The sequence below is a fragment of the Pristis pectinata genome, chromosome 15, assembly GCF_009764475.1.
Source record: "Pristis pectinata isolate sPriPec2 chromosome 15, sPriPec2.1.pri, whole genome shotgun sequence".
Lineage (NCBI taxonomy): Eukaryota > Metazoa > Chordata > Chondrichthyes > Rhinopristiformes > Pristidae > Pristis > Pristis pectinata.
Window position 1 is genome coordinate 28,761,712 of NC_067419.1, and position 144,179 is coordinate 28,905,890.

Genomic DNA, 144,179 nt, shown 5'->3' on the forward strand with positions numbered 1-144,179 from the left:
AGGGTGCAGGACCCCGAGCCCAGCCCCTCACTGTGACCCCAGGGTGCAGGACCCCGAGCCCAGCCCCTCACTGTGACCCCAGGGTGCAGGACCCCGAGCCCAGCCCCTCACTGTGACCCCAGGGTGCAGGACCCCGAGCCCAGCCCCTCACTGTGACCCCAGGGTGCAGGACCCCGAGCCCAGCCCCTCACTGTGACCCCAGGGTGCAGGACCCCGAGCCCAGCCCCTCACTGTGACCCCAGGGTGCAGGACCCCGAGCCCAGCCCCTCACTGTGACCCCAGGGTGCAGGACCCCGACCCCAGCTCCCCCTGCCGACTGCAGCTGGCGGGGAAGGTGACAACCTCCCGCCCCGAAGGGAAGGAGCAGTCGATGCGCCATTAAGCGAGCCTGGCGGAGCGCCCGCTCGGCTCTCGGCTGCCCGGGTCTGATTACCCGGCAGGCCCGGCGGCGCGTCAGTGAGCGGGAAGCGGCCGGCGCTCGGCATCAGCATGACGTCGGCTCTGGAGAACTACATCAACCGTATCCTCGGCAGGGGGCCGGGCCGACCCGTCCCTGGGGGGCCGGCACCCCGGGGTCATAGTGAGGGGTCGGGGTCCAGCAGCCCGGGATCACAGTGAGAGGCTGGGGTCAGGGTCCTGCACCCTGGGGTCACAGTGAGGGGTTGGGGTCCTGCAGTCTGGGATCAAAGAGAGGGGTTGGGGTCCTGTACCCTGGGGTCACAGTGAGGGGCTGGGGTCGGGGTCCTGCAGTCCGGGATCACAGTGAGGGGCTGGGGTCAGGGCCCTGCAGTCCGGGATCACAGTGAGGGGCTGGGGTCAGGGTCCTGCAGTCCGGGATCACAGTGAGGGGCTGGGGTCAGGGTCCTGCAGTCCGGGATCACAGAGAGGGGTTGGGGTCCTGCACCCTGGGGTCACAGTGAGGAGCTGGGGTTGGGGTCCTGCACCCTGGGGTCACAGTGAGGAGCTGGGGTTGGGGTCCTGCACCCTGGGGTCACAGTGAGGAGCTGGGGTCCTGCTGCCTGGGGTCACAGAGAGGGGCTGGGGTCGGGGTCCTGCACCTGGGGTCACAGTGAGGAGCTGGGGTCGGGGTCCTGCACCTCGGGGTCACAGTGAGGAGCTGGGGTCGGGGTCCTGCACCTCGGGGTCACAGTGAGGAGCTGGGGTCGGGGTCCTGCACCCTGGGGTCACAGTAAGGGTCTGAGAGTTTGTGCCATCTCTGGAACACAGGTCAGGACCTCTCTCCTGGGGTAACGGGATTTGAAACAGAAGTTTGTGAGTAGGAGGGAAATTAATTACGGTGGTGTTAGGAGAGAAGGACGTTGGCAAGATCAATTCTAACTTTATGCAGCTGTGTAGATTGTGAACGGCCTTCGATGTACTTTGCATGTGAAGGCGAGGATTTTGAATTGTGTGTTGGAGGGTGCTGTTGAATGCCAGCTAATAAGACAGGTGCTGATGGGACTTTGAGTGGATGCAGTTCAGTGGTGAAATATGGAGCTTTTGTTAGAAGTTTGTAAAATGTTTCTCACCTTTGTGGGGCCGAGTTGGCCAATGTGTAAACTGTGACTATTGAGGTAACATGTGAAATTGAGGATAGGTTTGAGCTGGATGCTGGTAAAACCATGGCAATATATCTCTGTTCACTGTTAGTATACAGTGTATTGTTGATTGTGCAGAAGATACAGAAATCAATTTATCTTAACTTGAGTCTTCAGGTACAGTTGCAGTGGTCACAGCAGATGGAAGAATGATTGTGGTAAGTTAATCTTCATTTGGTTAATCTTGCTAATGAAATATAAAATTATATTCCTGATATCTAAGAGAACTCAGTATTGGAGAGAACACAAGAGATTCCTCTTGTATATAGAATTTGGTAATTGTAATAAATGCCAATCTTAGTCAAGGCTTCCAAATAGTTTACAAAATAAAACCATCATAGTTAAGTATGATATTGGTTGTGCTGCTAAACGGTAATAGGATGCAAGTATTGTTGATGGTTTTATGTCATAACTTGTCTGTGGAGCTTTCTCAGTGGAATAAAGACAGTCGAGGAAATGAGACATGTTCAGGATTAAAGGTTTTAATAAGTTAAAAGGAGGAAAACTACTGGTCAGTAATCTAGAAACTACAAAAAATAAATTATCACCTTCCCAGCAACTGTTCTAGAAGTGTGACTCGATTGCTGATCAAGAGTTAATGGATAATTAAAACACAGAAAATAAATGGTTAGGGAGGAAAGAGAATCCATTAGCTCTTTTAGAGCTGGCATTGGTATGTAAGGGAAATTTGCATTGTAAATTCTGTGAATGTGGAAGAAGAGGCCTTATGTTATCATTGGATAGATAGGCTATGATGTGAGCCGTTTAGTTCCTATCACTCAAATACATTCTTGTTCGTGTAAGAGGAAGGATTTTTTCCCCAGTTTAATCTATCCTTGAGCAATTAAAAAAAAAATTGCTTCAATTGGTTGCCCATGGTGCTGACTGATTAAAAATCAGATTTATTTGCCTGAATTTATTGTGTTCCCCCTTAAGTAGATTTGTTCCATCATATTCTGGCAATTGTGGATGTAAATTGATTTGCCATTGAATTAAATATGATTTATATTGGATAGTTAATTGCCCTGAAATTAAGATCATTAATTATATTAGCCTGTACTCTGATGGAAGTAATTTTTGTGACTGCTAAAACCACTTGAGGTTCTCTGAAAGCTGCTTCTGCATCACTGTCTCCACCCTCGCCCAATCTTGGCACCTAATGATTTCCCTGCCTAAACACCTGTCAGCCTAATCTCTTATAAGCAATTATCTAATGGTTGCTGCTGGTGTCACAGTGGTCCAATATTCAATTTCTCTTGATCAGTGGATGGCTTTTAGGTGACTGTAGTTTGATGTCATTGATCCCAATATCCAGAATGCACTGGACCCTTTTCATTCCGCATCAGCCCTATCACTGTACATATTCAAAAATCTGTCCACTTGGTTTTCAAGTCTATGTCCCAGAATCTTAATATTGAAAAGTATTTTTTCCTTCCTATTTTTCCACTTTGGCTTTTTGCTGGTGCCCTTGCTTGGATTGTAGATGTGAAATTATGACAAAGTGTTGAATTACATTGTATCATAAAGCGTGATGCATTAGGGTCAGGGTCGTTTTCAAGATAACTGGGAAATAAAACTAAAGCTATACCAACCAACAGCAGTGTAACCTTAACACATACATGTATGGAAGTTTGAACTGCTTTCACTTGTTTCATTCTAATGATAGGGTACCTTAAAAGGATTTGATCAGACCATCAACCTAATCCTAGACGAAAGTCATGAGCGAGTATTCAGTTCACAACAAGGTGTGGAACAAGTAGTACTTGGCTTGTACATAGTGAGAGGAGACAATGTGTAAGTATTTGGAGATTTATTTATTTTTCTACCAATGAAGGACTTGAGAGCACAGGAAAGTAGGAGCAGGAATAGGCCATGTGGCCCCACGTGCCTGCCTCGCCACTTGTGGCTGATCTATCTTGGCCTCTGCTTCTCTCTGTGCCAGTTCCCCATAACCCTCAAGTCCCCAATCTTTCAAAAATTTGTCTGCCTCCATCTGAAGTACTTCTAACAATCTCGCCTCCATAACCCTCTGGGGTAGAGAATTCTGGAGGATCAACAGCTGCTGTGAGAAGAATTTCTAGCCACCTTATTTTAAATAACTGGCCCCTTGTCTTGTAACTATGCTACTGTAAATGTCCCGATAAGCCAGTTGCTGATTATATTATTTATAGCTTTTTAAATTAACTTCTATCTGCCATTTCACTGCCATCATACCAACTGAGCAATATCATTGCATAGCCAAAAGTTACCCTCTTCACTGTCAACAACACCACTAATTTTTGTGTCATCTACAAACATGTTTATTGTACCTCTTGTATTTGCATTCAGATTGTTCATGCTTATAACAAATAGCAAGGGCCTCAGCACAGGTCACAAGCTTTGTAGGTAGCAACCTTTGACTATCACCAAGCCAGTTATCAATCCAGATTGCTCAGAATTCCATAGGCTCTTATCTTTTGGACCAGTCTCTGTCGGATCTTGTCAAAGGCCCTATTGAAATCCATGTCGATTACATCAACCACATTACCCTCGTTTACACAACTAGACACTAATTTGAAAAGATCCAATGAAATTAGTCAGATAGGATCTTCCCTTAACAAAACATTGCCAGGGATTGATCAGGGATAGACAGCACTCTCCAAGTGCAGATTAATCTTGTCCCACGTATTTTCTTTAATCAATAATTTCTTTACCACTAATGTTAGACTTGAGGATCTGCGATTACTTAGCTTATCACTCCTACCTTTCTCAAATAAAGGTAAATGACATTTGCTGTCCTCCTGTCATCTGGCACCTCTTCTGTGGACAGTGAAGATTTGAAAATTTGTGTCAAAATTCCAATAAGCTCTTCCCTTGCGTTCCCATAGCAATCTGGGAACTTATCCGCCTTTAAACCTGCCACAAGCTGCCTTTGTTTTTTTTTATCCAACCCTCGAAGTCACTTGACATCCAGGATTCTTTGGACTAGTTAGCCTTGCCTTTCATCATAATGGGAACACTCATTTTTGAATGACTCCCACTGGTTGCGTGTAGACTTGTCTGCAAGTAGCTGCCCCCTGTCCACTTTTGTTTAGTGCTGTCTTATCATATTGAAGTCAGCCTTCCTTCAATTAATTTCCAGTCTATCCTTGTCCTTCTCCATAACAACCTTGAAACTTGCAGAACTATGGTCATTATCTCCAAAATGGTTTCCCATTGACTCTCTTCAATTGCCCAGCTACATTTCTGCACTTTTATAGTAAGTCTATGTGCATATTGGCTCAAAAATCTGGGAATAAATTTAGAAATTCCTTTAAACAATTATTACCATGTGTTTTGTATTTATAGAAACATTGTTTGAAGCTTTAACTTAGTTTATCTGGTCTGAGAAAAGAACAGATAAGCAATTGCTCTAACTGGTATTGGTAAAGTTGGATGAGTTGAATTGTAATGCTTTAACTTGAATCACTAGTGTAAAAAAAAATTAGTTACACAAATATTCTTAATGACGTCTTGTATTGCAGGGCAGTGATCGGTGAAATAGATGAAGAAACAGATTCTGCTTTGGATCTGGGAAATATCAGAGCTGAACCTTTAAATTCTGTGGTACATTGAAAATATAAGAACTTTGTGAATGCATAGTTAGCTTTGAGGAGAATTGGAACTGATGCTTTCACAATAGTGCATAATCCTTTAGGATATTTGCAGTTCTGAAGGAAGGAAAGCTATTTCATACCTGAGTATTTTTATGTCTTTGTAGTTTGAATATTTACATAAATATTTCTTATGTATTGAGTTCTTGCTGACCAATTGAATATAAACTTAAAATAAAATTTTAAACTAAACACTATACTGATTAATTGGTAAAGTTTTTTTCTCTTTTACACCCTCTTAAAAAATCTATTTGAATAATTGTAGTTAGAATAAAACAACTTAAATAGCTAATGACAAATGCTAAAAAACAGAATCTTGCTCCCAGATTTAGAAAATTTTTTTTTGCATTAGGTTGCACCTTAATGTCTTCCATTGTTCTAGAATCCCTTTTGGAAAATGAAATGTGCAAAGCCTTGTATTTCTTTACTGACTATATTTGAAATAATCTTATTCCCAGTTGTTTGTTTGTTGCTTACTTAAGTTCTGGAAACACTCATCAGGTAGCTTCTGTGAAAAGAGAAACAGTTGAAGTTTCAGGTTGAAGTCCCTTCATCAGATTATCCATTTCCTCCTTCAAATAATCTGAAATTTATGGATAATTCCTGGTCTGTGGTGCTTTGGTTTTAGTTCTGCCAGTCACCCCCTAATAAACTAGGGAACTAGGAAAAGGAAATTGGGAGGTCTTTTGGGGGGGGGGGGGCAGGGGGGAATGATCTGCATTACAGTAGAGGAGCTGGATGTCTTAAAAAGTATGAAGGTAGACAAATCTCCAGGGTCTGACCAGGTATATCCAAGAACACTGTGGGAGGCTAGAGAAGGAATTGCGGGAGCCCTGGCTGAGATATTTGCATCATCGTTAGCCACGGGTGAGGTGCAGGTAGACTGGAGGGTAGTGAATGTTGTGCCTTTATTTAAGAAATGTGGCAAAAAAAAACCTGGGAACTATAGACAAGTAAATCTAACATCTGTGGTAGATAACTTGCTGGAGGGGATTCTGAGGGATAAGATGCATGTACATCTGGAAGGATGGGGTTTGATTAGGGGTGGTCAGCATAGCTTTGTGCAAGGGAGATTATGTCTATGAACTTGAGTTTTTGATGATGTGACCAAGAAAATTGATGAGGGCAGGGCAGTGGACATGGTTTATATGGACTTCAGTAAGGCCTTTGATAAGGTTCCACATGGTAGGTTGCTCTGGAGGGTTAGATCACATGGAATCCGGGGAAAGTTGGCTAATTCAATACACAGTTGGCTTGATGGTAGAAAACGGAGGGTGATGGTGGAAGGTTGTTTCTGGGACTGGAGGCCTGTGACTAGTGGTGTGCCTCAGGTCGGTCCTGGACCCATTGTTGTTTGCTATCTATATCAACGATTTGGATAGGGATGTACAGGTCACAATTAGTAAGTTTGCAAATGACACTAAAATAGGTGGTATAGTGGACAATGAAGAAGGTTATCAAAAATTACAGAGGGATCTTGATCAGCTGAGTAAGTGGGCTGAGGAATGGCAAATGGAGTTTAATTGGGTTAAGTGTGAGGTGTTGCATTTTGGAAAGTCAAATCCAGGTAGGACTTTCACAGTGAACAGAAGGGTCCTGAGGAGTGTTGAAGAACTGGTTGACCTTGGAGTACAAGTACATGGTTCACTGAAAGTGGAGTCGCAAGTAGACAGGATGGTGAAGAAGGCTTTTGGCAAGCTGGCCTTCATGCATCAGGGCGTTTAAGGTTAGGAGGTCATGGTCCGGTTGTACAGGATGCTGGTGAGGCCACACTTGGAGTATTGTGTTCAGTTTTGGACACGCTATAGGAATGATGTTATTAAACTGGAAAGAGTGCAGAAAAGAGTTACAAGGATGTTGCCAGGACTTGAGGGGCTGAGTTATAGGGGGAGGTTGGACAAGCTAGGATTTTTCTCTTTGGAGTGTAGGAGACTGAGAATGATCTCATGGAGGTGTATAAAATCATGAGGGGCATACATGGGGTGAATGCATTCAGCCTTTTTCCTCAGAGGTGGGGAATCAAGAACTAGACAGCATAGGTTTAAGGTGAGAGGGGAAAGAGTTAATAGGATCTTGAGAGGCAACTTTTTTTTTACACAAAGGATGGTATCCATGTGGAATGAGCTGCCAGATGAAGTGTTTGACGCAGGTACAATAACAACATTTAAAAGACAGTTGGACAGGTATGTGGATTGGAAAGGTTTCAAAGGTTATGGACTAAATGCTGGCAAATGGGACTAGCTTGGATGGGGCATCTTGGTCAGCATGGACCAGTTGGGCCAAAGGGCATGTTTCTGTGCTGCATGACTCTGACAATGACTTCAAATTAGCTTCATTTTAATTCTAGCTGGAGCAGTCTAGTGAATTCTGTTTATTTAGGAAATCCAGTAAATTTTTTTGATGGATATTTTCTGCAGAATATTTTGACAACTGTGACTAAAATAGACCAAGTTTGTGCTTGTGAACTTGGATCTGGTGGTACAACCACTTGTTTTGCAGCTTTAAATTTTTGTGGGATATCGGATGGTCCAGAGAAAAAGGATCTATATTTTTGAGATAAATTGCAGAGAGGATTTGTACTTATCTTGATGATCAGAAAATCTTCTGCTAAAGAGCTGCCAATGGCTGGACAATTGGAGTTGAAGGACAAGAAAGCAGTTTTAGGTAATGATAATGTCACTTAGGTTGAAAGGCCTGTGCCAACCACAGATTAACATTAACATTGAATTCAAAATAGTGCAGGTAACATGTTTGAAAATAGTAAATAAAAAGGATTCTATTGCTAAGAAAAAATATGAAAGGACTATTCAGCTTTGGTTCTTCCACAGGTATAATGATAACCATGAAATCAGTTGTTTGAATGTGTAATCCATGGGAAATGAGCAACTGGGAAACATTCACGAATCTTTGATTGTGAGAGTGTGGATTATCTAGTGATTTGAGTGGAATGTTTTATAGGGTATGTAATTTTCATGATTGTAACCAGAAATTTCAGCCTTAGCATAATTAGTAGCATGCTCCTCTTTGAACTAAGAGGTTGTTGGTTCAAGTTCCTTACCAAAGATTTGAGCTTGTAATTCTAGGCTGCATTGTGAGGAGGGAAGCAGTTTTGGTGGATGGAGAGGTAGTACACTGTTGGATGTATCAGCTTTTGAATGAAATGTTAAACAAGTGTTTTTGCATGGAGTGCAGTGCCAATGAAGTGTGGACTTTGAGTAAGAGGGTGACAATTTTGTAAAGTTTGTACTTTTCATTTGCAGTGGTTGGTAAGCATTAAAAGTGGAAGTAGCCTGCTGATCGCCAGTAAATTATGTAACCAGCTAGAACTGATTAACTGAAATTAATGTAAACTGATTTGGAGCTTGTGGTGCCTGGAAATGTAAATTTGAGTTTTGCAAAAGCACTGTTTAAGGACAGCATGCAGTGCCCAGTGGGTGCCCTGTCCACAGACAGTGGACTTTGTTGAGACAAGGTTAAAGGTGCAACTTTATGATTAAGAATTAAATAAATTATAATGGCATTGGCAGAGCAGGTGACTTATTGCAGCTGGAGTTTGTGGGAGCTGATGGAAACTATTGGGATCCATGGTAACCACATCTGCAGTGTGGCTCAAACTTGAGTTGAAGAGCTGGAGTCTGAGATTTGGATGCTGCAATGAATCAGGAAAGATGGAAGTTACCTGGGCACTCTGTTCCAATAGGCTGTTATAACCTTTAGATTTAGCAATGCAGAATTGGTCAGTCTTAGGAGAATTAGGAGGATGTGATTTTGAAAGAAGCAGGTATGCAGATAGTAAGGTAGAAAGTAAACTTGTAATGGAAAGGTTTGAGTGTGTGGCAGGACAACACATGAATTTGTTTATTTTCTTTAAGGAACCTACATCATCTTTAAAGTAGTCAGCAAATTAAGAATCTACTGTATAAAGCTCTCTCACTGGGTATATTTAATCATTCAATATTCAGACAAGAATCAATGATAAACTGGGTCTCCAGTTCTGATTGCACCATGTGTATATCTGATATTTGCTTTGTGAATCCACTCAAACGAACACTTCATAAAAGTAGAAGTACTAGTTTTAATCATTTCCAAAGAATTTATTTTTTTTGTTAACACAACACAAACCTCTCAATCAATATTGTTTCAACATTTTAGTAATTATAGAGATAGATGCTGTGTTGGGTAGTTATGACTCATTGTCAGAATTCCCAGGATATGGAAATACTAGGGGTAACACCCAAGCTATTACTGGTATGGATGGGTTAACAAAGGAGAGAAATACTCTTTGCTGATGGGTGTGTCTGAAACCTTTATAAAGCAACCCTTTCATAAAGGAGTCATCTCTTCTAAGGTAGGTATGCCCACTGCAGCCAGCTGCATCTTTGAAGCACCAATTTACTGGAAGCAGGAATTCCAGTAGGTGACAATCTAAATAATGCTGCCTCTACTTTGTTGGGCTCAGTGGATGGATGTAAACAAAAACTCTGAATTTAAAAATTCTCCATACAGTCATCAATAAAATGGAAATGCCATTATTTCATGGAATTTGCTGAGTGTTTCCATAGATCCATTAGTATTATAACTGGTGAATTTAATTAAACTTGTTTAATTTTGCTAATTGAGCCCCTTAATTCTGTAGATCATTCTTCTTGTCAAAATATTATAAGGGTCAGAAATAATGGAATGATACATACAAGCTTTTAGAACAGAATAAGCAAAGCATCACATGAAAATCTATGGAAAATCCTGGGGTCCAGTTGATGACGATACTTATTTTACTTGACTGACTGGAGGCTGCATTTAAAGACCCAAACTTATAAGGAGATGGGGTTAAAAATAGTTAGAGAGTCTGCCTTGTTTATAGTATTATTGTTTGGTAATACTTGTTCATGAAATTAAACTTCATGCAAGAAATTCCTTTAGTGTATCTTACAAGTAGATATATTTACTGTGAAAACTTGTTTTGGTACATATAACAGAGAGGCATTGCACTGTACAAGTCCTTAAAACCATGGCGCTATTTCACAAGATATACCAGCATAGAATAAATACTGTGACAAGGGAATGAACATCACAGCATATGACAATTTTACCAAGGTATTTACAAAGTCAGTTTCGAAACAACTTGTGATTAAGTTGCACTTTGATAAAATGTTTTTACCTGGTTAATTTCCATACTTATTCAGACAATGAAATGTTAACAGTTTTAAGAGACACTTCTGTCAGTATTGGCCATGTGTCAGCTGCAACAATAAAAATAGATCCTGTACAGTAACTTTACATAAATATTCCTGAGCAAAAATATTTGCAGAAATATAAAACTTGTAATCAATTACCCACCTTATGGATTGTATGTACTAACAAATTATTTGGATAAATACATATGTAATTCTGAATATTTTTAATGTACAGTACAATTCAAATCATGTAATTTTTCTTTAGAACCTCCAGGTATTGTTCTGTGGCTGTAGTTACAGGATCCTGAACTTGGTTTGTGCTTGCCAGGGAGCAAGTAGCAGATCCTAGAGGTGAGATACGAGAACATACACTATCCAAATCGGCATTGGCTAGAAAATAGATTTTAGAAATTAGTTTATCTGAAGCTGCTTTTCTAAAATATGCCTCCTATAATTTCTTGCTCTTCTATTCTCAAAGCAACTTTATAATTGCTTTTAAACCAGTTCTATGAATGATTACTGTACCCTTGCAATCCGCTCTCCTTACATTCTAGCATTTCTGATGTTCTACAAGTTTCGTTACATCCATTCCGTAGGAATTCTCCTAAAGATCTGTTACTATACCTTAACCTTTTAAGAGGCTGATTTAAAATCAAAATTTTTTGATCCTGCCTGTGGTTCCTAGCACACTGTGACCAATTTGATGAAGGCATAACAAAGGAAAGGGTTGTCATACTATTTTCCTTATTTGCCAGATATTTTTGAGTATGTACAGTTTGGTTGCATAGACCATCATTGAAAAACAGTTCAATCAGAAGGAGAAAGGGGATTAAGAAAGGTAAGTCAAAGCAGGTCATTTCCAAACACAACTTTTAAACAGGGTGCTAATTAATAAGGGAAAAAATGGAGAGAGTATGGAGTGAAAAATCCACTTTTGCACAGTAGTCTTATATTAGTATTAATGGTTCAAGATTTACACCAATGTATAATATTTAATTACAGTATATAATGCAACAAAAAGCAATTGAAACTGGTATTTCAATATAGTGTTTAAAATTAGTCCAGTAATTTACTATCAACTTTCTACATTCCTCCTCCTTACCTTGAGCAAGCTCTTTGGTAATACTTTTCTGCAATTCATCCTGCATCTGAAATGATAAATAGATTAATGCAATTTGCTATGCTTTGAGTAAACTGAATTAGACAATTAGAACTAAAAATGACATTACTTTATTCTTGTGGGTTTGAAAGGAATGAAGTAAAATTAATAATAGTTCAATTTCTCTTGAGAAATTATCTATTTGCATTACAAGTTTCTTCCTAAAGATCCTTCATTCTGTTCTGGCACATTAAAGGTGGTTGTGGTTAGCTGATCGCTGCTCACCTTCAAACTTCACAGAACTTCCACAAAAATCCAAAACAAAATCCATGAACCTGATTTCATTAATTGATTTGAAAAAAGAGATGCAACAGAATGGATTCAGATTTGACAGAGAAACTTTGTGAATGTGATCATGCACTTTGTTGTGGGCTGCAAATTTATGTGGAACTGAGTTTTACCCAATTTTTGTTAAAGTATTTGAGCAAGGATTTAAAAGGCTCCTGCAGTTTCTGTGAGAGATGGCTATTTTGATGTCTGACTACTCAGCACATCACGTGGGAAGGATGCATTGAAGTGGGTACTCTAGTCTGAAGGACTTTTGAAAAGCATTCTGTGGTTTGCTTTCAACATTTGGACCAATATTTTTTTCTGTTAAATATATTTTCCACTGTTACAATGCCTTTTCTCACTTCCAAAGTTGCTATTGGAAATTCTGTGCTGAAGGAGGAGCTGCTTGGAATTTCTAAATGAATGCTGTCCCTTTGGTGCCTGCATCCTTTTGTTTGTAGAGCTTGAGAGAGATTGGGGAAGAGGGAAGTGCAGCAAGACCTGGGTGCACTAGTTGAAAGTACACATGCAGATGCAGCAGACTTTCATAGTGAGAGAAACTGAGTACAGGGGTAGTTTTGTCTTACTTCAAATGTGTAGGGCCTTGTGAAACCGATGTGAACAAAGTACAAATGGATTCTTCTTGCTAAAGGACAGTGGTTTCTGTATAAAATGTGAAAGTTTAATTATTATGTTGATAATAGCAAGTTAATGCTTTTTCTATTGTATGCTGATTGTCACACCTAACTGCCAATGAGAGTAGTGATTTGTCTTATTGTATGCTAGTAGGGATGTAGCCTATATGTATCAGGTGTTGTAATAAAACATAATTAAACATTAGGCAATACTGCCACTACCCTACATTTTAGTTGTATCAGAAAATTTACGATCTCAACATCCTGCTAAATCTCTGCACCCTTTCAAAAGTTCCCACATCCTTCCTATAGTGAGGTGACCAGAAATGAACACTAAGTGTGGTCTAACCAGGGTTTTAAATCACATTTATAAAGTTGGTAACATTATGTGTTGAAGAGGAGTTAAAGGCAATTTATAGTGGCAAACAGCTTGATAATATGAGCACCAACATCAAGCAGTGTCCATTGTACATGCTAATTTCTTGTGACACACTTCACATTGTCAAAAAGGAACTGATGGTACAAGGTGAGAGCTGGCTGAGATTGATTGGGAAACATTATGTATGGGGTGGATTGGTGGATCAGCAATGACAATCGTGGAACAAAATTAAAGCAGGAAGGGTGGCTCAACTGTGCCAAAACAAAGGAAGTTAGGGATAGGATTAGGCCCAAGGAGAAGGTATATAAATTGGCCTGAGAAAGCAGTAAAGCTAAGAACTGGGATACTTCAGAATGCAAGAGGAGTATTAAGGGAATAATTAAGAGGGAGGAAATAAGGTACGATTGTAAGCATGTAGGGAACATTAAAAAGCTGTTTACAGTATCTAAAGATATGTGAAGAAACAAAAAGACATGGGCCCTTACAGTCAGAAACAAGAGAATTTATAATGGGTAACAAAGAAATGGCAGACCAATTGAAGAAATAATTTGGATCCATCTTCATAGAGGACATAAGTAACATCCCAGAAATGTGAGGAACCTTGGAACTGGAGGAAAAGTATTTGTAGGGAAATGGTCTGGGGGGGGAAAAAGTCCAGAGGGCCTGAGTTTGCATTCCAGAGTACTTTGCCCTAGAAAAAGTGGATGCATTAGTGGTCATTTTCCCACACTCTAAACTCCACACTCTAATTTAACCCCACGTTTGAGGGAATTATAAACTGGTTAGCCTGATATCAGTAGAGGGGAAAATACTGGAGTCTAGTATTCAAGATGTAATAGCAGAGCATTTGAAAGCAATGACAGGACTAGTCAGTGTAGATTTATGAAAGGGAGATTTTTTTTGAGTATGTATCTAGTAAAGTGAATGGGAAGAACTAATAGTTGTGTTTAGTTTCAAAGAGCTTTCAACAAAGTGCCACATAAAGGATTACTGCACAAAATTAAAGCAGGTGGGATTTTGGGTAATATACTATAGCGGATATAGGGCTGGTTGGCAGGCAGGGAAGAACAAAGAACAGATATAAATAGGTTCTTTTCTGAGTGACAGGCAGTGACTAATGGGGTACTGCATGGTTCAGTGTTTGGACACTTATTATTCATTATATGTATATTAATGATTTTAGATGAGGGAATTAAATATAAAATGTGCAAGTTTGCAGACAGCACAAAGCTGGGTTGGAGTGTGAGCTGTGAGGAGGACACCGAGGCTCTAGAGTGATTTGAATGGGTTGAAAGTGAGTGGGCAAATACATGGCAGGTGCAATATTATATGGATAAATTGAAGGTTATCCACTTTGGTAGCAAAAACAGGAAAGCAAGTTACTTGAGTATTGTGTGTGGTTGTGGGTTCCTTTTCAGGTGTAGGATGTTCAAGCTAGGAGAGTGCAGCAAATATTCACCAAGGTAGTTCCTGGACTGGGAGGATTGGGACGAGTGTGCTTATATTAGCAGGAATAACAGAATGAGATGCAACCTCATTGAAACTTTTAAAATCCAAACTGGACAGACCAGATGCAGGAAAGATGTTCCCGAAAGTAGTGATCTCCAGTACCAGAATTCACAGCCTAATAAAATGGAGTAGGATATTAGGACTGACATGAAAAATTTCTTCACCCAAAAGAGTGGTGAACTTGTTGAATTCTCTACCACAGAAGGCAGGCAAGGCCAAATCAGTAAATATATTCAAGGAGTTAAATAATGTACCATTGTCTAAAGAGATTGGGGAAGGAAGTAGAAACTTGATGTGTCAAATGGCTTACTCTTGCTAATTTCTATGAAACATTCTTATTCTTATGCATAGCAATGTTAAAATTGTGCCTGTCTGTTGGGAAAACTCAAATGCTCTAAGCATTATATCTTTCAAAATTAAATAAGAACTTAACATAAGATAGGAGCAGGATGACCCCCTATTCTTGCTGAAATATCCACTTTGCTAGAGATTCCACCGCTAGTAGAATACTTTGTCTTTTTAAAAAAAATACTGGATGAAAATAAAGTTTAATAAATGAAAGATGTTACAGAATGTCTTTAACATGCATGCAAACATGAGATTGAATTATAAACTGCAAGCCAAATGGAAAAATCAAGTCTAGAAAATAAATGGCCTCTGGGCTTTCAATATTCTAAAAACATTAGTTTAGCTTAATCACAATTAATTTCAATTTTTTTCAAATATGTTTACAATTTATACTTTGACAAGATTTTTTGACCCTGTAAAACAATTTTTCTTTTTGAACAGACCTTGTACATAAAAAATTCCCCAAAAGTGATGATTTAAATATATAAATAATACAAATTATTTGCATCCTGTAATAACATGCATACAGATAGCTAAAACTTTCAAAATAGATGCGCTTTTACTGAGAAATACCCATCTTAAATCAAGGAGATTTAAATGCAATATGTCGAAATCACAGGAATTTAAGAGTAGTTAAAATGGTTCACGCAAGAATCTTTGATTCAATTTTGGAGTTGTAATGACAGCAAAACTATTGGTGATTACCATCATTAGATAGTGAAACTGACTGCATACAGTTTAATAATGGAAATCCAGAAGTTGCTAACAGTGGTTTAGTCCTCTCCTCCACCTGCAATGCCTAGCTGTAGGTTTTACCACAATCTAGGGAAATCAACCAAGCTGATGAGAATTTAATATTAACTGGTTTTGCTTCAAAATACCATGGAATTTATGAAGTCCATGCAAGCTTCTAATATCAAAAGTAAGCCAAGATCACTCAAAGCTAACTCTCAAGCCCAATTTATGCTTGTAATTAAATTAAAAATTAATAAATTTTAAATTATTTCAGCTCCAATCTTAATATTGATATGCTCGTCTTTATTATATAGCATTTTATTGAGTTAATTAAAATACTAGCCAAAATTTATTCCTTTTCCTTTGTGGTGCAAGAATTCTTTTAATTTGATTGGCTATTCAGCAGCAGGCTGTACTCCTGACTATTAGTGTGAAAATCTGTGGCGTGGAAATAGTTTGTTATTTTTTTTTGTGTTGATCATTATTTTCTCTAATAAACAAAATTATAGCGAAGATCACAAAAGATATTGGGTATTTAACACTGCTGAGAGAGAAAAATTCCCTTACAAAGCTACAGCTATAATTTTTCCCATCAGTGACAAAAATGTAGAAACTGATGCCAGAAAATTTAAATCTTATCAGGACAGTATGTCCAGGAAGGAAACAAGATTAGAACATATCAAGTATATTTTGGTAACTACTGACCTTAAAGAGGTACAACACTACTCTTTTGTTAGGTGGCAATCCATCCTCTGCTGGATTTAAATTACTTCCCAGATCTCGGTTGGAAGTTCCCAGGTCACTGCCATTACCCAATATATTTTGCAGATGACTCTCATTCAGAGCAGGGGTTGTGGTTAAACCTTTATTTTCAATGCTATCCGCAATCAAGGATTTTGAATGAAAGCGTTCTTTAAGCAGCTTAGTATTGGCTTCTGCTAACCTCTCATTTGATCTGTGGAAGGAAAATAGAAAACAGTTACCAAAGCATCAATATAAATTTCAAATAAACTAGCTAACTCAGAAGCTCCCTGCAAAATTTGGCTTTGATGTAAAGCTATTAATTAACTGATTTACTATTGACTAAAATCAGAGTTTCAGTCTCATATTGACAGACAAAAGTCAGTATTTCTAATCATCGAGGAAATAATGAGCATGCATGGATGGTGGGTATACCTCTTCACTGCTGTGCTGTGAGGCACTTAAAGCTAAACAAGGGAATTTGTTGCCATTTGGAATTGACTGCCTAGTTCTTTTTTTGCCCTGTCAGTTTGGAATGAATTTTGAAGTTTAATTCTGATCTTCCTAAAATGCTGCAGGGAATATTAAAGATACAACTGATCCTGGTCATCCAACCTACTGAATTTACTATTGTTTACAAAGTGTGAAAACCAAAATGTGAAATTTCACTCGTCACCCTGCAGCTTTTAACCTGAAATAACCATCAGTAAACATTAAAAGTTCTAGAAATCATTTTAAAAGTAATATGGCAAGGTTTATTGTGCTACAGTTTGAAATAATATCTTCATTGCATTAACACCACTGCAGAACATCTCAGGATATCTTATCAAAGAATGTCTGTTTCCCCTCTTTCCCACTTTGTTTCCTTTTATCATCTTGCTGGTGAGTGCTTAGTTTTCACAATTTCTTACACAACAGCTGCTGCTGATAATCAAAGTTATCCAATTAACTCAATACTACTAATAGCTGTTATGTGATCAAACCTGAAGGAGTACATCAAAACACAAAAAGCAATGAGTAAACACAGGTACTCAAATACTTTCTCAATGTTTAGCAAAGACCTGAATATTAGTGTATCATATATATGAACACAGACAGGGATGAACTCAGTTCTATCATTAAGGTATTTATACAAGCATAGTTTTACTTGGATTTCTGTATAATAATGAAAGAAAATAATCCTTGCTGTTTTTATCCTTTAATAACCAATTTGCTCAAGATAGCTCTATCACATATTGTGCATTTACCTGATTGAACAATCTGGGTGGTCTAAGGATAACAAACTTTCAAAAATCTTACCTATCAAGCTTGGCTGCAATGGATTTACGTAGTTTTAATTCTTCTGAATATAATTCCTTATATCTTTCAATTTCCTTCTGTGCAGATTCTTTAAGATTCAGGCTGTCTTCTTGTGAAGATCTAAGCTTACTCAGCTCCAATTCTAGGTCTCTGTTTTTCTGTTCCAATTCTTTTCTGGATGAAAGCTCATTTGAAGCTTTCAATTCATCCAAAGTTTCTCTAGAGGCATGATGAGCCTTAATGTAGAAGAGTGAACAATTAAATAGTAGGTTGTAATAAAGTTTTTGGAAATGATTGGTCATGTAGCACTGAAACAGACGACACTGGGAACTTAAGTTATTGGTAATCACATTCTGAGGCTATTTTACACAAGTGAACCATTTATTTGTGGCAAAATTATATTTGGGTAGCTCCAGTGACCACACAGTTTTGACTTGCTCTCCTATTTTTTTGTGATTTGTTTCGTACAAGAGGCATTGTTTGTGAATTGCACTCATATCTTTTATAGTCTTCACGTTTACCATGAATAGGAGTACTAACTTTCAAGCCAAGAAATTATTCTTTTACTGAACCTTTGTTGTATGGGTTGCATACCGTGAATTTCAGTTCTCTTCAGTGTGCAGAAATGAACAATGTTACCAATATTGTCAATATAAAAACAAATCACTAAAATAAACACACAACTGCATTAATTCCAATGTTAGATGAATACATTTAAATTTAGTATAATTTTAGAAAATTACATTAGTTTAGGCCACATGAACCAAGAAACATGGAAAAGCAAGACTAATCTGACAAATTGCACTGTGGTTGAGACCACTCCCTGTGAGTGACACATTTGAGTCCATGGAATGTCAAGCACAGGACAATTATTTTTACGTGATCCTACAAGCTATTCAGTTTAGTAAACTAAAGTGGTAACCAACACAGAATTTGAAGTGAAGTGAAAGGTTTGGCTTAGACTTCTCAGTCTTAAAAGGTTTAAAAGAGAAAGAAAAAGCAAAGCAAAATTTCATTTAAAAAATGCCTCCAACATTAAACATCAAAGGAATGAGATTCCATACCCGGAAAAGCTGATTTTTGGCACTAAGGAAGTTGTTTGGCACGAATTAAGACTTATTATGTTGTTCAATATATTTTCATGAAGAACCAGACAGTGACATACTTACTGTTGGACAGTTTGTGGAGGAGCAATTATGCTCACCAGAAGTTGCTGCCCAATTTATAAGCCTCACCATTGTTTTCAAAGCAAAATCTGGCCCATAAGTTTATTTGTTATGGTTAATAGTAACACAAATTCAATTTCTGTACCTCAGCTTTTCATAAAGATAGTTCCAATTTGGCAAATATTCAGGGAAGAGTTGTAAAAAGTGACAAAAGCTTAAAATCAATGGCACACAAAAAAAAAATCAGCTGTATAATATTGTAAGCTTTTGTAAATTTTTATAATTAGTGTCTTTTTACCAGATAGGATAAACATTAGGTACTAGGCACCTTGTTCATTTTCCACAAATTATTTACGTTCAAATGTTATCTTACCTTAAAGAATGCATTAACTTCTTCCAGTTTCTGCTTTATTTCCTTACGAGCTTGTTCCTCTGTTTTTCTCTTGTAGTTTTCTAAGTGATTGCAGTCTTTCTTTTGCGTTTCAACCTGATTTTTCAGATGCAATAGTTCGTCCTCTAGTTGCTGTTTCCTTTTCTCCAGTTGATCATGATTCTTTTGTAGAAACTGCATTGCTCTGATCTGTTCAGAAAGTTCTTGATTGGTTGATTCCAAACACTTGCGCTTTGCAGATTCTACTTCAAGTTGCTTGGACAATTCATCAGTCTAAGACAGACAGAAATTAAATAATGAAGTTGAAAACAGCTTTAGTATTTTTAATAAACTTGATTTACATTTCTGTATTATTAGCATGTAAGTCACATCCTGATGCTTCTTTGTATTCTTACGTTGACTAGAAATGTCAGCTATTCTACTGACAGATGAAAATTTTATTTGGTTGTACTTACTAAGCATACATTTTTATATGCTTTGCCATCCAGGGTTCTCTTCTTGAAATGCTTCTGTTCAATGGGTACAGAAGCAGGTATCATTTGGATAAAAAGCCATCTCAGAGAGCAGTGTCTAAATTTCTATGTACACTAAACCACAGGGATAGTTAATAATTCAAAAGGTTCATTGTTACACAAGAATATTGACATGATGCCAGAATTTTGGAGAGCATATTTCAATTTTGGAAACAAAAATGAGTAATAATGATTATAACTTGAATAGGTTGAAGGCACTGTGGAAGAACAGGAAAAAAAGTTTAAGGTTAAACATTTAAAAAAAACCAAAAGCCTTAAAGATATTGGAACTGAGTATTATGGCAAGAGACTTAAATATATAGTACTAATATCACAGCTGGGATACTTTGGGGTTCCAAATTATCAACATCATATTATAGCAATAGATAAGTTGCAGTTCATATTACTACCTTGCATGAAGAAATACAAAAGCAATCTGGAAAAACAGGTCAGATGTGGTTTTCTTCATGAAACAAAGATTACAGTGTGATTTGATGGTGATATTAAAATGGAAGACAAGTAGTGGAAATAAAGAATTTCCAGTGATGGGAGGAGCAAAAATGAGACATGTGCTGACAAACATTTTTAAATGAAAGGCTGAGAGGTTATGGAGTTAATGACTGAAGCAAAGACTAGATGGATTTTAGCAGGAACAGGGAACAACTGAGTATGGGATTAGAACTACTGCTCCTGTGAAGAATTAACAGCAACTAAGAACGGTTGGGTCGAATAGATGGCTTGTCATTTCTATTAACTGTTAAAGAAATTCTTGCTTTAGAAGCAGCAAGATTTTGAAAGCAGTATTGATGCCCTCATCCTGTTGCTTTATTCTGAGAGCAAAGCATACTACTTGCTTGGTGGCTTTTGTCAATCCACATTTGATTTCATTTTGTGAAAACGACAATTTGGAGTGATTCATATTTATTGCCAACTTCACGTGAAAAGTGGCTCTGTTTCCTCCTGGTCTGGGACTCATTGGAGGAAATGTGGACAATGAGGGATGGGCAATAAGTGCTGGCCTTTACTAGTGATGAAACATGGATAAGCAAAACCGTGGGTGTGAATCTGCACTATGACTCAAAGGTACAGTGATTTGCAGCACTGAAATGATGCATTTAATGTGTAGACAGGACAGCAGCGGTAAACCAGGCATGCAAATCTAACTCACCTTGCTCTTTAGTCTGCTAATAGTGACCCCTGTTTCAGAGTGCTCATGATCCAGTTCTTGAATACCATTGATCTGGGAGACAACCTGTTCAGTTTCATTTTGTTTCAGCTTCTTTTTGGCAGTCTTCACCAGTGTTCTCATTCTGTGTAATAAATATGATCATGCACTGAAATCTGTCTGCAGTTGCAGGTTTAGGCTGATTTTACATTCTCTTAATATATCCTTCACTACTGTCCATGATTTCTGTCTTCAAGGCAGAAATAGTGTGCCAAGAAGAAAAGATTAATTAGGCTGCACAAATAAAAATGGATGCAGAAGACAATCACAAGGTAGTATAACAGGAATTAATTGGGGAGGAAAAGGTAGCTGTTAAGAAGAAACATTTTCATTACCACACCAAAAAAAGAGTATTTTTTAAAATCTGGGCAATGATTCTTGTCTAATTAATACAGGTTACCAAGTTGAGCAAGAAAATCTCCCTTAAATGATCTGGCTTAGCACCCAAAGGCCAATTAATACCTTGAACAGTATAAGTTGGGAAAGCATTTTTAGAACTTTTTAAAGTTCTTAACCAGCTTGGATGTAAAAGAAGTCTGTCTTGTAATACATGGATCTCAGAAATTTTAGGAAGTATTTTGGAAACTGATTTCTGCAAAGTTGTTTATTTTCCAAGGACACTTAATAGGCTGAGCCTGGACTGGTTCATCCAATTAGCTAGTTGTTATTTGCTTTGGTCATATGGCAATAAGGGAGAAAAGTTCAGGTTTAACTGCAATGATGGATGCAAGGAATCAGTAGAGTTGGGGTTTGGGTGAGGAAGAGGGTAGAAGGAACATCAACATTTGTAGAAAGTTTGGCTGAGGGCAAATCTGGAGTTCGATGTAGAAAGAATGATATAATACAGATTGATTCAGTGGGTGATTCCTCTTTTTTGATAGTAGTGAAGTTGGGTAGGCTGCGCTTCCAGGCTTAAAAGTGAAAATCGAAATGAAGTATGTTAATGCTGCTGGTTGGTTCTGTTATAATAAATTTGAGAGATTTGAATAGATGGGAACAATGAAGGAACAAATTGCATCCAGCAATCCAGAGATCAGGTGTCATGACACAGAGATAAGAATCCAGATCAGGTGTCATGACACAGAGATAAGAGTTGAAAATTCACCACAGTAGCTGTGGAATTAAATTAGCTCATTAATTTAAAAACAAAAAAAAACTTCAGATGCTGGAAATCTAAACTAAAAACAGAAAATGCTGGAAATACTCAGCAGGTCAGGCTACATCAGTGGGAAGAGAAACAGATAACATTTCAGGTCGAGACCCCTGGTCAGATCTGGGACGGAGACAAAAGCAGCTCATTAAGCTGCAGGGAGCATGAGGCAGGCTAAATAGGCTGCATAACAAGCTTTTGTTTCCCCCTCCAATGATCAACACAATTTTACATTCAAAAATTGAAAAGGAATTGATGATATTTTGAATCAGGAATCTCATTTCTCCACTTGACTCTTTCCTCCCAACCTTTCTGCCCTTAACATTTCTCATGCCTGTCTAATACTTTTCATAGTATTCTTGTTTATTAGTTGAATCTCCCTCTTGATCTTTCATGCCTTTTTTTTTCTCCCTTTGGCCTTGATATTGGAGAATATCGAGTGGTGCTGAATGGTTTGAGACTTCAGTTGTGATGCAAATTTTTTTAATTTCAAAAATAAACCATTCACAATAAAAATATACAAAAGGAAGAAACAGTGCAAAAAAACCTTTTTAAAAAACAAACATAGCACCATTGCCACTCACATTGCCCCCTGAGATGATACCCTTTTCACTGTTTGAGGGACTTCCCCAAGCAACTCTGCTACTCCATGTGCAGTAGCGGAAGGAGCCTATACTGTGGTCCTTTCCCACAGAGACTTAGCATTGCTGCACCGAGCTTCAGTGTGTCCCTCAGCATGTACTCCTGCAACCTGGACTGTGCCAGTCTGCAGCATTCCCTTACAGACATCTCACTGTGCAAGATGATGAACAAGTTTCAGGCTTTACTGAGTTGATGACCTTCCAGCAGCTCTTGATGTCTGTCTCGGTGTGTGGCCCTGGGAACAGCCTTTAGATCAGAGAGTCCTCTGTTAGGCAGCTGCCAGGGATGAACCGGGACATGGACCTGTGCATCCGTCTCCGCACTCTCTTAGCAAATCCACAGTCTGAAAAGAGGTGGGTGACCATTTCTTCCACACCATGTCATCCAAGTACAATGATCAGTGCAAGGACTGAATGGACCTGGTCAAATTTCTAGTGCAATATGATAAATGTTGCTGGGGTCAGCTGAGACTTAATGATCCACATGGGATTCCAGTGTGCTGTAAAAATATTGTGATGTGATCCAATATCAAGGCCCCTACCTTTTTCCTTTTGGAACAGTGTATCAGTATACCCAAATTGTTTCCTCTCCAAATGCCTTGTACTAGCTTACTCTGCAAACCATCTATGCTGAGTCTTTGTCTAAATTAATTCTTCTCTAGTTCAAGTTTTACCTTCAATATTTTTGATCTTTTTCCACAATTGCTCTGAACTGAATTATACTGAGATCATTGTTACCTGGAATGTTAGCTAGATGGTGTCCCAGAGGTAACATCTCCACTTGCCCTATTGCATTTCTTATATCCAGATCCAACACTGATTTGTTCCTTGTTGGACTGGATCTTTGGAGACATAATTGATGGAGAATGATTTTTGGGAAGCTTTAAGTAGTGGTTAAATATCATCCACTTTGGAGATTAAGCTCAGTGACTCGAGTAGAGATGTGCAAAAAAAAGTTAACCATTGTTTGAAAGCATGGGAATATGTTACAGAAACTAGTGAAATATTGGAATTGGATGTTATGTGCAAGCTTAATAACATGGTTGAGATATGGTACAAAATTTAATATCCTACCGGTTTAATTCTTTTTGGAGTTCATTGTTTCTTTCTATTTCATAAGCCAGTCTAGTTTCAACCGATTGCTTAATCCTTACAAGCTTCTTTACTTTTTTCTTTTCTATGTCAACCTTTTTTCAAAAAAAAGTACTTCTTTAAACTCAAGAAATAATATAAAGATGCATGTAAATAGTCAATTAGGCAATAAAGATAGGTATGTAAAAGATATAAATACTACAAATACACTTAGAAGCCTTATTTCTATTTTGTCACAAATACAATGTAAATTATTGGGAAGGTTTAATTTTTTTAATGACTTAATTGCGCAACAGTGTCTGTGGTCAAAGCAAAAACCATTTATGTTGTGTGATATTAACCTGAGCATTAATGAATAAGGTTATTAAAGGTAATCTTAAACCCATTTGATGTATAATCTTGAAATAAAATACATAAATAATTTGACAAATTTTCAGTTGACTTATTTTGGTTATTGCAATACCAAATGTTTATGATTTTGTCATCTGTAGATGATCACTATAGTTACTTTTTCCAGTCTTTCCAAGCAGCTTTTGCACTGAAATTATTAGAAATGCAAAACAGTGCAAAGCACTTTTGAATCTGGGATAAGGAACAAAGAAAGCAATAGCACATCTTACCGAGAAAAGCAGAATCAAAGTAGAATATGTAAGGTACAATTGTTAATGCTAAATCTTTTACTGAGCAAAATAAGGGAAGAGAAAGAAAGGGATTTAGAAAGATAAAGCATTATTTTGTATTAAATTTCCAAGAATAATTACATGAGACTCTACACTTATAAAAGTGAATTTTTAGAAAAGTTGTTGGGCAGTAATTAAGAGTTATCATGCTGTTTGAAATTCTCAGACTGGTGTGGATGAATTCTAAACTTTTTGGTTTATTTTGTGTCCATCACATAAACATTACAAATTTTTGCCATTCCACATATTTAAGTGTCAAGTCTTTTGTCAAGATCTTTTTATAGCCAAAGTTTCTGACTGAACAGGGTAAGCAACTCCCCAGTTTCCATACTTTACCACACACATGGTACTATCAGAAGTTGCAGTGAAATTCACTGCAAGATTAGCACCAGTATTTTGACATGGCCCTCTATAACTTCATCCATGAATGCCATTTATAATAAAATTATACCTTGACTTTTAATTATGGATTCTTCCAATCTTTCCATAAGTTTGTTAGTGTGGATTGTTGTGGATTTTTTCTTGCAAACATGTCCTGCTAAATGTTAAGTTATATGCTTGTTGAGATGTATTACTTTAAATCATTTTGTTCTGCAGTCACTGTTTTGCTCAGTTTTTGTGCGTGTAATTTTTCAAAATAGATCACAATCTGTTCTGAAAAATTGCTCAAAGTGTAAATAATAAATACGAAATAAAATACTAATAAACTAAGATAAAAGTTGTAACTGGAATTAGAAATATAAATAGAGAAAACACATTTTTTTGAAAAACTTTGCAACCAAAGGCAATGCTTCATTCCAGATCTATGATCAAAAGCACCAACATTCAGACCTATAGGCATTAAACTATACACAATATAGGATTTGTTCTGGAGCAGATACACTGAGGTAATGAGCAATGTCATTTTTCTTGTTAAGAATGCTTTCTCTAGAACATGTACAGGATTGAGTTTTGAGCATTTAAATTCTTAATGAATAACTCATAAGCACATGATAAAATTGATTACTCATGTAATTATTATTGATAATTTAAAAATACTGCTTTTATCTTTCTCTAAATCCCACTTTCTTTCCCTTTCCATATTTAACTCTCTATAACAACATTGAAAACTGTAACTTATGTTGGGAAGTTAGGTCAGTAGATTTTGAGTTAGATAGTTGGACAGCAACTAAACACTATTACAAATTATATTGAAATCCGTAATTAGAATTTTTAAAACATCAGGGATAGCTGATTAAACTTGATAGGGATTTCAACCACAACCATATACTCCATCCACCAAAGTGCACAGTAGCTGCAATGCATACAAGATGCACTGCAGCATCAAAGTTTCCTTTGACAGCATCTTCCAGACTTCTACCGCTTACAAGATCAACAGCACAAGGTACAGACCAACTTGGACATTATTCTGACTTGGAAATACATCACTATCTCTTCATCAGCACTGGGTCAAAATGGAATTCTCCACCTAACCATAGTGCGAGATTTCCTTCACCGTTAGCGGTTCAGGGCATTGGCATATCACCACTTTCTTAAGGGTAATTAATGTTAGCCTTGCCAATAATGCCCTCATTCTGTAAAAAGCTTTAAGAAGATAGGATATATCCAAAGTAATTATACTATAAAAGTATGTACTGAAAACTATATTGGATCTTTCTTTTACTACCTGGTCTGATAGGTCATTCTTTTCTTTATCCAACTGAATAAGTCGAAGCCCAAGCTTGGATCGAGATTTCAGTTCTTCCTCCCACAGTTGATGTGAATCTTTTGCATTTTGTGACAATATCACTTGCTTTTGTAGCTAAACAAAAAATACAGAGGTTGTTTAATAATAGAAATAAATTGCTCTCTCTCAATACAGCTGTATCTTCAGTTCATTAAATGTAACTGATACTACCTTGATTGTCTGCATTTAAATGGTTACCAAAAGCAATATGATGTTGTAAAAACATTTGTACTACAAAATTTAAGTACAGGTTAAAACTCTCTAGTCCAACACCCTTGGGGCGTGATGGACCACAGAACTTCTCCCATGATCATATTTCTCTGAGCAGGAGAACTGTCCTTTTCTAAGTACAGGGCACTCCATGGGCTATGTGAGGGTTCTGTTCTTAAAAACCACTGGTAACCTGAAGTTTCAGTAAGCACTGGTAGGTTAATTAGGTACACATAGTACACATCTTAGTTAATTTTAGATCTTCATTAGAATTAGTTAATTAGTGCAGATTTGTACCACAGATGCAAAAGATGCTGGGCCATGGGAATTGGTGGACCACAGAGTTTCACACTGTATTTCAATGGGCACTTTTCTATTTGTAGAAGTTATGTTTTTACAATATATTAGTTGTGGCCCAACTCAAGTGTAATATTTAATATTATAACTAACAAATAGGATGCGATATTGTGTTATTTCAATAAAGTGAAAATAATGTGCCTCACTGTTTTGTTTTTGGAATGAAAGCACCAAATACATTCTACTTAATGACAGAAACATCAAACCTCTTGACCGAGTTGATCCTCCAAGTTAACCTTTACCCCTTGCAAACTTGTTATCAAGTCTTCCAGACGAGCACGTACCTGTGTAGATAATGTCATAATAACTACCATGATTTTCAGCATGATAATGATTCCTGTGCGAGTAATGATATAAAAACCACCCCTAGATAGTAACAGGGTCTAAAGTAAGGAATGGATACTCAATATCACCTGGGAGAGGAAACTCCTAGATACTAAAAGCAAAATTGTAAAGACAAGAATTTTTACAGCAACAATACTGATAGAAATGAGAAAAAAACTATTTTCAGCCATCATTAAACGTGTACATTTCAAATTGTATTTTTGAGAAAACAGCACTTAAGTTTCTGCTGGTAAACTTATTTTGTGTGTTTATCAAGGTGTTCATTTTTCTATTTGTGTATTGTTATATCGTGTTAACAATCAAGCACTTAGGATGGATCAAGTACAGAGAAGAGCCTCAGCTAGTCTATGATGCTGTGTAATTTCAAATGTCCATTCCACAAAAATCTTACTTTTTAATATCATCTACCCTTGCCGAAGGCCCCTCTCAAAAAACAAAGAAATGGATTGTGACTTCCAATTGAGTACCCTTAAAAATCCTTTGATTGAGCTCTTGGTTGTGTCTTCCTCAATATCTATTTTGGGGCTTGGAGTCAAATTTTGTTTGGAATTGCTCCTGTGCAACACTTTGAATTATCTATGATGTGCTAGAGGTGCTAAATTGTTGTTTCTTTCTTATAATCCTGGCATGCAGCAAGATAGTTTTTATATTTCATCAGTTTGAGTTAGCCTGAGTTTAAATTCAAGACCCAGGATAATCTAGGATATTAACGCACATGGGAGAAACTACCTGGAAAGGCTCTTGAAAACTGGACTCTTTTCCTTGGATTACAGTTCATTAAATTACCAATACACAGTTAATCCAGAGTTTCCTTTTGATTCTTTTGGAACACTTCTGCTGAAATTTGTGTAACTGGCATAAAGGACATTGGAAATGAAATTTAACTTAGCTTTAGTTACCACGATCCTTTGAGCTACTTTTTAAACATGGCACTGCAAGTAAGCTCTGTCTACAAATTAGCCACATCACCAGGCTGAATTAATTGTCATTGAAATGTTCAACAAGTAGTACTTATTTGCAGGGATTTAAAGTTAAATACTAAATTGGAACTATTTGGCAGCAGGAGACCAAGAAATGTTTTCAAAACAATTTTTTTTAATTAGTGAAAATAACTACTGTAATATACCTTAAAAAATCCCTTTGAAAAATATAGATTTTTGGTCAGCATTTAAAACCTCAAATATAGATTTTAGGTTTTAAATGCTGCTCAGTTAAGCTCATTGATGCAAAATTGTGTGTTTAATGAAATGCAAATAAACTTGAGTTCAAGTTCAGGAAAAAGACATTCCACAAAGGGTGCCATGTATACCCAGATCACCTAGTGAATGATGTACTGAATGTGCTCAAATGCAAAATTTCCCACTTGCAACATATAAAGCCCTGTAAAATGTCTTGAAGGACAGAAAATAAATAAAAATCAAGAAGTCAAAATGCCAAATTGGGATAGAGGACAATGGCTTCAAGAAAAATGAATTAATTTGAATTTTGCTAAAACTAGCCCGGCTCTATAAGAAGCTGATAAAAGAATGAGTTATAACCTTTGTAGAATTACTTTGAGGATCTGCAGAAATTCACTATTAAAAAGAATCTGTAAGTAGTTTCATTAGTTGTCTGGAAGTAGTTTCACCTTAAGTAAAAATAGCACCATATATGTTTACACCACAGGTGGAAATGCATTGGTCCTTCACACCTAGGCCAAAGATTTGTGTGAACATTCCAAAATTGTCACAACTTCCTTTGCCTTATGTTCTTCTTGAATTATCTTAGGTATGTGGGATCATTTATGTGTAAAGTGAAATGTTGAAACCTTTGACGTTTAAGATTTGAAGTAAACTTCAAACCAGCATTCAGAACTCACTGTGAGCATGTTAATATGTATAAGAACCAAGTCCATATTCTTATACAAGCTCCACAAAGGCTTGAGGCACCAAATCAAAATAAAGACCTGATTTAGTTCTATGAGGCTGAAAAAATGAAACCGATTTTCAACAATATGAGAACATATGGATTAGATCCCCAAGTATGACCTTAAACGTTTCTCCAAAGGTTTAAATCCAAATTCTAAATTTTGTGTTAACAATAATAGTTAATTTGATCAGTTGGTCTACATAAACTACACAATTCAGCATGCATGACCTGCTTTAGGATCAACCATTTTCAGAATTGGTTATCAAAGAAAAGTCATAAACTGGGAAAAGATTTCCAGCATTTAGATGAAATTTAAAAAAAACATTATAACTGATGGGTAGAAAACAATAGGCATTCTATATTTGAAATTCTACATTTGGCAATTTAAGTGGGCAATGGAAATGTGTAAAATTGTGCATCAATATTCCAATCGTAATCTGTACTTTTTTCTTGACCAAATTCAAAGAACACCTTTTTAATCTTTTGCAACACTAATAATGAGACTTCCCCAGTCATCTTCATTTTTTGTATTGAAGATCTGGCTTTGATATCTAAACTATGCTGTTGAACAGACAATTTTGGATTCCACATGCATCACCAGCTCAAATGTACAGATCTTTCATATTATTAAAATTCTGTTTTTGTATTTGTTATCATTAGTTTAGAAAAACTATTGCATTGTCTACCTTATTTCCAAGAGTCCCCAAGTATATAATTATTGGCTTGCTTTGCTGCTATAAATAATGTAGGGAGACCTTTGAATTTGTGACTAAGTTGGCTTCACCTACTCAGTATCCTTGGTGTTGAATTTTGATCAACATTACAAATTTTAATAATTTACCTTCTCAACTATGTACATCTTTCCATCTGCAACATTGCTATACCAGCTTAGATGTGCCACTGTAACCATCTATCCAATGGCCTCATATAATTAATTCACCTGAATAATCTATAACAGTAACCCATCTCATTAGTTATCAGAAAACATGCTAAATAAAGAAATTTCCCTGTTAAAGCAATTTCCCTGTTCATTGCTTATTAAGTTTTATAAAAAAACTTAAAAGCAATTTCCCTGTTCATTGCCTAAACCACTCCATAATTTGCATGAGTTTTAGCAGGACTAACCTTCTAATCTGCTATCCGGAATAGAACATTTGATAGAAGTGTCCCCTTTTCCCAAAAATGCTTGGCTTTCCTCCAAAGGTCAGCAGATTCAATAATTTCACAGATCATTATAAGTAGTGCAACATTACCATCTACTGAGGATGAAATAGTACTGCAAGAAGGGGAAAATTCTCAACAAGCATAGAGTCGGAGCTTAAATTTAATAAGGTGTCGTAGTAGTGTGGGGGATGTCATTTTATAGAATTAACTGGTGTTTTTTTGTTATTTTTTTGATTGCTAGCATTGTAATGGATAGCAGATGGTATTACAAGCTGTGGCTCTAAGAGGCAAGCTGAGATGTGCCTATGACGCTTAACTGAAGCTGAAATTATGAGATCATAAACAAACTTAAAATGAATATCTCCTACCTTAGAAGGAAATGCTGGTTTTCTTAATTTGATGCTGAATGTAACAAATGACAGAACGGAACTACCCATGCATAATCTGCAACACCTTAGACCCTCAAGAATCCTAAAACTGCAAATCCATCTCATGAAGTAAACAGTCATTTGCCGTACATATCCAATGACAACTGAATAACATTATGAAAAAAGGTCCATCTTCAATCACGAGAAATCTGCAGTTTTCCAGGATAGTAAAAAGTAAGAGCTGGGATACTGAACAGAAGGTTGTGTATTATCCTTACATACCAATACTGTAAATTTAGAAAGCAAAATTGGTAGGAATATAAATAGGAATTAATAGCTCTATGTTGAGGAAATGTATGCCTTTGGATAATAGCTTACTGTGGTTTGCGAAAATTGCAAGATAAAACTGAAATCATGAAAGCACTAAAAAGTTAAACAGATGTCAAGGAATATGCCCTCCCATTTCTGAATTATACTTCCTTAGGGGAGCCTTTAGTGTGTAAGATCTGTGGGTTGACTAAACCCAGAGATCTTACACACCGAAGGTTCCCCAAAGAAACTGTTTTTAGAAAAAGTTAATTTTCAATTAATTGTGTTCTTATAGGGCCTGCCTGAGGACTATTCTCAAACATGAGATTCTTCAGCTACTCACTAATTTTTTTCAATGCTTTCTTTAATGTTTCTAATTTCATGGTACCTTTGCTTACAAAGGCTAAAACCATAGCTAAAAAATACTTTTATAATGGATAGCAGAGGGTGCTCATGACACATGCACCCAAATAGAAATACAGCTGGCCTGTTCCACTGCATTGCTGCAGGTGGAATAACCAACAAATCTCAGGTGTTGTGCAATCTGAGCTTTTCAGAAACAGGTTGAAATTAGTGCATAACAAAGTTTAGATGTTTTCCATATCCAATAACTACATCTAATTATCTAAATGTTTCCATTGTGACATCAATACAAGAGAACATTTCAAATAATTCACAAGAACCACCTAACATTACTTACATTCGGAAAACTATTCTTAGAAAAGACATACAACACAAAGTTAAGATGGTATTACGTTTACACTTACTGACTCAGTCTCTTTAAGTTCCTTCTCCATCAACTCAGATTTGTTTGTCTGCTGTTTTGCAACAGCTTCTAATTTTGCATTCTCTATCTCTAATCTGAAACAGTAAGAAGGGATGATATAAGCTTACAATTTCATCAGTTCTTAATTTTTTTTAGAAAAATGATATAAATTGATACATTCATTAAGTTAAAAGAAACGTAAATGTGGATAAATTTAAGGTTCAAGAGTTTTACACCCCCGGTGTTTCTAGCATGATTCACCCACATTCAGCCAAATTATGTAAAGCTCAAGGAATTTTAACTGAAATTATATTCAGCACAAATCAAGTTTCTTCATTTTTAGGGATAATTTTAAAAGTTGTGCACTATAAAGCTGGCCCCAACAACAAATGATCACAACCTAAATTAATCAATGTAAATTTCTGCAACTAGTTCTCATATGCAAGGTTTCAAAGAGGCACTTTCATAATGGCACTTAAAAGGCACTTTTGAAAATTTTAAATTTACCAAGAAACTAGCTTTAAATTATTATTTTCTTTAAGAAAACTATATAGAATTAAGTTACTTAAAATCAATCTACTAGTATTTGCAAGACACTGATTAAAAATGATTCCTTTTCTGTGATACAAAAACACCTTCAGGTTGCTGTTATTAAATACTCATGGAATAATACTTACTGCAAAATATATCTTTTAAAACTGTGCTCTAAAATGGTGCCTTGAGTTGTGCTAGTTCATGAAAGATTTTTACAACAGGTAACACTCTGAAAGTTACCTATTGTGCTCAAGTGGAAACTCTTGACCAAGCTGTTTATCCAACTGAACAGTGCAGTGACAGGCAGAACCTTTCATTATTCTTTACTAATGTTAATTGCAAAGTTCTAATTATTATTAACTACCGTTGAATTTGTTCTTCGAGTTGCTTTGTAGCCTCGTTCCTTTGTGAAGAGGTCGAAAAAGCTTCTTGAATTTTCTGGGAAGTTGCAAACAGATCACGTTCTTTATCTTCCAAAACATTTTCCAATTGCTGGATTTTCCTCTCTGAGTGCATGTTTTTGTCTTGGGTCTCCTGTAACTACAAGGAAAAGATGTTCTATTTAATGCTAATAATCTAACGTTTCTTTTATATGAAAAATACTGTTTAAAGTCCATATTTAAGTAAAAGTCATAACACTACTAGACATGTTAAGATATCTTTATTAGTTACATGTACATCGAAACATACAGTGAAATGCATCTTTTGTGTAGTGTTCTGGGGGCAGCCCGCAAGTGTCGCCACGCTTCCGGCGCCAACGTAGCATGCCCACAACTTCCTAAGCTGTACGTTTTTTTTGAATGTGGGAGGAAACCAGAGCACCCAGAGGAAGCCCACGCAGTCATGGGGAGAACGTACAAACTCCTTACAGACAGCGGTTGGAATTGAACCTAGGTCGCTGGCACGGTAAAGCGTTACGCTAACTGTAACACTACCATGCCTGCTGCATTTCCCACAGAAAATGCTGCAACCAAGTTTTGTATCAGGTCTTTGCACTGCCCATCAATTGTGAATGCAATTCCAGTATCCAAATTCATTGCTGAAAGCACAAGACTAAATGTTGTCCCAGTGATAACTCTGAATTTACAAGTGGTATTATTAAAACTTATTGTTTTGGTGCTAAATTTAATCTTTCTCCAGAGGCAAAACATTCTTTACACTTCCTCATGCTATTAACTCACAAGTAATTGTCAATTTGAGAAGGTAAAAAAAAGCATCATAATCAAAATATTGCATGTATAATTTCAGAGGAAAGCATCCCACTACGTACTAGCATTGAATTTATTGGACTTTTATATCTATGCAGAGCAAGTTACATACTATTAAAAACAATACTGTCTCTGTATTTTTGCTAAGGTGATTATTATTTTAAAAAAATCAGTAGCTTTAGCCAGCTGTTCTGTTGTTGCGATGTTCTCCAGCTTGCGTGTAACTGGAAACAGAGGTAACAGCTGGACTTAAAAAGTTCATTTAAAAATCATATGATACACAAAATAAAGATCTCACTGGAACCAAACTGAGGAATTCTGGGGAAAAAAAAAAGGAACATTACTTTTATGTGGTAGTTTTATTTGGCCATTGTTGTAATTTAGGGAAAAATAGTTTGAGCACAAGTTTCCAAAAATAACAGAGATAAACCATCACAAAATCAGTTTCTAGTAAGTTTGTTAGGGGACAAATGTCAGTTATGGAACTGGATGAACTTCCCTATTCTTCAAAATGGATGCTACATGTAACTAACTGAAGACAAACTATCTTGAGTTGTTAATTTAATTGCCATTTGTCTGGCTTTGCTTGTGTGCAAATTGGAAGCTATGTTTCCCTACAGCACATCAACAAGCATTCAAAAGCAGCTCAATTGCTTTTGATAAATTGGTTTATCATCGTCACATGTACCGAGGTACAGTGGAAAACTCGTCTTGCATACCGTTCACACAGATCAATTCATTACAACAGTGCACTGAGGTAGTACAAGGTAAAACAATAACAGAATGAACAATAGTGTCACAGTTACAGAGAAAATGCAGTGCAGGTAGACAATAAGGTGCAAGGTCATAACAAAGTAGATTGTGAGGTCAAGAATCCATCTTATCGTACTAGGAGACTGTCCAATAGTCTTATAACAGGATAAGTTTTATAGCAGGATAGAAACTGTCCTTGAGCCTGGTGGTATGTGCTTTCAGGCTTTTGTATCTTCTGCCCAATGGGAAGCAGGAGAAGAGAGAACGTCCAGGGTGGGTGGGGTCTTTGATTATGCTGACTGCTTTACTGAGGCAGCGAGAAGTATAGACAGAATCCATGGAGGGGAGGCTGGTTTCCGTGATGTGCTGAGCTGTGTTCACAACTCTCTGCAGTTTCTTGCAGTCCTGGGCAGAGCAGTTACCATATCAAGCCATGATGCATCCAGATAGGATGCTTTCTGTGGTGCATCGATAAATATTGGTGAGGATCAAAGGGGACATCCCAAATTTCTTTAGCCTCTTGAGGAAGTAGAGGCACCGGTGAGCTTTCTTGGCCATGGTGTCTACGTGGTTGGACCAGGACACTCTATTGGTGATGTTCACTCCCAGGAACATGAAGCTCTCAACCCTCTTGACCTCAGCATCGTTGATGTAAACAGGAGCATGTACACTGCCCTCTTTCCTGAAGTCAATGACCAGCTCTTTTGTTTTGCTGACCTTGAGGGATAGGCTGTTGTCACGTCGTCATGTTACTTGGCTCTCTATCTCCTTCCTGTACTCCGTTATTTGAGATAACTCATCGTTATTTGAGATACGGCCTACTATGGTGGTATCATCTGAAAGCTTGTGGATGGAGTTAGAGCAGAATCTGGCCACACAGTCGAGAGTGTATAGGGAGTAGAGTAGGGGGCTGAGGATGCAGCCTTGTGAGGCACCAGTGTTGAGGATAACCGTGGTGGAGATGTTGCTGCCTATCCTTACTGATTGTAGTCCGCTGATCAGAAAGTCAAGGATCCATTTGCAGAGGGAGGTGTTGAGTCCCAGGTCTAGGAGTTTGGAGATGAGTTGCTTGGAATTATAGTATTGAAGGCAGAGCTGTAGTCAATAAATGATAGTAGGTGTCTTTACTGTCCAGATGCTCCAGAGATGAGTGTAGGGCCGGGGAGACGGCATCCGCAGTAGACCTGTTTCAGTGAGAGGGTGAATTGCAGTGGGTTGAGATTAAATGCTGTGACATTGTTGTGATAGGTGCTTTATATATGTTCTTTTTTCCATTCTTTTCCGCCCTAGTGTATTCATGTGCTGTTCAAAGTATGTTTCAGTATAAAGATGTTGGGAACAGAAACTGAGTAAAAGTGTTATAGACATTTCAGGATAGTTTTATTTAGAATATGGTCATAAACTGGATGAAAGCACAAATTCAGGAAGGGGAAGATGTAAATATTAGACAGCCTGTTAGAGGGGACTGAGGAGAAGTTGGGCAGGAAGTACAGCAGGTATTAGTCTTGACCAACGGGCACATCTTCACTACCTCTGACAATAAGGAAAGTGATAATGGGGAGGCCAGCCAGAAAGACAAAAACAATCCAGAAAGCTGTCTAAAGCAGTGAAGACAGACAGGGATGATAAATTAGAAATATGGCAGCGATGGGGAATTCTAAAATGAGGAAGATAGATAGTGTCTTTGGTAGTCAAGCATGAGGGTCCAGAACTGGGTAAGGTTTAGCTTAAGGCAGCTGGAGAGGAATTGAGAAGGGTTCATGCAGGAAAGTTCATACAGGAACAAATATTATAGGTAGGAACAGCGAGGAAGTCCTGCTCAAAGAATGACAAAAATTATGAACTAAATTATATAACAGGACTTCAGTGGTAAAAATCTCTGGATTAAGGCACAAGTGATGTGTGATTTAACATGTAGATAGGCTCACCAGGGAAGTGAGCAAATGATGTGGACAAGGGAAGTTCTGGAGCCAGATTGAGGAATACTGATAGAACAGGCTCTGATTGAACCTGACCAGACCAATACTGTAAAGAGGAGAGTGAACAAGTAGTTTCCACAGGGTTTAAACTGGCAAGGCATTAAGGGGAATCTATAAGAAACAAACTTAAAAATATAATAATAGGAAAGAAGAGCATGGCAGAATTGGCCATAAATAGCCAAGGAATAAATAAATAGAATAATGGGAGAGTCTGCATTGCTACTTCACAGTGCCAGGAACCTAGGTTCAGTCCTGACCTCAGCTGCTGTCTATGGGGAGTATGCACATTTTCTCCATATCCAGGTAGCTTTCTGTTGTTTTTCAGTTTCCTCCCACATCTGAAAGTTGTGCTGATAGATTTTTAGGCTACTGTAAATAACCCCTTGGTGTAGGCAAGTGGCAAGGAAAGTATCAAGAGGAGTTAACGGACATGCAAGAGAGAGCAAGTTGCAGGAGAAAGGGGATGGGATTGTTCTGTTGGGAGTCGCATGGACCTGATAGGCTAAACCGCCTTCCGTGCCATGAGTAGCAAGAAGGCAAATTAAAATTAAATTAAATTATCAAAGAAAATGGAAAAATATATTCTGCAGTCACTAAAAAGGGGGATGTTGGGCTCAGAATGGGGTCAAAAAGGATGATGGATAAAATCATTGGTAATAATAATGAAATGGCAGCCAATTACAATATTTTAGCATTAATAAGGATATGTATCCAGTGGACATAACATTGAAAGATGAGAATAAAAATATGATCATATTTAAAATCCACCAATCAAACTCAGATGATAACACCTATTGTCCACTCATATTTTTGCATATTTTGCAAGGGATTAGGGAAAAGAGATTAGAAGCACTTTTACATGTACTGTAACAATATTTCATCAATGTGTAAAAAAGGAAATTGAACATTTCCAGGTGCTAATGGACATCTGAGCTTAAGAACGAAAAATATCAAGTCCCTTCTTAAAGAAATACATCTAGAAATCAAAAATATTGAATAGTCAAACCTGGATTTTAAAAAAAGCACTGGTTGAATAACGGCAATCCTTGTAAGAATTAAAGTGTCAAAGGATCTAGATTGTTAAATACTTCCAATAAGGTACTTTATAATAAAGAAAGCCAGAGCATGCAGAGTCAGGAGACCATCAGAGATAGATTACTAGTCAGCTGCAATATAGAAAGCAGAGTAAGGGATAACAGATGGTTATTTGGAATAGCACAAAATAGGTGGCAGTGTTGTCTAGGAGCGAATGCCAAGGTTACTATTATATTTATATTAACAATTTAGATTTTAAAATTTCTTAATTTGCAAATAATGCCAAGTTGAAATGGGTTGTCAGCATTCAGCAAAATTAACTGAAACACAATTAAATAAACTCAAAAAATGGTATGCCCAAAAATGTGGCTTATATGGTTAACACAATAGTTACGTGTTACTTGGAATAATAAGGATATAGATTTATACTCTGAGAGAATAAATAGACAAATCATAAGTAATAATGATATTGGTCTATAAGGGAATTAACAGAAAGCAAACCAAAGACTAGGTTTAATGCAAGTTTAGAAATAAAAAGCAGATAAATTATGTTAAAGCTGTTTTTCTTTTGATTAGGCTATCCTTGAAGCACAGTATTCAGTTCTAGTGGCCTTATAGAAAGTACTGGGGAAGGTACAAATGAGATGTACGAAGATAATACCAGAAATACAAGTTTACATGCATTAGGAAAAGATGAACAAGTTGGGGCTGGATCTCATTTCTCTTATGAGGCTTTTAATTTAAACAATCAATAAATCAAATAGGGAATCTAAAAAAAACTTATTAATCCAGACAGAGATGAGAACATGCAACTCAGACTAACTGAAGCAAATACAGGAATACGGAGCTATATAGAGATAGAATTAGGTGTTGGAGGATGGGAGTAACTTCGCGCTATGCAAAAACAAAAGTACAGCCTGTTTCTATATTGTATATTCAGGTGTTATTAAGTGTAATATTAATAATTACTTACAAATGATCCTACTCTGCTAAAATTGGGTATTTTTGTTTTTTTTGCTGTTCTGATGAACAAATCAATCCCTCCATTACAGAAGTAATTATGTTTAATTTATATCACTAATTCACAATGTCCATACTTACCTTAACTTTCAATTTGAGTAATTGCTTCTGTATATGTGTTTTCTCATCCTCCATTTCATTGCGAGACCGTGTGATCACTTCCAAAGAGGCCTCTGACATAGAAAGTTTTTTCAGTGAATCGGCGAGATCCTGTTGAAGCTGCCTCAATGTAGCCTAAAGGAGAACATTCCCAATATTATAATGTATTCATGTTTAACAATACTTCATAGAGATTTAATCAGATAAAATTGAGCATTGAAATAAAGATATTAGGAGAGATGTTCAAAAGTTTAATCAAAGTCTGAGGGTGTTATGGAGGGCTTTAAAGGGGAAGGAAGCAGAGAAAATTAGAGACATTGGGAGAAAGTGTAGGAAGGCAAGTGGTAGTACTCTCACTGCTGAGTCATAAAACCACATGTTCAAGTGTGGTATTAACACAGGTGACCAGCACCCCCTCCATCCCAAAATGGTGATTCTGGTTGGTGAAATAAATCACATTGCACAATTTGCAGAACAGGAAGAATTATCTCCATGGTCTAATAACATATAAAAAAATTAAATACCAATTGTACATTATATTAGCTGTTGTCTATATAACAAATGTGAAAACTGGCTTGTATACAACATAGTTATTTGCTGCACAAGACATTGATGACATCCTTTAGCTGTTAAGTGTTTTGAGACATGAAGATATTTTAAGATATTTTTATTAGTCACATGTACGTCGAAACACACAGTGAAATGCATCTTTTTTGTGTAGAGTGTTCTGGGGGCAGCCCACAAATGTCGCCACGCTTCCGGCGCCAACATAGCATGCCCACAACTTACTAACCCGTACGTCTTTGGAATGTGGGAGGAAACCGGAGCACCCGGAGGAAACCCATGCAGATACAGGGGGAACGTACAAACTCCTTACAAACAGCGGCCAGAATTGAACCTGAGTGGCTGGTGCTGTAATAGCATTACGCTAACCGCTACACTACACTACCATGTCTGCCCGGAAGGTAGCCCCATATAATGTCTCACTTTACATTTTTAGTTTGAGAGTTACTACTTCACCTGGTATTAAAATGAGAATAGTTAAAATAAACAGTGTAACACAAAGTTAAACCATATCGAGAGAGAAACTCATCAAGATTCTCACTGCAATTCAATTTCCCTGTTTGCCAACTTTTTTCCTCTGATCACTTGATGAACATGACAGCATAGTATTCTGTCAGAAGACAAAACATTTTAAAAAAAATACACTGACCCTTATTTGATCAAGTTTACTGTAGAAAACTTTTAGTTCCAAGCTAACCAAACAGGTAAGCAGAAAGAAAATCCAAATTACAGAAAGAGATTTAATCACCTTTTGAAATATTAACCACATTACCTCTCTTACATTTTTTTCATTTTCAAATTTGCATATTTGTTCTCTTTGTTCAATGTTCTTGCTCAACAACTCCTCATTTCTTTTTTCCATCAAACTTAACCGGTGCTCACTATCACCTCGAAGTGTAGCAAACATATTGTTGAATCTGTCCTGAACATCAGCGACTACCTTTTCCTTCATGATACCTTTGTTTTGCGCATCTTCAAGCTGTTGATGTAACAGCGTAATTTCGCTATGGGCTTGGGCCAATCTCTCCTGTAAAGATACCTGACGAACTTCATATTTGCTTATCTGTTCTTTTTGCAATTTATTTGTTTGTTCTAGATCTGTTATATGATCCTGAGATTGCTTCAGGTCTCTCTGAACACTTTCTAGCGCAAGGTTTTTCTCAGCAAGAGAAAGTTTTGCACGATGAAGTTTCTTGTCTAGATCATTGGACTTCTCCTCCTCTTTACTTAATCTCTGTGACATGTTGTTATTGGTCTCACGAAGATTAGAAATTTCATTGCTTCTTTTTTCGTTTGAATGGACCCATTCATCACGTTCCCTTTGAAGAATTCGTTCAAATTCACATTTAGCTATCTGACTACGTTCTAATTCTTGAAGTGTTACGTTCAAACGTGAAAGAATAGCTTCCTTCTCAGTCTCTTGATAATCTTTGTTTTGTTTCTCAAGTTCAAGTTTGGAAGTCAGCATTGAAACTTCAGTTTTTATGGCATTCAGTTGACCATTATACTGCAAAGCTGTTTGAGTTAGAGTATCTTCATTTAACCTTAAATCCTTTTTTGCATCTTCTAGCTTTACTTTTAATGTTTCAACCTGTTCCATATATTTTTCCTGTTCCTCTTGATTCCGTTCACGTAAACAATGCAATTCACGTTTGAGCACAGTAACTTCATCCTGCAGTGCACGATTCTGTTCCATCACTGCTTTTTCATGATGATTATCGCATTGAGCAAGAGGCTTCAAAACAAAGATTAGTACAATGAAAAAAGGAAAAGATGGCAAACACCAAGAGTTAATACCTATTACACATAGAAATAAGCAAACTTTTATTACAAAAGAACAAGGAATCATCTACCCACTTAGCCCATCCACTGATCTGCTCTATGACCTCAGTTAGTACTGTTTTGCAACTGACCTCTAAAATGGCATGTAGAAACAATGAAAGGTGCAATCTTCTTTGACACAGTGCATCAATAACATACCCACAGGTTTACTATTATTTTACAGGATCTGTATGTTCACTGCTACTCATAACTTGGAGCTTAAGAGGTCTCAATATAAAAATGATGAATTATTGTATATATTCTAAAAACACTATAGTGGTTGAATAGAGTCATAGAGAGTCAGTAAAGAAACAGGCCCTTCGGCCCAGTGAGTCTGCACTAACCATCAATGCCCACGTATACTACTCCTACCTTAATTTCATTTTTGTTCTCCCCACATTCCCATAAACTCCCCTCATATTCTACCACTCACCTACACACTAGGGACAATTTACAGTGCCCAGTTTACCTACTGACCTGCACATCTTTGGGATCTGGGAGGAAGCTGGAGCATCCAGAGGAAACACTCCCAGTTACAGGGGGAACATGCAAATTCCACACAGACAGCACTCAAGGTTGGAAATGAACCTGGGTCTCTGGTGCTGTGAGGCAGTGGCTCTATTAGCTATGCTACTGTTCAGTAAGGAACTTTTAGCAGTTTATAATATCTGGCAATCAAGTAGAAAAATCAGACAAGCTTACACGATCTGTAATGGTAAGAGAAATACCAGGTAGTTCAACTCCAGTAAAATTTAAAAGAAACTCTCCAACAAAATTTAATGAATGACCAAAATCATAAATTTTTTGCTCCAAATTTTGCATTACTAGTCCTGGCCATAAATTCAGTCTTAGAAACCTACTGTAATTGATTTGTAAGTGCTTAAGATTTAATACACCATGTGCTTAAACTTTTAAGACATTGCAGAATGCAACACTACTCATCATTTTAAGGCATTGCAAAGGGAAAAGGTGGTTTACTCCCTTAAGGAAAACCTAATACATTATACCATCTGTTTAAAATAAAAATGGCACTCCATTAAGTTAAATTTAAGACCTTCCAAATTTGTAGTTATTAGCCTGCAAGACAATATTACTTGATGAGGAAGAACTAAAATGATGTGCTTTCTCTCACCGATTCCAAATTTTTCACCTGATATGGATTCATGTTCATAAAGTACATTGCACAATGTTCAGCAAAATAAATGATCTTTTCTCAAGGTTTAATTTACATAGTTTTGTGCTTGCTGTTTACATACCTCTATATTTTGTAGAGCCATGTTATCTTCTATTTCTATCTCCTGCTGTTTGTGCAGGTAACCGTTCAGAATTTCTTTATGTCTTGCTCGCTCCTGGTTGAATTGGCTCTGCAACTCTTTTTGTTCTTCATTCAGCTAAAGATATTTTAATAAAGTTAAAGTACACTTTATTAAAAAAAATATCCAGATTAACCTCAGATTTAGAAATCGGCACAAGATTCAGTAGTTTATTTTGTTGACAAATGGTCTAAGAACAAATCTTGATATTTCAGATACTGGGAGGACAGTTGCAGCGCTAATGACAGTTCATAGGGCCTCATGGATGCCCAATTTTGAGCTGTTGCATCCATTATGAATTCATCCCTTTTTGCATGATGGTAGTCCTACACAACAAACTGCAGAGCGCCCTCAGTACGGGCCCAGTATAGCAAAACGTCTTTCAGTTGAGCTGCAGTGCTTTCTCCAAGCCACTCCAGCCAAACTGGAGAGTGCAATCTGTCTTTGCTACCCTCAGTACTTCTCCATGGCTTCCAACGTAAAAGCTTACTGATTCATCAACCAAGGAGTGAGACCCGTTGCTATTCAGCAGGTTTCTTTGCCACTTGGCCTTGATGTGTCACAGAATCTGGTATCAATATTAAGGGCACACAAGGCCAAAACCTCTTTTATGAGTAAGCAATGTGCTGAGAGCTCTGGTTGATGCAGTCCTGTAGGCTGAAAGATATAATTTGTGAGCATAACAATATTGCCTGTTCATTTTACGAGATAGCTCTCCCAATTTCACAAATATGTAGGGATTTATCCAAGAGGACATTGCAGTTTCAAATCAGGCAATACATGTCTTTACTGAGTCTAGTACCTAAGCCAACGTATGATAACAAGAATAACAATACTAGATAAACTGCTTAGACTTGTACTGGCCTGGTACAACTGAATTCCATTTCAGAGAACCAATCACATTGCTGCGAGTCTGAAGTCATACACAAGGCAGACCAAGGATGGCAGATTTCCTCCCAACAAGCACATACACTTGTAAACCAAATGAGTTTTGTGACATTAGGGGAGTTTTGTGGTCACCATTATCAATAATAACTTAATTCAGGTTTATTCAATTGAATTTAAATTATCGGACTCCAGAATGGAATTTGAATTCCAGCCTTTGGATTATTCTTTCAAATAACATAACTTCACTGCTAACTTTCTTACCAGAAATTCTTTAAATATCAGTTGGATAATTTACTTTATATGGCAATGGTCATTTTTAAATAAAAATCACAGTGAAAGATGGGTATGGAGCTAAAAGATAGCAATGTATTACTTTTTTTCCCATTGTGAACAGAGCAGAGAACAGGGCTGCTGAAAGTCATTTTGAAAGGCTGAACTGTCATAAAGCATAGTGTCCTTGAGCAGTAGTTTAGGGGTTGGAGGCAGATCCGAGAAGATAGAGGCATTATTATTTCATATTTTGCAGTCTCTTGCACCCTTATATATTTCAATTGAATGACATTTAACATATTTGACAATTATTAACATACATAACTATTACTCATTCTGACAACCTTTTGCAGATTGGTGATCAATGTGTCCCTTTCTATCTCCAGGTTTCTTATCATCAGTTCTGATTCATGTTTTGCTTGCTTTTCTTCACAGTACTGGAATTCCTTTTTCTGAAGTTGTTCACGGCTCTTTTCATACAACATTTCTGCAGTTTTCCGTTTCTCTTCCTCTTGTTTCATACTGAACCTTTATTTTTAAAAAAAAGTACATCTGAACATAAGATAGAATACTATGGTGTGGAATATTTATATACTTTGTAACTCCTGCAAATACCATCACAAATTTTGTGTATTTTTTTTAAATATGAGTATCAGCAGATGCATTTCAAATGTAAGCATTTTCTTCTATCCCAAATACTACTTTGCTTTCACATAGCTCTCATCTGCAAACACAAAGTTATTTCACAAAACTACATTTTACAAGAACTTGAGTACTCTGGCCTCATTGTGAGCCATGATAAAGTTCAGTTTATCCAATTCTAAAGTTATAATTATAAATATCCAGTTATAAAGTTCAGTTTATAGAAGTATTTTGAAGAAGACCTCATTTTTGCTGACTTGTTTTTCTTACGTCATGCAAAGTGGATATTCAGCCCACCGAGTCTAGACTGGCTCTTACAGCATTCCCCCCACTTATTTCCCAGATCCACCTCTGGTCCTGCAATTTTTGTCCCATCTCCCATGCCCCCCCCCCAACGCGTCCCCCCCCCACCCCCCAAATTTTCATTTCCTCCTTCTCCTGGTAACATCCACCTACTACCCACATATTTTACCACCAGAGCCCCCCCCCCCCCCCCCCAATCCATCCTGTTCCATCTGCCTAACTCTCCCTTAATGGTTCCCATTAAAACCCTTACTTATCGGATTACAGCACTGGTAGCCTTTGTGTTCCCACTTATCACTCTCCAGCAGCTGTCTCCACCTTCACCCACCCCTTCCCCCCCCCCCCCCCCCCCCCAATATCCTCTTGAAACTGATGATCTTCTCTCTCCACACTTAGTCCTGATGCACGGTTTCAACCTGAAACATCAATACTTCCCCACCCTCCACAGACGCTGCTCGACCTGCTGAGTTCCTCCAGCAGATTGTTTGTCGCTCCAGATTCCAGGATCGTCAGTCTCTTGTATCTCTAAGTTTCTAAGGAGTCGCTTAAAAGGAGTAAAGAATGGTGGAGAGATGGAGAGATTTAGTGAGAAAATTCCAGTACTCAGGACCAAGAGAGCTTGAAAGGATAGCCAGCAATGGTGGTGCAATTAAAATCACAGATGCGCAAAAGGTCAGAATTGAAGGACTGCACAGATCAAGACTGTGCAGAAACAAAGGATTGTAGCTGCTGGAATCTAGATGAAAAAACAACAAGATGCTGGAGGAACTCAGCAGGTCAGGAAGCATCCATGGAGAAAAACAGACAGTTTCAACGTTTCGGGTCACGACCCTTCTTCAGGACTGAAGATAGGAAAAGGGGAAGCCCAATATATAGGGGGGAGAAACAGATCAGTGACAGGTGGACAAAAGAGAGGAGGCAGGGTGGGCACAAGGTGGTGATAGGTAGATGCAAGTAAGAGATGGTGATAGGCAGATGCAGGGGAGGAGGGGAGAGCAGATCCACCAGGGGATGGGTCAAAGGTATGGAGGCAGGTGGCATGGAGGGAGGGGAGGAGAGGAAAAGCAGAGAGAAAAAAAATGGCAAGGAGAGAAAAAGATAGGTTAGAAAAGGGAAGAAAAGAAACGAAGAGCAAGGTGGGAGGGGAGGGAGGGATTGGTTTACTTAAGGTAGGAGAATTCGATATTCATGCCATTAGGTTGTAAGGTTCCAAGACGGAAAATGAGACGCTGTTCCTCCAATGTGCACTCAGATTTCTCCTGGCAGTGGAGGAGGCCGATGACTAACATATCAGTGATGGAGTGGGAGAGGGAGTTGAAGTAACTGACAACTGGGAGATGCAGATCGCGGTTACAGACAGAGTGCAGGTGTTCTACAAAACGGTCACCTAGTCTGTGTTTGGTCTCACCAATGCAGAGGAGGCCACACTTGGAGCACCGAATGCAGTAGATGACATTAGGGGAGGTGCAGGTAAATCTCTGCCTCATCTGAAAGGACTGTTTGGGTCCCTGGATGGAGGTGGTGAAGGGGCAGGTGTTACACCTATGGCGGGGGCAGTGGAAAGTCGCTGGGTGGGAGCAGGATGGGTGGGGAGGGAGGAGTGAACTAGGGGGTCGCGGAAAAAACGGTCTCTGTGAAAGGGATGGGGAGGGGAAGATACAAAAGGGTCCCGTTGGAGATGGCGGAAGTGGCAGAGAATGATGTGTTGGATATGTAGGTTGGTGGGATGAAATGAGGACAAGGGGGACCATATCCCTGTTAGGTCTGGGAGGGGTGGGGGTGAGAGCAGAGGTGCGGAAAATGGCAGAGATGCAGGTGCGAGCTCTCTCGCCACAGTAAAGGGGGGGAAGCCATGGTTAGTAAAAAGGTTGAACATCTCAGATGTCCTGGAGTGGAAATGGCAAGCAGAAGTGGCGGAGGTGGAGAAGTTGAGAGAAAGCGATAGCATCCTTGCAAGAGACAGGGTGGGAGGAGGTGTAATCAAGGAAGCTGTGGGCGTCAGTGGGTTTGTAGAAGATGTTGGTGGATAAAGAATCTCCTGAGATGGAGATTGAGAGATCGAGAAAGGAGAGAGAGGTATCAGAGATAGTCCAAGTGAATTGGAGAGCCAGGTGAAAATTAGTGGCTAAATTTATGAAACTGTTGAGTTCTGCACAGATGCAAGAGGTGGCACCAATGCAGTCATCGATATAGCAGAGAAACAGTTGAGGATTGGGGCCAGAGTAGGCTTGGAACTGCGACTGTTCAACACAGTCAGTGAAAAGGCAGGCATACATGCGAGTGCCCATGGCTACACCCTTGGTCTGTAGAAAGTGAGAGGAATCAGAAGAGAAGTTGTTTAGGGTGAGGACAAGTTTAGCCGGGAGGAGGAGAGTGTTAGTGGAAGGGGACTAGTTCTGTCTCTGGCCGAGAAAGAAGCGGAGGGTGTTGAGGCTGTCATGATGGGGAATGGAGGTAGGTAGGGACTGGACAGCCATGGTGAAGATGAGGTTGTGTGTGCCGGAGAACTTAAAGTTATGGAAGAGTTGGAGAGTGTGAGGTGCCACGGATGTAGTTGGGAAGGGATTGGACCGGGGTCCAGGTACGAGGATATGAGCTCAGTGACACAAGAGCACACAGAAACAATAGGTCTGCTGGGACAGTCCTTCTCGTGGATTTTGGGGAGAAGATAGAAGCAGGAAGTCCTAGGTTGCGGGACTATGTTGGTAGCTGTGGGAGGGGGGTGTGGGGAGATCTCCCGAGGTGATGAGGTCAGTGATGGTGCAGGAGATAATGTCCTGGTGGTCCTCAGTGAGGTCATGGTCTGGGGTAGGTAGGAGTAAGTGTCTGAGAGTTGGCGTCTGGCCTCTGCAAGGTAGAGGTCAGTGCGCCAGACTACCACGGCACCACCTTTGTCAGCTGGTTTGATCACTACATCAGGGTTGGTGCAGAGGGAGTGGAAAGCAGAGCGTTCAGAAGGGGTGAGGTTAGAGTGGGTAAGGGGAGTAGAAAAGTAAAGACGGCTGATGTCGTGTCAACAGTTAGCTCTGAATAGGTCCAGGGCAGGTAACAGGCCCGGTGAGGGGGACCAGGCGGAAGTGGAGGGCTGGAGGCAGGAGAACGAATCACCAGAAGGGGCAGAGGACTCCTTACCGAAGAAGGCGGCACGAAGGCGGAAGAAAAAGAGCTTGGTATCATGACGGGCTCAGAATTCATTGAGGTGGGGTGTAGAGGTATGAAGGTGAGACCTTTGCTGAGAACAGACCGCTCAGCCTCAGAGAGGGGGAGGTCAGGGGGGATGGTAAAGACCTGGCAGGGGTTGGAGTTAGGGCCAGAGGAGAAAGGGTGGGGGGGGGGGGGGGGGGGGGGGGGGGGGGGGGGGGGGGCGAGGGGCTGGGCTGGCGAGAGGAAACGGGAGAGAGGGGTTGGGAGTGATACAGGGATAAAGAGTGGGATGAAGGATAGGTGGATGGAGGGGAGAGAACGAGGGGGAGCAGGGGGAGAGGTCAGGGTAGGGGTAGGATAAGGGGTTGGGAGTGGTCTGGAGGAGATGCAAGATGGGATTCAGAATTACAGGTACATGGGGGAAGAAACAAAGCAAAGCAGAGGCACTAGAAGGCAAAGCCTGGAGAGAGGGAGGTCCTGGAGAGGGAGGGGGTGAGAGGAGCAGAGAGTGGTGTAGGGCAGGAGCAGAGGTGTCCAGGCTCTACAAGACTTGTGGAGCTACATGCAGCTTTAGAGGCAATGAGCACGTGAAGGAATTTTCAAAAATAAGAAAGAGGATTTTAAAATCAAAGTATTGTCAGACCAGGAGCTACGCAAATCAGTGGGCATATTAGTTGTAAAGGAGTGAACTGAGACACAAGAGATTGCAAATGCTGGAATCTAGAGCAATAAACCATCTGCTGGAGGAACTCAGCAGATCAAGCAGATTCTGTTGGGGGGGTGGGGGGAATTGTTGATGTTTTGGGTCAAAACCCTGCATCAGGACAGAGAGTGGAGAGGGGAAATAGCTAGTATAAAGAGGAGAGGGGAGAGAGGAGAGAGGGGGAATGGAACTGCTTCAAGTTACTATACATAAAGGCAGCAGAGTTATGAATGAGCACATGCTATGCAGGTAGATCAGAAAAGCACTGGGGTAGCAAATACTGAAGGTAACTGTATTAAATGAGGGCTTCTGCAGCAGTTGAACAGAGGCATTAAATCATATGGTGTTACATTGATGTAAGCTGGTAGTTTGGTTATTGCGAAGATGTGGTTGTAGAACATTTCAATTAAGAAACATACTAAGGTTGCAAACAATCTCACTCAGTTTCAGATAGTTGACAAAGATAGTAATGTTTAGCCAAGGAATGGAGTTTATGGTGGGGATGAAAAAGCAATGTCAGACTTGCAAAATGATTCTTTACAGGTCCATTAGCGCAACACCAATCCACTTATTTAGAGTATTGATGCATCTAAATGTTGTACTTAAGCTATTGACGAATACTTTTGAGAAATATGAACATTTAATACAGATGCATCAAAAACATAAAATTATATTTAAAAATAAAGCGAGAACATACTTGAGGCTATTAAGATCAGTTTCCTTCTCCATTATTTGGCACTCCAGTTTGGATTTCATTTCTCTAGTTTCCTTCAACGTTTGATGGAGCTCTTTTCGCTCCTTCTCTAGATATTTCACTTTCTCCAAAAGCAAGGTATAACGCTTCTTTTCTCGTTCAACTGCTCTTTCATATTCCTGAACCACATTTTGGATTTTCAGTAAACTTACTGAGTCTGTAATTGGATAAACTCCATATTAGAAAACTGAGTCAATTCTGTTCATTTAAAAAGGTATAATTAAAAAATTAGCAATACATTGCGCATATTGGTTTCTGATTAATAGTTTACAGAATTAAAATGTGATTTAGTTTCATTAAAAGAACAGAATTTATGATTCAATAATTTTTGCAGTCTTCCTTTTCCACGATATTAATATTTTAGTAATAAAAACTGAAATTTAAAAGACATTTTTTTACAGGCTTATTATAAAGTCCTTATAAATACATGAATTAAAAAAACAGAACTAACATCTCTTAGCTTTACATACAATACTTAAACAAACAGTACATATTGCCAATTGAAAGCAAGACCGAAAATAGGAAGTACACCATTCTGGATTTACGTTCTTTACCTACTGTCTCTGCATCAAGTTGTGCAATTAACTGCGCAGTATTCCTGTGCACAGGTTCAGAAGACTCTGAGCCACCTGCAGCAGTATCAGATGACTCTGTGAGATCATTCAGGTCATCAGAAATATTAACTGGTTTTGTGAACTAAAAAACAGGAAAAACAAAAAAATAATTGAATCGCTAACCTAACAAAATTCGTGAACAAATAATGATAAAAGCATGAAATATTGGAAACATCTATTAAGAGAGAAACTGATTGAAACATTTCACGTCAATGATCTTTCATTAGGATTGGAAGATAATAGAGATGCCAGCAAAAAAGCGCAGGAATAGAATAAAAGTGGAAAATAAAATTTATCTATGTGGCATATGAAAAGCAATTGACCATACATTATAACTTGGGTTAATCCATTCAATGACATCAGAAGTTACATTACATAAGCTGTTGGTACCTCCTGTGCTCCCATCATAGTAAGGTGATTCTTCCGCTAAGTAATTAAATGCCAAAAGATGATGGTGATGCAAGGCTAGATAAGTGGATGATGGGACAAATAAACCAATTATTATTTCTAACATGGTCTTATTAATACCTCAATTTACCCTAAAATTGTTTACATCTAATACTATAATTCTGACAAAAGATTATCAACCCAAAAATATCACTTCAAATTTACCCTCCAGACTGAGGCCCATTGATCAATAACAGCACCTCAGTTCAGCAAACAAATCAAGAACTGGAAAAGCCAGAAAAAAAAGAAACATTTCAGTAAGGTCTTATAAATTACTGGTATAAAATGCAAGTTGTTAAATGTGACAGCTTGGTTTTGGACACCACAGCCAATTGGTTGTGTGTTTATGCTCCACCCAAGTTCTTGAGCACTTAAGCTAGTGGACACTTTAGTATAGAACCATGGTGCTATCCATCACACACGTGTTTAAACCAAGACCTCAAATGTTAGTTCAGGTGGGCACAAAATATCCTAGGGCAATATTTGAAGAGAGGTACTCTGGCCCGAAGAAGTCTTACACTCAAAACAATAGAACTCAAGACTCTCGATGTGGCCACCTTGGAGTCTCTTATGTCTCAAGAGTAGCAAGGGAAGAGTCGAGTACAAGTGTACCCCAACTCTCAAACTCACTTCTAAATTATTCTTCTGTGGCAAATTTATTATTAGATGTCAATCCAGCCAACTAAATTAATCTGTACCGCTGTGAATAACTAATGTATTTAGATTTGTTCAATAGTACTTGATTAATGTGCAAATCTACACATTTGAAAAAACAGCTTCTAAGGTTTTACCCGATCTTATCTCTAGGCTCCTCCCAACCTACAAGCCTCCAAGGATTCCATTTACTCTACAGTGATCTCTTGTGCACACCGTTATTTCCACTGCTCCACCATTGGCAGTAACCTGAAGCTATTTAAGCTTGAAGTCTAGAGATGCCACTATGGTTAAAAAAATGTTACAGCTTCAAGAATTGTTAAGTGCCAAGTTGACCATTAACTTATGCCGGCAGACAATTTAAAGAGGTCTTTAGTTGATAGCACTCAGTTGAGTTTAGTTGATGCCAAACTTTCCACATAGCAGCCATTTAAATAGAAGAGCAATACTCGGCCTGGATGAGATAAGCCGAAGGGCCTGTTTCCATTACTCTATGACTTGAAGGGCTATTGCTGAGGATTTTCAATTTTTAAAAAATTTCCATTGCTGAGGATCTTTACACTAATTGAAACCTGGGCATAACTTAAATCTTCAATTGATGCCAAAGTTTTGAAAAGGGCTTTTGAGATACAAAGAACAATGTCCTGGAACACCATAAAGATTTCAGCAATTTCTATCATTGTTTTCCTGAGGACTTCAACTGGAAAATAAAAATATGAGATTTTGCCTTTCAGGAGCCACTAATAAGAGAGTACTTAGTCAGGAGTACCTTGCTTGACAGGGCACATGGGTTTGGAGGGAAGAAATGAGGATGACATGAGGCTAGGTACAGTAGCGTTAACTGCTGCAGGGTAAGAGGTAAAGGAGGGCTCCCTCCATTGCAGTCTTTGCAATCACAGGGCATCCCTCCACTGGGACCTCCAGAGCTGCAATCCAGATCTGTGCATCTTTATTCCTTAGCCCTTGAATCATCTTGAAATATTTCATTGTTTCTCAGCCACCACACTATATGCAGTCTTTCACAGATGGGGGTGATGGATGTTTCATATGCAGTTACACAAAAAATTCTGCTGTTCAAACTTATGTATAAACCTGTTTTAGTACCTCCAGTAAAGGGAGAACTGTGGCAATCAGGGAGCTCCAAAATAGTGTGCTAAAACTTTTTTTTATATAAACACTCCTCCAAATTAATAATTTGTTTCACCAAAGCCTTTTGTTTTCGAGCGAACTCTTCCTTTCCACACCTGAATTTTTATGAAATCAGTACACCAAATATAAATACAACTTCAGGAGAGTGAGAATGAGTTTATCTGTCTCTATCACTTCTTCTGGCAGCTCGATCCATATAACCATCACACTGTGTGTGGAAAAACTTGCCCTTCCAAACTCCTTTAAATTTCTTCCTTCTCATCTTAAAACCGATGACCCCTAATTTTAGACTCTCCCACCCTAGGGAAAAGACCATCTAACCTACCTATGCTCCTCATAATTTTATAAACCTCTGTACGGTCACCCCTCAGTCTTCTATATGCCAGTGAGAATAAACCCAGTCTGTCCAATCTCTCTTGTAGCTAAAAGCCCTCCATTCCAGGCAACATACTGGCGAATCTCTTCTGCATACTTTCTAATGCTACCACATCCTCCCTGTAACCTGGCAAACAGAACTCTACACAATATTACAAATGCAACATAACCAATGTTTTCTGCAGCTGAAACAAAACAACCCAACTCTAATAGTCAATGCCTCATCTTATGAAGGCAAGCATGCTGAATGATCCACCTGCATTACCATTTTTAAGAAACTATGAACTTGCACCAAAGGTCCTTCTGCACATCAACACTCCTGAGGTCCCTGCCATTTCCTGTATACGTCCCATTGGTACTTGACATCCCAAAATGCATTACCTCACACTTGTCTGGATTAAATCCTATTTGCCACCGCTCCGCCCAACTTTCCAACTTATTTATATCCTTACATAGCTTTTCACAACCTACTTTGCTATCTATTACTTCACCAACTTTTGTGTGATCAGCAAACTTACTAATCAGTCTAACTACATTCTCATTCATTATGAAATAACAATAGTCCCAGCACCTGCGGTACACTGCTGGTTGCAGATTTCCAGTCAGTAAAACACCTCTTGACCACTACCACCTGCCTCCACCAGCAAACCAATTTTGGATCCAGATTGCCAAAACACCTTGTATCCCATGTACCCTAACCTTCTGGATCAGCCTACCATGTGGGACTTTGTCAAAAATCTTGCCAAAGTCTATGCAAAACACTCAACCAGATTTGAGAGACAGGATTTCCCCTGCACAAATCTATGTTGAATCCACCTAATTAGTCCCTGCCTTTCCAAGTGAACACAAATCCTGTCCCTGAGAGTTCTTGTCCAATAATTTCCCTCCTTACTATTGATGCAAGGCTCACTAGCCTGTAGTATTCTAGCTTATCTTTACTGCTCTGTTTTGAATCAGCTTTCCTCCAGTCTTATGGTACCTCACCCATGGCCAAGATGCAAAATTCTCCTTTATAGTCCCAGCAATCTCCTCCCTTGCTTCCTAAGGTACCCTTAGAGAGATCCCGTCAGGGACTTTCTCCTTCCTGACACAGATATGTTCCAGTATATCAGTGTATGCCTCTCATAACTCTCCATCCTGCACATCCTTCTCCCTGGTGAATACCAATGAGAGAGATTCATTTAGCATCCTGTATACATCTCCTGGCGTCTTTTCATCCCTGAAGGGTCTTACTCTTTCCCTCGCTACCCTCTTGCTTCTAATGTTTTGGGATTCTCCTTAATCCTGCTTACCAAGGCCATTTTATATCCTCTTTTTGCCCCTCTAACTTCTCTCCTACATCCCCTATCAACCTCAAAGGACTCACTCGATACCAAATACCTAGTTCTGACACATACTTCCTTCTTATTTCTGATGAAACCTTCAATTTCCTTTGTTAACCAAGGTTCCCTAATCTTACCACCTTTACTTCTTACCCTCACAGGGACATACTGACTCTGAACTTTTACCATCTTGTCTTTAAACGCCTCCCATATATTGGGTCTTGTTTTTCCCCTCGAGCAGCTGTTCCCAACTTACTTTCACCAGGTCCTGCCTTATACTATTGAAATCAGCCCTCCCCCAATGTAAGACTGTAACTTTAGGACCAACCTTATCTTTTGCCATGACTGCCTTGAAACTTACCGAACCATGGTTACAACATCCCCTCCCACTTTGTATACCCCCACCCACGTCATGCCTGAAATGTCTATATTCCAGAACATTGAGCTGCCATTCCTGCCCTTCCCTCAGCCATGTTTTCTGTGACTGCAACAATATTATCATCATATAATCTTATAACCATGTGCTGATCCATGCTGTCAGCATATCCATTAAGGTAAATACAGTTAAACTCATCAGCCCTCTCATGCTTCCCCACCTGTCTGTCTTCTCTTTCCACTGGACTTACCTGTTCTATTTTCCATTCCCCCCCATCCTATTAGTTCAAATCACCCCCACCCACCCATGTAGCACTCATGATATATATCAATTTCTCAAGTGCACTAAGTTTGACAGCAATCACTCTCAGGTTGCTGGCTAGGGTATAAATACACAAGAATTAGTTATCATACAAGCAATTAGTACCATGTTTCTGCAACTTTAAATTAAGTATATCATTTGATTTTAAAAAATTACCGTTTTACTTGAAGATGCTTTGCAAGCTCTGAAAAAAATTTGAAGAACAAAACAATAATGAACATTATATTTGTAGGTGATAGCATCAATAGAAAACATGTTGCTAAATAATAGTTCAAGTTATTTAATTCAAAAATGAGTCAACCATGCCCGGGTGACAGCACCCTCACCTGAATCAGAAGATTTTAAGTTCTTATCTCTTTCCAGAGACTTGAATGCAAAAACCTAGGTTATAAAATTATTAAACTTTGGTTTCCCCCATAGGGAGATTCATACAATTTAAAGAAAATGATCCAAATTCATTTATTTCTTAAATGCCAATCATGCATTTAATTTCTGCACAGGTTTAATCAATGGCAATGAAATAATATACAGCTGGATTAATAACCCTCTAACCTACCTCTACTTCTACCAAATGATGCAAATCATATAAATTTTACAATACATTGTTAATACAACAGTGCACGTCTGTGTTACAGAATGGCTCAAAGCCATAATGAAAATCTTGTTTCAAGGATTAACCATATAACTGAGCATGTGAAGAATCTGACCAGTGATGAAGGGCCCTAGTTAAGCAGAGGAGACAAAGTTTGGAATGCGTCCTGCAGAAATAAAAAGCATTCAAAGGACCAAATGGATCTAGCATAAATTGGAGCTAAAAGCACACACACTTAAGAGAATTGAGTGTTAAACTTTAAATTACTTTTGTTTCATTTTATATATTGAAAGTTTAGGCAGTTTTTAATCAATTATTTGGTCCAAGAATCAGACTGCTTTATTAATGCAAAATGCTATTTGGTATCTCAATACATATAAAAATAGGAGTTGAACAAGCAAACTTATCACCCTCAAATATCTATCTTTTATGGGATATAATAACTATGGATAAGAGCTTGTTGCCAGCAGCAAGCCACCCACACTCATTGCTGATATACATACCAACCACAGCCTTACCACTTGTGGACCTCAACATTGACTGTTAAGTGTTGACCCAATCCTAAATGGCAAGGCATATTGTATGTCACTTGTGACACACGACTATCACAAATGGATTTAAAAGAAAACTTTGATTGCTTGCAAAGCTGTCACCTGCACTTTTTTTCTCTCAGCACATCAAATTTAAAATACGCTCCTTGTATTGAAGTACTTCACACTATTTTCACCCATCCTTAATCATTAACCTTTTACAATTCTTCCCCCTTCCATGCACAATGAAATTTTCTTACACATCTTTCTTTACCCAGACACTGGAGGTAATTCTTTTAGCCGGCAATTCACTGGAAATACCTCTCCCAAGTCCCTTTAGCCACCCTACACTCCCTCTCCTTCTAAGGCATCTCTCATTGGTTACTCTTTCTTATGCTTCAGAAGTTTTGCTACTTTAAATACTCAATATAACTTCAGGCAAATACTGCCATTTCTTGTGTACTTCTGTATGAAATTGTGCTCAGCAACATCTGCTAAATTCTTCAATTCTTTCTCTATTATTAATAATTTATATAATTAATGATAAAATTCTAGTTTGTGTTAACATCCACATTTGAACAACGTTGAGTATTGTTTCATCAATAACCAGTTCACCTGCTGTTGCACAACTAGTAAATTTGATGGTAACACAAAAAAAAACAATTGGAAAATAACACTTTTGGCGTCACAGGGTATTTAATTACCATAATTTCTGGGAAAAATGCAAGAAAATGTTTTATAGAGCACATGCAATGTGATGGAATATTGTGCAGAAAACAAATTTCCTAACAAAAAATCTGCCCAAAATGGAGCAGGTAGTAAGAGGAAAATTAAGTCTATAACTTCCATTTCAAGAGAGAACATGTTTTGCAGAGAACTGTTTATTTCTCTCCAATAGATGCTGCCTGACCTTCTGAGTTCCTCAAGCATTGTGTGTGTGTTGCTCCGGATTCCAGCATCTGTAGAATCTCTTATGTCTATGTTTTGCAGAAAACAATTTTCCTGATCTAAATCACCCTACATTTACTCTCAGTATTAGGTTTAAAGGCAAACAAGTAATATAACTTGTATATATAACTAGTGAGTAAAGCATTATAAATTCTATAGAAGCAACCATAGACCTAGATTGTGTATACCAGTGTTTGGAAATCAGAAGGGCATCTTCAATTTATCTATATAATGTAATAAATACTATATTGCATGTTACATTCATTGACAGGGTACACATATATATTAAACCACAATAATAATGCACATTGGATTAAGAGCAAGAAAATATATCAGTTGCACCAGAATCTTAAAAAGCAACATTCACTGCAGAAGAGATTTACCAAGATGTTGCCTGGAATAGAGGGCTTTAGTTAAAAAGAGATTTGATAGGCTGGGTTTATTCTCACTAGAGCATAGAAGCTGAGGTTGATAAGATTATTAGAGGCATTGATAGGATATTTGGATAGGAAAGGAACAGAGGGATGCGGGGCCAATGCAGGCAAATGGGATTAGCTTAGATAGGCATCATGGTTGAGAGCGAGATCATTAGGGTCTTTGCAGGCTGCAGTGATATATGGTGAAAATAATAAAAAAGGGTCTTATCCAGATTTAGAATCATAGACTCACTACCTATTCTTTCACTCTGATCTTATGTTATTTTCCCTTGTGCCTAACCAATTGCCTTTTGAAAGCCCTTATTGACCCTACTCCCACTCACCTTACAGGCAAATGAATTTTAGATTATAATTATTGTAAAAGAAAAATTCCTCACAACCTACCATTCCTTTCTCACTCCCCAACCACTATACATTTTGACCATCACTTTCAATGTAACATGCATGCCCTTGTCCTTGCATAGTCCACTTATAAATTTTTAAACTTTTTAAGAATTTTATTTACAGCATGGTAACAGGCCCTTCCGGCCCAACGAGTCCGCGCCGCCCATTTTAAACCCAAATTAACCTACCCGTACGTCTTTGCAATGTGGGAGGAAACCCACGCAGACACGGGAGAACGTACAAACTCCTTACAGACAGTGACGAGAATCGAACCCAGATCGCTGGCGCTGTAATAGCGTCACGCTAACCGCTATACTACCATGCCGCCACGGTGATGTATGGAAATGGCTTCTCTTTATTCTATCTATTTATCCCCTCTTTTGTGCTCTTGTACATCTCTGGCATATCTTTATTCTGAGATGAACAACCCCACCTTCTTGAGTTTAAACTTGGATGCAATCTTTCATCCCTCAAACAATCTGAGTAGGAGACACAAAAGACTGAAAGATGCTGGAATCTGCAACAAAAAACAAACTACTGGAAGAACTCAGTAGATTAGGCAGCATCTGTGGAAGCAGAGGAATGGCTGATGTTTAGAGTTGAGACCCTGCATTAGGACAATCTGAGTAAACGCTTTCCATACCCTTTCAGATCTTCATGTCCTCCTTGAAGAGTGATGACATTAGTTCCAGCAAACACTGTAATAAATATGTTACCTTTAACAAATTGTACTGGATCTTACTTTTTTCCTGATTATTGTTTCTGAAAGGTTCCCACTACCAAGGTGAAACTGACTGGTTTGCCTCCTTTCTCACATCCTTTCAAAGGGTTCTATATTTACCACTGTAACAGTACAGGAACCCCACTCCAACTCTGACCCATCGCTCTGTGGCCTCCTGTACTGTCATAATGAGGCCTAGTGCAAGCTTGAGGACAGCACCTCATCTTCAGTCTGGGCATGATGCAGCCTTCTGGGTTAAATTTGAATTCTACAACTTCAGGTGACTAGATTTCTGTTATCAGTCATCCAAGTATGATATTACCTTGTTTTATTTTGATCTGGGAGTGGAGGATATGCCAGGCAAGTCTTGCTGCTCTGCATTTTGCAACTCCTACATTCTTTTGTCCATGTTTTTTTGTCTATGTTCTTACTCTCTTACTGCTCCCATTCACTCACTGATGAGAAACATTGTTTACAGCTTATCCCCACGATCACCTCATTTTACTCTCAGAGACATCGCCTCCCCAACTCTCCCTGCAGCTTGACAAGCTGCTTTTGCTTCCTTCCCAGTTCTGAGGAAGGTCTTCGACCTGAAACATTAACTATGTTTCTCTTCCCACAGATGCAGCCTGACCTGCTGAGAATTTCCAGCATTTGCTTTGTTTTAGAATAACAGTATTAGTTAATTTAAGCATATTTGTTCAGTCTGAAAAATATTGGCTATATCTTCCAGGAGCTAGCCATCACCCACCCATTTTAAAGAACTATATCAAATTAGGTTATAATCAGAATGAATTGACGCAAACTCCCTGGGACATGCAGTAACACACATCTAGCCCAAGGGATTAAAGGACCTCTGGCAGTTTACACCTGGCCAGAAGCTGAAATGCAGAGAATGGTGCTGAACTGTGTATAGATAGGTGTATAGTGGTCCCCCAGAGGTTGGTATTAGAATTATTTTTGGTATTACAATTACTATTTTTAATCATATACTATATAGCATAATTTCTAAGCAGACTTCTGGAAGATAATCGGATTGATAAAATAGGATAACACATGGCTGTGAAATACAATACAAAGAAATGGCTGGATAAAAGAATAAAGGAAATTAATAGAAACTCAGGTAAAACTTTAAAAAGAGGGGTAGGGAAACAGAGGCACATACTTCAAATTTTGAAAGTTAGGATACAGAGCTTCATAAATAAGTAAAGGAGAAAGTTATGCTAAATGTTTATAGAGCACTGGTTAAGTTTCAGCTGAAGTATGTATACAAACTTCTACGCATCACAATTTCAGAAGGACTTTAAGGATTTCTTGGGTGAGGTACAACACCGGGCAAAGGGCACTTCAATTTTGCGACGGAATAGAAAAGCTGGAATTTTTAAAAGGCAGAATCATGGAATTCAATCCCTCTTCACATTCATCCTCCACCAGAATGGGCCAATGTCCCTTGATTGAAATGGAGGCCAATCTTGCCCCATTACCGCCACCATCTGCCTGGCTAAACTTATTTTTATATTGAACAACTTCTTTAACTCTACTTCTTTCTGTCTTCCATCTTTCATGGAGCCTCTTGTTGTTTTCTCTCCTCTTCTCTTGCCCTGCATCTTAACTGAGACTGGTTTTATCCCAAACTTCTTTCGGTCATTTATTTGAAATATTAACCTTTTTTCTTTCGCCACCAATGCTGCTGGATCACATTGAATGTTCCAAGCAACTTCTGCATTTATTTCAGATATTCAGCATTTTCTGTATTTTGTTCAAGCTAAAAGAAAATTCAATAGAGTGAAAATTAAAAAAAAATCTGCAGATGCTAGAAATCTAAAATCAAAACAGGAAATGCTGGAAATACTCAGATTAAGCCTTGTATGTGGGAAGAGAAACAGAGTTAACATTTTAGGTTGAAGACTCTTCATCAGAACCCAACATGACAAAGGATGATGCCTTTTTAAGCCATTTATACTTGTGTAGATGGTTAGTTGACCCTGGAGGCTATGAGTTGTTTTCCCCCCACCATTTTCCAGATCTAGGCATCACTGGCAAGGCCATATGTAATTGTCCTTCAACTGAGTGACTTGAAAGGCGATTTCATAGGATCTTTAAGAGTCAACACACGAGGTGGGTCTGGAGTCATACACAGATCAGACTGGGCACAAATAGCAGATTTTATCCCCAAACAATATTAGTGTAGGCAAAACTTCTCAAATAGCACCACATTGCTCAGCTAAAACCTGTTCATTATAATACAAGAAAATCTAATGCTAAATCCCCTGTTCACTGCAGTTCCTGATACTAGATTCAAGCTTTCTAAAATCTTGGCAGGGTCAAGTCTTATCCTGTCCTCCTGCTCCAAAAGTTAATATACCAATATCTACTGCACCAATCAACACTGTATGAAATGTTTTTGGACAATATTTTTCAAGATGTATTTTTCTGACACTGCAAAATCTTCCTTTACATTAAACTGATTAAACAACTGGGAAATGTCTTATAACATTCAAGTTTTTTTAATAGTATGTTATTATATGTGAGATTCCAAGATTTGCACATGAAGGCATTTTTGCCATTATTCATTTTTGTACAAAAATTTTCAGAAATGTAGTAAACATTGATAAAGTGACAACATTTGCCAAAACAGGAATTTCAGCATTGGAATGTCCAATTTTGAGCATGAATGTTTAAAATATAAATAATTAAGTACCTCTCTTCATCTTGGGACATTTCACTTGCAGTACTATCATCAAAGGCAGATAAGGCATTCATTGCAGACACTTGCTGTAGTCTGAGCAGCCTCTCAATGTTTTTCAATTCAATGCTTTTCAACTCTTGATCAGCTTGCTTTGTCTGATTATGTTGATGATTTTCATAATTCTCCTCATTTGAGCCCAAGTTATTCCTTTAAATGAAAATATTTAACTCACATACATACTCAAGTGAATGTACCATATTGCTGTTCTTGGATTAATAGGGACAGAGCAGGAAGCACAGTTTGCAATTTAAAGTTTCAATACATTGAGAACAGTTTGATGTTGCTCCAGCACCGAGTTTTGTGGGGAGGTGTAATATATGCATGAACACTAGTCATTATCTGAAACGATATATTTGAAGCAATAACGTGTTGTAGCTGTAGTTTGATCCAAAATAAAAGTAGTAAATGATAAATAACTATTTATGTAAACTCTGAATAGTTTATTAAGTGGATTTTCTCCATTTATAGTGTAACATTTCTCTTGTCCAATTAAAAATGGAGTTCTGCTAATCATGAAAATTATACACAACTGTTTCATTTATTATGAACATGTAATACTTTTTAGTTCTCTGAAACCGTGAAATGTAATCTGCAAAATGTGCATGAAGTGAAGGACATTGGATAGATATTGTAATATCCCAGGACCAAACTGTAAAATGAAGTCTGAAGTCTGGATCCAGTCACATTAGTATGTGGTGCATGGAATTGAGAGCAGCCATTAGGACATGTGGAAGGCGGGACAAGTACACTTTTGAAATTTTCTATCAATGGCTGAATACTTTTGTTGACTACGTTACTGGGATACATATGTAAGTGTCACGGGAGCAGAATCTTGGAGAGAATATTCCCTCCAGTCATTCCTGAAGGATATATTGTGGTAGTATAGAAGGCAGAAGCTGGAGTAACCAAATAAAAGCAGAAAAAGAAAAATCAGGAAACAATTTAAAAGAAATCAATAGGAAGCATACATATCTAATTAATTAGTAAATTAAAAACTGACACATTCTAAACAAATTCTACATTTAAAATATTTTCCAGCTCCTAGTAAAGTTATTGGAATAACATACATGCATGCAATGATATATTCAAACTTGTAAGACACATAGATCTGGATATACAAAATTATGACTGTTGCCTGATCATTTGCAGGAATATGCTTAGCAGGAATCAAGGTATGTAAAATTATTGTGGTGACTAGTAAAATTGTATGGGGTTGGGGCATATTCGGGCCTTGTGTGTGAATTTTCCTCCGAATCTGGATAAAGGTGTAACCGGTTTGAGAAAACTTGATGGTGACAGTAGTGCCTGGAAAGAATTCTATCTTCAGCAATATTAAGCTTATATTGCTAAGAAAAGATAAAAAAATAAACTTTTAATTTGTTCAGTGTTGTTCCAGAACCTAAAGTTTTTTTTTCTCTTTCTAGAATTTCTTTTCTTTTTTGAATCTCATTTCTAAGCATTATTGTTTTCTCCATAAGTGATTTCAATCTATTTATTTAATATTTCTAAAAGCATCCACTAATCAACCTACAAGTTTCCCGATTTATGCCACATAACCAGTTTAGACTTGGATTTTGGACTGAAAGGATGAACATTTGAAACTTTGAAATTGTATGCAAATACAATTAAAAGTACGTCAATGCTTGTAAGATTATTTTAACTTGCATCTTTAAACACCATGTTTGTCATGAATTGCATTATACTATTGCATTATACATTTGTTATATAAATAAAAAATGTATCTCATACAAATCTGTCTTCCTGGTGAATCCATGAGACAATTTTTGTTAATTTAGTAAAAACATGATAGATGAACTGTAGAGACAATTTTCAGTAGTATTCTTAAAGCAATATTTTCAGTAGTTAAGCAATTAGCTTTAGTTTGCAGGCACAGTAGTGTTGCGGTTAGCGTGACGCTTTACAGCACCAGCGACCCAGGTTCAATTCTGGCCGCTGTCTGTAAGGAGTTTGTACGTTCTCCCTGTGTCTGCGTGGGTTTCCTCCGGGTGCTCTGGTTTCCTCCCATTTTCCAAAAATGTACAGGTTAGGAAGTTGTGGGCATGCTATGTTGGCGCCGGAAGCGTGGTGACACTTGCGGGCTGCCCCCAGAACACTCTATGCAAAAAATGCATATTACTCTGTGTTTCGATGTACATGTGACTAATAAAGATATCTTATCTTATCCATTTTAAGCTCCATTTTTTTGTGCTAAATGAAAATACTCTTGATACATTTACCAAGTCATCAAAGCATATACAGCAATTAACTTACCCTTTAAAATGAGAACTTCCTGTTCTGTCTTTATTAAGGAAGGTTTCTGCTGGTGTCTCCTTATGCACACTTGTCATTAAACTGGGCTGCAACTGTGTGGAACTATCTCCCTTTCCCAATTTCAATTCTACTTCATTATTTTGTTGCAGCATTTGCTTTACTTTTGCTACTGTAATCTGAAAATAAAAAATAAGGTTTACTGATTAACAGAATCATATTCAGTTGCCAAAAATCAATATTTAATACATCGCTAAAAGTCATGTAATTGTATTTGCAATTGTCCTCAAAGATTAGATCCACAAATTTACTGCAATTTGCAATCAGCAAAACATTCTCATCAACAAGATACTCATTCAAAACAAAACATTTTACTTTGTTCAGTGTATAATAAATATATTGCCTTTTTCCTCATCAACTCTGTTATGAGTACATTAAAAAATCTAACCATTCTCTATTTTTTGACTGGGTTATAGTAATTTGAGGTCTCCCAAGCTGAGAACACTTCTATATACATAAACCAAAAGGCATCAACAATTTAATTAATAAAAGAGCAAGCCAGACTGCTTCTGTGCATTTTGTTATTTATCCTGAAATGAAGGATTAGATTAAACAAAAATAGGAATTAACATTTATTTTATTAAACAGTAATTAAAAGGTTAAATGGCTGCAAAGCTGTAAACACAAGTAGCATGTCAAGTGTACAAAATGGATTCATCAAGATGTACAAAACAGAAAAACTCATTTCAAAAGTACACATTTTAATCATAAGGAAGATGATTACAACAGTAGGTAGGTTTTGCTGAAACTGCCCAGGATTTTGGTGAGACCATACCTGATGTACTGCAAACACTTTTGATTTCCTTATTTAAGGAAGGAAATTCTGAGAAAGTGCAGAGAAAGTTCGCTAAATTGATTATTGGGATAAAGTGATTATTTTATACAAGGGAAAATCAAATAGATTGGCCATGGACTATTGAGTTAATAAGAATAAGAAATTAACTTATTGAAACATAATATATCTAAGGGTCCTTGACAAGATAGATGCTGAGAGGATGTTGTCCCAGGGAGTTCAATCTAGAGCTAGGGACATAGTCTTAAATGGGCAACTCTTTTCCTGAGACTATGATAAAGAGGAATTTTTTCTCTCATAGGGTTGAGAGTCTTTGGAATTCTCTACCTGAGAGAGCTGTAGAAACTGTCAGTAAGCATATTTAATGCCAAGATGAATCAATGTTCAAACTTTTGGGAAGCTATGGAGTATTGAAACTAATCAGAAAAGTGAAGTTGAGGCCATGGTTGGATCAATCATGAGGCCTGACGTGCTAAATTCTTGCCACAATTTCTTACGCAAGTTCCTTTTCATACCAAACTTTCATTACTTAAAAGGATGCGTTAATTAGATTTTTTTTGAGTTAATTGAAGTGACATGCATCATGTTGTCTGCATACTGCAAAATATTTTGTAATATTTTCTTAGAGTGATACAATGAAGTTATTTTATTGTAATACTTATAGATGAGGAATGCAGCTCACTTTATTTTAGTAAAACAGAATATAGTTAAATATTTGGCAACACAATCTTTAATTCTGGCACGGTTGACTTGCTGTGGCAATATTAATAGTGTCTCAAAAGAAAATAAAGTTATCCAGAAGTGGTTGAGTAGCATACACCAGATCAAATAGTGTATTTTCACCACATTCTATTTATTATAATTCAGTTCAATGTAAATCATACTTAATAGACCCAACTATGAAAAACTTATACCACTGAAAAAGGAAATATATTTTGTTCTACCTGAAGGCAATTGGCGCAACGAATCATAAGAAAATAAGCATTAAAAATTCACATGTCACCTGGAAACCTACAGTTTTATGCACACTACTTTTCAAAGCAGTTGAAATGAGGCAAAATGGCTCAGGCAAAACTTACACACATCATGGAGGATTATTAGGGAAACTTCTACCTCTTTCTCCAGCTGTACTTTCTTTCTCTCCAAAGCCAGGAACACTACTTTCAGCATTCCTACCTCATTCTTAAAATGTTGTACATCTTCCTCTAATTCTTCATCTAAGTAAGGTTTAGCAGCTACCACAGAGGCGAGCTGGAGAGCTCTTGGATTACATTTCAAATCTGGCGACTCAAAACATCTTGCATCAAGATGAGGGAAACACTTGGACATTAAATCTTCATTTCTGGTGGATAAAAATTCTACTAATTCTGTAGTCTGCTTTGAAGCTTTTCCTAAAGAAGCAGATTTTTTGATAGAAGATGTATTGTTATCAGCACTAGACTCCACTTTATGAAAGTCACTGTCTTCGTTAGATTCTAAGTCAGAAGAGTAACCAGCACCATCATTTCCTTCTTTCTTTACAGTGGATGATTCCATTATTTTTATAATATGTTCTTTAACTGTTTCCCAGTTTAACTCCTGTTTTTCACTACCTTCCTTAAGTGCACAAGTGTGCGCCAACCTGTTTTCACCATTATTTTCCACTGGTTTGGACTCGTACAGTTTGAGTGTTTGCTGCTCATCTCTTGGCTCCACGGTAAAACCTTCTGATTCCTCCTGCTTGTTAAGCAGATGAAGTACTCCATGGTCATCGTCATTATTTACGTTCTCTTCTTCTAATTCTTCCTCTAAAACAGTAATTTCATTATTCTCTGAAGGCGCAATTACAATATCTTCATTAAATTCACTACTTGAGTTGCTTCCAGAACAACCTTCCGAAATTTCCAGAATAACTGCACCGTTTTTGTTGCACCGAATTTCTTCAAACCTTTGTTTCAGCTCAGCTGTCAGAATTTCCAGATGAGATGTTTTTTTGTCCTCTTCTGCCTGAACTTTGACATATTGATCTTCCTTGGCCCCTATATCATTTTCCTCTACCCGCACCACCTCAGCACTGTTGTCACTATTGGTCAAGTCGGGCTCCTCGTTCAGGTCCATTTCTTCTGCTTCCTGGTGTAAAAGCAAAACTTCTTTACCAGTTTCATTCTCAGATCGTAGGTGTTCAGTAGACAGTTTGCAACTGATACTGGCTGTTCTGAAAATATGGTTATCCTTCCGAAAGCATGTGAAACAGTTAAAGAGAGGTCAGGATTATAATAACAAAAGCCAACAATGCACTTAAATAGAAAAAATATACACCCTGATCACTTTTTTAAAAGTTGTACACTGAGTTAACAATTATGGAAGTAAAGAAAAAAATTGCATGATATTGATTCACAACAATTGTGCCTTGTTCTGACCTTGAATCAGAAAGGGAAGACTACCTTTGAACACAAACAAGTATAAATACTTCAATGTTAGGTGAGTGCTGACCAGAATTACTTTTGTAATTTTGTACCTACAACAGGCATCCCAAGGCACGAGAAAGATGGTACCAACACTGAATCTGCAAAATTCTCCAAATCCATTTGGAGGATAGGCAAACCAAAACCAAAGGAGTCTCCCAGGCCAACATCTCTAGTAAGTTGACTTAATTACAATCAGTTAGTTTCACTGGACAGGCTATATTACTTGCATGCCCAACACCAGACTCCTGAAATACACACTTAATTTTGAGTTGTCACGAGAGGAGATTATCAAAAGGACAAAGGAAAAGGTTCAAGGATATGCTCAAAGTAGAACATCCACACACCAATTCTGAGGATCCCCGATCCATGACATCTCAAGGTGGAGAAAGAGCATTTGGTTGGTATTGAGAAGCTCGATAGCATAAAGAAGCCTAGTGTAAATAGAGGAATGGGCCCACCACCTCAAAAACCACCCACCACCACATTATTAATCTCCTATCTCATTTGTAAGAGAGTCTGTTGTTCTCACAATGGCCTTATTGGCCACATTGGAGCTCACAAAATCAGAGTGGAAGCAAGTCATCCTTGATCCTAAGGTACTGGCTAAGAAGGAAGAAAGAAATGACAGAGCAGACTTGAGGAGCTAAGTTGCCTATTCCTACTATTAACTTGTATGCTTGTAATTATATATCTTCTGTTTGATTTAAATGCTTAAAAAACAAAGTTCATTTATTCATTTTGAAATGAAAATAGAGATTTGGTCAAAACTATATAATAAGAACCTTCTCAAAATTTGCATTTCAATTATCAGATCAGTTAAGTAAAATTAAACTGCATCTGTCAATCACTATCGGAACATCTCAGTCACTCCGATGATCGCCATCATCACAGAAGATGGTCTCCAGCCAATTTGATTTGCTCCATGTAATATCAAGAAATAGCTGAGAGTGGTGGATACAGCAAAGGGTAAAAGATTAGACAAATTCCCAGCTACAATATTGAAAGACCTGCACTCCAGAAGAAACTGTCCCCTTAGCCAAGCTGTTGCATAGCAAGGTACACTAGCTTCTACCTGACAATGTGGACAGTTGCTCAGGTATATATCCCATTCACACAAAGCAGGGCAAATCCAATCCAGCTAAACTTACATGCAATCGGTTTACTATTAAAGTGATAGAAGCCTTCATTGACTGAGCTATCAAATCGTACTTGCTCACCAAAAACTTCATTGCAGTCCAAACATGAACCAAATAGCTGAATTCCCGAGGTGAGGTATAGTGACTGCCCTTGACATCAAGGCACCTAGTGAAACAGAAGTCACTGGGCATCAAAGGGAAAACACATCAATCAAGTCAGAACTCATACAAAGGATGATGACTGTGGTTGTCAGAGATCAATCATTCCAACCCCAGAACATCAGTGCACGAGTTCCTCAAGGCAATATCCTCAGCTCAACCAGCTAATGAATGCACAATGTTTTATTTCTTTCACAACCTCTCAGTAAATGAAGCAGCCCACATCTACATGCAACAAAACATTTACAACATTTAGGCACGGGCTGATAAGTGGCAAGTGATGGGTACTTCCAACGAGAAAGAACCTAACCATTTATCCTTGATGTTTAATGGTCTTGCTATCACAAGTTCCCACCATCAACATCAGAGGGTCACCATTGTCCAAAAACTCAACTGCACCAGTCACATAAATACATTAGCTACAACAGCGACTCAAAAGCTCGGCATCCTGTGGTGAATGACTCACCTCCTGACATCCCTGGCCTACAAGGCACAAATCAGGAATCTGATGGGATATTTTCTACTTGCCTGAAGTAGCACAGCACGAACAACTCTCAAGAAGCTCAGTGCAATCCAGGATAAACCAGCCTGCTTCATTAGAACTCCATCAACCACCCTAAACATTTATTTCCTTCACCTCTGGTGCACAGTGTACCATCTATAAAATATATTGCAGTTACTCACACAGGCTGCTCTGACACCACCTCCCAAGACCATGACCTCTACCATTAAGGACAAGGGCAGGGGGTGCAAGAGAACACTTGCTAGTTCACCTCTAAATCATGCACCATCCTGACTGGGAAATATTTTACCGGCTGGGTTAAATCCTGGAACATCCTGCTCAATAGCACTATGGAAATACCTTCATGAGAAGAACTGCAGCAGTTCAAGGTGACATCTTACCACCACCTTTTAGAGGGCAATTAGCAATACAAAATAAATGTTAGCCTTGCTGGCAAAGCCCACATACAAAAATGAATATTAAAAAAATTAAAGAGTTTTTAAATGTGTATGTGCGCATTTTTAAAAAATATTTAATTTTAAAATACACAATCACTTTTGCTTGAATTGAAAGCTAATGAACTTACTATCGTATATATTAGTATCTCACCTCATTTTCCTGTTCATAATTCTTTCCTTTTTCATTATCTCCATTCTCAGTTGGAGACATCTGCCATTTACAAACTGCAGACATATTTAAAAATTATTACATTAATAACAATAGAAGTGCACTTTTAAAATCTTTGCCTATTTATTCCTACCACAGACTGCAAATATTTGAGATTACGGGGACAGTCTTCTGGGTAACGTTGCATTATTATTCAGCCATTGCTATCAAACATCATACACTCAATTATCTTAAGAGAACTATAGTTTGGTTACTTTATTCAGTTCTATAGTTTCATGCATTCCAAGTACAACTTTAATAGTGCTTTGGGCATCCATGCATTGTGCCTGAGCTCTTTAAAAATTCTATCATTATTTAGGAAAATAGACAGACCCGGAATCTATTTAAGCTTTCCTCACATCAGTAATACACAAAGATTTGTGACCTTGAGTTATTGTGATGAAAAATTAACCATGCAAAAAAAGCAATAAATATAATATACAGGTTTGTATTTGAGAATAACTATTGCCTACAGCAGAGTGAAAAAAATGAAACTGATGGATTAAACATACCATTTTCTTGGTTCCTTCCGGCATTTATATAATTTCCAAGCTGAAGTTCAGGAGCAACTTGATTTTGCGTCGAAGAATATGAAGACAACCTAGTTTTCATTGAATCAGCTGAGCCTTCAGACTGCAGTGATTTGAAGACACAAGCAGTCTCAGATTCTGATTTTGGTTTGTTTATTAGGAAGTTTGTATTGGACAATTCTTCATTTGGTGACTGGAGAGCCAATTTGCCAATTTTTCTAATTTGATTTTCACATGGCGTAGAATTAAATTCAGCAGCTGATTCATTTTTAATAGAAGCACTTTCAGAGTCCCAGTCTGAGTCATCTATATATAAAAAAAATCCATATTTTATTGTCAAAATGTGACCACTGAAACATTCAGCCAAAAGTTATAAATGTGCTACTAGAATTGAGGAAATAATGTACAAATTACTGTGTAGTAAAAGGTTTGCACTTTTGTTTTTAAATATGTAGTAACTTGCTTTTTCATTCTTCCTTCCCTAGTGGAATACCTCACATTTTCCCACATTATATTTCATCCAGCCAACTTCTTGCTCACTCACTTAACCCACCTATATCACTTTGGAATTGGATTTCCAGAAGGCATTTGATAAGGTGTCACATAAAAAGTTTACTGCACATGGCTCTTTATGTCCTCAATTTCCTAACCCACCTATATTTGCATCAGCAGCAAATATGGCCCTTCATCCAAGTCATTATAATAAATTGTAAATAGTTGTGGTCTCAAGTATTAATCCTTGTGCACCCCACTAGTTAGTGATTGCCGAACTGAAAATGATCCATTTATTTCAACTCTCTGCTTCCTGTTTGCTAGCCAATCAGCTTTACATGCAAGTACATTACCCCCAACACCATGCAATCTTGTGCTGTAACCTCCTGTGACACTTTATCAGGTGCTTTCTGGAAATCCAATACACTACATTTACTGGTTTTCCTTTATCTATTCTATTTGTTACATTCTTAGTAAACTCCATTAAATTTCATAACATCACGTTGACTCTGATTGTCTTATATTTCTGAATATTTTTCAATTACCTCCTTAATAATGGATTCCAACATTTTCCCCAATAACCAATTACTGGCTACCCTATAGGTAATAGGCTGACTACCCTATGTTTTCCTACTTTCTTGAAAGTGTTGCTGGCTGACCCAAGTAGGTCCAAGCATTTTCTGCTTTTTATTTGTAATAATATGTGGTAATGAAAATGTCATACTAAGATTGGTGGGAATTACCTTCACTATCACGTGCTTTAGTTAAGACCTCTGCAATTAAATCAGAAAAAAATTAGAGGTTTTCTCTAGAAGGAAAAAAATACAAAGTTACTGTTACTTTTTTCTTAAAAATAGAGCCCAACAATGATTAACTTATACCTGAAGTCCGCTTATCTTCTGTGAATTTTGATAATGGTGGCTTGAAAGAAACAGAATCATTAATTTAAAAAAAAGCACAAATGGGATAATAATATTTTCATTGGCAAATCATATGAAAATTGCTCTGAACCCCTAATAATTAAATATAAATATTAATTACCTGTGATGTGGTATTCACTTTCATTGATTCTACTGAGAATAATAAACAGATACATAATTACTACTACCAAGTGAAAATCTGAATCAGTTCACTGATTTGAACAAACATTTTAGTTGATGATAATTACATAGGCTTATGCTGGCATGCATCACTTCTCAAGAAATATGCTGCACGTTGACTGTAGCATACAGGCTGTCCCTGGGTAACAAATGGGTCCCGTTTTTACAGACATCCATAAGTCGATTTTGTCCACAAGTTGGAAAAGTATACAAAAATCACTTGAAATGGTAATCATACCTCCACAATATTGTAATGAATGACATTAAAAGCATATGAGACCGATAAAGAATTACTAAAAGTGGAGAGAGGAAACTAATTTTGCTGTTTGTAGGAATGAATGTATACATGTACATCAGACTTTTGAATTTATTATTATGGGAACTCGTGTGTCCATAAGTCAGGCGCTCGTAATCCAGGGACGGCCTGTATTCTACAGCATACAAGATTGGAGGAAACTATTCCCCATACAAGAGGTAGATTAAACTAGAGGACAAAGAAATTTAGAGGTCATTTAAGGGGGACCTTTTTCACCTAGAGAGTGCCAAGTAGCTGGAATACACTGCCTGGGAGAATGGTGGATGGACCAAGTGCTGGAAGACAGTGAGCCTTGCACCAGTAGTAGGAAAATTATTGGAAAAAATTCTGAGCATCAGGATTTATGGAAAGGCAGGAACTGATTTGGGAGAGTCAGCATGGTTCTGTGCAAGGGAAATCATGCCTCACAAATATAACTTGAGTTTTTTTTTTAAGGAAGCAACTGAAAAAATTGTTGAAGACAAGGTGGTAGACGTGGTATGCATGGACTTTTGCTATGCTTCTAACTAGGTTCAGATGGTAGGTTAGTCTGGCGAGTTAAAGCACATGGGATCTGAGATGTATTGGCAAACTGGATTCAAAATTGGCTTGGAGAGGCAGATAGTAGTGATGAAAGTTTGTTTTTCTGACTGGCAGTCTGTAACTAGTGGTGTACCACAGGGTACACAGGGCACAGTAACGAAACCATTACTGGGAACTTTGTTGTTTGTCATATATAAATGACTTGGATGAGAATGTAGGTGGTCTGATTAGTAAGTTTGCTAATGACACAAAAATTGATGGGAGTCATAAGTAGCAAAGGTTGTCTAAGGATACAGAGGAACACAGATCAGCTGGAAAGTTAGGCGGTGTGGTGGCAGATGGAATTTAGTCCAGACAAATGTGAGGTAATGCATTTTGGGATATCAAATACTGGCAGGACATAAAGGATGTGTTGGGGGTCTGTAGCTCACTGTTTGAAAGGGTGGTGGAGGCAGAATCACGCTAGGTACTCAATTTGCTTATCCAGTAAATACATTCAAAAATAAACCATAGAACCATACAGCACAAAACAGGCCCTTCGGCCCACCATGTTGTGCCGTCCATCAAACCACCCTCACACTATCTAACCCTTTCCTCCCGCATATCCCTCTATCTCACATTCCTCCATATGCCTATCCAACAAACTCTTGAACCTGTCCAATGTATCTGCCTCCACCACCACCCCACCAACCACTCTCTGGGTGAAAAACCTCCCCGACATCTCCCCTGAACCTCCCACCCATAACCTTAAAGCCATGCCCTCTCGTCTTGAGCACTGGTGCCCTGGGAAGGAGGCACTGACTGTCTACTCTATCTATTCCTCTCAATATTTTATATACCTCTATCATGTCTCCTCTCATCCTCCTCCTTTCCAGTGAATAAAGCCCTAGCACCTTAAGCCTCTCCTCATATTCTATACGCTCTAATCCAGGCAGCATCCTGGTAAATCTCTTCTGCACCCTCTCCAACACCTCCACATCCTTCCTATAATGCGGTGACCAGAAATGAACACAGTACTCTAAGTGTGGTCTAACTAGAGTTTTGTAAAGCTGCATCATCACTTTGCAGGTCTTAAACTCAATCCCACGACTTATGAAAGCTAACATCCCATAGGCCTTCTTAACTGCTCTATCCACCTGTGAGGCAATTTTCAGTGAACTGTGAATACGAACCCCCAGATCCCTCTGCTCCTCTACACTGCCAAGTACCTTGCCATTTACCTTGTACTCTGCCCTAGAGTTTGTCCTTCCAAAGTGTACCACCTCACACTTCTCCGGATTGAACTCCATCTGCCACTTGTCAGCCCAGCTCTGCATCCTATCAATATCCCTCTGTAAGCTCCGACAGCCCTCCACACTATCCACAACTCCGCCGATCTCAGTGTTGTCCGCAAACTTACTAACCCAGCCTTCCACCCCCTCATCTAAGTCATCTATAAATATCACAAAAAGTAGAGGTCCTAAAACCGATCCCTGCGGGACACCACTGGTCACTGCCCTCCAATCCGAGGGTACTCCCTCCACCACAACCCTCTGCTTTCTACAGGCAAGCCAATTCCTAATCCACACAGCCAAGCTTCCCTGGATCCCTTGGCCTCTGACCTTCTGAAGAAGCCTACCACAAGGAACCTTATCAAATGCCTTACTAAAATCCATATAGACCACATCCACTGCACTACCCTCAGCAATCTTCCTCGTCACCTCCTCAAAGAACTCTATCAGGCTTGCGAGGCAAGATCTTCCCTTCACAAAGCCATGCTGGCTGTCCCTAATCAGTCCATGATTCTCTAGGTGTTCAGAGACCCTATCCCTTAGAATCCTTTCTAACAGCTTACCCACCACAGACGTGAGACTCACCGGTCTGTAATTCCCTGGACTATCCCTACTACCTTTTTTGAACAAGGGGACAACATTCGCCACCCTCCAATCCTCCGGCACCATCCCCGTGGACAACGAGGACTCAAAGATCCTTACCAGCGGTTCAACAATCTCCTCCCTCGCCTCTCGAAGCAGCCTGGGGAATATCCCGTCAGGCCCCGGAGATTTATCTGTCTTGATATTATTTAACAACTTCAACACATCCTCTCTCTTGATATCTACAACCTCGAGAACATTACCCTTACCAGCACTCCCTTCCATGTCATCAAGACCCCTCTCCTTGGTGAATACTGAAGAGAAGTATTCATTGAGAACTTCTCCCACTTCCGCCACCTCCAGGCACATTCTCCCACCTTTGTCTTTAATCGGACCTACCTTCACCCTAGCCATCCTCCTACCCTTCACGTACGTGAAAAAGGCCTTGGGATTTTCCTTAACCCTACTAGCCAAAGCCTATTCATGTCCCCTTCTAGCTCTCCTCAGCCCTTTCTTAAGTTCCTTCCTTGCTACTCTATATTCCTCACGGGCCCTGTCTGAACTTTGCTGCTTATACCTTATGTATGCTACCTTCTTCTCCCTAACTAGTCGTTCCACCTCTCTCGTCACCCATGGTTCCTTCACCCTGCCATTCCTTCTCTGCCTCACCGGGACATATTTATCCCTAACATCCTGCATAAGATCCCTGAACATCGACCACATCTCCATAGTACATTTCCCTTCAAAAAGGACATCCCAATTTACACTCCCAAGTTCTCTCCTTATAGCCTCATAGTTTGCCCTTCCCCAATTAAATATCTTCTTGTCCTCTCTGCACCTGTCCCTGTCCATGACAATTTTAAAGGTTATGGAGCAATGGTCACTGTCCCCCAAATGCTCACCCACCAATAGATCCTTTACCTGTCCCGGTTCATTTCCTAAAACTAGATCTAGCATGGCATTCCCTCTAGTCGGCCTGTCGACATACTGCCTCAGGAATCCCTCCTGGACACATTTAACAAATTCTGTCCCATCTAAACCTTTGACACTCAGCAGGTTCCAGTCTATATTTGGGAAGCTGAAGTCTCCCATTATAACAACCCTGTTATTTTTGCTTCTCTCCAAACACTGCCTGCCAATCTGCTCCTCTATATCTCTGCTGCTACCGGGGGGCCTACAGAATACTTCTAGTAGAGTAACTGCTCCTTTCTTGTTCCTTACTTCCACCCATACGGACTCTAGAGATGATCCTTCTACAACATCCATCCTTTCCACAGCCGTAACAGTGTCCCTGACCAGTATCGCCACCCCTCCTCCTCTTCCCCCCCCTTCCCTATCCCTCTTAAAACACCGAAAACCAGGAATGTTCAATATTCACTCCTGCCCTGACTTCAGCCACGTCTCAGTAATAGCCACAATATCATAGTCTCCCATACTTATCCAAGCCCTCAGTTCATCTCCCTTATTCCTGACACTTCTTGCATTTAAGTAAACACACTTCAGTCCATCTACCTTACTACTTTTATAGCCTGTATTCTGCTTCTCCTTCCCCAAAGCCTCTCTACCTGTTTCATCTAACTTTTCTCCATCCCCTTCTTCCTCTGACCTACTCCTCTGGTTCCCTTCCCCCTCACAAACTAGTTTAAATCCTCCCGAACCACCCCAGCAAACCTAGCCGCAAGGATATTGGCCCCCTTCTGGTTTGGGTGTAACCCGTCCTCTCTGTACAGGTCCCACCTTCCCGAGAAGAGATCCCAATGATCCAGAAATCTAAAACCCTCACTCCTGTACCAACTTCTCAGCCACGCATTTATCTGCCACCTCCTCCTGTTCCTGCCTTCACTATCGCGTGGCACTGGCAGCAATCCCGAAATTGCTACCCTTGAGGTCCTGTTCCTCAGTCTTCTGCCTAGCTCCCTGAACTCGCTCTTCAGGACCTCATCCCCCTTCTTATGTCATTGGTGCCAACATGGACCACAACTTCTGGCTGCTCTCCCTCTCACTCAAGGATCCTGTGGACCCGATCAGTGACATCCCGGACCCTGGCACCTGGGAGGCAACATACCATCCAGGATTCATGCTCACTGCCACAGAACCTCCTATCTGTTTCCCTATCGAGTCCCCTATCACTACCGCATGTCTCTTTTCCACCCTTCCCTTCGAAGCAGCAGTACCAGTCCCACAGACCTGGTTACTGCAGCTAGGCCCTTGCAGGTCATCCCCCTCAACAGCCTCCAAGGCGGAAAACCTGTTACTGAGGGGAACAGCCTCCGGGGTTCCCTGCTCTGTCTGCCTGCCTGACTTCTTCTTCCCCTTCCCTCCCCTGACAGTCACCATTCTATCTGCATCCTGAACATCAGATGTACCTGCTCTAAGGGGGTGTGACTGCCTCCTGATGGACCGTGTCTACATAACTCTCTCCCTCCCTTATGCTGAGCAGTGTTTGTAGCTGCAACTCCAGCTCATCAACTCTGAGCCGAAGTTCCTCCAGCCTCAAGCACTTATTGTTACTGGTTGTGATTTGCTTTACAACCTGCTGAGAATTTAAAGATGTTTTGTCAATGCAATTTTTTTGGTGTTCTGAGTAGTGAATTTGACATAAGCTTATTAATGATAGATGTCCTATAAGTTGACATATTCACGTAGATGACAATTTCATTAGCTCAAACATAATCAACTTTATCTCATTTGTGGCAAACAAAGTAATCGTAATTCATGACTGATTCTCTGACATCCTAAGCCACATGCTCCCAATTACGGTGTCCTTTAAACTATGAATTTTAGCACCATAACATTTTAAGAATTATATTCAATTTTGAGAAAAGTTGATTGTGTTAATGTTGTGTTTAATAAAAAAATTAACAAATACAAATACCTTCATCCTGGTTCTTCATATCCCTTTGGCTCAGGACACCAGATGAAACAAATAAATCAATGGATTTGTTCCATGAGCCATCTGAGACAGACTAAAATTAAAAGTTTGATATCATTTCTCATTTATAAAATTAAAACAAATTATTATACAAATATAATAAATAAAATAATTTCAACTGATCATGGCCCCACAGTGATACAACCTCAATATGCTGTGCCATGGAAGTTAATGAGTTTTAAACTATGAGGCACTGTGATGTAAAAATTGTCTTCCTCTAAAGAGAAGGGGATAATTGAAGGACAAATCAGCCAGGACCCTATCTGCAAGTCTCCTCAGGGAGACAACCAGTACAATATAATAAATGAATTGAAAATTGAGCGAGCCCACTGGATACTGTATTTCCCAAAAGTTTTAAAGTGGTGTGCTTTGTAAACAATAAAGAACAACTTTCATAATATATCAGTTGGTGTGCAGTGTACAGTGATCTGCATTTTCCTTTCTCACTGGGGCCTGGTTATCACACTTATCACCTGTACTCCCTGGTTTGGCCTAGCAACAAGTCCCTGAGTGGCAGCAGGACATCAAAAGGTGCAATGGGATGACATGGGCAGAACAAGCTGACAGCTGTACCATTAGCTTCGCCATCTGTCAGAGCTGTCAAAGATTTGCAATGTTTCTTTCAGGTGATTAGAACATTAAGAACACAATTTAAAAGAAAAGTAACCCAACTTATTCCTGCCTTTCTTTCCAACAATATTCCCTTTGAATTAATAGATTTGCAGATCTGGCAGAGATCCAAGAATAGATTCCCCAGCAAAAATCAAATTTAGTTCCTGCACTGACAATGGACTTCAGGGAGAGTCCGACAGGAGAGTGTACCTGGAAAATCACCAGTAGAGCTTTAAGTTCACATCTACCATGCTTGTGCAGGAGAAGCCCCAAAAGTTACCAGCACTCACCCATTTGCAACGGTGGGAGGGCTGGGGTGGGGGGGGGGGGGGGGGGGGGGCTGGTGGGGTGCGGTGGTGCAGGGGAAGGAAGGATTGTGAAATCTGGACCAAATATCTGGTTGAATAAAATTCCTCAACAGAAATAAGCAATTTGTTTTACCTCCTTCACTTGATACCAATGAATTCAGAATTGGCTTGTGGATTCAGAATTGGCTCGCCCACAGAAGACAGAGGGTGGTGGTAGATGGAGTGTATTCTGTCTGGAAGCCAGTGACCAGTGGTGTTCCGCAGGGACCTGTTCTGGGATCCCTGCTCTTTGTGAATTTTATAAATGACTTGAATGAGGATGTGGAAGGGTGGGTTAGTAAGTTGGCTGATGATGCAAAGGTTGGTGATGTTGTGGATAGTGTAGAAGGTTGCTGTAGGTTACAACAGGATATTGATAGAATGCAGACCTGGGCTGAGAAGTGGCAGATGGAATTCAACCCGGAAAAGTGTGAAGTGATACACTTCAGGAAATCAAATTTGAAGGCAGAATACAAGGTTAATGGCAGGACTCTTGGCAGTGTGGAGGAACAGAGGGATCTTGGGGTCCACGTCCACAGATTCTTCAAGGTTGCCACGCAGATCGATAGGGTTGTTAAGAAGGCATATGGTGTGTTGGCTTTCATTAGTCGGGGTATTGAGTTCAAGAGCCGTGAGATAATGTTGCAGCTCTATAGAACTCTGGTTAGACCACGCTTGGAGTATTGTGTTCAGTTCTGGTCACCTCATTATAGGAAGGATGTGGAAGCTTTAGAGAGGGTGTAGAGGAGATTTACCAGGATGCTGCCCGGATTGGAGAGCATGTCTTATGAGGATAGCTCAAGTGAGCTAGGGCTTTTCTCTTTGGAGAGGAGGAGGATGAGAGGTGACTTGATTGAGGTGTACAAGATGATAAGAGGCATAGATTGAATGGACAGTCAGAGAATTTTTCACCAGGGCGACAGTGGCTAACACGAGGGGGCATAATTTTAAGGTGATTGAAGGAAGATATAAGGGGGATGTCAGGGGTGTTTTTGTTTTAAACACAGAGTGGTGGGTGCGTGGAAAGCACTGCCGGCAGAGGTTGTGGGGGCAAATACATGAGGGACATTTAAGAGACTCTTAGATAGACACATGGGATGATAGAGAAATGGAGGGGTATGTGGGAAGGAAGGGTTAGATAGATCTTAGAGCAGGATAAAATGTCGGCACAACATTGTGGGCTGAAAGGCCTGTACTGTGCTATAATGTTCTATGTATTTAGCACATTCCCTTGCAAACTTGTTAATCAATCTTCAGTAAGACAGACCAGGTTTCATTTTGGCTTCAGCTCTAGAACCTGTAACTATTAATTTTGTCATTTCTGCCCTTCATGGGCAAGGCTTTTCTGCCATCTTGCTGAATAACTACATTTTGTCTCTCCCTTTCAATTATGTATGCTCGCTATCCCACTCCCAATCAATCAACGCTCCTCATTTTCTCTCATCAGTTTAGGCATAAACTCTTCCTTGAATTAACCTACGATAGCCCTGTTCTCCCAAGATTTTTGACAGCCAATTGTCAATGTAGAGAAATATGAGATTATCTACTTAGGAAGGTGAAATGAAAAAGAACATTTTTATTTATATGAATCGACAAAATCTTGTAATACAAAGGAATCTGAGGGTGTCCCAGTACACAATGCACTAAAAGTTAACATGCAATCAGAAAGCTTATGGAATGCTGGCCTTCCTTGCATCAATTTCTTCCATCAACATGGAACATAACAGCAGGAAAGTTTTGGAACAACTCTAGTGGGCAGAAGTAATACCACACCTGGAGCAGTGCATACAGTTCTGATCTCCATATTTAAGTATGTGCTGACTTTGGAGGCAGTGCAGAGAAGGCTCACTTGTTTGATTTCTGGCATGACGGGTAATGTATGATGAATCAGCAGGTTGGGCCTAGATTCATTTAAGTAAAGAAGAATGAGAAACATGCAAGATTCTGTGGGGTATTGACATGGTGGATGTTGAGAGGATGTTTCTCTAGTGGTGCTATCTAGAGCTAGGGGCACCATTTCAGAATAAAGGATCACCCGTTTCAGGCAGAGATGCAAATTTTTTTTCAGACAAAGGGATCAAGGAGTACGGGGAGAACATGAGAAACTGGTATTGAGGCTAAGGTTATATCTGTCATGATGTTTTGAATGGAGAAGCAGGCTTGAGGGGCTGACTGGCCTGCTTCAGGCTCCTGATTTTCTGTGTGTTCCTTTAAGATCTTCCTTGTGATTCATTTCTTGAGCTTTTGGTTATATTGTGTGAAGCTGCACCTTTTCTTTAAAAAAACTATGCACCCTGGAATGATTTTGATTTTAAAAGGTTTTCCATAAATTTAAGCTTCTATTAGTGGCCCTTCTTCAGTTTTTCATCAAAACATTTCACTAATATTTTGATGAAAAACTGAAGAAAGGCCATTAATAGAAGTGTCTTTAAAAATTTTTAATTCTTAATTTAATTCTTTAATTCAAACTCTTTAAAATTTATTGACATGCCAAGATTTAAAGGATTGCACAGTTGCACAGGTAGTAGAGCTGCTGCCACACAGTTCCCGTAACCCAGATTTGTTTCTGACCTCCGGTGCTACCTGTGTGGAGTTTGCACATTCTCTCTGTGACCTAGAGGATTCTGTGTGCTCCAGTTTAATCCCACATCCTCAAGTTGTGCAGGTTGGTAGATTAATTGACCACTGTAAATTGCTTACAGAGTGTATATGAGTGGTAGAATCTGAGGGGAATTGATGGGAATGTGGGGAGAATAAAGTGGGATTAGTGTAAATGGGTGCTTGATAGTTGGCATAGTTTCAGGGTGCCAAATGGCCTATTTTTGTGTTCTGTGATTCTATGACTCCATGACACATATTTGAAATTACAATAACACCGTAATATTACAAAACAATCATTTTAGATAAACTAAATGAGATACTTTGCATTAAGTAAAACACATAAAAATGGTTTACTAAGCATACCTCAGAATCCTTAAGAGATTCTGTATTCTCTTCATCTTCTGCCTCCTCCAACCCCAGTTCCAACAGTAGGTCTACATAACAAGGAATTAAGAAATATTCTATTAAACGGTAATACACAATAAGATGAAAATATTGGTTCCCCTGATTATGAAAGTTCCATAAACCACTTATTATTTCATCAGGATTCAGCAAATAACAATTGAAGAATTATTCCTTTGAATTTACTAGAGATTTCAATTTGGTGGAACTATGCAAAGTGACTGCATGCTGGTTATCAGCAGATTATTCAGGGATGGATCTGCTGACTGAGTCCAACTTTAGAACAGGACAGGTATGTTAAATTTATGTGATCAGCAATTTCTAATGAAATAATGCAGTGTTACTATCCTGGACTTCTGGTTTCAAAGATATTCAAATATCATATGGGTTCCAAAAACTTTTGACATGCAATGTGCTGATAGTGGGGAATTTTGCAATAGTAATGTCATTGGATGTCAAGGATGGGTGGACTCTGATGGAGACTGCCCTTGCCATGAACAACATGAATGCAATTTGCAAATTATGAGAGTAAGCTGGAATATGGAAATTTTATATGAACACTGCATTCAGAAATAGGCTGATTTCTGACTTTTTGATGATGGAAAGGTCTTTGATGAAGCAGCTATATAAAATACACAAAGACATTCACACATACCATTGTACTAAATTGTCTTGTACTGCACGAGTGATATTGAATGTTTTGATATTCTTCATGTGGTTTCATAAAGGGGCATTTGGGACAGGTGCTTACTTAACACATGCGAGGTGAAAAACTGTTTATGCACAGTCATTTTTCTGACAAATCTAATTTGATGTTAGGGATTAAGAAAATTAGTTCACTGAAGCATAACACCATTTGTGGGGTCATTACAGAAGATCATGATCGAACACATATGTCATGTTTTGACTGGAATACATGGATCACAATGAGACAAATGTAAGCTTTGACAATGAAAATGTAGCAGTCATGAAATAAGTTGCAGGAAAAGACCATCAGAGAAAAGATATGAAAGAAGAGTCAGAAAGCCTAAATCCAATAAACAATTTTCAGATTCTGAATTAATTAAAACATTTGATAGCCAAAAAAATACTGTTTTACATGAGACAATAGCAACTGAATTTTGCTTGACCTGATTGCACCAACAGCACTTAGATAAAGTGTGAGGTTTACTAGGGTGATGTTGGTTGAGAAGTAATTGTTGGCCAAAATATGTCTGCTGATCTTTGAATACTGTAACAGTATTATCTGATATTATTCAACGTCCATTTGATTAGGCAAACAGATACCATTTCGTGCCTCTTCCAAAACAGTGCAGCTAGCCCCGTGGCATTCCCCTCTAACATGCACAGAATTGTCAGTCTAGATAACGTACTTGCATCTTAAGCAGTGCTGAAACTCATCATCTTTAGCTTGATTCAAAATTACCGAAGTGTTATTTACTTGAAAGGATCAAAACTACAATGCATGAGACCTTAGAATTGAGCAGGGTGGCAGCAAACATGTCAAGTGGCTTGGAAATATAAACACAGATCAAACGAGTGTATTTTAAGGCAGTGAAATAAATTCTGAATCAGGGTGTATTACAAAATAAACGTCCCTGCAAAGTGTAAATAGAGCTGGTGTGGAAGGAATAATTCACATTTGAATTAAATATGTCTGGCTGGAATGAGAGATGGAAAAGAGCAGCCTTGTGCAAGATAGAAATTCAACCCGCAATACTGATTTTCAAAAAAATAATTTATGACAGTACTCATACAGGATCTTATCATTAAGAACTCATTACACAGACCTAGAAGCTTAATGAATGTCCCCTATTAAGCCAATTCAACTCAATCTATCAAAACATTCCCTTTGTTCCACACATCCTCCCATGCACCTTCTCTCCTACTGAAAACTAACTTGCATCTCTCTCTTTTCCAGTTCCAACAAATGAAGGGTGGCAAACCTGAACCGTTGACTATTTCTCTTTCAAACAATGCTGGCTGACTTGCTGAGTTTTTTTCCAGCAATTTTTGGTTTTGTTTCAGATGTCCAGCATCTGCAGTTTTTAAAAAAAATTTCATTTAGGAATTTATAAAGGTAAATTTCATCTTTAGTCTTGGTTTCATTGCCAGAATTTCAGTAGGTTTATAAAAGTCTGTAACACACTTAAACCTCAAACTTCTGAGTGAATGATTATCATCTTGAAATTGCCACCTCACCTCTTACAAGGGCTGTCCCACCTGCGTTTGATGTGCCTGGGTTAAACAAGGAAGTTGATAGGCTGATGGTAGGCTTCCAATATGCTCAGAGCGTTTAACCTCCACCTACCTACTTCTAGGTACTAAATTTTTTTATGATGTGTGAAAGTTGGAGTCAAATTCATGAAGTAATCAATATGCAGAAAAATATGTTCAGGGTCCTGAACATTGATCTTATGCATGTTGTGTCAATTTGCATAACTCCCTCTGGTAGACCACTGAAAACGTAGCTAATGAGCCAATTCTTGCCTGACAGCCATTAATACAATCAGACAAAGTCTGCTGCCCATTGACAAAGCTATAAATCTTATTACAATTTTGTTAAGTATCCCACAGCAAAGCTAATGTTGGAAGTGGAAAAGTAACCAGGTACTAGACAGTAACATATAATTTATGCACAAAACCATTAATGTAGCACTTTTACTGTAGTGAAATGTGTCAAACCCTTTTTGTTCAGTTGGGGCACACTTTGGTAACTTGTAAACTTACATTAGAATCCTCCTAACATTATGCACATGTATATACTTCCAGCCATGCTTTCAGAATATGATGGTGAGCTATCAGCTGTTTTTACACCCACTGACCTAAGACTGTAATGCATTATAACTGTCCTCTTAATGTGTCAACGACCCTACCACTTTTCTGCCATTAAGCTTCTATTAGCAGAACAATAGATAAATAACAGGGAAATTAACAATCATTCCAAAAAAAATGCAATATTTTAAAAAAAAACCTTGAATCTTAGATACCTCTTCTGGTTTTCTTAGGTGAAACCTCTTGCACTTGAATTGCATATGCGGAAGGTTCACTAAAATTAACAGGTTCTATTGCTTCCGTTCTTGAACATGCTTTTAAAGGCTGGGCCTCCTCCTCTTCCAAGGACATGCCCTATACAAGATGACATATTTCAAAATTGATTTTATAAAACAGAATTAAAAATAAATACAAATACTAATTTCATGAAAGGCAGACAGAGAGAAAAAAAAACACTATAATAATTGAGTTAAATAATTAGGATAAAAAGATTTGAGAGAATCTATCATCAGATGCTAGAAAAACAATTTTTTTTGTGGTTGGTCCTTCAAAATATTATAATGCAAACCTGAAAAAAGTGGTTAATTTGTAGCTTTTTAAAACAAAACGACATATTTGGAAACAAAAGGCAATAACATTCTTCAAAAACTGACTTGCAACATCATGTAGATATTTAAGCTGAAAAGTCTGTACTATGAACCCCATCTTTAGTAAAGGTTATTTGACTCCAGTAGATCAATAAATAGTTTTTGTTAGGCCAATGAACAAATTACTGAAATTTTACCATTAAACCAAAAGTGATTTAAAATATAAATGACTACTAATGTTAGATCACTAGCACACCACAATAAAACTCTTAACCAATCACAGAAAAGCTACAATAAAACAATTGGCCAAGATTTTAAAAATACTTTTAGTAGATTAAAGCAGCTTGGTAATATACAATCATGCACTAAGATGTAATTTAGCATAATGAAACTATGAAGATTGTCAGAGAGAGAAAAACAAAAAAAAAAATTGCCCTATCACTGCTGTTGCACAGGATTTAGAATCCATTACATCTGCATTCCAATCAATCACATCATTTATCATTTCTACATCACTCTGTTGACCAAACTCCATTGTACAAGATTGAGAGTTATGGAATGGTCATCATTTCAATGACGATAGCCAGACAACTAAGTATTTTGTAAATCAGTATTTGATATTAGATAAATAAATAACCTTCGAAACTCAGTTGTGAATTTTGAGTTTTTTTTCCATTTAGAAGATATTCATTTATAGAAATAATCAAATTGCAAGGAAATTTGTCATAAGTTAGTCTCTTTTGATCCTCTATTGCATATAATTTTTGATGATTTATTTAACTAAATCACGAATAACCAGTTTCTAGTGCAGTCACTTCTATAACTTCAAGGCCCAGTTTCACACAGCAGTGTTAATGAAGGTGGGCATTTTTCCCCCCCTGCTTGCCTTTAATTTCTGGAATAGTTAACTTGGTTTGTGCACCAAAAAAGTACCACTCACAGATTTCAGTACTACTCTATCCAGAATTAACCTTTTATATATTGTATTAATATGTGCTATTTTAGTTTGAAACACAGGCATCAACATAGGTTCCAGTCAAGATTTCCTAGCGAACATTCTTTTAACTGAGGGATAAGTAAGGCACTTTTCATTTCCTTTGCTTTTTTTCCTTTATCTTTTGTTAACTAAGCTTGAAATGCACTCTCACCGTTAACATCGGTTGGGGGGGGGGAGGGGGGAGGGAGGGGTGGAGGTAGAGACACTGACTGCTGGTCTCCGTTACAATGGATGAAGAACAATGGCTGTGTCTGTCACTACAATCCATGTATGGATTTTTGGAGCAAATCAAGTGGAGTCCACTTTGTCGTTAACCTGTAGTGGAAAACAGGTATTTCTGAGGGCGGCCACATATCGAATGCCTTCGGGGTGGCAGATTCTTTGGAACAAAGCAATGAAGATCGGATGCTGAGGTGTCATAGGGGTTCCATCGTGGAATGTGGATTTCGTAAATTCTCTCTACATTTTCTCTTCAGTCAACAATGGCTTTGCAAAAGCCTTTGCTCATGTCTCACCTGATGACTCGCTGAACTGAACTTTTGAGAACTATTCCTAGACTTGGAGTTTGGGAATTTGCCACACACACACTTTGAGTTTAGCTTTGCAGGATTATGTTTGATATCTAACGTTTTTACTTTTCTTATTATCACAAGTAGTTATCAATAAAATAGTTTCTAACACTTATACATGTCTCGTTGTGTTTCTATTGTTGCTGGTATGTAACAGTCATCAATTCCTTATCTTCATTGCAATATTTAAGAAATAAAAATATTTTTTGTTTTAAAAGTCTAGAAATAACAATTACCTCTCTGTTGCCTTTCAATGGTGTAGAGTTTAAATGATTTTCTACAGGAAAGCTGAATGAACGGCCAACGGTTTTAGGAGAACAATTCCTGGACTGGAGTGATAGGTGGGTTGGCGAACCATTATTCTCGTTTACTTCTTCTTCATTTTGACAATCGTTTTCTAACTCTTCCACTCTATCTGTATCTGATTCAACTGGCTGCAAATTGCCCATGAGCTGGGCTTTGCGAAAGATGGCCTCTTCATTTACTAAAACAGAGAAATCCTTCATTTATAAGCATTGAAACAACATTAACTATACACCTTTTATTTTCAATTATTTTCTCAATAACTTACTGCTTTCCTTGTTTTGCTGTGAAGAATTTATCAACTTGGTCAAATTAAACTTCTGTGGTACCTGTAAATAGACACTATTTTTATTAGTGGCTATAAACAGTTATATATTTAATCATTTGCCAATGGCACACATATCAATGTGATATCAACTCTTTTTTTCAATTCAATTTAATAGTCCACCGTTTCAATTTTAAAGGCAAGACTGGGCACAACCTATATTATTTAACTTCTTAATTATTTCAGCTTTGCAAGACTCATGGCAAGTTCTTGAAACTTATTTTTGAAACTTCTTAAGCATAATTTTCCAAGCTGAACCTATTATACTTATTGAAATAATCTGTTGATTATTCTTGTTCTGTTCATATATAAACTTCACATTACAGATACTGGCTCAAGTGTTATTGTGGGCAGGTCTCAAGAACTTTGTTATAGCTACACAATTGAATATGGAATAACTACAAATTCGGTGCACGAGTAGGGCACTTATGCCATTGATTCAGTTCCTCTATGCGATGAGATCATGGCTGATGTGACTGCAGTCTTAGCTCCACATTCCAGTGGTAACCTTTCAACATCCATTTGCTTATCAAATGTCTATCTACAGCTGTCTTAAAAATATGCAAAGACTGCTTCCACTGCCTTTTGACAAGGGGTTCCTGAGACTCAAAATTGCCTTGCCTCAATCTTAAGTGGCAAACCCATAATTTTAAAGAGTAACCCCTAGTTCTAGATCCTCCCACGAAGAAACACCCTGTCAAGACTTCATTCTTTTTTTTACAGCAGGGCTTGTAATACCACTGAATTTGAATTTCCTTGTGAAAATGATTTCTTTGCTCCAACTTACCCTAACTTCACTTAACAAAACTGATTTGTGGTTTATAACGCAAAATACAGCACCAGAATGCTACATTCCAATTATCAAAAAGGTGGCAAAAGATGGTCAAGATGGGATACAGAATTCCAATGTAAGGGTGACCATCCCACCAAGTTCCAGCAACACCCCTTTAATGAGTAGTGATATACCACACAGAGATCAACAATTACATATTCTACTTTAATAGAACTATTTCAGTGAAAGCAGAAGTGTAATGTATCGCTTGTTAGGTCTCTTAAATTCAAGAATGAGATAGCACAACAAACTATATCAATGGCAAATTACTACCTTGGAGGTACACTCTATATCATCTTCTTCATTTGAAGACAGCCAGGAATCACCAGCACTCTTTGACTCCCTGAAAGCAAAACATGCAAAGAAAAATCTCAAACAGATTAAAAAAAACTCATAAGTTTAATAAGAAATTAATCAACTTAAGAAGTGTTAAAAGTGCAACAGCAGTAGTTCCAACTTACCCACTGAAAGACTCTATCTGAGAAAGATCATCTATCACTGGAAAACAAAGCAAATGAGTTACATGTGGAATTAGATTCATCCAAATTTATCTTTAGTTTGCTCACCATTGTACTTTAAAACAGTTTATTCTTGAATTATTACAAGACAGGTTCATTGATCAGAGAAATAATTACAAGGGCAGAATCAATTTTGAGAATTACTCAGTGCAGGTTTGTGCAAATTAAATTATCCTTCTACATTCATACACCATGTGCGGGATTCTGTTTGCCGGAGAGTTTGATGTTCAGAATGGAAGTTTCTATGGAGACCATTTTGCTTACATTCTAAACATTGGATAACTTACTGCATATACTTTAATTACATCTAGGCCTCTATATCTAAATACAAATCAACGTTGCAATTTTCAACAAATGGTAAAAAGATATGGGTCAAAGACGAGTTTCTCAGCACAATCCCATTGTAAACAAGGTTTCTCCCACTTGCATACGTAAGTTCTTCAATAATAGAAGCAAAGAGCAGACATTAAGCAGAAGAAACCAAATAAGAACCTGCAAAGATGTGACTGGTCAAAAAAGAAAATTAGAGGAACAAAGACCTTGAAACGTGGAGGAAGACACTTTCAAAAGGTTGATACTGTTGCAAATTGATACAATTCCCCATTTGATCAATGTTATGTACAAATATCCTGCATGAAAATACCACAGAAAAATATAGATATGACTCAGATGAATGAATCTGTTGGTTTCCAATAGCCCACAGGCAAAAGTTAAATACTGTGGATTCAAGAAATCTGAAATAAAAGCAGAAAAATGGAGCATATACCTGCCAACAAGGCAGTATTCATGCAGGAGAAAAAAGAACCAGGGTTAACATTTCAGCTGAATTACTTGTCATCAGAACAGTGTGATGTTAACAACGTTCTCAACAAGTGCTTTCTGATCTATTGGCCGTTATCAGAATTCTCTCTTTACATTGAAGTACTTGTTACCTTTTAACTGCTGATATTTTTAAACTTTCAATGTCAGAGAAAAACTGCTGGTAAGAGATCAACTACCTGCTATAAACACTGCCAATGTGCTTCTCCACTGGTCAGTTTTCTGTCTGATTTACTTTATTATAACAAAATATATTGATGTCAACATAGCTTCCTAGAAACAATGTCAAGTAAATACTTTGGTGTATTGGGCATTTGGGAATAAGGTCAATAAACCTAGGCTAAAATCTGTAGAACAATGACAATTCTTAAGATCATTAAATTCCAATTGACACATTTATTTTATTTCTAATCAAAGCAACTGGAGAAGGACCAGGTAGGCAAATAGCTTTTTGGATATATCTTACTATTTTGAATCCTGAAAGGATTTTCCTTCTTTTATGATAAGTTTAAAGCTTATTTCTGGATTCTCATTTGCTTCACTAATTTGTGATGTGAAATGGACAAGAAAGAAAATAATGAAAAGAGTAGCATTCAAGTTTCATTGCAACCTCTCTGGTGAATAGAATGCACTATAGGCTCCCAAGGAAAGTAGGAGTGGAGATTGAGGATGGGCTTGCCATAATCCACTAATCCTTTCTAGAGATAAAAGAGATGCCAAAGGACAAGAAAATGAGAAATGTGACACACTTGATCAAAAAGAGTTGCAAGGAGATGTCTACCAAATACAGGCCAGTCAGTTTAACACAGGTGATGCGAAGCTCTTTGAAATGATAACAAGGGAAAAAAAATAATAGGCACTCCCAGACACTTGAGTTAATAAAATAACAGAACAATAATAATAAGAGCCTGCATGGATATTTTGATGAGATAACAAAGAGGTCATGCGAAAAATGTAGATTTTATGCAAATGGATATTCTGAAGGCATTTGACAAAGTCCTACACAAAAAAAAGCTGGTTACCAATACTGAACCCCATGAAATAAGAGTCAGTGTCAGAATGGACTGGAAACTGGCTTAAGAGGAAGCCAAGAGGTGTGATGGATGGCTGTTGTTGGAAATTGGAGTGGGATAGATATTGGTGTTCTTTGGAGACAAAACATTGAGCTGGATATAGCTGTGCTAGATGGAATTATAAAATATACAGATGTTGCAAAGCTTAGAATTGTGGGAAACAGTGAGGAAGACAGTAATAACCTGCAAATGGGCACTTATAGAATGGGTAGACAAATGGCATATGTTTAGTGATTTGTTTTGGCTGAAAGAATTAGGAGACAACACAGACAACAATGGTTCTAAGGGATGTGTGGGCACAGGCAGACTTGGATGCATATGTAATGCACATCTTTCAGAGTGGCAGCATGCATTGAGAAAGCAGTTAATAAAGCATGTGTGATTCTAGCCTTCATTACTAGAGGCATAGAGATTATTTGAATGATTATAATATTGCCACATTTGAAACACCGAATCCAACTCTGGTAACCACATTTTAATGGTTCCAGGAAAAATGAATTTCAGTTATAAGTTAAAATTGCAGAAGCTGGGATTGCTCTCCTGTAGCAAAGAACTCAGAAAAGAAATTTGATGGCAGTATAGACCACAATGTGTTTAAATAAGATAATCAGAGAAGTTGGTTCTACTAGCATGTGGCTCGAGAACAAGAAGAATCAAATTAAAATTGATGAGAAAAATACATAATTAAAGGCTGTGAGATTAAATGTTTATTTTATTGCAGAGAGGGATTATGGCCTGCAATTTTCAGCTTTTAAGGATGTTGGAAACAGAAGAATGAAAACTCCCACTTAGATATCTCACCCCAAGACAATTAATTGCAGTTAGATAGAAACTGGTCCTTGGTCGTTGTGCTAAATGTGAAAAAAACATAACATCGGCATACTGTACTCCACTTCTGAAATCTCTTTCTAGAAACACGAAAGGAATTTCAGAAGCAATGTATAATCAGTATCCACTACTATACATCTATATTTATCACAAAGGACAGAGAAGAGTTTTCTATCCTTGTTTTTAAATAAACCGAGGGCACTATGGGAAGCAATGACCAGCAACAGTTCCAGGTGGAACAGCAGATGTTTCTTCGCGTAACTGCAAGGAAGCTTAGGATGAGGGAAACACAGAAGTCCTGAACATATTGGAAACATTTGCCAATATTTTCCTGACTGCTCTGTAACAGTGGACTCCTCATGGTCTGTTCAATGATGGACTGTAACGTCGTGGCCATTACCCAATACTCACACTAGGGAAACAATTAATGCAGGGAGATCTTTTCCATTGATTTCAATGAACAAGACCAGTAGTGAATGATTATTTTTTTGTACTGTTGAGAATCTAATTGCTGGATTTGTTTATGTCAAGTATTGTGGTATATTTTAAACAAATACATTTCAACTGTTAAAGTTTTATTAATTCTAATAGTACCAGTATGTTCTTAGATATTTCTTACTGTCAGAAGCATTAATAGTATTTTGGTACATTTACCTAACAACCATTGGTGGGCAGGGTTTGTTAAGGCATCCACTCTAGTCCCTTCCCATTACCAGCATCCTTCTGTGCTATCACATCAATGAACTTGCCAGTAAAAGGCCCTGCCATGGAAGATATGGCAAAATTCTGCACTTTGGCAGGTTATTAACAGAGGATGTGAAAAAGGTATGTAGTAATTTTCTTGGGTAAGTATTGAGTGCTGCAAACTACAAATTTTGGACCAATGGGCAACGTATTGATAAATATTTTTAAGATCTATTTCTAATAAATTAAATCAAATTTATATGCAAGTTTCTGGTTATAGGCACAAGATACATGGAAAAGTAGCTCAATAAATGTAGAAATATTCTCTTGTTCAATAGGATGGCAAATGGGACAACATTCCCATCTCCACTCCTAAATAGATTTAAAAGTCAGAGAAAACAGGATAAAAGATAACTATTAATTAGTCAAAATTAATATAGTCAAATATTTCAAATATTCTGAAACAATTATACAATCTATCACATACAGTAACTGTTTATCTAACATTTATAGACTAGATTTTTACTGGAGGAATTAATATATTTTAATAGAACAAATGTATGTTAGAAAAACCTATCCTGGATGTTTACCAAGTAAACACTGTGCGAAAGGGAGCAAAGGTAGATGTCGCATTTGATATGTTTATGTATTTTTTGCCAGAAAGTTTTGATTGTCAATACTACCTTTTTCAGAACCTCTTGTTCTTGAATCCAGATCAGGAGACTCCTGATATTCTATGTCCATTGGAATGGGCAGAAGGAATAGATGAAAAAAAATCAGGAACAAGGGAAAATAGAAACTGAACAGATAAAACAGCAGAACTCTAAACATAACAAAATGCCAAGGGAATTCAAACAGGAAAAGGTAATCTAAAAAGCCTTCTCTAGGCTGTGCAAATGTTGAAATAAGACACTCGAGTGGTGTGATTCTCACTCAGACGTTGCTTGACAAGATGGAAGATAAGCCTAACTCTCGTCTCTGAAACAGATATTACAAATCTGCAAAATATCTCAGTGTGGAATGCTCTTCCATTTTGCACAATAAACAGCTTTCTGGAAACTAATGAATTAATATTTGCAGATACAGCCCATGATATACATATCCATAGTAACTTAAACAAAACCATGCCGCATCATTTCACATAGGGTCCAGGAATCAGCATAAAATTAGAAATGCTATGCTGAGCTGCAACTCATTTACCAATTACATCCATTCATTGGCACTTGGTAAGATGCTAATAAGTCACAATGGAAGCAACTATGTCCATCTGCTTGAAGATTACCCACATATTAGGGGATGTATGAGCAGAATACGTGCTCTATTTCTTTCACTCAGATTCCATCATTGTCAGTGGTTAGGATGACAGTATGCAATTAGCCCAGCAGTCTAAGGATGTTGAAGCTTTTAATCACAGTACACAGCTCTTGAGTCATTGATGTTGTAATTGGTTGCTGAATTTTAAAAGATTGCATATTCTAATCATCAAAAAACAAAAACAAAACAAAGACCAGCTTCTACAAAAACTGAGCCTGAGCAAGATCTAATACCAATGAAAGAATTTTCCTCTTGGCTTAAGCAGTTCCTTGATGGGAACTTGAGAGAGGATAACGGGGATTTCCTTAACATAAATATCACCACCATCTTAGGGTAGAGGGACCAGACCAGCTAAGTCTCCTATTGTTTGTCATACATAAACTTTGCATATTTCTGATGATGCGTGCAGATATGGAAACAACATTTAGATGAGCAGAGGTGCAAGATGCATCAACCCTCCGGTTGAAGAATGTGTGTGATATTCTCAAGCATGTGTGAAAAGAACATAATCAAGCATGAGACACGCTAATATTTGGCACAGACTCTCCTGAAGTGTATGGCAAATGACTTGGATAATTTTGGAGGCAATGTTCAACATATGTCAAAGAAGCTTGGTGAAACTGGCAGTTGTAGGAGCATCCGCAGATCTTCCAACCTCAAAGTTCAGGGGCCAGGCAAGTCACTCAACTCATATGTGTTGGCCCAGAGTAAGTTAAACGGCTCTGCAAAACTGTCTGACCAGACTACTGCCATTATTTCTGCTTTGCGTGCCCTTTGATTCAAGATGTTAAATGTACTCTACAAAGGGACTGGCTATATAATACAATCTTCTGCAAGGGGGAATTGCTGTTTACCATACAGGAGCTCCAATCACCTCACTGTAATTAAAGGTACAAGGAACTAGAATACATATACATTAAGAATGCAAGATATGGTCATGATTGATGGGTGCGAGCTCTCTCGACCACAGTTCCTCCAACATGATAGTGTTTTTCATCTAGATTCCAGTATCTCCCCCATTCTTCAGATGGTCAAATTTTAAATCCTCATACTTGCCCATAAATCTACCCATGGATTCTTCCATCTTCTCTAGCGATGCTCTGACCCTCCCATCCTAACCTCACTTCCAATCACCACCAGACCAGTCTGTTTTAGAAATTTTGTTGCTGTCACCCATATCTTTTGAATCTTTTCCCAAACTCTGGTTTTAAAACTCCAGCTCTCCAAATCTTTCTAGTCTTAAGCCTCAAAATACGTCACTTTGACTAAGCTTTTCATAATTAAATAAAAATTAACAAGGTAGAGACCACCAACCCTTCCTGAAAGAAACAGTCGTTGACCAAAAACTTGTTCTTTTGGATTAGATAGTATAATCTTTTGGATCAGATATCTGGATTGTTGCCACACTGGTAAGAATCCAGATAAACAAGCTTAGCCCAAGTTTGAGAGAATGAGGTGGAGAAGCAGAGAGGATATCATAGGGGTTAGTGACAAAATGGGATAGTGGAGGCATGGGAAGAGAGAATTGCTTGTTCTCTTACTATCCCCCTCACCTTTGTCTCCTCCTATCCTCCCAGCTCCCTAACACTCCCCTCACCTCCTTACACTGACCCACTTTTTACATTCTTATTGCACAATTTGTCTCTTTTTCTGACACACACTATCCATTTCAACACCCCCCCCCATGTCCTCTCATGCAACCCCAAACATACTATTTGAGTACTTTTCTGAATAAAGGATTGTCTCAGAAAAGGAAATCACTGACTGAACTCAAATATGAGCAAAAAATTCTAGCATTAAATCATTCAAGTAAACATCTGCAGATACTTCTACACAACTTGATTTATATCTTTTTCTAAAAACAGTTTGCAAATTAAATTTAAAACTGTAGTGCCTATATTCTTAGTACTTGACAACACCAGGAGTATCCTATTACACAATGCAGAAATATGTTCAAAACATTTCAATATATATATACACACACATACACACACACACACACACACACACACACACACACACACTTTCCCTCAAACTTACTCTCTTTGTCTATGGCTGGTCCTCCAAATCCAAAGCTTACTTTAGCAGCATGATCTGGACTACTGGGCATCCCTTTCATCATTCTGGGTCCAAGATGTGGTGATTGATGTCTCTTTTTTGTATTATGCTCAATGATTAGATGAGAACAACTGGACAAATCAGAAAAAAGATATTACACATCTGAGTTCTACCCAAATTAGAAGAAGAAATATTTTTTGAACAATTTTCACTTTTTCTAACTAAAAGTATTGCTTTTCAAAAAAAAATCTAAGGCATAGAGAAACTATTGCAAATGTTCAGCTGGCTCATTCTGAAATCAATGAAATAGATGATACAGCACAGAAGATAGCCACTCAACCAATCATACATAACTGGCTTTCTTTCATAAGCATTGAACATTACCCTCCATTAAAATACTGAGCCATCCCACTTTTAAAAGTAATTATTGAATCTGCTACAATGATCTTTCCGGGTAGTGCATTCACATCATAAAAACTCACTGTTAAAAAAAATTTCCTTAAGTCATTTCTCCTTCTTTTGCTAATTATCTTAAATCTGAGTCCTCTCTTTACCAGCCTTTTTCTCTGTGGAGACAGTTTCTCCCTAGATAATACATCAAAAGCAATCAGCATTTTGAATGCGAACTGCAAAAAAAATCAACAGCTGCAACAGGTGTATATTTCATCACAATCTCTAACCCAATGACCTAACATGTCAGTCAAATATTATTAAACTCAGCAACCAACTCTGGATCAGGGGGAGATAAAGAGTAGAACCAGGTATATCTAAAAAGGAAATTCAAATCCAGAAAAAAAATACCAGCACTACACAACATGTATGCTAACCAGCAGAAGCTAAATGCTACAAAGCTAATCAATCCTAAAAATCAAGTGATCAAACAAGACTTTACAGTCCTGGCACATCCAGGCAACAACTGGTGAAGGACAATTAAATAGGAAGAGAAAATTCCATGAACATATTCATCTTCAATAATGGTACAGCCCAGCAAACAAGTGCAAAGACCATCTTCAGCCAGATGTGGCAAGATGACCTACTGAGCTTTGCTCCTGAGCTCACATCACAGATACAGCCAGTCAACTTGAAGAAACAGCTAAACAAAATGAATACAGGAAAATTGTATGGGACCCTTATAACATCTCAACTGTGGAGCTCAAGATTTATGTTCCAGAACCAGCCACTGACATCTTTGCCTAAATTAGTTCATGACAGTTACATTATTGGCATCTAACAATACAGAAACAAATTTCTTGGGGATGTCCTATCCACCCACAAAGAGGACAAATCTAATCCAGCCTGTTATTATCCCATCAGTCCACACTCAATCATCAGCAAAATGATGGACGGTTATGGTGAAGGACCACTGACCCAATAATCTGCTCCATGAAGCTTAGTGTGAACTTCTACAAGATCATTCGGCTCCAGACTTCAATGTAATTTTGGTTCAACCTTAGCAAAATGAGTGGAATTCCGGGAGGTGAGAGTAAATATAGTTGTCATGAAGTTAGGATTTGAATGACCTTGACAACAAAGCTTCTGTAAAATTGAATTTAACAAAAATGCTTGGATGGGATTTTTTCCATTTACGGGAATCATACCTGGTACAGAAGAAGATGGCTGTAATTTTTAATGATCTATCACTTCAGTCCTAGCACGACACTGCAAGAGTTCCTCGGGCAGTGTTTCATGGCCCACATCGACGCACATAACCATAGGCAGATAAATACAGCTCAAATTTAAGCCTGTTCTGCCATATAATAAGATGATACTGTGTATGATCTAGCTCCATATACTTGTTTCCACAGCCATATCCTCAAATACCTTTGTTTATAAAAATTCTATTTTTTTCCATTTGAAGATTGCAGAAGAGTTCCAAATTTCTACCACCATCGTATGCATAGTACCGTTTTCTTACTTTGTTCTTGAAGGGTCTTGCTCTAATTTTTTTAGATTACACCTCTGGTCCTAAATTTCCCAATCAGTAAGAGTTTCTCTGTCTTTCCTATTAATTCTTAATATCTTGAAAACTTCAATCTAATCACCTGCTATTCTCTTACATCCATTCACAATACCGCCAATAAGTAAGGGAACCCACATCGCTCATGACCACCCTTTTTTCCCTCATGTAATTGTAGGTGTTGATTTTGTTATTTTGGGCAAGTTCAGATTTATTTTTTTTAAGTTATATTTTGAATGCTTTCGAGTTTCTAGGAGCTACATATTTTTGCCTTTTTATTTGCTGTATCTTTTAGTTTTATGTTGTCCCTTACTTCTTAAGTCAGCTGTAGATGTTTTGTTTGACAACTATAGGTTCAGGCAAGAAGTTTAAATTTGCCCTGTATCAGAGTAAATTTCTGAACACCTCCCAACACTTTACAGTAAACGTTAAACTATCCAACCTCCAACAAACCAGAAAGTCACCAACTGGGAGAGAAAAATCTCATCAATAGAGTACTGCAAAACATTGCACATTGTTTCAGAAATTGGTCATCATGGATTACAGGTAATCAGTCGTGCCCCTAAACAAATCCACAATGCCAATGAAACTGGTGTATGGGGTTGTCGTCTTCCAAAATTGATACTGACAGGCGCAAATGAGGAAACAGAATCTAGCTTTATGCAAAATAAAGATCATCTTACTATACTTATGTCTTCAGGTCAAATTATTGATGTTGGAAAACAGAATAAGTCAAGAACTTTCAAGAGTATCACGCATTTATCAATGGAATATAAAGCTCAACTTAATGCGTGAACAGACAAAGAAATCTTCTTGTATTGGTTCCATCATGTTTTTGTGCCAGCAGTAAAGAAACATGTAAGGAAAATAAGAAAGCCTGAAGACACTAAAGTGATTCTTATTCTTGCTAACTACAAAACCCATCCTTCAGTGTCCAACTTTGTGTTTGAAAATATTTTCTCAGGTTTTCTGTCTGCCAAGGTGATATCTCTTAAACGGCCGATGGATGAAGGAATTCTCCAAAACATGTAGATGTTCTTCAGGAAGGATTTCATGCACATTGATGAACTACAAAGGTAGCATTCAAGAATTCCAATCCAATTACATTATGGAAGGTGCAATTTATAATTTAGCATATGTGTGGAATTCTATGCAAAGTTTAACTTTGAAAAGCGCCTGGAGGAAATGCTTGACAAAGGGTCTCAGATCCGAAATGCGAAATGCTTTTTGGAGGAAACCCTTACTATCCATTATACATCAGAGTGATGTGTCTAATGAAGAGGAGTCTGAGAGGTTAGAAAGGAAGCAAAGAGAAGCTAATTAGTGAATTCTTGAATGTTGTCAATAATGCTGCATTCTCAGGCCCACTCAAACTTGCAGAACAAGAAATTGGAGAATGCGTGAATACGAATGCTGATGTCAGAGTTACTTCAACTTTAAATGAAGATCAAATAATCCTGATCAAGCCACTGCATCAGAAAATGATTCTAAGGAAGATGACAACCAATCTGAACACTCAAAAATATTCAGGGCAAATACTGGAAGAGATCTAGAATCATTCATCAAATTTTATGAGAAGAATTCCAGTTATTCTGGCCGTGAATTAATGAAACTGCATGCCATCCACAACAATTTTCTGAAGAAAAGGTAGCTTAGTTTTAGGCAGTCAGATATCTGAAAATTGATACAAAGTGGTTCTGTTGCATGCGTAGAACCTTCAAGCTCTGCATCATCACCATCAACAACTGCTGTTGAAGATTGCCCTCCTGAGGCAGTAGAGTACTACAGCAGTGTACAAACATTAAATTACTGCATTCAATACCATAACGATAAACAGCAATGTACATAGTACTGTAGCAATAAGTTAGTGATAGGTTAAAATTTAAGTGCAGAGCGTAATTTCAAGTTACTGCATACAATATAGTCTATTTATACAGTGCCATTTCATGCCTCATTGCTGCACTACAATATATGGATAACAATTCATTGGAGAGTACTATATTTCATTATCCTTATTCCTTAACCTTTAGTATTACTGATTATGTTAAAAGACTCACTTAACTCTTGACAAACTGCATATTTGACAGACACCTGTTTCTCCCCTTCCCCCACTAGTACGGTTCTATCCATTAGCAGATTTATTAAGATTATCATGGGCATTCACTGCAGCACACATCTATTCACCAAGCACAAACATGAACTGAGCATTTGATTTAGTGATCCATTGATCATTATAAAAGATGCTACTTTAATATGCTAGCCTTCAAAACATTAGTAATGGCACAATGAGAACAATTGTGACATTTCTTGCAATAATGTTACAATGGGTCTCCTACTAGAGGAGCTAATCCTGAAGACAAATGGAAAACTGTTCAATCTATGCAAGCTGTACTCAGGAACCAAGGCTACTCCAACTTGAGTCACTGAACTGCAGGACACAGATATTGATTGCACATGCGCACATTCTGAAGCATATGAAAAAAATGGGCCTCATACATAACATCTGGGCAGTAAAAGTACTCCACCAACCTGCCCCGGTATAAAACACTGCCCTATGACAATAAAGATTCATGACGAGATCCGGAGAAATTTGGCATGCTACATGCATCTTGGAAACCATCTCTCAATGAAGACAAACATTGATTATGAAATTCACCATGGTCCTAATGTGGCACAACAGTTTTTGGCTGAATGAAGAAAAGAATGCTTAAAGATTAAGATTTCAAACCCAGCAGTGATTTGTGCCCTTCGACATACATCTGCAACGTGGACCAACAACAGCAGGCACCTCAAAGAACTGAAAAGATGCAGCAGCCACAAAATCCTCCAAATTCATTGGCAACATCCTCTTCCAGGCCAACATTCTCAGAACTGAAGCTCTCAAAACACTTGAGTGACTCCAATTGGCAGGCCACACCCGAAAGAAACTATTTCAAACCTCTTTCACTAGGTAGACTGAGAAAGAGGTTCAACAATATTCTCAAAGCCTCCCTGAAAATGTGTAATATCCTCAGACTCGCGGGAATCCCTGGTTCAAGCCATTTAAAATAAAGAAAGAACATTAAAGCTGATACTAAGAATGTTAAATCCATTCATTAGGGCTACATCGAAACCCAGTGTATTTGATTTGAAATACCAGCCAGCTCACACTGCCGAGCACCTCCTGCTCAAACTGTGACAGGATCTGGGAGTACCACACTGGCCCCATTAGAACCTACCTCCTCATCCCCAACCCCAAGGGAGAGCCTATGAAGAGAATACCATTGCCATGCCAAGTTCATTATTCCAACATGAAGATATTAAAAAAAGGAAACCAAAATTCTTACGCATGGTGTCCATTCATAAGTGCATGATCCTCAGCTGTCCATCCGTTATTCTCTTTTAAAGAAGCATCTATACCATAACGTAAAAGTAGCTTAACCAAGTTAATTTGTCCATTACTCGCAGCAATCATCAGGGCAGTTCTAGAAGGAACATTATAAACAAGATTCACAAATCATTGTCCTATTTTAACTTTGGGTTACAAACAAAAAAAACCAAAATATATTCCTTTCCTCTATAGCTACCATATGCAGCTGACTCTCATATTTTGTTAACGGAATCTATAAAACTTGAATGAACAATATCCTTAAAATGTAATCCACAATTTATGAAAATAACTTATTTGATAAGCACATGCATTCCGATTTCTTGAGGGCCGTCACAATGAATTTAAGGCAGATTTTCCCATGATGCACGATTATTGTCTATACAAATTGAGTTTTTCTTAAACTTATGCTCATACTGGTCGACAGACTTCATCCTCTAACCTAAAGGCTGTATTTGACTTAATAGAGCAAGCAAAAAAATTCACCAATAAAGCAACTCACCTATTTGCTGCACTTGATAACAAGGTGTGAACTCTACTGGTATAGTTGAGCAAAACCAAGCAAATCTAATCTGGACACCAAAGTGCATTTACTAAAGGGGCATCAAATTATAATTTCGGACAGTGAAGTCTGGAATCACCAGCCAAACTGCAGAATGCACAGTGCAAATACTTCTGCTTTCTTTGACGAGATGAACTGTAGTCTAACATTGTATTGAGACCTTCTATCACAGTGATCGAAAGGGCAGACATGACAGTGCTCTGATCGGTCTCAGCAATCCTCAAATTGTAGACTCATTCATCTTTTAAAACTTCAGGCAACTTACTGATGTCAATGAGCCATATACATTTACTTTCCTATTAATCCCTTGCCTTGCAATTCTACCTTAATCAGCAATTGAAAGCACGTAAACTTGTTTAGTTCAAAGCTTTTAACTTAAGTGAAATTTAGCAGAGAGTTGTTGTAGCAGTAGCTGAAGAAACTGAAATATCCTCTTGATTTGTGATGGTACTTCCAACATCACAGACTGCATACTCAGAAAAACTAACTGCTCTTGGTGATTAGCATTAAAATGCACATCTTCAAGTTAAACAGCAAGGATGCCTTGGCTGAACAAACCAGATTCAACTTGATCAATGGATGATGAATAGTAATTTCTGGTTGTTCTCAATGAATGGCATTAAATACCTTAAAAAAATTAAGACCAATATGGTAGAAGAATCAGATTGAATTTAGGTAATGGAATGTCATACCAGTGATTTCAATCAATCCTTTTTGTGTGTGGGCTCTTGTTGTTGGTAACCAGAAAGGACAGCATACCAACAGCAATAAACAGAGGTCAATAGGTATTATTTCAAGAATAAAGAACTCAGAAAAATCATATGCCCTCAATTTCTTAATGCAGAAATTTGAGATTTGTAGTGTGTAAACTTACCTCCCAGTTTTGTTTTTGGCATTCACATCAGCACCCTTTTTAAGAATAAATTCTGCCACTTCTTGATGTTTCGCAGTAACTGCCAACAGCAAAGGAGTACAACCATCCTTTTGAAAACAAACAATTTAAAGTCATTTAATTATCACAGAATAATTTACAATTGTACAGGATACAAATGTGTAACATCATTTTCACATATTACTGGAAACAGGTCTCAATTGATAACCCCACAAAGACAAATGTGCTTCGAGGTGAAGCATACCAATAAGTTCCGGCATCATCAAATTGCATCCTTGAAATTTATCCAATCAGTCTCATAATCTTGTATGACTCAATGAGATCACCCCTCACACTTGTGTATTCCAGAGACTAACAGCCAAACTTTTAAACTCTCTTCCTAAGATAGTCCCCTAATCACAAGAATAAATCAAACCCATTAATATTGTGCTGATTCCAAAACAAGTGTACCATTACCTAGTTTTCACTCCAACTACCCATCCTGCCAAGATACCACTTCTCTTCCTAACTGCTTGCTGTAGTGGTTAAGCCACTTGACTAGGAGGCCACAGTTTTGGACACTTGCCAGAGACAGGAGTTCAAATCACGGCATGGCAACAGGTAAATTTAACAAAATAATTACATTTAAAGCTACCTTCTGTAACAGCAACTATTAAATTATGAGATTGTTGTAAAAAAGAAACAAGTTCAACAGTGTTCTTTAAATCTATCATCCTTTTCTGATCTGGCCTACATGTGAGTTCAAACCTACTAATGTGATTGATTTTAATACTCTTCTCAATTCAGGGCAATTACAGACAAACAAATGCCAGCTTTGACAGCAACGTCATATGAATGAATACACAAAAATAACTTGCAGACTTTTTGCTGTATTTTCTAAACTACCACAGAAGATCACTCTGTACATTAAGTAGTTTTACACCATTGCAAAAACGTTTCTGTTCTTCTGATTGAAACTTACAACCTCACATTTTGATCCATTTGCCACCTCCTGTCCATTTGCAAAACCCCTCTAAATCCCCTTAAAGACTATTTGCATCTTCCTCAGAGTTTGCTTTTTCACCTAGCCTTGCAATATCAGGAAAGTTGGATTCATTACTGTCTTAATGTTCCTCTTTTCATTATATAGTGTTCACATATAGTACACAATGGGTGAATTAACTTGGAAAGTAATTTTACTACATCTGGCAGTAATCTCGATGCAAATAAGAAGTGGGTTAATCCCAGAATTACTGCTTTAGCAAGATGAAAATTGTAATCAAGGAACAATCTAAAAGCTGAATCTTTAGATTGCAGAGGCTGCAGAGGAAAACACCAGTTATTAGAATATCACTAAAATGGTTACAAAAGAAAAAAAAATAAAAAGGCAGGTATGAGTTTATTGAATTTGAACAAATGGGGATAAAAAAATGGATTGAAACTGAGTAGGTTACCCTCTATCTAAAGTCATTTAGGGAAATGGCCTATTGCTCAGTGACATTGCCCAGTGACATTGCCCTGATTTGCCACTAATCAGAATAAAGTTCAAAACAGGATTGGTATGAAAAAGTTTATTCATCAAATTGTTAAGAGTTTTTAATGTACCTGCTTCTACCCAAAATAAATGGGCACTTAAGGCACAACAAATGGCAACTGCAAAATTAACATTAATGCAAATGGATAATTGTTGTTCCTTTTTGGAAAAGTGACCATTCATTTCAAATGTGAATTTCATTAAGTGATGAAGTGATGATTGGGAATCAATACAATACGTCAAGATCAAAAACTTTCCAGGTATAATCCAACAATAATATAACTGAGCCTAAATAAGGCTAGATATTTAGAATGATAGAATAAAGACATGGAGTGCTCCTGGCCTATCTGCAATTTATTCAGTCTACTTCTGGAACCAGAGCTACTGTATTTTAGAATAGCACAAATTAATGTTTACCTGATTTTACTGCAGGCAGTTGCTAACAGCAATTTAACAACTATTATATAATAACATGATAAATATTCATTTCCAGGTTACCATTACAAATAAAACCAACATTTAGCCTGTTCCAAAATGTTATAACAAGACATCTAACTTATATATACAAATAACTTTCAATCTATTTTGATTTGAATCTCACTACCATAAGTGGTTTGGGTTCTGTGGGGACAAAAAAAAAACACTACAAGTGTACTAAACTGCGTACATGCATGCATACATTGGTAAACATTCTAACCTGCAACAAAACATGCTCTGTAAATATGACCCAGGAAAGTATGATAATTTTGCACATTTCAGAAGATGTGAAAAGATTATAACTACCACCGGGAAAAAATTAATGGCAGCACCTTATCTTGAGCATTTATGTGCGCTCCATGCTCCAGCAAATGCATCACCAAAGAGATGTTAGGGATCAGGACAGCAAGGTGCAGAGCAGTATATCCATTAATGTCCACCAGGTTAGGATCAGCATCATGGCCCAGTAAGATAACTGCACAGCGCTCCTGTTCGCACTGCACTGCCTATGGACAAGGTAACAGAGAGGTTTATACATGTTTGTTACACAAATAGTTATGTTTTAAGTGTAAATTTCATTGCTGTTAACTGCTATCAAATCTGGACTACAGATGCATTTGTTTTGCAAACATTCTTCTATCAGAATGGGAACAGGAATCTGTATTACAGATTGAGACACTGGAAGCTCCAGAACACTATTGCAGGAGTTCATCAGGGGGAGTATCCTCAGCCCAACCACTTTCACCTGCTTCTTCGTTCTAATTTGCAGTAAGCTTTGGTAATAGCTATAAACAATAGATTTACAATAATCAAGTATCGCACAATAACAATATACAACTTTAAAATGAAAAATACATCAGAAAAAGCTAGGAATATTGAAGTCAGACAACATCTGTGGAGTGAGAAACAGAGTTAATGTTTCATGTCATAACAACAGAAAATGTTGGAAATACTCAGCAAGTTAGGCAGCATCTGTAGAAAGGAAAACAGAATTAATGAATTAGGCAGAAAACCCTTCATCAGAACTGGGAAACAGAAAAAACAAATTAGTTTTAAGTTCCAGAGACAGTGAGGGAGAGAAGGGAGTATCTCTGAGCCAGTGTTGCCATGGGGATAAATTCTTATGAGGATTAATCCATCCACTGGATTAATAGGGACTGTTAGAAATTGAACAAAAGCCATGAGGGCACATAGAGAATGAAAATACAAAGGGACATGAAAAGATGTGAAATGTAGGGCTGTAAACTTACACTGGGCATTGTTAGAACAGTGCAAGAGTAACAGATATGTTAGAGTGGGAATGGGACGGAGAATTAAAGTGATTCCAGTCACCCCTTGGACTGAGCACAAGTGCACTACAAAGTGGTCACCCATTGGTGTCTGGTTTCTCCAATGTAGTGGGAACCACATTGTGAACAAAGAATGCAGTACGCCAAACTCGAAGAAGTGGAAGGGAACTGCTGCTTCACTTCAAAGGACTGTTTGGGTCCCTGAATGGTGGAAAGAGAAGAGGTAAAAGCACAGTGGAGAAACAAGAGACTACAGATGTGGGAATCTGGAGCAACAAACAATTTGCTGGAGGAACTCAGAGGGTCCAGCAGCATTTGTGGTAGGAAGAAATGTTGACATTTCGGATCAAAAACCTGCATCAGAACCGAGCACAGGTATAGCATCTCTTGCATTGGAAAATGCTGCAAGCAAGGGGAGCGGTTGTTGGGGACAGAAGATTGGGCCAGGAAGTCACAATGGGAATGGTCTTTTCAAAATACTGAAAGGGGAGGAGAGGGGAAAATATCTTTGGAGGTGGAATCATATTGAAACTGGCAGAAATTACTTAGACTGATTTGTTGAATGCAGAGGCTATTGGAGTGGAAGGCAAAGACCAGGGATCGATCTCCTTACTCCGTCCAAGAAAAGGGGTGAAAACAGAGGTGCAAGATGAGATGCAATCAAGGGCTCTGCCAATGATGGTAGGAATGTTTCAAGAAGTACGGAGACATCTCAGGGACATTTCTGTGGAGCAAATACAACAAAGGAACTGGGAGAATGGAATGGAGTCCTTACAAGAGACAGTGGGTGGAAGTACAGTCAAGGTAGCCGTGGGAGTCTGCAGGCTTGTAGTGAATGTTTGTCATTATTCTTTCCCTTGAGATGGAGAATTTTTTCAGGTCAACAACCTTTGACCAAAACTAGAAATGGGTACTAAATTAAGTATGTACACTTTGGTCCAATCATCACCATCACCACAACCAATTACAATTGATATTAAATTGTTTTGTACATGGAGAGTTCAGAAGAATCAGGAAAGAACTGGTGAGGGGGAATAGGTATGAGGGTAAAGTGAAAAAGTAGACCAGAGAAAGTACTGGAATGTGGAAAGATTCGAAAGGGACTGAGAAGACAGAGAAGGGACAAGAGGATCAGAAGATGTTTAGAAGAATAGAGGTAATAGGAATAACTCCCCAAAACTCTTCTGAAGTTATGTGGAGAAAATATATAGTGAAGAGCAACTAACTTCTTGCTCAAAGGAAGGTGGCTGGATGTTAAGGACTTGGTGTTGAGGAGGGGTGAAAGGAAGTCCAAAGGCCTAACAAAAAACATTCTACCTATACCTATTCCATTTAAACTGATGATTTTTTTTAAAATGAAGGAGGAAGACGATGAAAGAAATGCAGTAGATGCCACCTGCACAATGGTATCCACTTAGGGCTTTTCTGCACAGCGCTCATGTGTTATAATACTCTTTGTTCTAGAGTCAGAACATTCACACACTGCTGTGACAGTAACCTGTTGTGAATCCCCTCCCTCCCCACTGCTATGAGCTACTGGCCACCAATCTTGATACCATAGCAAATTCTCTGCACTGGGGAGAGGTGAAAGCCAAACAGAGGGGGAGACAGCAGCTTCCATCACATCCAATAGGAAATGATGAGAAAAACTGCAGAATCTAGGTGGTCTGTCAACACATGAAGCAGCTGCTGTCACTTCTGGCAATGGCCTGCACCCTCTGTGCTGGTCACAGTGCAGTCCCAAGCCCTATGTCCAAGAAGCAACGCACACCAAATGCTGGAGGAACTCAGCAAGTCAGGCAGGATCTATGGAGGGAAATGAACAGTCAACATTTCAGGCTGAGACCCTTCATCAGGACTGGAAAGGAAGAGGGCAGAAGCTCCTCCCCTCCCCTTTTATTCAGGCTTCTGTCCTCTTTCTTTCCAGTCCTGATGAAGGGTCTCAGCCCAAAACGTCAACTGTTCATTTCCCTCCATAGATCCTGTCTGGCTTGCTGAGTTCCTCCAGCATTTTGTGTTTTGCTCCAGATTTCCAGAATCTGCAGTCTCTCTTGTGTCCCCTACATCCAAGGACTGATCAGCCATACTGTTTGTCCCAACCCACTCAACAGCAATCACTAAAGGTACCCTCTGCACATTGCCTCAGTGCTTCACTCCACCCCAACCCTGCAGCAACAAAATCAATGTTACTCTGCTGTGGGAGTGCCAGTAAAGGGCTGGGGTTCATGCCACTTTACAGCATAGCAACACTGTCAGTAATCCATCACTCTATATATAATGGTGTAATAACTTCTTTTAGCAATGATGCCAATAGTGCTCTGCAATAAAACTTTAATGATCCACTATCTGAATGTTTGGGAATCTCGATGGTCTTGTATCTGGTTCACCAGGGCCCTGTTTCCTGCACTCCGTTTAAACTCAATGGCTTCACTAACATAACTGATATCTAAACGTAGTGAGAAACAAAGGACTACAGATGCTGGAATCTAGATGAAAAACAAGACGATGCTGGAGGAACTCAGCAGGCCAGGATGCTGCCTGGCCTGCTGAGTTCCTCCAGCATCATCGTGTTTTTCATCCAAAAGAAGTGAATTAAAAATGTCTTGAGGTATTAAAGTGAATAATATCCAATAGTCTGGACAAATCATCACCAAGGCCCCAAAGGGCTGCTGAATTATCAGTGTTTTACTGTATTATCTTTCTAACTGTTTACCATGTCATTTGGTTTTCTTTGAAAATCTTGAAGTATTATCCTGTATACCTGTATCAAAATCATTAACATATACAGTGGCATGCAAAAGTTTGGGCACCTCTGGTCAAAATTTCTGGTACTGTGAATAGCTAAGCAAGTAAAAGATGACCTGATTTCCAAAAGGCATAAAGTTAAAGATGACACATTTCTTTAATATTTTAAGCAAGATTACTTTTTTTATTTCCATCTTTTACATTTTCAAAATAACAAAAAAGGAAAAGGGCCCGCAGCAAAAGTTTGGGCACCCTGCATGGTCAGTACTTAGTAACACCCCCTTTGGCAAGTATCACAGCTTGTAAATGCTTTCTGTAGCCAGCTAAGAGTCTTTCAATTCTTGTTTGGGGGATTTTCACCCATTCTTCCTTGCAAAAGGCTTCTAGTTCTGTGAGATTCTTGGGGCGTCTTGCATGCACTGCTCTTTTGAGGTCTATTCACAGATTTTCGATGATGTTTAGGTCGGGGGACTGTGAGGGCCCATGGCAAAACCTTCAGCTTGTGCCTCTTGAGGTAGTCCATTGTGGATTTTGAGGTGTGTTTAGGATCGTTATCCTGTTGTAAAGGCCATCCTCTTTTCACCTTCAGCTTTTTTTTGTAATGTTTGCTTCCACAATTTGCTGGTATTTAATTGAATTCATTCTTCCCTCTACCAGTGAAATGTTCCCCGTGCCACTGGCTGCAACATAAGTCCAAAGCAGGATCGATCCACCCCCGTGCTTAACAGTTGGAGAGGTGTTCTTTTCATGAAATTCTGCACACTTTTTTCTCCAAACATACCTTTGCTCATTGTGGCCAAAAAGTTCTATTTTAACTTCGTCAGTCTACAGGACTTGTTTCCAAAATGCATCAGGCTTGTTTAGCTGTTCCTTTGCAAACTTCTGATGCTGAATTTTGTGGTGAGGATGCAGGAAAGGTTTTCTTCTGACGACTCTTTCATGAAGGTCATATTTGTGCAGGTGTCGCTGCACAGTAGGACAGTGCACCACCACTCCAGAGTCTGCTAAATCGTCCTGAAGGTCTTTTGCAGTCAAACGGGGGTTTTGATTTGCCTTTCTAGCAATCCTATGAGCAGTTCTCTCGGAAAGTTTTCTTGGTCTTCCAGACCTCAACTTGACCTCCACTGTTCCAGTTAACTGCCATTTCTTAATTACATTACGAACTGAGGAAACGACTACCTGAAAAAGCTTTGCTATCTTCTTATAGCCTTCTCTTGCTTTGTGGACGTCATTTATTTTAATTTTCAGAGTGCTAGGCAGCTGCTTAGAGGAGCCCATGGCTGCTGATTGTTGGGACAAGGTTTGAGAAGTCAGAGTATTTATAAAGCTTTGAAATTTGCATCACCTGTCCTTTCCTAACAATGACTGCGAACAAGCCATAGCCCTACAAGCTAATGAAGGTCTGAGACCTTGGTAAAAGTTATCTGAGAGCTCAAATCTTTTGGGGTACCCAAATTTTTCCATGGTGCTCCTTTCCTTTTTTTCACTCTAAAATTGTACAAAACAAATATAATACACTAATCTTGCTTAAAATGTTGAAAAGAATGTTTCATCTTTAACTTTATGACTTTTGGAGATCGGTTCATCTTCTACTCACTTAACTATTCACAGTAACAGATATTTTGACCAGGGGTGCCCCAAACATTTGCATGCCACTGTATAATGAACAAATGGATAACTACAACTTTCCTACAATCAGTGCAAATCATACAGTGCCTAGGGCCACATAAGGCCCATAGGATGAATGCTCAGAGACCCACAGACCCACTTCTACTCCGCTTGACCATTCACCTTACTGACTACCCCTGCTGTTGGATTGCCATCAGGCCCCAGGAGAGCAGTAACTCCTTAATAGGAGTGGCTCTTGATATCATCAGGGGAAGCATGCAATGAGCAGGAACACCAGCATCACTGACACTGTGGCTAAAGACCCAAGGTAAGACTTAATGCCATCCACTGTCTCCCTGGTCCCCAAGGCCATCTGACACCAGGGGTGCAGGGATCACAGGAGGCCTAGTCTGATCTTCTGGGTCTTGGTCCAGACCCACAGGCACTGTACTGGTGGGCAGAGATCCATTGCTGTATTACACTTGGATGCAGTACTGGTGGTACACGTTGGTTGCTGTACAACATTGTGGTGCAGAAGGGGCAGGCACAATTCTGTTACTCTATAACAAAAGGGTGCAGCATAGCTGGGTGGGCATGTGTCACCACATAAAAATGGGGTGCAGTAGTGGTAGGAACAGGTCTGGTAAGATGAAAGAGTACCAGTGATGATATTGTGGTGCAGCGCCTTGGTAGCAATGGGATAGTGACAGGGGCAGCAAAGTTTGAAAGGAGATTTGACTGAGGTGTTCAAGATAAAGATTTCTTACCTTCATCAAAGGAGAGCGGTTTTCATTGTCACAAATGTTCAGTTTTGACTTGTTTTCAACAAGCAAAGCAACTACATCTGCATGTCCACGTGCACATGCAAGGTGCAATGGTGCTCTAGAAGGAAAATGAATATATAAATGTGCTAGGTTATCACATCAAAACTCACACTGATATAGCTGACAATGGGCATGTAACATTTGCAATGCAGTAGTCTTACAAGAGAGAATCTAAGCAACTGGCCATTCAGGACAAAGCAGGCCACTAGATTAGCATCACATCAACCACGATTCCTTCCACCACCGATACACTGTGACTACAGTGTGCACCACCTATAAAATGCACTGCAATTACTCACCCTATCCACTCCAATAGCACCTCCCAAACCTGCATTAATCAACTGGGATTAATCACCAAACCTAAATAAAATTTATCCAAGCTCTTAAAAGAAGAGAGGACTGAAAGATTGTTATAGTACCGAAAGAGAGAAAAGTCCAGGTCAACTACAGTCCTATTAGCCTGATATCAGATGGGACAAATAATTGAAAAAGTTCCAAGTGACAGTATGAATCAGCATTTAGAAACTCACAGATTAATGAAGGACAGTTATCATGGATTTGTTAACAAAAGGTTACAACTGAACATCTTGAGGAAGTAAAAAAAGGACTGTCAACAAGCACTTGATGCAGTGCAATGGATTTTAGCAAACCATTGGCAAAGCCGCACATGACAGATTGATCCAAATAGTAAAAGCCCACAGAATGCAAGGGAAAGAAGCAGATTTCATTAAAACTGAGTCAGTGGTAGAAAGCAAAGAGTAATGGTTGCCTGGAATTTTAGTGACTGGAAGAATGTTTGCAGTAAGGTTTCCTAGAGCTCAGTAATAGGCTGTTTGCTTTCTGTGGTATTAATAAATGATTTAGAATTAAACAGAAGAGCCAGAAGTACAGCAGCTGGTAATGATACCAAAACTGGCAGTGTGGTTGCTAGTAAGGAAGGAAATTCTAGACCACAAGCAACCAGCAATGGAGTGGATTAATTGGGAACAATAGTGGCAACTGTAATTCAATCAGAAGAGATAACACAATTGGGAAGGAACAGGAGAATGTTGATGTGGATGTTCACACGTGGAGGCTAGCCATAAAAATAAATACGATGATTACGAAGGCATACTGGATGCGTGCCTTCATTGGTTTGGACACAGAATAGAAGGGCAGGGAGGTCACGCTAGAAAGTTATCAGACATTAGTTAAACCACAGCTAGTGTATTGTGCATAGTTCTGATCACCAATATGGAAAGGATGTGATAGCATGATAAAGGATGCAGAAGGGATTTACAAGGATGTTACAAATGTTACAGACTCAGTGAAAGTCCCTTTAAGATAGAGAGTGTGTGTGTATGTGTGTGTGGGGCGTGCTTACGTCAATAGAAGATAAAGGACGTAATGACGTTGTTGAAGAAGTTAGAAGAAGAAAGAGAGAGAGAGAGAGAGAGAAGGGAGAGACACACCAGCCTGCTAGTTTTCTCTATCGATGGATGAGAAACTATAACTGTGTCTGCCACTGAAATCCATGTATGGAAGTTGGAAGTAATCCGGTGGAGTTCACTTTGTTGCTGACCTGTAGAAGGAAACAGATATTTGTGTGTGGACGACCACGATTCGGATGCTTTTTGGGGTGAGGAAGTCGCTACCGAGTAAACACTGAAGTGTCGCTGGGGTTCCATTGTGGAACATTTGGATTTCGTATTTACTCTCTCTCTGTTCCTCTACGTCTAATCTTCTGACAACGGTGGTTGTTGAAGAAGCCCTTGCTCATGTTTCACTTCATGGCTTGCGGAACTGAACTTTAAGAACCATTCCTGAACTGGGAGTTTTGGACTTTGCCACACACACACACACGACGAGTTTAGTTTTGGGGTTAACGTTCAAGGTTTAACATTTTTGAATTCTAACATACTAACATTTTTACTTTTATTTTACGTATTATCATAAGTAGTGATTAATAAAATAGTTTTTAACACTGACTCATGCTCAGTGTGTTTCTTTTGTTGCTGGTTCGTGACACAAACAATCTGCTGGAGGAACTCAGAGGGCCAAGCAGCATCTGTGGGGGGGAAAGGAACTGTTCACATTTCGGGTTGAAACCCTACGTCAGTCCTGATGCTGGGTTTTGACCTGAACTTGACCCGCTGAGTTCCTTCAGCAGATTGTAGATGCTAGAATCTGGAGCAAAAAACAGTCTTTTGTGTCTCCATTTTACAAGAATGCTGTCAGGGTTGGAGAAATACAGATTTTGAGGAAAGAGACATTGTGGGATATGGTCCTTGGAACCAGATGTACTAGTTGGACCAAATGTCAATGACAGAACCCTTGGAGAACAGCCATCATATTTTGAGGTTTAAGTGGAGATGGCAAGGAGAAATCTAAAGTTCAACATCTAACTGGAGGAGGATTAACTTCAAAAATATGACTCAGGATCTGACCAGAAAAAAGGTTTGAGGTGATGGGGCAGAGCCAGCAGACTTATTTATTAAAGACAAGGAGACAAGTCTTGATGCAGGCTCGTGACCCAAAACATCGGCAATTCCCCCCCCCTCCCCAACAGATGCTGCTGGAGCTGCCTATTTTCTCCAGAAGTTTGTTCTTTGTTAAAGACAAATCCAGTTTGACTAACCTGATCATATTTTTGATGAGGTAACAGAAAAAAGTTGAAGGGAGTATGCTGGATGTCATTTTTTGTTTCTTCAGAAGGAATCAAGTAAAATCCCACACAGAAAACAGATGAACAAAATTGAGACCCATGGAGTCAACAGCAAAAGGAAATTGGCTTTAAGACAGAGAGCAAAGGTATATTGCTACTTTTTCAGACTGGATGATGGTTAATTGTGGTTTTTCCCCAAGGATCAGTGCTGGAACCAATACCTTATTGATATAAATTAATACCACTCTGCAAAGGTGTGAAGAACGAACTGTGCAAGACTTCAGATGACTCAAGAGATTACAAGTGAGGTACAAAGTGTGAAGGGTAATAATAGGCTTCCAGAATGCACACTTAGGCTGACAGAATGGACAAGCAAGTGGCAGATGAAATTTAACAGACAAGTATTAAGTGATATACTGGCAGAAAGAATAAAGAGAATAAAGACTAAATGGCACAGTTCTAAGGGCTTTCTGTTATTCTTTGAAAGAGGCAGGCTTACTCCAAGAGTGCTTAAAATGCATACTGTATGTAATTAAGAATTCATAAAGAGAGGCACTGAGTATTTGGGCAGACAAGTTATGCTTAATCTATGTAAAACACAGATTCAGCTGCTACTGAAGGCATGCATCCTATTTTGGTCATCCATCTAGCAAAGGTCCGAAAGGATGTGGAGATGATTCACCAGAATGATTCCACAGGGATATTTACCCATAAAGTTAGACTGGAAAAGCAAAGAAACTTGACACCAGATTTTGATAGAAGTGTACAAGATCATGACTGGTTTAGATAAATTGTTCCCATAAGCAGATGTTTCAGGACCAAACGGTGCAGATTTAAAATTGTGGTGAGTGGATACAATGAGGATGTTCAAGCAGAGAAATTATAACCCGGACGTCATTGTCCGTAGGATGAAGGAAACAGAATAAAACGGGAATTTCAAAAAAGGAATTGGATATGCACTTGAGAAAGAATAATTGTCAAAGATGCTTGAAAAAGCAGGGAAATAGGACGGACGGATTATTCTACAAAGACTCACTGACCAAACGGCTGTTTCTCCTGCTCAATTCTTTGAATCTAGGGCTTCAACTCAACATTTCATTCAAAAGATGCATCAGTAATGCTTGAGATCTTTCTTGCTGAAGTCTTCAAAGTGAGAATTTCAAGAGGTGAGAATGCACCAACAATACAGCGGACATATCAGAGTTACTGAATTAGTTTCCCGAATTAAAGAAAGATAATATGTGTATCTCCTGTTCCCAGAAAATGCAAAACATTTAGGTTCACAATATTCAAAAATGTCAAACCAACAATAAAGCAGAACTCTGGCTTGGGAACTCTGGAGTAGATCTGACGTTGAAGTCCAACGAATGAAACAGTGCACTAAGAAAATAAACACTACAATAATAAATCAGGTGGATTAACGCCGTGCTCCCTTACCTGTTTTGCTTATCAAGTTGATTAACATTATTTTTCTTAATCAGCTGCCGAAGTTTAGACAAATCCCCAGTAGAAGCAGCTTTATGCAGCTTTCCCAAATCTTTTTCTTTCAATTCATAACCTGCAAGCGTTTCACTTGAAGTGTCACTAGCATTGGTCGATAATTTCTTCTTCTTCTTTGTAAAACTTAGTATCTTCCTCATTTTTGCACGACTAATTAAAACCCAAGCTCTTGCCGGGAGATCGGGTGAAACGTTATTTCCAATAACAAAAATGCAAGATTAGCAAATGTCCAGGGGCAGAATCCGGCTGCCGAGATGGTACCGACAGATAATTCAATCCCTGGGGATCAGATGAGACGGTTTATCCCTTTGTGTTTACCGATGCAATCACAAATGGTCCACGTTGTGATCCCCGCCGCCACAGGTTCCTCCGCCGGCTCTCACTGCTCTAATCCGAGGCAAACAGGGGCGATAACGCGCGGATTTCTCGGCTCCCGGCTGATGGGGCAGCGGCCTAAAAGAGCGACCAGCAGCCGTTCATTTCAACGAGGATGAATGGCACCGAGTGAGAACGGCGCCGCTCTGGCACAGAGAAGGGGTGCTCCTCCACCGCGGCGGCAGACAGCGCGGACGCCCCCTCTTCCCCCCCCACCCCATCGGCCCGCCGCTCGCCTGCGCTGCGCTGCACCACTCCCGACTTCGCACGAAATTCCTCCCAACCGCCACTCATCGAAAACCCGTTGGTGCCGTCGCCGGCTGCCCGGCCTGCGCCTGACGTCACACGCACATGACGCTACACCCAGGGCGGATCCTGGTGACCCAATCGTGAAGAAGTGGGGGTGAGGGAGGTGGGTTGGGTGCTTGTGTGGAGGTCATTGGGGGAATTGATTCAGTGCCACTTGAGACACGCTGTCATCTGCAGTCATAGGTTAATGCAGCAGAGTAGGACAACATCCATTTATTCCTTTAGTTAAGGAAATAAAAATCCAGAGCAACACACTGGAGGAACTAGTGGGTCAGGCAGCATCTATGGAGGGAAATAGACAGTCGACGTTTCAGGTCGAGACCCTTCATCTGGACAGGGATCAGATGGTGCCTGACCTACTAGGTTCCTCCAGTGCCTTTGTATGTTGCTCCAGATTTCATGCACCTGCAGTCTCTTGTGTTTCCATTAAAACAATATAGGATGTTTTCCCTGTGCTAAATGGTACATTTCTGTCCTGGAACCCACTGTTCGCAGAAAATCCCCAAGGGTGTTGGCAAACATACCAAGAGTAGCCCACTCAGCTCGTCGAACCTGCTTGATGGATGAACTGATTGTAACTTTAACTTTACCCACCTACCCACAGTAATCTTTCACTTCCTTCCTTATCAAGAATCTATCTAACTCTGCCTTAAAATATTCCTCATCTCTCACACCATCTATTGAGGAAAACAGTCTTTTGAGGAAAATGTTCTTTTCATCTCTATTTTAAATGGGTGACCCCTTATTTTTAAATAGTGACCCTCTAGCTCTAGACTCTTACACATGAGGAAATATTCTGCATCTATCCTGTCAAGATGTTTCAATCAAATCAGGTAGTGTAGGGGGCAGGCATGGTAGTGTAGGGCAAGCACGGTAGTGTAGCGGTTAGTGTAACGCTATTACAGCACCAGCGACCTGGGTTCAATTCTGGCCACTGTCTGTAAGGAGTTTGTACGTTTTCCCTGTGTCTGGGTGGGTTTCCTCTGGGTGCTCCAGTTTCCTCCCACATTCCAAAGATGTATGGATTAGGAAGTTGTGGGCATGATATGTTGGCGCCGGAAGAGTGGCAGCACTTGCAGCTGCCCCCAGAACACTCTACGCAAAAGATGCATTTCACTGTGTATTTTGATGTACATGTGACTAATAAAGTTATCTTATCTAAATCATCTCTCGTAAACATCAGCAGATAAAAAGCTCGCCTGTGCACTTCAGGTATCAAACCAGTGAATTTGCTGAATTACTTCCAACATACTTCCTTAAACTAAAGTGGACAAGATAGTGAACAGTGGTCCAGATATGGTCTCATTAATGCTTTATATAACTGAAGCATAACCTTGCTACTTTTGTATTCAATTCTCCTTGCAATAGCATGTTAGCTTTTCTAAATACTTGTAACTGCATACGAGCATTTTGCAAATCACGCACTCTGATCTCTAGATTCCTCTGCATCTTAGAGCTCTGTAAGCTCTCATCATTTAGATAATTTGCTTCCTTTTTTCCTTGTAAAAATGGGCAATTTCACATTTTCCCACATAATCCATTTGACAGATCTTTGCTCACACAATTAACCTACCCTACATCCCTTGGAGTCTTATTCTGCTTCACAACTTACTTTCCTACCTATCAGCTAACTTAGCAACCATACCATCGGTATCTTTGTCTGAGTCACTTATATAAATTGTAGGAAGCTGAGACTCCAGCACAATCCCTCTAGTACAGTACTCACTACAATCTAGCCAGCCAATCTTATATTAACTCCTGCACCATGAGATTTTAATTTTTGAAAAGTAAATTTGATGCAACACTTGATCAAATGCCTTCTGGAAATTGTTCACCAGTTCCTCATTATCCACAGCACATGTTATTTCTTCAAAGAACTCCAATAAATTGACCAAATGTAATTTCATTTTCATAAAACTATGCTGACTTTATCTGATTATCTTGAACTTTTCTGAGGGCTCTATTATAATATCTTCAATAATATCTTCTAACATTTTCCCTATGGCAGATGTTAAATTAACTGGCCTGTAGTTTCCTGCATTCTGTCTTCCTCCCTTTCTGAATAAAGGAATTACATTTGTTATTTTCCAATCTAATAGAATCTTCCCTGAATCAAGGGAATTTTGGGAAATTAAAACCAATGCATCAACTACCTCACTAGACATTTCTTCTAAAACTCTAGAAAGAAGTTCATCAGGACCCAGGGACTAATCAGCTGGCAGCTTCAACAACTTGCTTAGTACCACTTCCCCGGTGCTTTTAATCTTCCAGAATCCCTCCCTCCCTTCAAACTCCTGATTTACAGCTATTGCTGGGATAGTAGTTGTATCCTCTAGGACTGATACAAAATACACATTTAATTCATCTGCTCTCTCCTTGTTTTCTATTTGTAAGTAGTCTGCTGATTCATCCTTTATTGGACACCTTTAACTTGTCAACACCGTTTTTGAGTAGACAAACTCTTTCTATCTGTGTTTTTTTACATTTCTATCTAGCTTTATGCTCTACTTTTTTTTTCCTTCCTTTCTCATCTTTTCTAGGTATTCTTTTTTATTCTTTCGATCCTCTGACCTGCCACTTTGCATAATTATATGTTTTTTTTAAGCTTGACATTATTTTAAACTCACTCGCCAAGAATACCTGTGCACAAACATTACCTAAGAAGGCAATTAAGTCAAAGGGATTTCTCAGCAACTCTCCATCTCAAACTATTGATGGCCAGATCGGTCAGTTTGGCTTGTGTGTGGCAGTTCTTTGAAAGAGTTATGCACTTAGACCCAATCCCCTGTTTCTTCTATTGCTCAGCAGGTTACTTATTTTCAAATATTTACCCCATTATCAGTTTTAAAATATCAGTGTGTGTGTTCCCAAATGAAAAATGCATCACTATATTAGAATCTAGTGTAAGTAGTGTATCGTGTCAAGGGTAGGTACACTGTTGATGAAATAGTGTTTAGGAATTTCTATTCAAGTATTTGGTTTCAAAGCACATTGGAACCAATTAAAAGGGAATATAATAGTGCATTGCTAAAGTGGTTGCTAGTCCTGCACTGAGTTATGCTTTCAATTTCAACTATAACAAAATGTGAAACTAACTTCAGTAAATTAAAATTTGGTGGGTCTTCTTGGTCATGATTTTCTCCAATACTTTTAGGAAAGGAGCATTAAGAGCTTCTTTTGGTGATATGGTGACCGTAACTCCCTATTTTAAAAGGACAACCTCTCGATGAATTAATGTATCTCTGGGTGAATAATGACCTTGAAAGAGTCCTTGATTCATGACATACATCCCCAACAATTGAATATATCTGTTGGCATGAATGGTACATTCTTCTGTTCAAGTGTACTTATCTAGGGAGTATGGTTAAAAAAAAAAGTGCCATCACTGAAACATTCATTCACACTAATTTTTTTGGAGGTTGGAGGGAGTCAAGGGCATGGAATAGGAGGGGCAATGGAGCAGATAGGAAGGCTAGAGGAAATCAGTGGAGGACAAGGGAGAGGTCTGTGGATTGATGGAGAGAGAGCAGGTCACTAGGAGAGGGAATTCGTAGGTGAAGAGTAGAATGGATTGGGGGAGTAAACTTAGGAAATTGAAGGGTGGGGAGGAGGATGGGATCAGAGAGGAAAGATAGTAAGTGATCAGGATGGAGGGCTACTGAAAAACAGAAGTAGGAGAGGAAGAGATTGGAGTAGAAAAGGATAGTGAACCAACATTGGGGATGTGAAATTAGAATGGAAACAAGGGGTTTGGCCAAAAGGAAAACAAGAGGTCCTTGTGGAGAGAGAGAATAAGTGCCAAAGCAAGTGGAGAAAAAGGGGGAGGTCAGGAAAGTGGTACATGGAAGATAGATCAAAAGGGAAAGAACAAAAGAGATGGGGGGTGGAGTGAGTGGGTGGAGAGTGGACAGGAAGGTGCAAAGGAGATCAGAGTTGAGAAGAGTGGAAAGACTACAGCGCCACGTGACTCCTCAAACCACACAGCCAACGTCCAAGGTGCACACAGTTCCTGGACCACTTCTGAGTGAGCAGTGCTCTGTGGAAGTGTTTTCATTACTTTGAAATGTGTTAGTGTAATATTTAGAAACCAGCACACTATCTTTATTTAAAACATAATGAATATTAATGGTCAATAAATACTTTGGTGACTATATTCAGTCTGTAACCAGGGTCATTAATTTAAGGAGAGACAATTGAAAAGTTCATTGGAAAAAAATAGTCATATTCACCACCTTGCTGATACCAAGATAGAAAGCTACAGACTGCAGGAGGGTACTAATGGACTGCTTGGGTGGGATGATAAGTGGTAAACAGAATTCATTCCAGAGAAGTTTGAGGTAATACATTAAGGGAGACCAGACTGGCAAAGAAATATACAATAAATGGTGGGATGCAGAGAAGTGAAGAGGAACAGAGCTAACTTGAAATACATGCCCTCAAATCCCTGTAGGAAGCCACCAGGTAGAACAGATGGTTAAGAAGGCCTACAGGATATACGTATTTATTGGCCAAGGCATAGAATGAGCAGGAAGTCATGCTATAATTTTATAAATACTAGTTAGGCTACAGTTAGATCATAGCACACTGTTTACAAGAAAGACGTGATAGGACTAGAGAAGGATAAGAAGATTTACAAGGATATTGCCAAGGCTTATTAAGTTTAGTTTTGAGAAAAGGCTGGTGTTATTTTCTTTATAGCAGCAAAGGCGAAGGGGAGACTTACTCAAGAAGTAAATTTTTATGAGAATCTAGACAGTGTAAATAGGAAGATCTTTAATGAAGTGGCTGATAGCTTGTGGGCATACATCTAAAGTAAGATGCAAAAAGATTAGAAGGAATGAGTAGTAGTGGGATTCTGGAGCCCACAGCCTGAAATGTGGTGGAGGCAGGAACCCTAAACAAATCTAAAAAGAACTTGGATGAGCATGCAATGTATTGCATCCTAAAAAGGTACACACCAAAAGCTGGAAAATAGGATTTATCCGGATGTGTCTTGGTTCAATCAGCACTGGAGAGATGGGGTCATTCTTTCATGACATAAATATCTTTGACTCCATGATGAGTGTCTGAGTGCATTTCAGTTGTATAATATCACAAGGGCTTTACATCTCCAATATGTACATGCTCTTGAAATGTAAGCTGCAAAAACTTTTTACTCACAACATTGGCAGTTTCCCCATAGACAACTTCACTGTCTTCTCTCCATGGATTTGGTTTAGTAAAAAGATCACCACATAGCAAGAATGAAGGAAGAGCAATATGTTTGCACTCAGGATTGTGAAGTTTAAATTTAATTTCCGTAACTGGGGAACATTATGCTGTCTACATAAGTATCACTTTACACAGAAACACCACTGTAAGTTCTCCCTCCACATTGGAGTTTAACAAATCCTGGGAGTTGCAGCATTTCATCAGCAGCATGGAAATCTAGGACTTAAACCATAGCCTTCTGTCTCAGATTGCTACCAACTGAGCCAAACTAAAATTGACATCTCATAACTCAGATTCAAACGATGAAATTATCTTGAGTTACATTCATTCACGTAAGCCATGTTTTCATTCTTTCATTTAAACCTTTGCTTAATCCCTCATACAAAATCTTTTCTGCTCTTTTATTTTGTGTCACCCTCCACTAATATCTATTTCAGAAACATAGGATCAATTTTCTTGCATGCATACCATGCCATTTTCCTTTATATTTCTTTCATATCCTCTGATATTTCATGTCTTTGATGGGATTGCAAATTCCCACCACTCCTACTAATTATATGCCTCACTTCAAATATTTCCTTTAATCTTAGACAGCTTAAGAGTGTCTATGACATTTAGTATTTCTTCACATTATTGAGGAAACTACGACATTCATTCCAGTCTTCAAATCAATGATTACCAGTAAACAAACTCTCCATTTCCTTGGAGATCGTCTGTAAAACAAATGATAATGGTTTCACAGCTATGGCTTTCTTCAAGAAATAATTACATGTTATTTTGTACATACACATACCGAATAAAAAATTCTTAGACCAAAAAAGTACTAAAATGGCACTGTCTAAGAGACCTTTGCTGATTGTTCCAGTACTGTGCTTGTATGATTTTCATGTGCCTATTCCATTTTGCAATACTTTTCCAATTAGCACATGCTAAACATGTAAAATTGACACTATGCCCATGCCTCTGAAAGTGGGCTGAAAACTGAATCCAACCATTGCCAGATGTCACAGTAGAACTTGGAAAGCACTCACTGCAGCCATGGCAACACACGCATAGGAGTTGGCACCTGTTTCATGAATGCTTACCTTGAGATTTTAGTGCAAGATGTGAACACTTGGAGGGAAGACCTGCATGGAGGGGTCTAAGAACTAAGAAGGATAAAAATGAAGCAATAATTTAATTTGTCAAGTCCCATTCAATCTAATTTTTTCTTTCATCCATCTAGAGCTGACTCAGCTTTTTCCATATGGAAAAGGAAGGGAATAGTATGTTTTCGGGATCTATTCATTGATAACTGTTTTTCATCTTTTGAACAATTGTCTAATAAATATAATTTACCTAGATCACACTTTTTTCGATATTTGCAGATTAGAAATTTTTTAAAAACTACTATACCCTCTTTTCTGACACCTTACAAAATTGAAACTACGGAAAAAATTTTAGGTCTTAATCCTTATCAGAAGGGCTTGATAGCAATAATTTATGATTTAATTATGAAAATACATCTAGAATCATTAGACAAAATTAAGAATGAATGGGAAAGTGAACTCCAAACATCTATACCTATAGAGACTTGGAAGAAAATTCTTCATTTAGTCAATACATCTTCAATGTGTGCCAGACACTCGTTGATACAGTTTAAGGTAGTCCACAGGACCCATATGTCCAAAGATAAGTTAGCTCGTTTTTATAACCATATAAATCCTATATGTGATAGATGTAAATCAAATGTGGCTTCTTTGACACATATGTTTTGGTCCTGTTCTCTTCTGGAAAAATATTGGAAAGACATTTTTAACATTATTTCAAACGTATTGAAGATTGATTTACAACCTCACCCTATCACTGCAATTTTTGGATTACCAAGGATAGAGTCTGGCCATTTATCTCCTTCCGCTAACCGTATGATTGCTTTTGTTACATTAATGGCCAAATGATCCATTTTGCTTAAATGGAAGGATCCAATACCCCCTACTACTTTTCAATGGTTTTCTCAAACTACATCATGTTTAAACTCTGAAAAAATTAGGAGTGGTACTGTTGATCCTTCGCTTAAATTTGAAGATATTTGGAGTCCATTTATTCAATATTTTCACATGATGTAGATCCCCTTTCAATAACTTTCCAACTTGGAGGAACGGACTTGTCGACATAATATTGCTCTGTTTCTACTGAGAAATTTTAACCCAGTTTTTTTTTCTTTTTTTTGTTTGTTTTTTTTTAAAAAGTTTTTTTTGTTTAGTTTATATTGTTTATAATTTTTTTATTGATTTGGGTTTTTAAAAAATTTATATAATAAATCTTTTTCTTTCCTTTCTTTTATATTATATTCATTTTTTTATATTTTATTGTTCTTTACGATTATATATGCTATGATTGTTATCCTGATCTCTTTGTATTACATGTATAAATATTGATGCTATATATCAATCTGTATTAATTTGAAAACTAATAAAAAGATTGAAAAAGAAATGAAGCACTGGGGAATGGGCATTGCCAGAAGGGTTAATGTCCACAGTGATGTCCCAAGGAATTAGTTCCATTGCTGCAAAGCCGTTCTGCCAACCAGTGCTGCATTCTTTGAAGTTGGCAACGTAATGATGTGGCTGCTGCTGAAGGATGTGTCCTACTTTGTGCCGCTGCACAAACTGTATTGCTTCCAAACATGTGCAGCAATAGGCATTCCCTTGGAGTAAAGAATGAATGAGTGAAAGAGTAGAGATCATCAAAAATTGAACAAGGAGCTGGAAGGTGAAAGAGAAAGAGACAGGGAGGAATTCTAGTCAAGAGCCACATATAGTCAGATTATTAAGATAGAAAATATCCTCCCTGAACCTTAGGGAAAAACAAATGCATGAGACATCTGTGCTTTAATAAAAAGTTCCTCACTGAAATCTGTGGCAGTGACCATTAACTCCCAGCACAGTACATTAGGCAACCATGTCACCAGTCATATAACAAAGAGAAGTGGGAGGCCAAGATAGGTATCTAAAAACAACTCATTTGATTGTAAGCTCAACATCCCCATTCAACAACTGTCTTACACCTTACCTCCTCTCTGTGCTAACTATCACAGCTTGGCCACCATACAAAAATGACACATTGAATAGAAACTTGTACTAATCATCTCTGTGTGTTCTCCGAGTGCCTATCTTCTCTGTCTCTTCAACTGTTATGCTGCAACTTGGTTGATGAAAGACTGCTGACTTTCAGTGGAGGATATAACCTGCAGCACCTCTGGGCATGTAATCACAAGAAAGACCACAGATGCTGAAAATCTGGAGCAAGTGTGACACCTGCCCCTATAGCACCTCCCTCACCACCATTCATGGCCCTAAACAGTCGTTCCAGGTGAGGCCGTCCTTCTCACGTGAATCCATCAGTGTCATTTATTGCATCTGGTGCTCCCGGTGTGGCCTCCACTACATTGGTGAGACCCAACGCAGCTTCGTCAAGCACCTTCACTCTGTTCACCGTAACAGCCAGGATCTCCCGGTGGCCAGCTATTTTAATTCCACTTCCCATTCCCACACTGACATGTCTGTCTACGGCCTCCTCTACTGCCAAGTTGAGGATAGATGCAGATTAGAGGAACAACACCTCATACTCTGTCTTGGTAGCCTCCAACCTGACAGCATCAACATTGATTTCTCTAACTTCCGGTAACCACTCCCCTCTGTTCCCACCACCACCCCCCCCCCCCCCCCCCCCACTTTGTATTCCCTTATCCCTCTGGCCCCATTACCCATTCTTTTTCCCCTCCCCCACCCTCACAACTTACCCAGCACCCACACCTTCCTCTGGTTCCCCATCTTTCCTTTATTCCATGGTCCACTATCCTCTCCTATCAGATTCCATCTTCTTCAGCCCATGCTTCTTCCACCTATCACCCTTCCAGCTTCTCACATCATTCCCACTCCCACCCCCCCCTCCACCTTCCTATCTTCCCCCACTCACCTGGATCGACCTATCACCTACCAGCTTGTGCTCCTCCCCCTGCCCCCACTCTTTTATTCTGGCTTCTGTCCTCTTTCTTTCCAGTCCTGATGAAGGGTCTTGGCCTGAAATGTTGACTGTTCATTTCCCTCCATAGGTGCTGCCTGACCCATTGAGTACCTCCGGCATTTTGTGTGTTGCTCCAGACATGTAATGTCTGGCTTTGAACTGCAACCATTTCAACATGAGCAACTGCCATACAGACTGGTTTCTAAGAGGTATTACCAATAGCAGTGGCCGAGTTGTAGGAATAGTATCCAAAGGTTGCTATTCTGAGAAGGATCCATGCGACCACAACCACTCCCCTAGTGCAGTGCCTCAGCAATCCCAGTAAACAGTTGGAGGACAGATTGTAAAACTATTCTCAGCTCCCTTGGTATCCACAAGTGTGATGGCAGCAATCTAATTTTTCATTAGCAGCAAACTGAGCTCCTATGTTAACAACCTGAGCTTGAGGATGGCAAGATAATTTTGCTTGACAGAAGTCTGCCTTTCCACTGCAGTACCCAAAGACTGGGTGACTACTATTTGTGCTGGAATGGAAATTGAGGTATTAGCCTCAAGATGCTGCAATGTGCTTAGTTCCACAAATGTGCTAAAAGAGATGACTTCGCTTCTACTTTTGAAAAGCTGAGCTCCAAATTCCATTCGAAGACATGTAAAGGGTTGGAATAAAAACAGAAGATGCTCAAAATATCCATTAGATCAGGCAATATCAGTGGAGAGAAATAAAGAGCTAACTTCACAGATGGTGCCTGACCTGACTAACATTTCAGGCATCTATTGTTCTCATATCAGATTTCCATCATCGGCAGTTATTTGCTTTTTATGTAAAGAATTGATGCTGGGCTCCTTCATGCTCCTTCACATCATATGTAGACTTGCCAATGCACAATGCATTTTTTTGTATAAAACCATCAACATTCATTTGTTGGTTAGCCCATTAAAGATCTTGTGTATTCTCTGCTGCAGAAGTCATGTGTGTTCTCACTTTCCAGAGAGATGACTCCTGCATTACCCTTTCCCTCTGTTCCAGCTAAAGGTATCCAGTATCTCAACATGTGTAAATCCTGCTTGTAAAATAATGATTACATTCCACCAATTTTCATCTCATCTGTGAACTTACAAAATATACCCCTGACATTCACACCTAATTCATTAATATTGTATATATAACAAACAATAGGGGTCCCAGCACCGATCACTGTAGTACACCACTAGGCACAAACTTCCAATCACAAAACAACCTTTTACTATCATCCTCTGCCTCCTATTGCCAATTTGTATTTACATTCAGTTTAACACTGTGCTTTGAGACAGTAATCTCTAATTCTAGAAACTCAAGCCAGGGGAAACATCACCCTCACATCTATACTGCCAAGCCCTGTAAAAATGCCCATGTTTCAAGAAATCAACTCACATTCTCCTAAACAAGAGAGCATAGGTCCAGCCTGCTCTCCCCAAACAATAAACCTGGGGGAATCAATCCAGTGAACCTTTGCTGCAGTCCCTCTAACTGGCAGTATATCCTTCAGTAGGTAGGGAGTCCAGAGTAGTATACATTATTTCAGATGCGGTCATGTATATAATTTTGTAATTAGTTCAAGATGTTTCTACTTTTGACTTCATAACCTCTTACAATAAAACCCAATGTATATTTTACCTTCCTAATTGCTTGCTTTACTTGGATGATACCTTTCAGTGAAGTGCACAGGGACATCCCTCTGAACATCAATATCATTCTTGCACCATTTCTAAAGAAACATATTATTTTTTCAGACTATATTCCAGCTGCCATGTCCTTCTCCATTAATTTATCCCCTTGAAGCCTCTCTGCATCCCTCTAGCTTGGTATCATCAGAAAACCTGGATTTATTACACTCGAAATCATTATCCAGATCACTGATGTAGATTGTGAAAAGCCGGGGAGGCAGCATCAATCCCCACAGCATCCTATTACTGGGAGCCTCCCAACTTGAAAGTGACACATTCATTTCCACTTTGTTTTCCAACTATTAACTGATCCTTAATCTGTGCCAGTATATTACCCCCAATACCAAGCATTCTAACTTCATTTAATAAATATCAATAGCCTATAGGTTGCCAATGACCAGAAATGCAGCCAGACTAACCACATGAACATGAACATTTGATTGAACACATGAACATGAACATGAACATTTAACTACATGAGTATCCTGCAGTGTATAACTTGACTTCTCCTTCAAAGTCTAGCTGGATAGGATGTCTAGCTGGATGAGGACTTAATACTCTTAACACTGTCATCATATACATATTACCTGGGAGAGCCTTTGATGTATTGTATCCTCCAAGGCTACAAGTGAAAACTCAAAAATGATTTTTCTCAGAATGCTTTTAATTTTATTACCATGGCAATGATTGGCTCATCGGCCTCCTTCTGTGACTTAACTATTGTTGATTATTTGATGTGTGACAACATTACAAAATCACAAGGGCAAAATTTAACCCTTGCAGCATCTTATGCATCCTTCTTGGATTTATTACACTTATTACCCTAATATTGAGCACTCTAAGTATGTTTATTAACTATCTACAGCCTGTAGCCTGCCATCGAACAGAAACTCAACTGGACTGACCATCTAAATATAGTGGCTACATGAGGTGGTCAGAGGCTGAATATCCTGCAATAAATAACTTGCCTTCTGCTTCAAAGCCCTTTCACTATTTGCAAGTCATACTTCAGGTGTGTAATTCAAGCCAAGCTTTGCCTCACGTAATTTATCTTGACATATCTTGACTTATCTTTAGGAAGAATGAAGAAACATATGCCTGAAGGAAGGTGACAAGGTTGAAAAGATAAGTCAGTTGACATATAGGTAACTTGCCTTCATTGACAAAGAGATAGGAGAGAGATTTTGCTGGAAATGTTCAAAATGCTGGCTGGGTTACAGCAGGAGTACTGCATACTAATCTGGTCAACAGGGAGGATATGATAGCATGTGAGATGGTATGAAGGAGATTTACAAAGATGTTGTTAAGGTTGGTCAATTTCGTTTTGAGGAAAGATTGGCTTGCTTCAGAAAAATGGAGGCTAAAGGGAGATCGAATCGAGGAGTAAAACACTGAGAAGACTATAAATCTAGGTGGATAGGAAGACCCGAATACACTAGTCGATGTCATCATATAAAAATTATCTGAGAGGACCTTCACTGTGTTGAATGTTGTATCCTCAAGGGCCACAAACGAAAACTTTAGAGTTATCTTTCTCACAATATTTTTAAGTTAATCACCATGGCGATGATGAGCTCATTGGCCTCCTTCTGTGACTCAAATATCTTTGATGCTTGGCAATATTATAACATCACTAGGCACAAGTACTTTACGTTTGAAGTGTATAAGTTAATGCTGAAATATATAGGCTGCTAATTTTTTTTTGACTAACAGCATTGGGCAACCTATAATTTTCCTGCAGCACATTTACCTCACTGTTAAATAAAGCACTCAATGTTGAAAATGAGTTTTGTTTCACCCAATTTATTTTGATTTGTCTTTGAAGAAAATAAAAATAAACTATGGGAAAGCATCCATTTCAGGGAGTTGGATATGGAGTGGTCTATATTGTTATATCTAGTTATTTTGCAGTGCTGGTGTATACAAAGTAGTGTGAGTCCACTCTTATGTATCATTTAAGGGAATTAATTCACACCACTGAACCCAAGAAACTGCAGAGAGATTACCTAAATTTTTAACAATCTGTGCACAGTTCAATTGATTCTTTATGTAGTCAGTAATGTTAGAATGTCAGATATTATGGATAGCCAGTTACAATCTGTGTTTAACATCATTTCAGGTCAGAAGTTGAGCAGATCTGCAACATCCCTCAGCAATTGCTAAACAACCTATTATCTGCCCATCTGCTGCCAAATGGGATCCATCACCCATCCCTAGCTGCGTTGTGGGGAGCAGAATCTCCTGGTCTCATCTTCCAGTAATCCAGGTTCTGCCAAAATTTCTTGACATATCTGGCATGCTGGATTGCAGGAGTCATCTGACTGAGTCAGATCACTAGGAAGGAGCAGGATCTATGGCTCAGACTAGGGCCCTGTAGGGGAGCATGGACTTCAGGAGCAGCTTCTTTATGCAAAAGGTGGTGTATATTTGGAATGAGCTGCCAGAAATAGTAGTTGAGGTGGGCACATTAGCAACATTTAAAAGCCATCTAAGGATATGGATAAGAGAGGTTTAGAGGGCTATTAGCCAAATGCGGGCAGATGGAGCTAGCTCACTGGGCAACACAGTTGGCATGGACGAGTTGGGCCAAAGGGCCTGTTACCATGCTGTATGACTCTATAACTCTATGTAAGGAACAGTCAGACAGGCTGTAAGAAGGGAAACACATTGATCAGAAATTAACAAAGCTAAAGGTGCCTTCACTCAGATGTAAATTGAACTGTGGACCATTCAGGGACTTTAGCAGTAATGGAAAACAAATAAAAATGCAGACGCTGAAATCTGAAACAAAAACAGAAATGCTGGAAGAATTCAGCCCATCAAGCAGCATCAGTGGAAAGAGAAACCAGTCAAAGGTTTGGGTCAGTAATCCTTCGAACTTGAGGGGAGAATGGAGGGTTTATATTTTTCAAAGAAGAGCTGGGAGGAGGAGTGAGGTGTAAAACAAAAGCCAATATGGAGATAGGTTTAGACAGATCAGGTGATAAGGAGCATGAATACTGACCGTTAGCAGAACTCTTCAAAGAAATGGAGTGTGAAAGGGACATAAGCATGATAATGGGAAATGATGAGAGTGCATTGGACTTTAGTAGGTGTTCAGACCCCAGAAGAAGATGCACATTTAATCATAACTATTTTATCCATGTTTTACTTTTATGGTACTGGTTTGTAGTTTGCCTATAACTTTTTCACTCTGTATGCTAGTTGATCTGTAAATAATTTTAGTTATATAAAATAATCAGATGCTATAATATTTCTGGGATCCCAGGTGATAGAAGATAATACGTAGATGGCCGTTTGTTTAATCAGGTTTAATGGCAGGGTCTTGAGCATTTTAACTCAATGTAGCAAAGTAAGTAGAGACAAATTGCTGAGAGAAAGAGTAATGAAGCTGTACAGATGAGGAAAATGTCTAGATTATAATAAGATCCTGTTTTCATTTCAAATTTTCAACATTCACAATATCTTTTTCTCTTTTTAAAGTTTGTAAATCTACTTTGCCACCTGGTGGACAGAAAGAAAAGAGCCAAACAAAGCTGGGGTTTTGGTCTGAACTGTAATCTAAATTTACTTGCATCTATTAATGTATTTACTGCAAAGAATAAATGTGAACGTCTCCTACCTTCAATACACTTCACGATATGTAATGAACTACACCTACAGTCATTGTAATGCAGTAAAATGTATCATTGATAGAACTAGACTGCAAATCACAGGCATGTTGCCAACTAAAACTGCAACAAACATTTGGTTACATCTCTGCAGAGGTGATATTTTAAACATGCTAAACAACAGGCAAACATGGGGAACATTATGAGCAAGTAAATTCATAACAGAATTTATAATTCATTGCTAAGGTAATTTCTGAAACTCTAGTAAGTGCTATGTTCTAAAAATTCATGTTAAAAAGTATTATTTTACATAAATGAAGAGGCCATTGATCAATAACCTTTTTCTTTGCATAGCATCATTAATGTAATAATAGGCCCCACGATGCTTTACAGGAAATTAACAAACAAAATTTGAGGAGAATATTTAGGGCAGATTGGTCACAAAGAGAGTGAGGTAGGGAGATGGGAAGGTTTAGGAGATATATTGGGGGTCTTGGGGCTCTGGCAACAGAAGGAACAGGAGTGGATGTTGGAGAACTTAAAAACAAGAATGTGGAGAAGTACTGAATTGGGAAAGAGTAGATATCTCAGAGATTGTAGGGCTGGAGGAGATTGTACACATGGTCATGGGTGAGGACATAAAGGGAGTTCTAAAGAAGGATGATTGATTAACGAAGCCAATGAATGTCAGCAAGTGCAGGAGTGAAAGGTGAATGGAACAGTGCAAATTGGGACGTGGCCACTTGGGTTTTGGAATGATCTCAAGTTTGTTATTACACGCAGACATAAATAATGATTTTGAATTACTGCGAAGTTATCCCTGGCTTTCTGGTTAATACTTATCCCTTGACCAAAATCACAGAAGAGATTATAATTATTATATTTTTGTTTGTGGGACCTTACTCTGTGCAAATTGGCTTCTCTCTTGTATGTCCCCTTTGACACTCACCAACTTTTATCAATGTACCATAGAAAGCATCCTATCTGGATGCATCACGGTTTGGTACGGCAACTGCTCTGCCCAGGACTGCAAGAAACTGCAGAGAGTTGTGGACACAGCCTAGCGCGTCACGGAAACCAGCCTCCCTTCCTTGGACTTTGTCTTTACCTCTTGCTGCCTTGGCGAAGCAGCCAGCATAATCAAAGACCCCACCCACCTGGGACATTCTCTCTTCTCTCCTCTTCCATCAGGTAGAAGATACAGGAGTCTGAGGGCACGTACCACCAAGCTTAAGGACAGCTTCCATCCCACTGTGATAAGACTATTGAACGGTTTCCTTATACGATGAGATGGACTCTGACCTCACGATCTACCTTGTTGTGACCTTGCACCTTATTGCACTGCACTTTCTCTGTAGCTGTGACACCTTACTCTGTACTGTTATTGTTTTTACCTGTACTACCTCAATGCACTCTCTACTAACTCAATGTAACTGCATTGTGTAATGAATTGACCTGTACGATCAGTATAAAAGACAAGTTCTTCACTGTACCTCAGTCCAAGTGACAATAATAAACCAATACCAATACCAATTATGGCAAAACTTCAAAGGTTCCAGATGCAAATGGCATCAAGAGTAGGGGAGAGAGCAGGAATATGGTATTGGGATAAAGGATCAAATGGTGGAGCAGGTTCAAAGGGCTGGATAGTCCTCTCTTGCTCCTATTTTCATGGTTCTATGTTCCTTATCAGCTGTAAGGCACTTTGGAATAACAAGAGACAGTATAAGGTGCTGTAAAGCTGCAGATTTTTCTTCTTTGTTAATCAATAACAAGGCCATATGTCATTTTTTCCTTTTCAAGAGAAATGAGCCCAACTTGTTCAATCCTTTTGGGAAGCGAGGTTGGGAGATGGTGTGTGGAACAGTTTGAAGTGATTGTGCAGACCCTTTAATTGCCACCTTTCTCCTGATCCCAGCACAATATGATCCTGTTTTTTTACGTTAATGAAGAAGGTAGAAGGCTCTTTCCAAAAGTTCCAAATTCTGTCAACTGGTAAGAAAACATGCACGTCAAGACCTTATGATATAATTAGATGCACACCCGATGCTACCATGCTTAGGAGAATTGTGCCCAGAATGCCCAGACAAATTTCCTGATGATCGCTCATTGACCTGAAAGAGATCACTATATATCCCAATGTGTGCAAAACAGATTTTAGTGCTAATCATGCATAACAAAAAAACCTACATAAATGTGCCAATAAAGCTTAACAAACTTGACAATCAATGGTGGTGTGGTCCTTGCAGTGTGCATTTCAGAGAGGACTTCTATGCTGAAGTGCAGAAATCTCAGCACGCTGTTCCTCCCGAGATCAGAGAATAGTTCCCTGAACACCCTCTGTCCTGGGTGCTCAAGGAACAATTAAGAACCTTGTTAAGAGCATTCCTTCCCTCTCTTCCTCCTCCTGCTTTGTGTATGCCAAAATTTATGACAGGAATTTACTTTAAGTGTGTCAGAACACCTACGTCTCTATTCCACTTCAACTTTGCTATTTATTTGTGAGAAAGCTATTATAATCACCCCCATCTTCATGGTTGTTATTTTTAGAGGTGTCAAAGCTCCTTTTAAGTACTAAGATGGAAAGGGTAATAATTGCAGTTCACATTTATCACATTCCTTCCTTGAAGTAATCAAACTATTCTGGATTGTCTCCTACCTTATGTTGTATTCTCCTGAGATTGCATACTGCCCAGCAACTGAAAGCAAAGGATAAGGTTTCTTTTGGCATGAAATCCTCCCAGTTTATTTACTTGACTCTTATTATTATCCCGACTTGTTCGTCATAACCAACATAGAGCTTTACATTGCATTATCACACTTCAGTAAACTGGAGGAACAGAGCAGCATTTGTAGCACTGTAATGAATGTTCCAGTGAGCTTCTGTGTGGATTAGGACACATACACTAAATTAAAGCAAGAGGTCCTGTTGATTTATGTTATTAACTTGAACTCCTAGAATAAAAAAAAGTGACAAGTTTGTTGCCTAAATACGCTCAAGCCAAGATCAACAGGTGAATGTCTGTATCTGACCGAGTGAGCTTTTGTGCATGAGTTGGAAGTGAATGATTTTTAGCAAGGTTCCAGAAAAAAAGGCCGATAGAGCATTCCATGAAGGAAATACAGTGCACATAAACTAGCAGCAATTTTTCCTGAAATGGAGAAAAACTTGGGCCAACAAAAGACTGAAAGAAAGAGCTGTGGTCTGTACAAGAGAATGCATCCTAAGGCATTCATAGACTTAACTTTAGTACAGTATATAAGAGATGAACATTGGATTAAATTACACTTGAGTCAGGCAGATTCATGATTAAATATTCATCAACTTGTAATATGTCTTGCACTTCTTGGCATCCTTATAATATTTACCTCCTTCATTACAATAATAACATTACAGTGGCACAGGCAATAAACCATGAAATATCTGATGCATGTAAGAATGGAATGGCAATTGTCATGAGGGACTTTAACTTGCACATAGATTGAGCGAATCAAGTTGGTCGAGGCAGTCTTGAGGAGAACTTCATAGAATACATCCATGATAGCTGCCTTGAACAGCATGTTAGTGAACCTACAAAGGAACATGATATCTTAGATCTGGTCCTATGCAATGAGACAGGTAAAATTGATGATCTTTTAGTTAGGGATCCACTTGGAAAGAGTGATCGTAGTATGATTGAATTTCTCATACAAATGGAGGGTGCAATAGTTCAATCTAAAACCAGTGTATGATGCCTAAACAAGGGAGACTACAATGGGATGAGGGAGGAGTTGGCTAGCGTAGACAAGGAACACAGGCTATATGGTGGGACAGTTGAGGAACAGTGGAAGACTTTCAAAGAGATTTTTCACAATGCTCAACAAAAGTATATTCCAGTTATAAGCAAGGACAGTAAGGGTGGGGAGAGCCAACCTTGGATAACTAAAGAAGTAAAGGAAGGCATCCAACTAAAAGCTCATGCATACAAAGTCACCAAGAGTAGTGGGAAACTGGAAAATTGGGAAAACTTTAAAAAGCAATAATGGACCATTGAGCAAGCAATAAATAAAGGGAAGATAGATTATGAAAGTAAACGAGCACAAAATATAAAAACAGTTAGTAAAAGATTTCATAATTATATAAAGCAGAAAAGGGTGGATAAAGTTAACGTAGGTTCCTTGGAAGAGCGAAAGGGGGATTTAATATTGGGTAATGTGGAAATGCTGAGGCTTTGAATGACTGTTTCGTGTTGGTCTTCATGGTGGAGGACATGTCTAACATGCCAAAGAGAGATGTTATAGATGCAATGGGAGGTGAGGACCTCAATGCAATCACTATCACTAAAGAGGTAGGGCTGAGCAAACTTAGTGGGCCTAAAGGTAGATAAGTCCCCTGGTACTGATGGAATGCACCCTAGGGTATTGAAAGAAATGATGAAAGTTTTAGTGGAGGTGTTTGTGATAATTTATCAAAATTCTCTGGATTCTGGGCAGGTCCCGGTGGATTGGAGGACAGCAAATATCATGCCACTGTTTAAAAAAGGATATAGGCAAAATGCAGGTAACTATAGGCCTGTTAGCTTAATATCTGTAGTCAAGAAAGTGCTTGAAGCTATCATTAAGGAAGAAATAGCAAGACATCCGGATAGAAATGGTTCCATCAGGCAGACTCAGCATGGATTCAGGAAGGGAAGGTCCTGTTTGACAAACTTACTGGAGTTCTTTGAGGATATACTGAGTACAGTGGATAGAGGGGAATGGGTGGATGTTGTATACTTGGATTTCTAGAAGGCATTCAATAAGGTGCTGCGTTAAAGACGCATAAAAGCCCGTAAGATAAGGATGTATGGAGTTGGGGGTAATCTATTGGCATGAATAGAGGATTGGTTAACCAATAGAAGGCAGAGAGTTGGGACAAATGGGTGTTTCTCTGGTTGGCAATCAGTGGTGAGCGGAGTGCCGCAGAGGTTGGTGCTGGGCCTGCAACCGTTCATGATATACATTAACAATTTGGAAGAGGGACTGAGTGTAGTGTATCTAAGTTTGCTGATGACACTAAACTGAGTGGAAAAGCAACTTGTGCAGAGGATGCGGAGAGCCTGCAGAGAGATATAGATAGGTTAAGTGAGTGGGCAAAGATCTGGCAAATGGAGTAGAATGTTGTTAAATGCGAGGTCATCCACTTTGGAAGGAAAATAGAAGAACAGATTGTTGTTTAAATGGTGAAAGATTGCAGCATGCTGTTGTGCAGAGGGACTTAGGAGTGCTTGTGCATGAATTGCAAAAGGTTGGTTTGCAGGTGCAACAGGTTATCAAGAAGGCAAATGGAATGTTGGCCTTCATTGCTAGAGGGATTGAATTTAAAAGCAGGGAGGTTATGCTGCAACTGTACAGGGTACTGGTGAGACTGCACCTGGAGTACTGAGGGCAGTTCTGGTCTCCTTACTTGAGGAAAGATACACTGGCTTTGGAGGTTCACCAGGTTGATTCCGGAGATGAGGGGGTTAGCCTGTGAGGAGAGATTGAGTTGCCTGTGACTACATTCACTGGAATTCAGAAGAATGAGAGGGATCTTATAGAACATATGAAATTATGAAAGGGATAGATAAAATAGAGGCAAGAAAGTTTTTTTCACTGGTAACTAGGGGACGTAGCCTCAAGATTTGGGGGAGTAGATTTAGGACGGAGATGAGGAGGATCTGCTTTTCCCAGAGAGTAGTGAACCTGTGGAATTCTCTGCCTAAGGAAGCAGTAGAGGCGACTTCACTAAGTATATTTAAGACCCAGTTAGATAGAGTTTTGCATGGTAGGGAAATTAAGGGTTATGGGGAAAAGGCAGGTAGGTGCGGCTGAGTCCACGGCCAGATCAGCCATGATCTTGTTGAATGGCAGAGCAGGCTCGACGGACCTGTTGGCCTACTCCTGCTCCTATCTCTTCAGTTCTTATGTTCATTTGAATTTCAACCTTGCCTCACTTCTTCACTTGTTTCTTTAAAGATATTTTTTTAAATGCCTCCTCTCCTTTACTGTTACTTTGACTGTTAGAGAATCAACTGTAATTCTGACTTTGTGAGTTTCAGAACTATTTTCTATTGTTACTATTATAATTCAGTTTTGCTGCACTCAATGAACAATATGGACCTGTTTGGCTTGTCCTTATTGGTTTAATTTGCGAGATACACTTTAAATGAAGAAATGATTGTTTTATAATTCATGAGTCTCTTAAAAATGTTTTTCATTTCAGTTTCCATGTTTAATAACCACTTTGTAGGAAAAACAGAATACATTGACAAATGTACAATTTCCAGCCTTTTACTGTTCCTTTATCTTATTTTCAATATAATTTTAATTCCTTTTAAGAAGAATGATTGCTGATTCTCTATAATTGCCAGTAATAAATCACAGTTTTCTGGGCTGCCAAGCATAGTGATGCTGGGTACTTTGTTTTCAATTGTCAATGTTCTGTGGATTGCACTTCTTTAAATTGTGCAGTCACAATTGTAGCACAACTAGTGATTGGAGATCCCTCAGTTTTCATTCAGAAGATGCAAGCTTAAGTCCTGCTTGTGGACGTAAACTAAGTTTAATACTGTACTGAAGAAGCACTGCTGAAGGTACTATTCTTCATATGGCATATTAAACCATGGTTCTTTCAATTTGGTTCACTAGTTCAGATAAATGTTAAAGATTTCATGGTACCATTAGTGGATTAAAACACCTGTACTAATCTAGGAGAGGGCACTGACTGAAGTTTGAGTTCCAAAATGTCAGTATAGCTGTCAAATCACTGTTATATACTGATTAACATCTCAATCTGAACTCTGGGCATACTTCCAGTGGCCATTGATTGAGCATGCATTTACGTTAAGTGCAACTTCTTTCACAAATATGTGGCAAGTATTGGATGCCATTTTCAAATTGAAATGGCATCAAGAGAGTCAAACAATGGGTGCTATGCATCAAATTTTACACCCACTATCCCATTTCCCTTTCAGTTGTCTTTTATTTGAAAAGTCATTCTCATGTGTTATTCTCTATTTTATATTAGAAGCCTGATTCCCTCGAGCAAAGCTCCCATTAAAGTAATCACAGTTAAGTCGATGAAAAAGATTGATCTGACTCATAGACATAAAACTTTTAAAACATGAATTATATGGAAATTAATGCAAATGACACTTTACAAAGACATACAGTTGTTCTCGTTATTTTAGGGGAACTATAGAAAATGATTTTTGTGCTTCTGTTTTTTTTATTTACAGCGCGGTAACAGGCTCTTCCGGCCCAATGAGTCCGCGCCACCCATTTTTTAAACCCAAATTAACCTACCTGTATGTCTTTGGAATGTGGGAGGAAACTGGAGCACCTGGAGGAAACCCACGCAGACACGGGAGAACGTGCAAACTCCTTACAGACAGCGACGGGAATCGAACCCCGATCGCTGGTGCTGTAATAGCGTCGCGCTAACCGCTACTTTCAAATAAAAAGATACATAACAAATCCAGTAAGAGTTGAATTGATGGCAAAAACAGGTGAATTTAAAGCAAGGATTATGAAAGAAAAAATAATGGGCAATGAATTGAACTCAGAATTACTGTGTGATGTACATGGTATAAAATTTTGACTGTGGTGCATAACAAATCAAATAATAAATTTTCAACTTTGTTGGATTAGGGTTAGTGTTATTATTGCTGGGATTAAAATCTAGCTGGGCAGGAACGCACAGCCATTGCAACACCTTCTGAATTTTCCCTTTCATTTATTTAATTAGAGACATAAGCAGGCTTGGTCTGTTACCAGAATGTGGTAGCTCCTTGCCAATTTTTCTTGTTGACCTCTGCCCAGCTGAGGTCAAATGAGTTGGCTATAAAAAAACTAAAGTTACACAACAAGCTTGTAATATTGGAACATCTTACCTTTATGTTAGTTACAAATTTTTTTTTATATTGACATTAGATTTTGATATTTACACTTAGGACTCAAGTTTTTTCTGCAAACATCCCATATTAGTATTTCAATATCTGGCATAACAACAACATTTGTTGTTACTCTAAACTGGTTATACACAAGTCAAGTTAGTTCTTGAGTTTATACTAAACTTAGCAGATGTTTAAAACACATAACTGTAACACCTTTGTACATAAATGTTATTTAGCATTTTTACAATCGCACACTTATTGCTTAAAATGGCAAGAATATTTATCCTTTTAATTTGAATGAAATACAAAAAAGCTAGTCATAAAGTAACTTACTTCATCATTCATCTTAATTTTCACATGTCCTATCATTTTACATAATGCATTAATTTGCAGTAAATCAGTACGGATAGATAATGCAATATCTAGCCTTCTATTAATCCAGAATGTGCCTCAATGCAAGTATAGACTATTGTACAACAAGTTCCTTTTCCTTTTTTCTGTTACATCTTGTATTGATTGCTTTGCTAGTTTGTCAGCAAGTAAATCACACCAATTCTTATCTTTATTGCTAAGATATAAAAGCAAAGACTAGAATGTAGCACATAAAAATTGCACTGGTTTATTCCCCTCCAGTAAAATTTACAAATAGAGTTATCAGTTAGGTGCATATTGAGGAAACAATATCAGTTATATATCTTATTTGTCTTGTAAGTGTTTCCCTAAGTACTGAATATTTGAAGTACTGATACTTTTAGTTTCAAGCTAAAAAAAATACTTCATGTTTAGTTTTGATTCTACTAAATGTGCATGATAAGCACATAATTGGATGATAGAACATAGATTTTTTTACAGTTAGAGATCAGAAGCAAAGAACATTAATTAATTTTCCGTTGTGATCCATATGCCTTTCATTTTTGGGGCTAATAAATAGAACCCGAATGACGTTTAAGGGAAAATTAAGATAACTTTACATATATATAAATGTGATTATCAGATAGTAGTCACTTGTAAATTAATTTTTTGGGGAATTCCTTGGAGAGGGAGAAGTTAGCAATAAGAATGAAATAATTTTGCACTTTTGTTATCAAGCAAACTCAATTATGAGGAGAAAATATCCCCATATTCTCTTGATTATAGGTTTTAATCAGTCCAAATAACATTTTCATGAATCAATCTTTTTCTTTTCCCTAATCTAAATTTCTGTGAGTGAATTTGTCATCCCAGTATCAATCTGCTCTGAATAATGAGAAGCAACATATCATCATTTCTAGCAACAGGATGTCTATGAGGTCAAAGATGTCTGGGACCTTATTGAACACAGAATGTAACACATACAATTAAGCTGGAAGAAGTGATGCAAAGACAATTCACATACAGAAAGAGAATTAAAAAGAGGAACCTGTGTGTTGGATTATGGAAGAGAGTAAAGGACAGATAGAAGAAAAACAGTATAATATCTTTAAAACTTTTGTAATTAACACCTAAAGAAATTGTATGTAGCAGTACATTTTCAATTCCAGCGATGTTGATAGATAGTAATTATCATAATTCATTGTTGAAAAATATTTATGCTCAAATGGACAAGACTTAACTTATCATGGTGACTTTAGTTTACATCTGCCATGAGATACAGTTCACCCAAAATTAACTCAGACAGCACTTGGATTCTTGCTTTTAACTGGACATCAAAACTCACCTGAAGTTGTTGCAATATTTGTTGTCTCATGATGAGCACTATTATTCTGATGCGATTTTATCAGCAAACGATGATTGTGTTTTTTGGCTCACACTCATATTTAAGTGAATTATGGGATTACCAAGCTAACTTCACAGTAGTAGGGAAAATGCTGATGTCTGTAATGAGGGATATAATTACAGAACATCTCGGAAAATAATAAAAGGATTGAGCAAAGTCAGCATGAATTTATGATTTCAAATTATGTTCGACTAATTTACTGGAGCTCTTTGAGGATGTGACTATTATAATAAATAAGGGAAGCCAGTGGATTATAGTATATTTGGACTTGCAGAAAACTTTTGATAAGGTCCGATATAGAAGGTTGGTCAACGTGGAATTGAGGGTAACATTCTGACTGAGAATCGGTTATTGGACAGGAAGCAAACAGTGGGAATAAACAACTCTTTCTCAGGTTGACAGGCCATGACAAGGGGTGTACTGCAGGGATCAATGCATGAGCCCCAGCTATTCACAATCTATATTGACAATTTGGTTAAGGAAGAAAATATCATAGTTCCAATTTGCTATTAATACAAACTGGGTGGGATTATGAGTATGGAGGAGAATGTAGAGAAGTTTCAAGGGGATATAAATAAACTTAGTGAATGGGCAAGAACACAGCAGATGCAATATAATGAAAAATATCCACTTTAGTTCATAAACAGGAAAGCGGAATATATTTTAAATGGTGAAGAAAATGGCTAATGTTGATGTTCAAAGGAACCGACATGTTCTTGTGCTCATCACTGACAACCAACATGCAGGTACAGCAAACAATCAGAAAGGTAAGTTTGGCTTTATTATGAGAGGATTTGAGTGTCTGTGTTTTACTGCACTGTATTGGGTTTGGTAAGATCACACCTGGAGCTTTGTGCTTGGTTAAAGTAAATATGTACTTCCAACAGAGGTAGTGCAGTGAAGATTCACCACTATGGTTTCAGGGATCGCAGTTCTGCTGTAAGGGAAGAGACTGAGTAAACCAGGCCTGTATTCTCTGCAATTTAGAATGAGAGGAGATATTATTGAAACTTACAAAATTCTTACAAGTTTCCACAGTGGATGCAGCTAGAAAGTTCCCCTTGGCTGAAGAGTCTCAAAATAAGGCCTGGGCGATTTAGGACTGAGAGGAAGAGAAATTTCCTCATACAAAGCACGCTGAATCTTTGGAATTCTCTACACAAGGCGACTGTGGAAGCTCAGTCATTAGGTCCATCCAAAACAGAGATCAATAAATTTCTGCTTATGAAAGGAACCAAGCTATATCAAAGGATAGCACAGGAAAATTATTTTGGAGTAAAAGCTCAACCAGATTGTGATGAATGGCACTGCAGGCTCAAAGGACCAAACAGCCTACCCCTGCTGCCGTTTCTTATGCTCTTGCAGCAGCAGAGTTATATGGTATCCTTTACTGAATTAAAACCCAAATTTGAATGCCAGATGAAAAGATGTACAGTACAATTGCCTAAGAGTCTGAACATATAGCTATGTTTTTTGTGCACTGTAGGTCCTTGTATTTTGACAAAATTGATTGCAGTTCTTGATTGGTGAAATATCATTCTCCTCGCACATATCAGATAATTGGATTGTGTAGTTCCATGAAGATCATGTGTCTAGGCCTGAAGTACATAGTCATCATACAATGTCGATTTGACACTTGTCTTGGCTCATGCTTATACAAATAATAGACAGAATGGGCCACACGTAGGGAATTGGATCTAAACAGCAAGAGCAGCCACATATTTGTGCTATTTAAAGAGACTGAGTTTGAGAGCTCAGTAAGATCAGCTGAAATGCATCTCCTGGTTGAGGAGTTTTTTTCTCCACCAAAAATGGGTGACTGAATGTTGATTCTGTTGGTGTTTCAGATTGACCAGGAACAGGAGAACTAGCTGTTAGTCAAATCTGATTTCTCAGCAGTTCTGATCAAGACTCCACTCCACTGAAAAAGCATTCAGATGGAGAGGCAGCTTGGGCCTAATTGCAGCAACATCTTTCCAACATTCAGAATGGCATTGCTAAATGGGAAGTTATAATTGTGCCATCTTTGTGTCTCGGAGTGACTATCTTCATCAATACAAATTCTCACTATTCACTTTGTAATTGAGTGGCATTATCACTTCCCTATCAGTGACAACCCGGAAATCACTATTGATCAGAAACTGCTTAGACCAGGCATTAGTTACTTTTGTTGCAAACTAGAGGCTGCACTTGCTGCACAAACGAATTGAGTCTCAACTGTCAAAGACTATTCATCATCAACAAATATCTGAATTGCAAGAAGAGCCAGTAAGCTCCAGAGACTTTGAAGAATGCTCTCTACTTGCTTCTGAACTGAGACCCAAAAGTAATGAGGAGGTTACAATTCATTCAGCATAAAGTAGCTCGTTGCATGGCCCTCTCCATCAACTAATATGAACATTTGCTGCAATACAATATTGACACAGTGCCTGCAGTGTTTATGCATGAAATGGATGGCAACAACTCATCAAAACTTCCTGTTCATCACAAAGAAAACTTTCAACCTATACCAACTTGAAAAACATGAACCGCTGTCATTTGGATACTTGAACATCTACAATTGGGCTCCAAATCACAAACCATCCTGACATGGAAGTGTATGTTCCCATTCCTATGTTGTCACTGAATTATTAAGTTCGAACTTCCCAAGAAAGGTCTCAGAGGTCTCTGATCTCAAGCAGGTGAAGAAGGTGCCTCCACAAGACCTTTAATGGAATTGAGGGATGATCAGTAAATATTGAACTCTCAGTGTTGCCCACTATCCATTAATATTAATTGATAAAGAGACACCTGAATTTCCATGAGGGTGCAGGACCTTTATTGCTGTGAATAGAAATTGTTAGCTGGTAAGTAGTATGCGGTTGTAAGGCGGCATGTGAGGCTGGTGGTGCGGTTGGTGGGCTATGGCTTTTGCAGATAAGTTTATTAACTTTGACTGGCAATGTCATTGGCAATGTGAGGTCATTGATTTTCTTGTGGCATTACAACTATATCCTTGAGCTTTGACTCTTGGCTCTGACCAGTACAGCGGGCTAGGCTGAGTTCAACAGTGCCTGCTGGCATTCACTCCAGTTACATTGCACCTCCTGTTAAGCGACGCAAGTTTGCTTTACGTAGCACAGGCTGGCTCCTGCAGCAACAATTAGCAGGTGAACACCACAAAGTTGGTGTGCTTCCTTCAACAGTAGTAGGTATAGAGTAATTCCATATTTTTTTCTTCATAAAGAATTCTACGGCCCTGAGCAGGGCTTGGCTTAGTATAGTGGTGAGTTTATCTGACTGGATTATATTTTATACTATTGACAAAAATGTGATTTTTATTCCATTCTTTTCATTCCAGCTAATAGCATAATGTTTTTCAGCATTTACTCCAACAGCAAAGAGTGAGACTGAGTTTACCGTAATAGAGAATTAAGAAGGGCCTTATGTTTTATTATCCTATTGTGGGACTACATTGGAGTACTAATATACACTCCAGTATGGTGCCCAATCAGTTTTAGAATTCAGATGTTTTCCATGGAACTGTTTTAGGGAGTAGTGCTACAGTGATTAAATTAATACACTCTTAATTCAGACACTTAGACTAACAATCCAGAAACATAAATTCTGAGGAAGGGTCTTCAACCTAAAATATTAACTGTTACTCTTTCCACAGATGCTGCCTGATTTGCTACATTTTCTGTTTTTATTTTAGATTTCTGGCATCTACAGTTTTTTAGATGGATGTGAAGTCAAATCCTATTCTTTTTTTACTTACAGCGTGGTAACAGGCCCTTCCAGCCCAACGAGTCCATGCTGTCCATCTTTTTAAAACCCAAATTAACCTACCCGTACGTCTTTGGAATGTGGGAGGAAACTGGAGCACCCGGAGGAAACCCACGCAGACACGGGAGAATGTACAAACTCCTTACAGACAGTGACGGGAATTATAAGTTCAGATAACTAGAGATCAACTAATTTTAGTCATGGGAACCATGGAACTACCTCATTGACGTTAAATCCCATTCAATTTATTGGTCTCTCTCATGAAAGAAAATTCATGAGACTGGCCTGCATGTGACTCCAGACCCACAATAATATGGTGGTTTGTAATATTTTGTTATGCATGAAGTGTGTTGTTCCTTCTCCAATAATGTATGCTTACATTATGATATTTTGGAAAGAAGAGTCAAGAGTTTTGCCTGCTTCTCAACAATGCAGAAATTTCACAGAAAATCAGTCTGCTGTAGGAGTTAGACTCCAGATGTAAGTAGTACTAAGGATGCTCAACCTTTGGATGAGCTTAAAGCACTCACGATGACTTACTTGGTTGATTCTTAACTACCCTATGAAATGGACTAGCAAGCCATTCAATTGCATCAAACAAAATATCCGATCAAACTGTGGGAGTACAATCACCAGAAGGACTGCGGTGATTCAAGAAGGCAGCTCACCACCACCTTCTCAAGGACAATAAGGAAGAGCAATAAATGCTGGTGTTACCAGTAATTTCTGCATCTTGTAATATATTAAACTGGAATATTGAAGTAACTTGGTTATACAGGTGTTGCTATTTTGCATTACAAGGTTCCAAGCTCTAGATGTAGTAATGTCTCCTTGATTTCATGTACTAAATAGTGTGTAGTACCATATGTCCAAAATTCAATTCAGCTGGCTCAGTATTCCTAAGGACAAATTAATTCCATGCTTGAGACATAAGAGACTGTAGATGCTGGAATCTGGAGTGACAAACAATCTGCTGGAGGAACTCACCAGGTCGAGGAGTATCTGTGGGAAGAAAGGAGCTGTTGACATTTCAGGCCGAAACCCTGTATCAGGACTCAACGCCATGATTGATTGAGTATGAATTTAAAATGTACCCTTCTTAATAAACTAAGTATATCTGGGAGTACAATTTTATTGCATCCAAATGAATTAATTTGAATTGAAGTAACATTCCCCTCTGGAAATGGTTAAATCATGGTTGGCAGAGTTCCTCTGATTATCATTTTACTTTTTAACAATTATCTCTGTGTGATCCAGCATTAGTGGCTTTCATCAACAACCTTTAATTCAAAGTGATTAATAGCAGTATTACACTGATCAAATTGGCAACTGTCCAAAAGTAATACATTATGTAATAAGCAATTAATATCCTCAACTAATTACAACCTGATCAATCTTTGTGGACTTACCATTATGGCAAAGATATTTCTGACAGATCTTTGGAGTGCTTTAAACCTTGAACGGAACAGGTTCCAGTTTTGTATTATTTAGTCACGTTGGACTGCATATATTTATCTCATTATTCTGCACCAGTACTACTGACCTTCTAACATAAAAAGCAGCGATCTAGTTGTTCCAGGTTTCTGATGCTCTTGGGATTCTCCAGCAGAGCTTGTGTGGGGATAAAGTTCCACCCGCCCTAATAAAGCAAACATCATCATGGAGAGCTGAACACTCACACCATCTGTATTTCTGGCCTTAGTTGAAGTCTGCCATGGCAGAGGCTGCTAAGCCACACAAAGTAGGGTGCTTCATGGTAGCAAAGCTGATTTGTTGGGGTTTTTGAAAAGAGAGGGGATTGGGTGGTGGGGATGATGAAGCTTCGGATTAGAAGGAGACTCCATCAGATAGATGACTGGGACTCATGAAGAAAGATGTCATTTCAAACAAAAATTCATCTGTCTTCTTACACAGGGGTATATATCTGGAGACTGGAATAGGGGCTAGATATTAGACTTATACTAGATTTTATGATTACTAGAAATAACAGCTGGAGTGGAGATTGTACCACTCCCTTTATGCAAATTGTCTTCTCACAGACTCTGTAAAAATTGCCAAAGTTAAATGGGGGCTACTGCTTACATCAGTACAATATAATGCAATTTTTCTGGGTCCAGCTTATGATATGGAGCAATTTTGACATTCGTGTTAGAATTAATGAAACTGCAATGACAGAGTAATGTTTTGACAGGAATTTGTTCATTAAAGACTGGTATCTGATCCCAATATTGCTGGACTTTCAGAAATAAAAACTGCTTGTATTGTTGTCATGGGATATTGAGGGTTGAAAATACTGTTAGTTAGGTTGCAGACAATTTGTAACAGCAGAGATTAGAGTCTTTCTGCCAGCAATTGCATTGCAAACCAGTCTATTTCTATTTCTTTTCTAAATATATACTTCTCACAAATACTGGCAACATGCTTGTTTTCTTAGATTGTGCCGATTATGAAGTGAGTGACTAATGGAATGAAATGGAAGTTAATGCCATTTACATGTAACACATGCCTTCAACTCTAATGCAGAAAATGGAAGAATCTTGAAACAGATTGTAGTATGGAACAATCATTTCCAGCAAGATCTCTGTAAATAAAATTCCATCAGGGAAAACTAA

General features: G+C 38.5%; 2 protein-coding genes across 5 annotated transcripts; one reads left to right on the plus strand and one right to left on the minus strand.

The window, feature by feature from the left end:
* Positions 1-447: 447 nt before the first annotated feature.
* Positions 448-5,425, plus strand: lsm8 (LSM8 homolog, U6 small nuclear RNA associated). The gene is made up of 4 exons (XM_052030455.1): positions 448-520; positions 1,716-1,756; positions 3,265-3,392; positions 5,102-5,425. The coding sequence occupies exons 1-4, from the start codon at positions 490-492 to the stop codon at positions 5,190-5,192; spliced, it is 291 nt and encodes a 96-aa protein (XP_051886415.1). The 5' UTR covers positions 448-489; the 3' UTR covers positions 5,193-5,425.
* A 3,890-nt stretch (positions 5,426-9,315) lies between these two features.
* On the minus strand, positions 9,316-113,605 carry si:ch211-272n13.3 (ankyrin repeat domain-containing protein 26). Of its 4 annotated transcripts, none has more exons than XM_052030648.1 (39): positions 112,874-113,605; positions 108,736-108,850; positions 102,659-102,832; positions 100,319-100,425; positions 98,842-98,979; positions 93,541-93,689; positions 90,870-90,920; positions 86,726-86,762; positions 86,538-86,607; positions 85,376-85,436; positions 85,041-85,288; positions 82,867-83,005; positions 79,838-79,908; positions 75,858-75,948; positions 70,233-70,261; positions 70,073-70,112; positions 69,935-69,964; positions 68,682-69,005; positions 68,113-68,186; positions 62,410-62,585; positions 60,091-60,285; positions 53,934-53,961; positions 49,074-49,215; positions 48,463-48,676; positions 43,318-43,501; positions 41,759-41,893; positions 39,454-40,416; positions 38,100-38,252; positions 32,388-32,563; positions 31,491-31,584; positions 26,836-26,913; positions 26,003-26,137; positions 23,639-23,751; positions 20,717-20,858; positions 19,019-19,309; positions 17,480-17,715; positions 16,145-16,394; positions 11,507-11,552; positions 9,316-10,794 (listed from the first exon to the last, which is right to left on the minus strand). In XM_052030648.1, the coding sequence occupies exons 1-39, from the start codon at positions 113,074-113,076 to the stop codon at positions 10,646-10,648; spliced, it is 6,051 nt and encodes a 2,016-aa protein (XP_051886608.1). In that variant the 5' UTR covers positions 113,077-113,605; the 3' UTR covers positions 9,316-10,645. The 4 variants fall into 4 exon arrangements, with proteins under 4 accessions (XP_051886608.1, XP_051886609.1, XP_051886607.1 ...); XM_052030649.1 differs by having other exon boundaries at positions 39,463-40,416; positions 70,233-70,264; XM_052030647.1 differs by having other exon boundaries at positions 70,233-70,264.
* Between the last annotated feature and the right edge of the window lie 30,574 nt (positions 113,606-144,179).

Coding starts and splice junctions, on each gene's coding strand:
- lsm8 (XM_052030455.1), top strand. CDS start 490: ATGACGTCGGCTCTGGAGAACTACATCAACC. Junction 1,757..3,264: donor CAGATGGAAGAATGATTGTG/GTAAGTTAATCT, acceptor TTCTAATGATAG/GGTACCTTAAAAGGATTTGA. Junction 3,393..5,101: donor ATAGTGAGAGGAGACAATGT/GTAAGTATTTGG, acceptor CTTGTATTGCAG/GGCAGTGATCGGTGAAATAG.
- si:ch211-272n13.3 (XM_052030647.1), bottom strand. CDS start 113,076: ATGAGGAAGATACTAAGTTTTACAAAGAAGAAGAAGAAATTATCGACC. Junction 102,833..108,735: donor ACCGCTCTCCTTTGATGAAG/GTAAGAAATCTT, acceptor CCTTGTCCATAG/GCAGTGCAGTGCGAACAGGA. Junction 38,253..39,453: donor ATGAAAAAAATGTAAGAGAG/GTAATGTGGTTA, acceptor GTTCTCCTTTAG/GCTACATTGAGGCAGCTTCA.